The 134,569-nt window shown below is 43.7% G+C and overlaps 1 protein-coding gene and 1 pseudogene across 1 annotated transcript; both read left to right on the top strand.

Annotated features, from left to right (window-relative positions):
- The first annotated feature begins 22,074 nt into the window (after window positions 1–22,074).
- Window positions 22,075–130,188, top strand: LOC148037115 (histone acetyltransferase HAC12-like). The gene is made up of 11 exons (XM_087677071.1): window positions 22,075–22,197; window positions 23,687–23,911; window positions 24,834–25,109; window positions 25,198–25,320; window positions 62,304–62,504; window positions 62,615–63,004; window positions 63,120–63,256; window positions 91,612–91,690; window positions 105,125–105,469; window positions 129,102–129,316; window positions 129,431–130,188. Exons 1-11 carry the CDS (start codon window positions 22,075–22,077, stop codon window positions 129,483–129,485), a joined length of 2,169 nt encoding a protein of 722 aa, XP_087533197.1. The 3' UTR covers window positions 129,486–130,188.
- On the top strand, window positions 86,056–87,942 carry LOC148037116 (uncharacterized; annotated as a pseudogene).
- Window positions 130,189–134,569: the final 4,381 nt, after the last annotated feature.

Genomic DNA, 134,569 nt, shown 5'->3' with positions numbered 1-134,569 from the left:
CAAAGTCACTTTTTACAAGAAGTGCATTTCTTAATGGTAGAGACATGTAACTATCTTGATGAGGGCTCTATGTGACAGACTGATCCTGCTGTCTTTTGAAGCTACAAAAAGTTGTATCACTATAGCCAATTGTTTCTCACAAACTGAAGAGCAAAACGGACAATATCTTTCTTTCTATAGTGGAATGAAAGCCAAATTCAGAGACGTTGAAAATAAGAAAATAAAAGAAATGTTGGCAAGAGAGTCCTCCAGAGACTAAAGCCCCTCTGATTCCCTTCTGTTGAGTATAGACAAACTGAGTGGAGCCAACTCCTTGATGAATGACACAATCAAGAGGTAAGCACTAGAATGAATCTAGAGATACGTGAGAAGAGAGAAGGAAAAAATCAAACTTGAGAAGAAGCTAGCAGCAGAAGCCTCCTTTGCCCTTGCAATACTCTTTATAAAAGTCCCAATGACGAACCAAGGTCCCTTTCCAAGCCAGATCCATCTTGGAATTGTTGATGACACCAATGAATGTAGTCCCGTTGCTTATCTTTAAGGGAGAATACAATGAAGAACGCAATCTTTATCTAGCCGAGTTCATAGTAGTGTATATAGCCAACAATGCTAGAACCCTAGAGCATTGATTGGCGATATTGTCCACCACTTTCAAAGGCGCGGTAAATTAGTGGTATAAGCATCAAGAACTTTTGAAACATGGGATGACTTGAAGGTGGCCTTTCTTACCAAATTCGGGCACGAAGGTTTTGAAGAGCGAATGAAGAGGAGTTTATGAACTTAAGTCAAGCCTTTGGAGAATAGGTAAAAGTATATGTTTCTAGAATGGAATTCATACTGAAGAGATGTACTAACCATAACTTGGATAAAGGCATCTAGAAGGGAGTTTTTCTCTGAGGCCTACAACTAAAAGTTTATAAGTTTGTGGAGTTGAGAAGACTAATAAACCTACAAGCGGGGGTGGAAGGTTTAAGACTATATGATGAAGTGAAGCAAGACTATCGATGACCTCTGGAAGAGAAGTCTTACCTCCTCCCATGCCAAGAATGGTATACCCACAAAATACAATCCCAGGGATTATTCCCTACCCTTATCCTCATATGCAAACAATGTCGTAGTATAGTGCATCGAATCCACAGTGGTTGCTACTACAGACAGTACTTCCTCAAGTGATGGTTCAATCACAACAACAATGGCCTCAAACAGTTCCCCCAATGGCAACTCAACAACAACAATATAATCCTACCAACTAGAATCATCAAACCAAAAATCCCAACAAGAGCTCTAAATCAAAGTCAAAATAAAGGACCCTCTTATCCAACCAACCAGTTTATGTAGTGTGATTACAAAGAGTTCCCAAAACCCTACATTGAGTATTGTTATCAGGCGAGACATTTAGCCACTAAATGTACCCAAAGACTAACTATTCCCGTAGCCTTCTGTTCGTACTACCTAACAAAGAAGAGGGTATCTGCTCTCTGAAGGAGATGCATGAAAAAAGGAAGAAAGATGAGGAAGCAAGGTTTAACCAGCTAGAATCCAAGATGACAATCCAAGATATCGATCCAAAGCCTAGAGAGTTTGGTCCTAATTTTGGTTTAAGGATGTTCCCTGCCCAAAGTTAGAGAGGAAGACAATTTGCTGGTGGAGAGAGATCAGAAGTGGAATGCTACAGATGTGGAGAGAAGGGTCACATCTCCCCAAACTGTCCAAACCTAGAAGATCAGTGGACTACAAGTCCTTATGCAATCGATGCAAAAGAGAAGGCCACATTGCAAAAGACTATTCTACATACTTGGTGGTAAAGCCCAACTCTTGTGGTGCATCTTACCCTTTGTTGTTGGGAAGGCCATGGTTGTTTAAAGCATGAGCAAGGACTGATTGTTTTAAAGAAACCCTAACCCTAGGTAGGGGATCCAACAAAGTGGTGCTGAAGCTCTATAGTTTGCGAAAATGACATGGATCCACCTCCATAAAGGTTTCCTTTGACTCTTTCAACGAGGTTGCAAATGGAATATCGGTAGAAGAAGATGTCGTCAAACAAATTTTTCCAAAGAAACCAGAAGTACAATCCTTGACTATAAGCACTATAGGCCAACTCCCTGTAGAAGCAAAGTCATTGTCGATAGGTGAATACCTCCTACCTGAACCAGGAGTAACCTCTGAAGTTAATTCAGACCTTGAAATTGAAGCATGAGTGTATTGTTCCCTGTGCTACATGGCCATAATAGAACCACATATAGATGCAGAAGTAGGAACAAAGAGCTTGATCTTCTCCTACAAAGCCTATGTATAGAGGCAGAGACACAGTTCGAAGAGGGCGATGATGAAAGTAAAGATGCCGATTATGAAAGTGACATGAAACAAGCTATCCAACCAAAAGGAAGGCGATACTAATGAGGAGGATGTCCCCAAGGCCATAGAAGCTAAAGATCCCATGTTGTTGGATATAATGACTATGGTACCCTTTGGACTAATAAATGAATTTCATCATAGGAAAAAGATTTATAAGAAGTGGATTACGCAAAATAAGCCTTCCTTTAGCAATGGCTCTTGTCGTCCTAAACTACCCTTCTTGAGAAAGGATGATGATGATGTACCTTGCCAACAAGCACCATTCTTACAGCCTGAACAGAATTTAGGTGGTCCTTGTTATGTGGCATTCCTGGATGCATTCTCAAAAGATGAATTCTTGATTCAATAAGTAATTAACTCTTTTAAAAAATCCAAAATAGCCTTGATACCATTTCAACATTCTAAGGAGCCAGATGAGTCTTTCCAAAATGTCAAAGCTAGTTCTAGTGAAGCATCAGATGAGGGCACTGCTCCCTTGAAGGAGTATGTGACTTGTATCTAGAAGTAGTCCATGGGACCTTCATTCGAGAAGTGAAAGGTGAAATGAGGTTGGCTTTTATTGATGCAAATGGTATGGAAAGACATCTCAAAGTGAGCAACAACCTTCCAAAAAGGAGTTTGTGACCCTTTAGAACCTATTGAAGGAGAATCTTGATGTTTTTGCTTGGTTATCTTACAAAGACTTAAAGGGGATTAATCCCATTGTGTGCCAACGTCACATCAACCTAGAGCCTAATGCTAAGCTTGTATGGCAACGACAAAGACACATGAATCCAAATTACTCCATCCTGGTGAAAATAGAGTTGTTGAAGCTCCTAGGAGAGCTGAGTTCATCAGTAGCCAATAGTGAATGGGTTTCGCTCATCCTAGTCATACTTAAGAAGAATGAAAAGTTGTGGATTTGCAAGGAGTTTTGAAAGTTGAATTCTAAAAGAAAGGCAGCTACAACTTTAATGGATTCATAGAAAGTCACCATTAAAGAGCTGAAAACTAAGATCCCTACTTTAGAGGAGGAGATTCTATGAAAAGTTGTGGATTTGCGCGGAGTTTTGAAAGTTGAATTCTAAAACAAAGGCAACTACAACTTTAATGGATTCATAGAAATTCACCATTAAAGAGCTGAAAACTAAGATCCCTACTTTAGAGGAGGAGATTGTGTAAATAACCAAAGAGAAAAATTATTCTCTCAAGGAGATGATAGTGTTAGCTAGTAAGCTAGGTACATGTGAGGGTCAATTATAGTACTCTCAGGAAATTATAAAGTCACAAAAGAAGCTTATTAAAGAACTCCACAACAAAGTAGCTACCCTTTCTATTCCTCCTCCAACTCTTGTGGTATCTTCTATGCTTTCTTTTAAAGAGGAGCTTGACTAGTTACAACTAGTTACAACAAAAGCCTAAGTCATGTGATGGTTTCTCTGCTAAGATAGAATGCCTTCAACAATGCATGAACTATATCCAAGAAGATTTTTTTCGCCATGCTGAATTGTTGTCACCTCTGTCTCTTTCTGGATTAAGTATAATCAACACCTAGCCTTGTATATTTCATTGAGCAATGTGAATTTAGAACCTCCAGAGGATGGGTGGCAGAATTTGTGGTCTGCAGACTTGCTGAAATTTGTATAGATTTGTGGATGAGCTGATTTCTCATGAGATTGTTACTTTCTTTCATGTATTTTAAAGGAGATTTGCAAATCCTTGATGAGGAGGACATGAACATTTATGTGGATGATGTGCTTTTATAGGTTATCAATGTATGTACATTTAGTTGAGATGACTTTGGTAGATGGCTTGAGAAATTATCATCAGCGGACGTCGTGGTTCAGAGGGCATGCTTGGTATCCTCCTTTGGAGGATGGTGTCATGGATTCATGCCATCGACGGAATGTTTTTCATGAATCGGATATCTAGTCTTTACGCTCTCCAGTACTAATACATGTTGCAGATAATTCTTTGTTCACAAATTAATTCTTCCAAACTTTCAAATTCCCTTGTTTTATTTATCCTTCTAATCCCAATGATTCCTTTCCTATTCCCTCATTTCCTATGGTCTACCTTTATATATTTCCATTATCAATTCTAATCCAAATACAATTTTTATTTTATCTTTCACTCCTACAAACTACCCTCAAATTCCTAATTTTACTAGTTTTCCATTCATCGCAAATCCTACATCTTCTCCTACCCCTTATGAATCTCTTCCTATTGCTCCACCTATTCCCTCTTATCTTTTCAGCAGAGTCCCTTCAAGCATTTTTATTATCTTTTTCTCCTTTCCCATCCTCATTTTCCCTTCAATTATCATCCTTTTATGATATATCTTACATGCCTTTGCAATGTTCTCATATTATTCTAGTACCCCCCCACCTATTGCATATATTAATCTTCCTTCATAATCTGTGATGGATACTCATGGATATAATAGTGATATTCTCTGTCGATGGTAGTGGACGTTACATAATTGGCCTCTCATTCTTGGGTCTTGGGAGAGTTCATCAGCATGCTTTAACTCCTATGTTCTCTTTGCTCAAGTGCATGCTCAGTCTGAGGATATGTCTGTACATCTTACAACTCATTTTTGTTGGTATCTTGCCTTCATATATCAATATTCTAAATTGAATACTCAAAAAACAATACCCAACTTGCAGGCTAATCCTAATGAGAATGTCATAGTGGCTCAGATGGATGTATTGTATTACTTTGCATAGGCTTTTGCTACTAAATTCATTATCTTATTAGAAAGTATGTGTTGTCTTCAATGTCTCCAAAACGTACCTATATACATTGTAGATGAGAGCAAAGCCTTAGAACGTCTCAAGATTAGCATGATATTTAAGAAGAAATATATTTGTCCTACATAGCAGTGAAGTAGGTTTTTTATTGTATTTTCCTTTTAATGACAAATCTCCTTCTTCTTGCTCTCCATCTTTTGGGAGTATCTGCCATTCAGATTACATCATTTTAGTGTATATGTGAATTCTATGTTTTGTGATGTCTATGAGGCGTGCATATGTGTGTTTTATCCTTGTCATATGGAGATGAAGTTGAAGTTGAAGATGATCAAAGGTGGATGGTAATTGAAGTTCAATATCTTTTGTAAGAATATATATTTGCAAAGAAAACTCTTGTATCCTTTAATAGTTTGAGTACATTGGTTTAATTATTAAAGAAATGGTTCATAGTGATTATGGTTTTTCTTTCATATATATTGTTAGATCTAGGTTTATCTGTAGAATATATGTTAGGAATGTTGATTTGTTCCAGCTAGATTTCATGATTGAAGATGGTTATTTAAAACTTTTATTCTCTTTTTCCAAGGTCACGAGGACACTCCCTAATTAAGTATGGGGATATGTTGAAGGCTAAAGTGACTTGTTTTTTGAGCCAATTTTTGTTGTTTTTGTGAGTTGAATGGTTGATTCTAAGGGTTTATTGATTGATTTTTGATGGTTTGGAAGTATTTTGGGATGGATTGAGTATGATTGAGAAGCTCATGATGATTTTTGGTTGAGATATGATTCTATGATAGGTTTTGTATTGTGTTAGTTTGGTTCTGAAAGGTCTGTTTTGGTTTTGTTTTGATCTGTTTTCTTTCTGATTGAGAGGTTATGATTGTAAATGAGTGTTTTGAAGAGTAATTGAGAGTGAAGTGGATGGTTTTTGATGGATTTAACTGATTTTAGTTTGAGCTATCTAGTTTTTTTGCATTCTATAGACTTTCTATGAAGTGTTATGTTCAGCTTCTATAAATCTTGTGTTTTGTTCTATATGCTTCTGTGAGTGTTCTATTGGATGGACATTTATCTTAGGAATGTTTTGAAATCTTGGGAAGAGATGAATGAAAGCTCTTAATAGCTCTTAATAGCTCTTAATAGCTCGAAGAAGCAAAAAAAGTGGTTGATAAAGGTTTGAAGTGAAGAGACTAAAGTGAACATGATAGTAGTGAGCTTCCAAAGGTCACTATAGTGTCTTTGGTGACCTTTCATATCAAGCATACCTCTTGGGAGGGGTATCCACGACCAAGAGAGGATTATTGAGTGTTATTCTTTATTATTCTAATGTAATATTAAGAGAGAGCATTTGTGGGAGAGATAGTATATGGGAGATAGTAACTTTTTATGAAGAAACATTATATCTATATAAGAGAGATTGAGAAAAAGACTATGAAGATGATAAAATATGAATACTATGTGATCAATTTCATTCAAAGTTGATCATTTCCTCACACCCAATGCATCCCAAGAATGACATCAATTAGAAAACCCTACATCAAGCCCTCGAGGTAATAAGATTACTTTGTCTATTCCTACTCTAGAGTTAGTAAAATACAATAGCTCCTACCAATCTGGAATTCCACAGGCCTTTGCCATGGGGCCTATTCCCTTGTGAAAAATTTTAGATCTTAGGTAAAAAATATTTGGGAATATTTGGGCTGTAAACTAATTATCATGCATTACTTGCCTAATAATTGTTTCTTCTTTCTCTTTGAAACTGAGCAAGTAGTATTAAACTTGTTATATTATGGGCAATGGATGCTAAGAAGCTCCCCATTAATTTTGATCAAATCGACCTCAAAATTTGATCCATTAGGTCTCAAACCAACTTGTGTTCCTTTTTGAGTTGATTTTTCCAATCTGCCCCTAAATTTGTATCGATTCCTCAAGCTAATTGTTGCTCTCCCCATAGGAAAACTTTTAGGGCAAAGGCCTTACATGAATATTAATCCAAGGTGGCATCGAAATTAACTGATTGTTTGCTCATCTTAGATTCAGATGGCAATTTCATTTAGGACCAAATGGTAGTCTACAAAAACCTATTTAATGCATGCTTTAAATGCCTTAAAGCTAGACGCTTCATTAGGAACTATCTTGACTGGAAAAGCCAAGAAGGTACTGAGACCAAATAGGGCATTATCCCACCCAAACCTAAGAAACCCTAAGAAGATGGATTTTGTAGATTAATAGGAAGGTGAATAATAAAATCAAGGGTCAAGCTCCTCCAAAACAAAATAATAGTTCTAAGGGTAAAGGGAACAATAGCTATTCTACACTATTGAACTTAGAGAGTGATAACAGAGGAAAATCTAAAAAGGGGAAATAGGTGGAACCAAAAATCACAAGACCTCAAATTTGACAATGATGAGGTGATTGCGGAAGACCCAACTAGGAAACTAGGAAAATGAAAATAAAACAAGTGACAAATATTGATCTAAATGAAATGAATGGGGATGTAGAATTCACTTAAGCTAAAGAAGAGGAACTTCCTATAGGTGGGGACAACCCAGACATTCCTCTTCTCTCAAATAGTACAAACAAAGGGGAGAGCATTACACAGTAGAACAGAAGAAGGTTTTCCAAGGCAGGACAAAGTGAAAGTAACCCATTTGGGTAGGGAAAAGAGGCTCAAAAGAAGGGGAAACAAAAAAAAACCATTTATCAAATGAATAAATTGAGATAATCTCATATAATTGTAAAGGTCTAATCGACCCTAAAAGGGCAATCACTATCAGGGAAGGACTTTAAAAAGATGCCAATTTCCTTGAGGTAATATGCTTATAGGAAGTCAAAACCACAAATGACTCTCTCCTCAAGAATTTGTCCTTGATCTTGAAGGGCCATGCATGGCACATAACTAAACATAATTATGAAAAGGGGGGTGTTTGCATTGGAGTATCTAATAAACTGAAGGACATCACTACTCATGTTACAATTGATAAGGATAATAATTGGTTAGCTACTCATATTAAGACCACTGATGAATTTGTATCTTTGTCATTCTATGCCCCTAAGAACCCATTGGAAAGAGGGATAGTTTGGGATTCTTTGTAGGTCATATAACATCCCATCATAATCACTAGGTACTTTAACATGGTTGAAACCATAAAATACAAATACATGGAAAAATGCCGGTGCATTTCAAGTACAAGAAAAGAGAAATGGTTGGTAACCAAAGCTTTTCATGGTCTTGTAGATATAAGTAGTGAGCTAGACTTTTCTTGGTCAAATAATATAACTAATTCTAACCTTAAAAAAGCTATATTGGACAGATGCCACATTTTAGTAGGATTATTAGCTTCATTTTTTAATGTCAAGTGTAAAATATCCTGCACTATTCTAATGTTTGATCATGTTCCTATTCAATTAAGTCTCTCTAATAATGACCACATGGTCAAAGCAAGTCGGTTTCACATAGATCCTAGGCTGCCTAAACTTAATGAGGTTTAAAAAACCATTAATATATTTGGGCTAGTTCCTTGGTTCTTTGTGTCAAAGTGAAACAATGCAGAAGCAAATGACGAATAGAAAGAGTGCACAAAGAGAGAGAGAGAGAGAGAGAGAGAGAGAGAGAGAGAGATATATATATATATATATATATATATATATATATATATATATATATATATATATATATATATATATATATATATATATATATATATAGTGAAACACAGAAAATCTACAGCGAAGAATGTTGTATAACAATGCAAAAATATATAGGGGTGCAAAGAGAATGTCTGCGTATGTCTCAACCTCAAGGATCCCAGTCTTCGTTAGCCCCACCACAAGGGTAGTCTCCACAATCTATAGCCTAAAATCTAGGAGCATAACTGTGTAGGACTGCAAAAGGTAGGGCCAATAAATAGGCCAGTAGAAATGATGAAAAAATACTATGTTGACTGCATTAAATGCAGTTGAGTGACAACAGTGTTGTTCAACCAACTTGTCCAATCTTATTGCCAAGTGTCACTTGCTCTTGTTGCGCTTGTCACATGTCATCTACTTTGATTGCTCCTACTACTCTTGCCTCTGTCCAGGGAATGACCCACTATCCAGCTCTAACATCCCCTCTTAGATCCTAGGAGTGGCAGAAGGCTAAGGGATCTGAAGTGTTATCGGAGTAAAGCCTGGGGAAGTGCCTTGGTAAACAAGTCTACAAGATTGTCCTTTGTCCTGCAATAGACTAGAGAAATGGTCTTATCTAGGATCTTCTCCCGAATGAAGTGGTACTGGATCTCAATATGCTGCATCGTCCGGGCATGAAACACAAAATTTCTTGCCAAGCCGATGCAACTTAGCTTGTTGATATGCTCCCACATAGAAGATGACTTGTTGACACTCACGGTTCGCATTTGCACTGCCAAAGGAATTTGCTTCGTGACAATCATCCGATTGTACATTAGCAGCCATATCTCCCAGCCCACCGTCAAATGCTCAATATGAGAGATAACAGCTATAGTACATGACAGAAATAAAAATGAGCAAATGTGAGCATTAAGTGTATGGCAATGTGCGTCAACCTTTACCAACTCCACCTTATTACTGAAAGAGAGTTTGGACTTGTCTTGTGAAGAAGGATGATGAATAGTCTCCGTAACAAGACTGCCAAATCATAGGACTCCAAAATGGCAAACATCATGACCCGCCAAATGTGGTAATTCTCGCCAACCATTGAGCTTTTGATCTAATAGAAGAGCCAGTAAGACGTGCACTTTTCAGTCCATGATCACCTGAAACTTTGTCTCGGCCTCACAAGACATATTCACCTACAATGCCTACACAAAACACAAAAAGTATCCCCCTTTAAGACTGTGAGAATACAACATGTTAGGCCTCTTGAGAGGGCCCCTTCACCCGCGTGCCGAAGGCGATGAAAAGGTATAATCTACACTTGAAGGCCCAAAACACAGCCTTCTTCCTTCTCTAATAGGAAAAACCAGTAGCAGCTTCAGCAAATCTTCTCCTTTCTTGCACGCCCATACTCACCTCAACCTTGTTTTGATGCATAGCTCTCCTACTCACACTTGAATTCTGAAAACACAGCCTTGTGTCGCACCTAAAATCTCCTCTTTAGATGGGTCCATAGTCTTTCAATGCTCTGATATCATGTCAAAGTGAAGCAATGTGAAAGCGAATGACCAAGACAAACAGTAAACAGAAAGAGAAAGAGATAGTGAAACACAAAAAAACTACAATGAAAAATGTTGTATAAGGATGCAGAAATATACATGGGTGCAGAGAGAATGTCTATGTATGTCTCCACCTCAAAGATCTCAGTCTCCATCAGCCCCAAGGGCAATCTCCATGGTCTGTAGCTTGAAATCTGGGAGCACAACTATGTAGGACTGCAAAAGGCAAGGCTAATAAATAGGCTGACAGAAATGATTGAAAAATACCACGTCGACTGCATTAAATGTAGCCAACTGACAATAGTGTTATCCCACTTGCCTGTCTGACTTGAATGCCACATGTCACTTGCCCCTGTTGTGCCTACCACATCCCATCTACTTTGATTGCTCTCGCTAATCGTGCTTGTTGAGGGAATGACTGGTTGTCCAACTTTAACACTTTGATAGTTTCTATGAAGAATATGAAGAATATATTGAAGATTTGTTGTGATAAATTCATGGGAGATTCACTATATGATGCTACGCGAAAATTGGTGGTTCTTGGTATTCTTTTTTTTTCGTGGTTGATTAAAGTATGAAAAACATGCTTATTGATGTGACAATATAGATTTGCTTTCAATAGTTTCCCCGTTTTCTTGGTGTTCCTCTTGAGACTCCACCAATACTAATAGATAAAGTCTATGTACTTAAAGTTTCTTTCCCATTGCATCTCTTTAGCTTTACCATTTGGCTTTGAAGTATTATAATATATAATTATACTTCTCTCTTAGGATTAAATTATGAGTCCTAGTAGGTGTGTTTCTCATTGAGAAAGAGCAATTTTCAAAAGACAATTTGTGAGAAGCACACATTCTGGGATTCATAATGTAACTCTTAGAAGGTATGTTTAGAAAATGTGCAAAGTGCATTGGTTGATGACTTTTTTATAAGTAAAGGAAAGCTACGAAACGAGCAAGGCTACATCTCATAAGCTTCGCAATGATGCTATATCATGGGAAGTGTAATCAGTGGGCTTGGATAACAACAAGGCACCTAATTAGAGATTATTTTACTTCTAATTCAGAGTTTATATAAATGTTGAATTTATCTTTAGGAACTATAGTGGTTATTGTTTACATTTTTTGAATTATTTTCTTCAAAAGACTATTTGCAAGAAATTCATCAAAATGTTTTAGAAACATCATATGCTATTACTCCACAACAAAAAGGGAAGGGCTAGCTATGATGTTTGTTGTTAAGAAAATTTTGATATTATCTTCTAGCTACACCCACAAGAGGTATCACTTGTGGATACAAAGGATACTACATCGTCATCGAGAAACCATAAGTTAGTCATAGCATTAGATGACATCTATTTTGGGACTTGGAAAAATTCCCCAACTTTCAGAGGTGTTATTTTGTATTCATCAGCTATGTATTGTTTATTCCCATTTAGTTAGTCATAGTATTAGATTACATCTATTTTGGGACTTGGGAAAATTCCCTAACTTTTCAGATATAACATTATAGTTTCATAAGCCTATTTGGCCCTTTGTAGATATTGAAATAATCTCTCTCTCTCTCTCTCTCTCTCTCTCTCTCTCTCTCTCTCTCTCTCTCTCTCTCTCTCTCTCTCTCTCTCTCTCTCTCTCTCTCTCTCTCGCTCTCTCTCTCTCTCTCTCTCTCTCTCTCTCTCTCTCTTGATAGTAAGTCACTTATTTTATTATCCCATTGATATGGGCTCAAATCTCTCTTTGGTCACTATTTTATTACCCCATTGACGGGTTCAAATCTCCCTTTAGTTACTACACACACTCTCTCTTAGTGGTAACCCACTTAATTTATTAACCCCTTACCATTGGATTGAGTAAGTACATTAAGAAAAGAGAGTCTTGCTTGGCCTTTAGCATGGAATGCAAGTTGTGTGTGTGTGTGTGTGCGTGTGTGTGTGTGTGTGTGTGTGTGTGTGTGTGTGTGTGTGTGTGTGTGTGTGTGTGTGTGTGTGTGTGTGTGTGTGTGTGTGTGTGTGTGTGTGTGTGTGTGTGTGTGTGTGTGTGTGTGTGTGTGTGTGTGTGTGTGTGTGTGTGTGTGTGTGTGTGTGTGTGTGTGTGTGTGTGTGTGTGTGTGTGTGTGTGTGTGTGTGTGTGTGTGTGTGTGTGTGTGTGTGTGTGTGTGTGTGATCATTCCACCCCCTAATCATAAGTCCCCAAGGGCAAGAGGAGCCCAGTATCTATAAAGAGGCCATTATCTAGGAGCAAGAGGCTACTGTTGCATCTCTCAAGGACATTGACCTAGAGCATGAGGATGCCATTGCTTGCTGATATATATGAGGAGGGCATTGTTGAGGAGCATAGGGATGCCATTGTTGAATAGCACGAGGAGGCCCCTAGAGACAATCTAAAACTGCGCAGTGTATTCCCTTCTGGGTTTAGGAAAAGGGAAGCTCATTGCCCTCCTACCCATAGTGCTTTTGAGCTTGTAAATGTGCACAAAACCAAATTCACTTAATAAATCCTAATCCTCAAAGTGCAAAGCCTCCACCCTTAAGGTGCACCATTTGAAATGCAAATGCAAAAGAGAATAAGGGCCTAATCATTGTGCTAATCGGTTGTATTTTCCTCTCCTGATTTTGAAGTATGGAGGCATAGAACATACATACAACTCAATATTGTAGCTGCCATGAATAAAACGCGAGGAATTGAAAGTTGAAAATATTTACCTGAGTGCACTTTCTGCTATCTATTTCCATCCATGTCAATGTTAAATACAAGATCTTGAACACAATTGATGGAATATTAGCGTCGTGATGTGCCACGATGCGCCAGCTAGTGAGAGATTAGGATCCAACCAAATTTTGTCAAAGACGTCCCAATTATCCTTTCAGTAGCATGTTGATCTATGACAGACGTCTGTCAAAGACGTGCATCAGAGATCAGAGCGAGTATCATGCTACTGAATAGATACCAGAATAGAAATGATATTCATGATAATGTCATTGGGAAAAATAACACGATATTGGTAAAATATTTCAACATTGATTGCTTTTGTTTTATTTTTTATTAATATATATAAGTTTATCAAATGTCTTATATTCAAAAACATTTATTGGACATCCAACTTGTATTTAAACTCTTGCTTAAATCCAAACTCAAAGAAGAGCTAATTAGTTTGAGTGAGAATGATGCAAGTTGAGTGCCAAAGAAAGGTATTGGCAATAGTTTCCACTCATCTTGCATCCCAAAGCTAGCGTCCTATGAGAATGATGAGAGTAGGCTGTCCTGCTTTCTTGAGGTGATGAAACTTGTGCTTGGAAAAGAGGATGTGATAATTAGCCTAGTAATTAATAAAGCTAAAATCGAGCTAGTCGTTTTTGGTTAGGAGTCACCTAAGGATTAATCATCGCTCTATGATTCTAAGGTAATAATTAAGCACCCTTGGTTGGGAATAGCCTAAGGATTAATCACTTCTCTATGGTTTTAAGGTAATGAAGCATGGGCAAGTCTTCAAGTACTTTAGATGCCCATTCATAGTGGAAAAATCAATGAAGCAAAGAGTAGATTGATTGACGAATAAAGTTGTGGACAAAGTAAAAAATGAAAGGGTCTTCCATTGAGTTTTGCACAAGTAAGCTATTGATACTAAAGGTGATGCTTTTGTCAAGAGTAGTTTTTGTGGAATTTGGGTTCATTTTAGCAAGAGGACTTGGATGAGGATTGAGAAGGAGTTTTGTTCCTTTATATGAGCACTAACATTCCACGCGTGCTTCACAAGCACAACACACTAGACCGCTTCGCGACAACTTCACTACCTCGAAGCGGTAAGCAAAGTTGCCGTACGAACTTCACTCGACAATCCATTTCTCATCTTTCTCTCTCCTCTTTTTCCTCTCTTTTTTAATTTTCTCTCTCTCTCTCTACCTTCTATTTTAGTTTATTTTTTCAACTCTCCTAGCTCTCTCTCTCCTTTTTTCTCTCCCTCTCTCTCTCTCTCCCCTTTTATTCTCCCCCTCTCTCCTTTCTTTTTCTTCTCTCCCTCTCCTCTTTTTTCCTTTTTTTCCTTCTTCTTGTCTCTCTCTCTTCATTCTCTTTTTTAATTTTTTCCTCTCTCTCTCTCTCTCTCTCTCTCTCTCTCTCTCTCCCCCTTTTATTCTTCTCCCCTTTCTCGTAATTTTTATTTTTTTCTTCTCTTCCTGTCTCTCTTTTAAATTTTATATTTTTCTTCTCTCCCTCCCTCCCTCTCTGTCACAAAATATATTTAAATTTAAAAAAGACTTTTCACTTTTCTCTTTTTCCCCATCTCTCTTCTTCGTTTCCTCTTTCTTCTTCTCTCTCTTTCTCACTCCACTTTTTTCCTTTTTTTCTTCTTTCTTTTTCTCTTTCTTTTAAATTTTACATTTTTACTCTCTATAATTCTCTCTCTATGTTCAAATTATTTCTCTTCTTCTTAATTTTCCTCTCTCCTTTTCTTCTCTCTGTCTCTCTCTCTACTCTCTCCTCTCTTTTCTTTTTTTCTTTTCCTCTCTCTCTCTTAAATTTTATATTTCTCTCTATAATTCTCTTTCTCTTTGTTCCCCCTCTCTCTTTCCCTCCCTCTCCTCTTCTTTCTTTTTTGCTCTTTGTATATCTCTCTCTCTCTCCTTATTTTAATTAAAAAGAAAGTTTAATCTAATTCAGAGAGAAAAAAAACCTAGGCCCTACTCATGAGAGAGAGGGGGTTGGGGGAGAAGTAAAATGTTTAATTTAAAAAAGACTAGTCTCGTTCCACTTTTCTCTCGCCTCTCTCCATCTTCTTCTTTTTATCCTCCTCCTCCTCCTCCTCCTCCTCTCTCTCTCTCTCTCTCTCTCTCAAAATGTGTGAAAAACTATGTTCAAAAAACTTTAAATTAAAAAAATATTTTAAAACATTCAATTAAAAGAAAATTTTAAATTAAAAAGTTTAATATAATTGTGAGAGAGAAACTTTTGATTGAAAAAGAAGTTTGATTTAATTAACAGGGAGAGAGAGAGAGAGAGAGAGAGAGAGAGAATCTAGGTCCTACATGAGAGAGAGAGGGGGCAGGGGGGAGGAATTTAATTAAAAAGGGAGGGGAAAAAGAAAAAGAGAGATTATAAATGAGAGAGAAGGGAGGGGGTTTTAATTTTAAAAAAAGATTTGGGGGGGGGGGGGGGGGGGGGGGGGGGGAAGGCTTTAATGAAAAAAGGGAGGGGACAAAGAAAATGAGGAATTACACATGAGAAAGAGGGAAGGGGAGGGGGTTTTGATTGAAAAAGGGAAGTTTGGAAAAGGGGGTAATTTTGGGAAGCCCTCTAGAGGTTCAAGATTTTCTGAACCTATAGTGAAAATAATATAGTAGTAAGATTTAAAGGAAAGATATGTTGACACTCTAAGTTGGGGTGTTATTACACTTAAATTTGAAGGCGGATTAGGTTTTCTTTACTAGGATAAGTTGAGGAATCTTCCCCTTGCTTTCCTTAAGAGAATTAATGATCCTCAACCATGGACTTACATTATTTAGAAGTAGATCTTTAATGCTAAAAATGTGAATTGCTATTAAAAACTTGTGACTAATTGCCAAGCTAATTCTACAACCATGAACAATTTACCACTAGAACTTGATTAGTTTGTTGACATCCTTTTGTCTTTAGAAAATATTAAGATTGTAGTTAGAAATTGCACAATCATTGGTGAATCCTTGGAAAATAATATTGGACGTGTCAAAGTAGGGTGTTAAAGGCACCAAAGGGGACACCTTGCTCTTATAATTTGTGTAGCTCCACTCAGGTATTTGATTTGCCCAGTTCTTCCATGAAAGAAAAGCTTGTTATGTCTAGAAAGATTTATATGGAAGGGATTAGTTAAGATGTGGGATGACATTTGGGATTTCTTTTGTCCAATTTTCCTTCAACATTGCTTAGATTTCAAAGTCATGCTTCTTTAGTGTGAGTCCATTCATCCTTCTCTTTCAAAGATCTCCATCAAGGTTGTCTATTTAATAATTACAATTGGTGTACCTCTTCACAACCTTAAATGGTCCTTCTCGCTTCACTAGAAACTTCTTTTGAAAAGTGTGGCTTAACATATCATGAGGCCACACTAATATATGCCCAATAGCCATTCAATGGACCTCTCCACAAAAGTAACAAATCCAAGTAGGTGTAATTTGTTAGTTGCAAGCTCAACATATTTTGACCAAAAAGACTAATGAGATAATAACACGTTTGGCATAGTAGTAACACAAATTAAATAAATTGGAAAATGAAAAACATTGTATTAGAGAGATCATCTCCTAACAACAACTCAAACCAAACAAACCCATGAGACAAATCTCCAACAAATTTATCAAAGAAGCTCAAGGCACACACATATATACCATGTTCAAGTAACTACAATCCGATCTAAAGATTCTCTTCCCAATGTTACAAACTACAGACCATAAAAGCTAATGAGGCATGCTATATAAGGGCATGCTCTGTTTACAAGCTACTAGGCACTTCAATGTTAATAAAACAATTAGGAAACTTCACATCCTCATGCATGTTTCATGTACTTGTACCCCATTGCCTCCACGAGAGAGAGAGAGAGAGAGAGAGAGAGAGAGAGAGAGGTAGGTTGTTGTCTCTGTCATGTGAGATGGAGATGGGGATGGGGGGTAGTAGGCTTTTATGCTCCCTATTCATCCCCACCACCTTCTTTACGTGTGTGTGTGTGTGTGTGTGTGTGTGTGTGTGTGTGTGTGTGTGTGTGTGTGTGTGTGTGTGTGTGTGTGTGTGTGTGTGTGTGTGTGTGTGTGTGTGTGTGTGTGTGTGTGTGTGTGTGTGTGTGTGTGTGTGTGTGTGTGTGTGTGTGTGTGTGTGTGTGTGTGTGTGTGTGTGTGTGTGTGATTCTCGCACCTGTAGCCCAAGGCAGGAAAGAACACAAATGCTTTTAGTGTGTGTGTGTGTGTGTGTGTGTGTGTGTGTGATTCTCGCACCTGTAGCCCAAGGCAGGAAAGAACACAAATGCTTTTAATCTACAAGCCAATAGAGGCAAAGAGAAAGAAGAAAAGAGGAGGCTACCACATGGTATTATAAGAGATGCATGTACGATTGCCATGTGGTAGCCTCCTCAAAGCACCTAGTTCTATTACTACTTTGCAATAGTGTCAATACCAATTAGGGTATTTTGGGACCTAGCTCTTACTTATAACATTCCTAGTTCAAGTGAGGGGGTGCTTCTATGACTACCATATATTGAATGCTCCAAACTTTCTCTATTTTCCTCCATCATCGTCTCGCTTATTATCTTTGTTATTGATTTATGAGCTCTCTCTCATGGATTCATGGGGACTTCTATAGAGGTATTCAAAGCTCAATTGTCCTTGGCTTTCACCACCACCACCACCACCTCCTCCTCCTCCTCCTCCTCTCCTCTCCTCTCCTCTCCTCTCCTCTCCTCTCCTCTCTCTCTCTCTCTCTCTCTCTCTCTCTCTCTCTCTCTCTCTCTCTCTCTCTCTCTCTCTCTCTCTCTCTCTCTCTCTCTCTCTCTCTCTCTCTCTCAATTTGTGGGACTTATATAGGTATTCAAGGCTTGGTTAGCCTTCACTTTCAATGTTCTCTCTTCTTCTTCTTTGCACACACACACACACGCACACACACACATCCATTCTCTCGGTTTTGCTCTCCTTCATCCTCCTATTATATCCCTACATCAGCATTATTTTGTCTTGTACATCACTTTAGGTTCTTTTCACAGTATATCACTAATCATCTTTTAGCACGTCACCCTTGGATGCCCGACGATTACTATTTTACATGATTTTGCCTCATAAGTTGATTTTGGCTTTAGAAGATGTTAATATATCTTTATTTCTTTCTCTCCAATTTTTTCCTCACTCATATATGTTTACATATGTATAAGCATGTATACATATATGTGTGTATATATGCATACATGTGCGCATGCATTTGCATATATGTGTGGACATGCACATGTGTATGTATGCATACATTGTTCATGTGTTTTTATAGGCTATGTGCATTTGTGTGTGGTTTTAGAGTATGTATACATTTCATGAACATGTTCAACCATTAAAACTATTATCTCATCCGTATGTTCGAAAAGAAAAAGAAATTCAACTCTTTCTTTATAGTGTATGTGCATTTGTGGATGTGTTTAGAGTACATACACATCACATGCATATGCTCAACCGTTCAAATATGATATCATTTCATATGTTTAATTAAAAAATGTGTGTGTACAATTTATTTTTTTCAAAGACTTACCTTTCCCCTTTCCACCATGATGATATTCCATGTTCAAATGAGAGAGAGAGAGAGAGAGAGAGAGAGAGAGAGAGAGAGAGAGAGAGAGAGAGAGAGAGAGAGAGAGAGTTGATAGAGAAGAAATATAGCCCCCACTAACCCTTCAAGTAAAAGCCCTCTTTATTTCTTAAATACCAAACTTCTCCTCCTTCCTTATGCCACATAGGCCTTGGAACCTTCTAGTTGGGTTAGGATCACCAAGGTAAAGCTTTGGATAATATATTTGATATCAATGATGTGGTTAAGATAAGGATCAATAAGGGATACAATTAGAATGAAAAAGAATGATACTTTCGATCCATGGCTCACAATCAACATCAACATGACTAATTTGCTTGCACTTAGAGCTTAGGGCCCTTTGTAGACACTTTACAGACCTTTTAGACATTTGTCTTGAAAGGAAGTCAGACAATATGTGCCAAATGATAGTGAGATGTGAAAGACATGCAAAAGGCCATTTCTCGTTTGGCCACACACCCTAGCCCATCATAAGTCACAATGCCCTTCCACTGGTATTGGGAATGCATCGACTAATCTTCCAATTATGAGCATGCGCCTTCACTAGTTGCACTAACTGCATTGGATGGTCTCACTCAGAGCAGTAATTAATTGCTATATTAAGTGAAAATTTTGCGTATGTAATTGGATCATTAAGTAGACCCCTCTTTTTGAGGAAGCCATGATGCGAGTGTGTAAGGGGGCTTAGGGCAGTTGATTCCAATCCAAGAAGGAAGTATACATTGGAATTTGGATTTGCTCAAAATAAGATCTAGTTACCTCATACAATATGTTGGATCTGATAGGGAGCCACCAACTTAGTATGTAGGTCATGTTGAAGAAGTCCACGTTACTATGGGTGCTCGTGCCAACTTCTCCAACTCCTCACTCGATAGAAGTACGCCGCCTAACTCGGGGTGTTAACGGGCCCTTCTCATCACCTCACACAGTTCCCGGGGCCTCTAATTGCCTCTAGGCTATGTATCTTGGAGCCCTTCTACGGCTATTCAACTCAAATAATCGCCTCCTATTGGCTGGCGGCTGTTCTCGTCCTCCTCGCTATGCTTCTTGTCCTTCCTTTGCAACACTCGATATGCCATATTACACAACTTGGGCAGAAGCTATTCGCTAGACAATTTTTTTCTTATAAGCCTCGATGGACATAGCCTTCGACCTTTGGAAGCTCGATGGCTTATGATAAAGACCTTGGTCCTCATTTCACATGTGACCCCGAGCCCACATTGAAACCACAAATTAGCCTTGCTGCTTTGGTGAAAACATCCCACCGATGATAACACATCCCCTGTCACCTAAAAGTTATTGCACTTCCATGAATGCCACACAGAACTTAGGGAACATCAACCCCCTTGAATTACAACCCTCATGAACCTTAACGATGGCTAGCTACTATCAACCAACATACACCATGCTTTTGATCATTAACACCTCACAAAGGACTTAATGTCTTAGATCCGTTCCATTGTATCTTTTGCCTGTGCAACCTCTTCCATGACCTTTATTTCTCCTCAATGGTAACAAAACCCTAGACTATGATAACAATGCATCGCAATCCCATATTAAAAACCCTCGAATACTTTTCCTAGGGAAAAATTGACAAATCTAGTTTCTAAATTCTTCCAAAACTTTCTTGTGGATCATGACAAAGATATGTTTTAGAAGGGGCTATGTTAGTGGTGAGTAGGCAATTGTGGAAGTGAGTGTGATTTTAGAGGGGACTAGGCTCGCAATGAGGAGGCAATGGTGGAAGTGAGAATGATGTTTAAGCATTTACACACAATTTTAGGTGGGTCAAGTGGAAGTATAAATTAGATGGGGTTGGGTAGTAATGAGGAGGTGATGGTGGAGGTGTGGTTGATGTTGGACAGGGCCCATATGGAGAAATCATGATTGGCTTATGTCATTTTCTTGTGAAATTTCATTGCCAATCATTTCATTTACAATAGTAGAAGCCTTAGTAAAAATGAATTCATATTCTTCCCAAGAACACAACAACAAGGAATGTACCTCATTTGCTAATAATGGGCTCATCAAGTAAGTCTAGGTCCAAACGAGCAAACAACGTGAAAATTGAGTCCAGTTGTCAAATGCATGTTACCAAGTCATCCCCTGTGCCCATGGCCATGTTGGAAGCCACTTCAAGAATGGATCATCGTGGTAGAGGTGGCCTAAGGCCTCCTAGTGGTATGGGTTTAGTTGAACAAGACAAGTTGATTTGCGTGGTACTTCCACTTGAGGATTTTTAGTGGGTGTGGTAGGCTTGGTTTGCAACATGCATGGTGCAAACTAGCTCAAACACATGGGGAATATTCAAAAAATAAAAGGCCTCCTATTTTCACATTTAATAGATAGTACTTCATTAAGGTTTAAATTCATAATCTTATTAGCCTTGGGCGATCGATCTAATGGGTTAAGTTGTGCCACATGTCTAAAAGCTTGTGGGTTCAGTAGCTCCTAGTCGTATATTTGGGAGTATGAAAAATTCTTTGGGTGCCATGGCCATTTTAGATGTGGTTTACTTAGGACTTGTTCCCACCAAGCCCAGATTCGCAAATTGGTTGGCCAATTCATACATTCGCATAGCCTTGGAGTTTGTGATAGGTTTGTGAACCAGGGACTTGAGTGGAGAATGCAAGACGGCATGGTTCGTAGTGGTTCCTATTTTAGGGTTAAGAATGGGATCATCGTGCATTAAATGACGAGAAGCAGCAACATGGCAAGGGGATCCAAGTGAGGGTAGCTTTCAAAAAATTTCCTTTTTTTTTTCTCAAAATCAAATTTATTCAATTTTAACCTAGTAATTGTAGGTCAATTTATAGCCTGCATCTAAAGCATGCGGGCATACAATTGTTTTGGGGTGTTGAACTAGTTTGATCCTTGATTCAACATCGAAGACCTGGCGTATACATCTTCGAGCGAATGCTTGATACCAGGCTCTTGTAGTGAACTTGTGTCGAGACTAAGGGTGGGTTCAGACCCGACAGACAAACAGACATCCCAAATACAGATGGCCAATCAAATTTCAGCATGGAAACTATATGTTCACACACATGGTGGAAGGCCAAAAAATTAGGGTCTTCTGGCCTACCTAGCACAGATACTTCTCCTTCGTACCATGTCTTCTCTTTGGCTCCTTTCCTTGTCCACCACTAATGTGAATGAGATGGCGGACAACTCTTGGGAAATCCTTGTGGATGGTGAAAAAGGAGATTTTTCACCCTTTTGTCCACGGTGCAAGTGTGAACCCACCCTAATACGAAGCCCACGCAAGAGGGAAGTAAATGGGTGGTGTCACGTGTGTCTAATTTGACACAAGTCGGAGTTACCGAAGCTCATGTCCATCAACCTTTTGGTCTTCTTCACTCGTGTATCTACATCTACATCTACATCTACATCTACATAGCTATAATATGGATGGATGTAGGCCGAGCGACAGCCGAAGACATCACACGCCATTGAAGCTTGCGTTTCGAGTGTATCGAACGAACAAGAGCCAGAGCAGAAGCAAGCGATTATGCTATGGATGCTGCAGTACCCGCCGGTGGAGATGGCGCTGCGTCGCCTGTGGAAGCCTTCAGCCTAGAGCAATTGAGGGAGCACATTGCCAGCCTGGAGGATGGGAGGGAGGTCCTTCAGTCGCCGGTATAAGTTGCCATAGCTTTGCCCCCTTTCAATGCACCTCATGCCTGTCTTCTTGCTTCGCCATTGCCATGGCTTACCAGCTCTAGTGCTTGTAAACTCATGTTTGTCACGGTGTTTGCTCATGATGATCACGATCATTTTGTTCCTCCACGGCTTGATGATCCTCCTGGCGTTGGTGATCATGGTCCTACTTATCATAATCTTTGTGCATACCATGGTCACGGGTCCCCTTGAATCAAATGTAATCATGTTCGTCATGGTGGTGCTCTCATGATGATCATGCTCATTTTGCTTGTGTAGTGGCTTTTGATGGTTGTCCCCTCATTGGTGATCATGGTTATAATCTCGATCCCTCCCTATCATAGTCTTTGTTTAGAGTGATCATGGCCATGTTATTGAGTGGTGGCACTTGTATCAACTGTGGTTAGTCTTAATCATAGTTTGCTCTCAGGGTGCTATTTTAGTGGTCCTTGGAATGGTCTCCATCTTGGAATTGCTCATGGACGTTGGTTTGCTGTGACATGGCCTTGGTGCTAGTGATAGTGGCAATTGTTTGTGCTTCTTGTAATGGTTATCATGACAGTGTTGCTTCTAGGTATATCACAATTTTAACATTCTTCTTGTCTTTGCTCTGGTGGTTGTTTTTATTATGATGGAGGGTATCTACTTATCAACATGTTGTGTTACTGGGTTGTCATAGGAGCATAGGGATGTATCTTGCAAGAGGGTTTTGCTTACCGTGTGGTAGTAAGGGTTACTAAAGGCGATGATTCTTAACCCATTATTGGTGCCACATCACAAAACTCTCCCCATTTTAAAGGGGGAAAAATTGGCATACTATTTGATTATCAATACTACATTCCTCTAAGCGAGAGATGATTCCCATACAAAATCCAAGAAGGATATTAAACAACACTTAATTTGGCTCATTTAAAGCGTTTAAAGTCTCATGAATCTAACCATATGCATAAAATGGGAAAAATTCCCCATTCTTCTAAGGTACTATAAAAATGAGCCTTTTACCCCTATTCATCATTGTCATTGTCATCATTGTTTGGTTTTGGTATTCATAAATTAGTGACTATTTTTGCGGTCGTTGCTATCATTTTTTACATGCACCTTGAGTTGCTTCCAAGGTTCGAACTCAAGACCTCCTCAAACTCACACCCCTAAACTGCACTATTGTTGCGGTCGTTGCTATCATTTTTTAGTTGCTTCCATGTTCGAACTAAAGACCTCCTCGAACTCACACACCTAAACTGCTGCTGGTGTATATCGTTGCACGCCCAACATACCGCTGATGTATGTTGTTGCTTTGTTGTATTGTCATAATCGCTTTCGTCATTGCTGTCATCGTCGTTGTAACTCGTGGGTATCAGCTACTAAATACATAACATCATCGTTATCGTTGAGAAATTTCTGGGACAACAAAGCTATTGCAATCTTCGCAGCAGATTCCATATCATCTTTTTGGTTGGCTTTTCTGTAGGACATCTGCAGGCTTTGTGGAACTGGAACGTATCAGTACAAGGCGTTGCCCTTACCTTGCTCCTTCTGTCATTCACACATCCAGCGTAATGCGCGATACTGGTGGACGCCTCAGGGTGATGATCACCCCGCACAATACTTTTGCTCGAAATGCTACAAGAGCTTGCGCGATTTCAAATCGAAACCCTTATCGCGCATATATCAATATGTTGATCATCATGAGCAGGTATGGATTGGGAGAGCAAGGACTTCTGTGTGCTTTAGTTTCCCGAAATGTTTTAATGGCTAGTCAAGTATCTTGATTGCTTAGAAATAATTTTAATTTGGAATATCATGTATGTTGTTCTAATTGATATGATCAAGTATGTTGTATGGTCGTCCCAAAACATTTGATTGCTTAGAAACAAAACAAATATAATGCTGCTTTTAAATGGTGTCATCATAGATGTTTAAATTTCCAAATTGTTTGGAAGGTTTATCAGGTATGTTGATTGCTCAGAAGTAAAAAGTGGGAATATCATGCATGTTCTTTGAAAATGGTATGATCAAGTATGTTTGATGGTAGTCCTAAAGCATGTTGATATCTTGGAAAGGGAAAAAAAAAGCCTCTTTTAATTCATATTGTCGTGTATGTCCTTTTAAAATGGTATGATCAAGTATGTTTTATGGTAGTCTCAAAGTATGTTCATTGCTCATGGTTTCATCAGAGCGCCCATTCTGCTGTTTTTAATGGTATTACCAAGCATGTTTTTTCACTTTTCCCATTTTTAAACTGGTAACAGCATGTATATTGTATGGTGGTATCAAGTATGGTGATGGCTCATGGATTTGTAGAAATCACCATTGTTGTCTTGTATCATACTATCATACGTTTGTTTAGGTTTCCTATTTTTTAGTTTATCATACTATCAAGTACAGGTTTCCCATTTCTTAATGTATCATACTATCAAGTACGTTTGTTTAAGTTTCCTATTTCTTAATGTATCATCAAGTATGCCTTCTGGTACTATCAACTGCTCATGAGTGCTATTTCTTAATAGTATCATTAGTATGTTCTGTTAATTCTCTCACATTTTTAAGGTATTATCAAGTATGTTCTATGCCAGGGATATATCACAAATGATCATCATGGTGTTTTCTTTGTGTAGTGGGTGCTATGCGATACATGCGAAGGCTGGAACCACATTGTGTGTGTTCTCTTCAATGAGTTAAGGGACCTGATAACTCCAGCCAAGTACACGTGCCCTCGCTGCATGGCACTGCAGATTGAGGAGGGTCAACGACAGCCTTTGCTCCAAAGTGCAGTTCTCCGGGCTAGAAACCTTCCCCAGTCTCTTCTAAGTGACCATCTGGAAAAACGTTTGGCCAGCAGCCTTGAAAGAGAAAGAGACAAACTCAAGGCTCAAGGCAAGGCTTATGATAAAGTAAGTCTGGCAATGACATGCTGACACAGCTGCTAGTGTGTAACTGATGTTGAATCTACATGTGTTTTGAGTCAAATCTGAATTGCAGGTAAGAGCAGACTCTCTGATTGTCAGAGTTGTATCATCAGTTGACAAGAAGGTAAGAGTAGCCCAATGTGTACGAGAACTGCTTCCAGAGAGATATCCTGCTGAGATTCCTTACAGATCCAAAGTGGGTATCTTCTTTCACAAAACATATCACTCCAGTCTCGCTTTAGGATTATATTAGATTTTATTACTATCTACCTTTTCATAGACATAAGGAATTTCATGTTTACAGCTTTATTCCATTGATTATACTCTATGATGAGATCACATCTCATTTGTACTATATGTTTAGGTCACCTAGGCCACTTTGGCCTTTTATAGATGCTGATATATATTTCTTTCTCCTATGACACCTACGAAGTTTTTCCATCATAAAGTAATTGAAGCTAGGATGTGTAAATAAATGGCATTGAACATGTGATTTAATACACACACTTTTTTGGTGAAACCATTGTTCATTATATCATTAATGTACAAATAAAATAGACTTCATCATGAAGTCCATTCCGAAAACATCAAGACCAATGGTAAAACACAACCATAATCGACTCATTAGTGTCACCAGACTGACAACTATCACATAATGGTAGCTACAACAAGTGACTAAAGAATGAATATGGAAATGAGTTAATGGCCATGTATGCCTGATTTCACCCAATCCAGATTGTCCATAGTGCCCCAAATATGAAACAAGCAAATATTTTAAGATTACTGGAACAATCCAGACGAACATGGAAATGAGCTAATGGCCATATATGCCTGATTTCACCCAACCCAGATTGTCCATAGTGCCCAAAATATAAGCCAAGCAAATAATTTAAGATTACTGGGACAATTCGGATGAAAATCTGCCAAATAACCAAAATATTTCACCAAATCTCTGTGAGTAAAGTAGCAAGAATGTCTATCCAAAAGCTCACAAGATATTGGGCAAGACCAGGGAGATGTGGGCCAGTCTCCAAAGTATAGAAACATAATAAGCAAGGAGAGAGAGTAATGCGAAATTGTGCCAGTTTTGGATCCACTGGCGAAGCTCCAACTGTGCATCCCAAAAAAGTAACATTTGTTTCAATGGTAGCTTGTTGTTCTAAATTTTACCAAGGTTGATTTTCCACAATCTTATTGATTTCTTCAAATGCCACAAATCATTTCCTTGTTTGTCAATCCAAGGTGGTAGCAGAATTTGTAACAGAGGTCATTTGTTTGAGAGAGAAGGCACAGCTACCTGGCATGTTACTTTTCCAATCCCGAAGTCTCTGAGAGATGTATCAAGAATAGGTATAGGCTGCAGCTGCTGGAACATCATGCTAATTTTCCTCCAAATCAGTTGATGACACATGCTAATATGATGTGCATTTGGAAAAGAGAGCTTGTGCATCAACCACATCTTCAATATATTTAATACCCAGTTTATGCGAATTGTAGGCTTAAAGAGGATCTTAAACAGCCAGTGGTTCATCAAAAATATCACTCCAATGAATACTCTCTTTGTGATTAAAATTATATTGAAGAGGTCTTCCAAACCATTCCACATGAGAGTCTGCGACAATACTTCCTTCCAATCCTGAATCAATGAATATGGACAGTGGTGAAGTTTCCCTTGAAAATGACCAAGAAGCAACCAATATAAAGGTCCATGGCAGCAATTCAATGATGTATGATCTGCATGAATTTTCCACAATGATTCCATCTTTGCAGACATAAAAAGTATCAAAAACTTTTTTAGTTCAAGGAAAAAGTGGAGATATAGCTGGACATAGGCCATAATATTTGATTGAATATTTTGTAGTTAGACATGAGAGCTTCCAACAATTCAATTGGCATTGCAGGCTCTATGCTACACATTGCATTTGCTGTTTTGGAGTTACATTCCAACCAAATGGGATAACCCAAGTGTCATATAGTTTCAGCATGTTCCAAAATCTGTCCTGGCCAAATCTGTGAATGCCAATCAATGAATTGCACTTGAGCTGATGATCTGCTGGTTTTATAGTCAATTTCCATTTTTCTTCACTTATCTGATCTCCTTCATTTTGCGTTTTCAGCCTATTTGCGTTTTTCAGACTGATCCAGGCACACTTATGTATAGGAACACACGTCACTTGTTGTGCTTGTTGTGTCACTACACTCTCTTCACATTTGTTCCTATCTCTGTGTTTTTGAACTGTTAAACTTGTAGCGTTGGGCTGCTCCTCTGAAGTGCCCATCTATCTCATTCCCCTTCTCTTCCATGTTAGAAAAGTGTGGAGCAACGAAGTGAAAGAGAAATTGCTAATAGGAACTGTAATAAACACAAAGAACTGAAAAGTCAGTGCTACCATTGTGGTAAGAAGGGATACCTCCAAAAGGATTGCAAGAAACTAGCAACACAATGGAAGCTGAAGGAGAAGGAGAAGAAGGTAAGGACTCCTATGAGGAGTCGTCATCGTCTTCAGCTGTTGACTTTGACTCTAGCCTAGTACCGAAGGCCGTGCCACCTCTTCAACTTTCTAGCCCTATTGCCTCTGACATCCCTCATGATTCTCTAGTGCCAGAAAGTGGTAGGGTGGTGATGGCCATTCAAGTCTCATCCAAATGTAGGTGTGGTGGGCTTGTGCGGCTTTCTCCAGCATCGAATAAGTCTAATAGATTCAAATCTTGGAGTTCGTTTGCCTTTTAGGTTCATAATGGGATGTTTGAGAAAGAGTGCTTTTTGCTCCTAGTTTGATCTCACATTAGGAGACACTTCGACAGTTTGGTTGATGGTAGGGAATCTATGGTCATGATGTGCTTTTGCAGGGCATCAGTGATACTCATTGAGATTCAACTATTTCTACTGTCTATGGTTAGGGCTTGGAACGATCGACATCAACATCTGTGCCTTTCAAAGGCACCTTAGTGGCTTCATCACCCATTGCTTGGATATTCATGGTTCTATTTGGTTGCCATTGTTGTATGTACTATGGTGAGTCCTCAATGATTCTATATTTTATTATATTGGTCACCCCTAATTTGAGAGAGTGTTAGTAGAGTACATATCCTAGGTGCCACAGTGTTTATGCTAGGTACGAGAACCTCCAACCAAAGTGCATTTCATGTTTGTGTATACGACTAGTATTTTTGTCACACGAAATGCTGGCGTATTGCATTATTTGATAGATTTATGCTTCCTATTTGTAGGCTGTTCCCTTCTCCTCTTAGACATTTATCACATAGGAGCATACCGCTTCCATTGGAGAGAGGGAGATTGCCATACTTTGTTGGCTGTCCTCAGCCTACACCATTGTTCAACTCTTGAGCCTTGGCATATGGATTCCATTGTGCGAGTCTATTCTCTTTGAGTTCATTGTGTTTTTTGACAGTTGAGGTTACTTAGTATATTTTAATGCTGAAAAGAGTATTGGCTATGTTATTGCTTATTTGCCTTCTAGGAACAAAGCCATACTATTTGGGACTCAACACACACACACACACACACACACACACACACACACACACACAAAATTTTGTAAAACCATCACTCATTATCTTAGTGATAAACAAGGATTATTTAGAAAAGGCAAAAGCAATAGTAAGATACATCTGTGTAAGAAGAGCGTAGACTCTAAATTGTTGAGAAATGACAAATGATGTATGCTCTAGGAAGAGATGTCCCGAATCCCATGTGCACAGTGAGGAGAGTGGAACAACCCAACTACTATAAAGCATTGTACTTGCAAGATGAGTGATGATATATGATGGTACTTTTGTCCTTTATTTGAGAGTCTGCGAGTCATTGTCCGACCACACAAGATTGTGTTTATGAGTCCAAGTCTCAATCTTGGAACCTAATTCACTTGTGTGACATTTTATCTTGAACTCTATGTCTTCATGAGTTCACTCTTATCTCTTCAAGCCACCATAGCCATGCTCTAGATCCGTTCTTTTGACATGGTATCAAAGCTCAGGTGAGCATGGCCCAGCCCAATCTAGCTTTCCTCTCTGCTCTCTCAAGCTATCTTAACTTCAATCTAGCTCAATGCTAGTTTATGACCTCATTTTCATCTCTACCTTCATTCCATCTTTCATGGCTGCCATAGCCAAACTGCACCTGCCCTACTTGAAGCTCTTGGATTTCCCCAACCAGAGCCTATCTCAGCTAGCTTTCTTCTAGAGATTTGTTCCCTTGCTCAGGGTGCATGGGTGGATCACATCAAAGGTCAACATTACACGCTCCCTGCTCCACCATTTTGAAAAAACCCAGCTCGCTGAAATTCTACTCCTGTCGCCATTCATAGTGTCAATTCAGCTCTTGCATGCCGCCGCTCACTCTGCAGCTATAGGGCTTTCAAAGCTCCATATCCAAGCTCTCTCCCCATAAAATATTTTCAAGAAAATTTTCTCCTACAAGTTGCAACAAACAAAAAACTAGTCAGCCAGAAAACCCTAAACCAAAGACTCCATAGCCTTGAAGTGTTGAGAAATGACAAATGATGTATGCTCTAGGAAGAGATGTCGTGAATCCCATATGTACAGTGAGGAGAGTGGAACAACCCAACTACTATAAAGCATTGTACTTGCAAGATGAGTGATGATATATGATGGTACTTTTGTTCTTTAGTTGAGAGACTGATGAGTCATTGTCCAACCACACAAGACTGTGTTTATGAGTCCAAGTCTCAATCTTGGAACGTAATTCACTTGTGTGACATTTTATCTTCAACTCTCTGTCTTCTTGAGTTCACTCTTATCTCTTCAAGCCACCATAGCCATGCTCTAGATCCGTTCTTTTGACATGGTATCAAAGCTCAGGTGAGCATGGCCCAGCCCAATCTAGCTTTCCTCTCTGCTCTCTCAAGCTATCTTAACTTCAATCTAGCTCAATGCTAGTTTATGACCTCATTTTCATCTCTACCTTCATTCCATCTTTCATGGCTGCCATAGCCAAACTGCACCTGCCCTACTTGAAGCTCTTGGATTTCCCCAACCAGAGCCTATCTCAGCTAGCTTTCTTCTAGAGATTTGTTCCCTTGCTCAGGGTGCATGGGTGGATCACATCAAAGGTCAACATTACACGCTCCCTGCTCCACCATTTTGAAAAAACCCAGCTCGCTGAAATTCTACTCCTGTCGCCATTCATAGTGTCAATTCAGCTCTTGCATGCCGCCGCTCACTCTGCAGCTATAGGGCTTTCAAAGCTCCATATCCAAGCTCTCTCCCCATAAAATATTTTCAAGAAAATTTTCTCCTACAAGTTGCAACAAACAAAAAACTAGTCAGCCAGAAAACCCTAAACCAAAGACTCCATAGCCTTGAAGTGTTGAGAAATGACAAATGATGTATGCTCTAGGAAGAGATGTCGTGAATCCCATATGTACAGTGAGGAGAGTGGAACAACCCAACTACTATAAAGCATTGTACTTGCAAGATGAGTGATGATATATGATGGTACTTTTGTTCTTTAGTTGAGAGACTGATGAGTCATTGTCCAACCACACAAGACTGTGTTTATGAGTCCAAGTCTCAATCTTGGAACGTAATTCACTTGTGTGACATTTTATCTTCAACTCTCTGTCTTCTTGAGTTCACTCTATCTCTTCAAGCCACCATAGCCATGCTCTAGATGCGTTCTTTTGATATAAATCATATACATGATAGCTATCATATAAAGATTCTGGCCATAACTTTGCAATGAAAAAATTGTCCAACAAGCCAAAAATTAGACTTTTATGAACCATATGGAGTACGTTGAAAGGTGAGATAAAATCAGAAAAATAACTAGAAAAATTTCCTAGATCTTTGTGCAAGGAATTTGAGAAAGCCTAAAAGAAGCTCTAGTCATTGGGCCATGCCAAAGCAGATTAGGGATTGCCTCCTAGCATTGGAGCATCTCAAACATTGGGGTGAGCTGATGCAACACTTCCAAACTTGCGCCATACTTCACCTTGGATAGATAAACATGGTGGTGCTCTTTGGCATTTGAATAAACCAATATCATTTAATCTAATCTCAATAGATTGTGATAAATAAATTGCCTTTGGAAAAACAGTTGCTCCTTCGAAGATGTACATTGGAGTATTAAGGTAAAGTATACGTATAAATCTTAATGAAAATCTTGCAGAGAAAGAGTGTGACATCCAAGAGTGTTACATTTAAGTTAGCAATCCTTAAGTCTGTCAATCTCATTGAGAGGAGGCGTAGGGTGAAAAGGTTATAGAAATGGGTCTATGATGCGTATTGTTAAGCTATCTAAGCTCTTAGTGTAAGTCCATCTCAAATTATTGTCTAATACCTAAGATCTGAGCCTAAATTAATCTCTTGGCTAATTTCTTTGGCTCTTGTACAATACTAACTGAACTCAAGACATTTCATTAAAAGATGACACTTGAAAATTTTGGCAGAAAAATTGGTTCAAAAGCTCTCTAAAAGGGAAAATTTGGTAGGAAAATTGGTTCGAAATTTCTTCAAAAGGGTGTTGAGAAACCACTTCTTCAATTTACACACTTTATTTAGGGTTTCTCACTGATAGCCCCAAAAAGGGCCGGTGTCCACATTTTGGTCACTTTTTCAATGGGTGCCCACATAGTGGTGCGCCACTCTAGACAACTTATGCCTATAAATAGGCAGTCACTTTATTCATTCTTTACCACTCCTACCTCTCTTAATCATTCTTGACCACTTTCTTCGGTCACCACCACCACTTTCCTTCTCTCACTAGCCCCTTCCATTGCCCTCATACCCCTAGAGGACATTGTGGTTTGTATCTCGTTGTTTCCTTCACCCTTCCTCTTTTGCTTTAGGCAAGCTATTCTTGTATTAGGCCTTGCGTTTGGAGCATTTTTCCACCTAGCGTCACCATCATCTGCTTGGCATCACCCTTCTCCATCAGGCTCCACCTTCACCCGCGGTTTTCAAGTTGGGGGCCTTCTCCTTGCCTGACGACATCATCTCTAGGTTGGCATCTTCATCCTAGTCTCTAGTAACAATCTCCATCATTGAGCGTGAGTGATTTCATCACTCCTTTATCTTAGGGGCTGCTAGGACTTGCATTTTTGCAGCCTGGCTTCTCCTCCATCACTTGGTGTCACTCGTCTCACAGAGGCTGCTGGGACCTGCGTTTTTGCAACCCGGCCCATCCTCCATCATCTGATGTCATCATTATCCACCTGGCATTAGTATCTGGGCTGCTCTCCTTGCGTTTGACAGCTCCGACATTTTGTGATTTGCGATTTGCTGCCTAGTTTAGTCCTCGGCATTAGAGGATTGCGGTTTGCTCTCTTGATAGCTAGTGATCATCTTCCACATCTCTGACGGTATCAGAGGACTGCAATCCGCTCCCTCGATAGCCATCCTTCACCTTCCAGTGATTACTTCGATAGCCCACTGCTCGGAGGATTGCGTTTTGTTCCCTTCATTGTGCAGATTTTTCACAAGTATTGCCGCTTGATTCAGACAGGACAATGGAGTTATCTTTCTAAGCTTCGGCTCCACTGCATCAGCTTTTCTTCTCATAGCATGATTCAGTGCATCATCACCGTGTTCTTGTGTTTCTGAGTTTCTCTTCTCTCTTAGTATTTTTCGTACACACACTATGTTACTCCCCACAAACCCTATTGTCTCTCTGCACTGTTGCCTATTTTGGCATGGTATGAGAGCATACCTGTTATTTTTGACAAAGGGATCATGGGCAAGCTACACTTCCAGCCCTGCATTCTCCCCACTTTCACTGCGGGCTTCTATCACCCTTGCCATCATTGTCATTAGCACGAGTAGTAGCCATGAGTACCACCATTGTTGACCTCAGTGTCACATGTGCCAGAGAAGATTTGCAATTGCTGCTAGTGCTGTATGACATAATCTCGATACTACTTATCACCCTGATTTGCTGCTTTTGCTTCCTGCCATAAAGTTTGCATCCACAACTTCTAGAGATTCTCAACAACTCCATTTTTTTTTTTCCAAGAAAGAAGAATTCTATTAATAACACCTCGGAGACAGCCCCCTAAGGTAAATACAAAGTACAAGAAACTCTAAAAAGAGTAGCTAAGTACATCAAAGATACAAAGGTTGTGTAAACAACTAGTTTGGTTGGCTAAAGTGCTAGACCGTTTGAGGGGTAGTATGAAAGAAGGTGTCTGAATCCCGCAGGAAAGCCTCTCTTTTCTTTCTTATCCTCTCAGAGCTGCCCTGCAACCTCTCCCATCTCCCACAGAGAGTGTGGACTATCTTTGTCCAAATCCTCGATAAAGACTCCCTAGTGGGTGTATCCTGAAGATCAATGACTTGGTTACATCTCGCGGTCCATACGTACCAAGCTATAATGCTGGAAATCAGCTCCCATTTGTGACAATGTCCTTGAGTCCATTGTGTTTGTGAGTAGTTTGGGGTAGGGATCCTGCTCAAATGCTGTCCAATGATGAGAAAAGAAATGCTCCCTTGAGTGTCCTTATAGCCGCATGTTGGACCTCTGTCTGTGACCCAAGCTATAGCCCCCCATGTCGCCACCATGGACTCCGCTGTACCATGGAATACTATCCTAAGAGCTCTCCTCCAAATCTCCTGGGCTCTTAGACAGTCCCATAGGCAATGTCTTTGTGTCTCCTCTGGCTCACCACATCACGCGCATGCCACTGGGTCCTTGCCATATCCAAGCGAAGTGCGAACTGCTAAGCTCCTTTTGGCTAGAAGCCATAGAAAGAGAGATATCTTCTTGGGCCTGAAGCTGTCATGTAGCCGCCTCCAAAAGTCATATTGGAACTCATTTGAGACTTCCTTTCTATGCCAATGAGGGGTGGCTGCAGGCTGTGCTCTAATCTTGCTCATTTGTATCCTCCGTCCCAATCTAGTAGTGTAGCCAAAGAAGGGGATGCCGGATGGCCTATCAAGGAAGGGATCCCTCCACACCCACTCTCCTGGATCCCACTGAAGTCTCTCTAGAGGCCTCCTTCGGTATACCCAATATCTTCATCCATCTATAAGACAAGTGGTTGGGTCTGGGTCTATGTGCCATTTCCTTTCAAAGTGTGCCACTACTCTGATTCTCTGCCTGGAGCAGCCAATGAGTGTTGTAAGGTCAAGGTCCTCTTGTTGGAGGCGGCCATCCTCCTCAACTGTGAAAGTGAATGTCCTGTCTCTGCTAGATGCAATGACTGCTAGAAGGATATCCCCTCTAGAGAAAAGACCAATCCAGGTCTGAGAGGAAGCTGTTTCAATTTGCCAATTTGGTGGAACCCCTTCCATCACGGCCTCAATCATAGCCCTGACTCCCCTAAGACCATATAATCTTTGCCTTTGGGTCTCAGGTAGTAACCCCTGAAATGCAAACCACTCCCCCGCTGATGTAGCGACCTGTAAAGAGAATCTCCCTCATGATAAGTGTGTTTGCTGCCCAATTGTGTGGCCTGACTCTGATCTCAAATAATGATTAAAGAGAAGAGGTTGTCTCCTCTTCTCTTCAATCGTAGTCGGGGGGAGCTGGTGGAGCCCTGGAGATACAGATCTCCAAGCTCTAATAATGGCTGCTGCAAATCTGACCTTGAAGCTCCTCCCAAAATCTCTGGTGCTGATCTCCTGAAATATCCAGTGAATGCTGGGCTGCCATGGTCCTCCATTTGTAGGTGTCAAGTGCTCTAGCCTCCCCATTAGAAGTTTCTTCCAAGGCTCCTCACTTAGAAGGAGACCCCTAACAATGAGCTTGACCAATAAGGCTTTACTCTGACTATCTAGGTCTATGATCCCCAATTCTCCTTTGGATCTAGGCTGTATGATGACATCCCAAGCCACCTTTGCTCTGACTGGACTCCCATCTCCTCCTGACCAAATGAAGTTCCTGATGAGGCGCTTCACTTGGCCGATACATGACCTAGAGAATGCCCAACAAGAAGTGATGTACCACATGGTTGCCAGAAGAAATTGGTTGGCAACCACTACTCTTCCTGCCAATGAGAGTCTCGCCGAGCTCCAATACAAAAGCTTTTGTCTGATGCTCAAAAGGAGGGGTGCCAGCTGCTGCTCTGAGGTAATGTCAATCCCCACATGGCATTTGAGATATCTCACAGCGATCCCATGGGGAACCCATGTGAAATCCTCATGTGGTCGCCACTCTGGCTGTCTAGTGTCGCATACCCAGAATCCATAGGATTTGTGCTAGTTAATTAGTGCTCCTAGTGCTCTGCAAAATATCTCCATGGCTGTTACAAAGGCTCTAAAGTTGCCCTTATTCCCATCCAAGTAAACTGCTGTATCATCAGCAAACTCCACATCAAGAAGCTCCTGAAATTCAAGGATGGGCAGCTTGATGCCTCTGATACCTGTAGATGTGTCTCTCAAGAAGGAACTCATGGCCTCTACTACAAATAAAAACAAGAATGGAGCAAGTGGACATCCTTGTCTAACTGATCTATGGATGCTGAATTTATCTCCTCTTGTCCCTTCAGTCATGACCTGGCTATGTGCTGAAGAATAGAGAGCCGCTACACCCTTGACCCACTACTTTGGAAAGCCCATCCTCAGCATTGTGCCCTCCAGGAACTCCCAATCCACGCGATTATATGCCTACTCAAAGTTGAGAATGAGCACAATAAGGTCTTGCCTCCTAGATCTAGCCAAAGCTGTGGTCTCCCAGAAGGTGAAGATGTTGTGCTCTCAGACAAAGCCTGTCTGAGTAGGGTGTATAATACCTGCCATCATAGTTGTTAGGTATGAAAAGTATGGTACGATACGGTACGATAAAATACAATACTAAATGGTACCTTAAGATTTTATTTTGAACTTCATTATTAGTACGATAAAATATGATATTAAATGGTACCTTAAGGTACGGTACGATATTAGTACGAAAAAAAAAAACTTCATTATTTTGAACTATAGATGATAGAACAGATGTTTAAAGTCTAAATAGCAATGCTATTGGAGTAAATAAGATGAATACTTGAGGGTAACACGCCAAAAACTCTATGGCATATGCCGCATGCGCTACAACTTCCAAGTACATACATAGGAGTGGATACATCATACATGAATGATCATATAAATAAGAGGCATGTATGCTTGAGAGAGAGAGAGAGAAGAGAGAGAGAGAGAGAGAGAGAGAGAGAGAGAGAGAGAGAGAGAGTCGCGAGATGGCGCGGAACGCGATGGAGAGGGATGTCGTCGCCGGAGCGCCTCGCCCTGCGGCCGTTTGACCTGTAGGTTCTAGTCGCCGTCGTCACTCGTCAGGTCATACTCGCCGTCGTCACCCGCCAGACCTGCGTGCAGGGGTCCTTGCCGTCGCCATCCATCCTGGGGCGCCGTCGCCTGTCAACTGCCTGTTAGCTCGCCACAAGACATCGCCTGTCAGCCCTGCGCTTCGAGGTCCCTGCTGTCGCCATCAAACCTGAGCCTCGTTGTCCCTGCACGCCGTGGTCCCTGCAGCTGCCCTTCAATCCTGCGAATCGTGCTCGTAAACCTGCATCATTAGGGTTGCGCCCTGCCCTCTGCGTCACCTACACCATCTCTGGACAGGCCACGACTGAGGCAGACCGCCCCTCCCTGCCGCGGGCCGTCTGTCCTGCGGGCCTTGGTCGCAGACATCGCCTGTCAGCCCTGCGATTCGAGGTCCCTGCTGTCGCTGGTCCCTGCACGCCGTCGCCCCTGCAGCTGCCCTTCAGTCCTGTGAATCGTGCTCGTAAACCTGCATCGTTAGGGTTGCGCCCTGCCCTCTGCGTCACCTACACTATCTCTGGACAGGCCACGACTGAGGCAGACAGACGTGCACCGCTGCCTCACGGGGGAGAGAGAGAGAGAGAGAGAGAGAGAGAGATCGCTCACCTCCTGTCAACCAGAGAGCTCGCCCTCTGTGTGAAGACAGCAGTATGGCTGGCCTGGATTTGGACTTTCTTGACCGGACGGTGGCAGCCCTTGGCCCTGATTCCGATGCAGAGGAGCCGGAAGATATGGTGCCATGCACGGAGGAGTTACCGCCGACTTCTGAACAGCCGCCTGCCGGCAAACGCTCCAAGCATACGCCTGATGAGCCAATGAGCCCTCCGGAACGCTCCTATGCGCAAGTGGCCTCTGATCCTGTGGATTCGCAGGAAATTGACTGGGAGCATTTGCTGGACTTCGCCAATACTCTGCTTGGTGATTATGTCCAGCATAATACCGAATCTTTTTCTGTTGCGGGAACGGATGATGTGCTGGAAGCCACGGTCGACCCCAAATCAGTCTTGCGATCCTTCTCGGTGTTCTATGACCGTGCCGTTATACTTTTCTTCACTGGCAGGATCCCAGTGCTTTCGCACATTCGCCAGTGGTTGCACCATCTGTTGCAAGGGGAGTCGGTTGAGGAGATCTTCCTTGGACCTCGCGGGTTTTATGAGGTCCTGCTGAAATCAGAAACGCATCGCGCTGAGCTCTTGTCCAAGTTGCCGCTATTCTTTGATCGCCGCTTGGTTCATGTTGTGCCATGGCGCCCCATGGCCGACTTCCAGCGTCTGCTTCAACGCGAATGCCCGGTGTGGGTGGAGGTGGAAAACTGTCCGGCGGTCTATTGGCCCATGTTGAAGGATGCGATGGCAGTTGTGGGAACAGTGCTGGTTCCCCCAAGCCTCAGGGCGATGAACCGCAACCGTTTATGCATGCTCTGGGACACGGCCAGGAAAAGGCCCGCGTGGCTTCGCCTCAATTGTTCGGGCATGCATCCTTTGTATTTTCGCTTAAAATGGGGCAACTTTGCGGGCCACTGCTTTTCATGTGGAAAACTGGGGCATTTCATGGCCGAATGTCCTGAAAAGCAGATGTCTTCGGAGGATGCGCAGGTTGCGCTGCCCAAGGACTACATGGTGCTTGATGCCACGCCCCAGGAAGCCCTTCAGTCTCCTCATGTCATGGATAAAGGCAAACAACAGGTCCTGAGTGTGGATTCCGGTCGCACTGACTGGATTGAGGCACGTCCTAAAAAAGCTAAAAAGTTGGATGCAGGCCTGGCGGATCCTGGGCCTCCCGCTTCCCAGGATTCCGTGCGCACGTATACGCGCCGGAAAGACATGGCCACTTCACAGCAGGCTGCGCGTCCTACGGCCCCGTCGGGCCCCCGCAATCAGTCTCCAAGGAGAGCCTATACCGACGGCCCCAGAGGCCCACCTGCCAAGCTGGCGTTCGATGCCAAAGGAAATGTTATTACACCCTGGGATCGGCGTTATCCCCGCCCCTCTCCCAAGGTAGTGGATTTCCCTTCTACCTCCAAAGTAGGTCGCCAGAATTCTTTCGCAGTATTGGCTGATTTTCTGGATGAGGGTGTCCTGGATGCTCTCGCGGAAAAGGTGAAATCGAGGCAGCAGGCGCCTCGTTCCTGACTTCCTTCTTTGAGAATACATGAAGATAGCCACGTGGAATGTGCGAGGCATTTGGTCTCGCCATAAGCAACATGCCATGTGGACCGTCTTGCACGAGAACCAGTGGGATGTATTGTGTGCAGTTGAGCACAAAAGTCACGGTGAAGCAGGAAAAGTGATGGATTGTCATGGATTTCGTCTGTTTTATGCAGGGACGCATGCTTCGCACTATTCGGGCGTGCTGATGATTGTCCATGAGAAATATCAGCCTGTCCTTGTTAAAAATGATGTGCAGGGCCGGTTTCTGGTGATCGAAGTCTTATTTGAAGGAGAGATTTTATGGCTGTTGGGCCTCTATGCTCCGAATGATCCCGCATCCCGACGGGATCTTTGGTCCACTTTGCAAGGCTCCATGTCACTCGGCCGAAGGGGGTTCTTGATGGGCGATTTCAATATGTGTGTTGACTCTTCACAGTCCACTTCAGGGCATTCGGTAATGGATACGCCGGAAAGCCGGGTGTGGAATTCCTTTGCTTTGCACGTGCTCAAGCAAGATCTTTGGTCGTGGCTTCACCCTTTTTTTTCAGGGTTTACTTTTCATTCCACACAATATGCAACTACCTGGTCTCGACTGGACAGAATGTATATCATGCAGGGCGATGATTTTCTTCCTGAGATGCTGGAGATGAAGGTCTTGCGGCAATATGCGTTGTCGGACCATTTCCCCCTCCAGCTTGAGATGCGAGCACACTCGATTGCACCTTTTGTGCAATTCCTGGATAGGCTCCCTTTACGTTTCAACTCCTCTTATTTGAAGCATTCAATTTTCCAGGGCTATATGCAGCAGTTGATTGAGAGGTTCTTATTGGACTTCCCCTCGGAGGGCTTGCCTTCATTTGCACGACTGCTCTCCAATGTGCAGCAAGTTGCTCGCCAGTATGGGATCCATCATGCCTCGCTTTGTCGCCGGCGTCGACATGCAGCAGAAGACCTACTGGCGTTGGTCCGTTCCTTGCTCCTGGATTCCCCTGATGATGATTTTCTGCTGTCTCTGGAGAGGCGGTTGGCCCATCTTATTCAAGTGTTTCAGTTGAAATCTTATCAACAGGCCAAGCTGCACAACTTGACGGACACAATGCAAGATAGCGCCTGCTAGTCTCATAAGTTCTTTCGCGCCTTGCATGCGTCTCCAGCTCGCGAAAATATGACCAGACTCCAGGATTCGGAAGGTTGCATAGTCACGGATCCGCAGACCATTGTCACTATGTGCAGAAACTATTTTATGGAACTCCTTGGTTCCTCTTCCTCGCCTTCTAGCCAGGTTACGCATGCCCGTTCGGTCTTCTATCAACTGGTCCGCCAGCAGGTTCCACTTGATATGCAAGCCGCTTTGGAGACGAATATTTGCGAGGAAGAGGTTATGGACGTTTTGTTGCACTTGTCGAATGATAAAAGTCCTGGCTGGGATGGTCTCACGAATGAATTCTTTCAGACCTCGGCCACGCAGTTGGTGAAGCCATTGGTGGCCATGTTTCAGCAGGTGTGGGAAACGGGGGTCATGCCCTCCTCATGGAAAGAAGGCCTTATCAAACTAATTCCAAAGGTCCCTTCGCCGTCAAAGTTGCAACACTGGAGACCAATCTCTTTGATGGGCTCCATGTATAAAATCTACTCCAAAGTGCTGGCGAATCGGCTTCATAAGCACCTTCCAGCTATTGTGCATCCTCTCCAATATGGCTTCATTAAGGGCCGCAACATTCTGCATAATATCTTAAATGTGCAAATGGCGATTGACTATGCGCGGCACTCCGGTCAGCAAGTGGTATTGATCCAATTGGACTTGGAAAAGGCGTTTGATTATGTGGACTGGTCGTTCATTGCAGACCTCATGTCGGCTATGGGCTTTGGTACCCGCATGTCCCGACTGATCTACACCATTAGTGCTGAGGCTTCCTCCAGAGTTATGCTTAATGGTGGAGTTACAGAGCCATTTGTCCTTGCGCGCTCGGTCAGACAGGTTGTCCTTTGAGCCCGCTCTTTTTTGCCCTGGCGACTCACCCGGTCCTTTCAATGTTATCCTCCATGGCAGCATCTGCTCAGCTGGCTGGGCTGTCTCTTCCGTTGGGTCAGCACTTCGTTAGCCAATCTTTGGCTGACGATATCTTTATGATCTTGCAGGCGGACAGGGACAACATTCGAAGGGCATTAGATGTTTGGACACTCTTTGGTCAGGCCTCTAGGCTTCGCATCAATGCCCTTAAGTCAGCCATTCTCAGTTGTACGGAGCCTGATCTGCAGTCCTTAGGCTGGCAAGGCCAGGTGGTTTCCCGTGGCTCCATTGTCAGGCATCTTGGATACCCATTGGGGGTGGATGTACGGCCAAAAGACCTGCTGGAGTGGATTTCACAAAAACTGGCGGCGAAGTTTATGTATTGGAAGTCGCAAGCGTGGCCATTCCATGTCCGCCTCAAAGTGGCCCAGACAATCATGCTTCCGATGCTTACATATTTCCTGCCTTTGTTGCCATGGACGCCTACTACTTTGAAGGCCCTCACTCATCCCATCCGTTTCATGTTGTGGAAGAAGGATTCACTGCAGGCCGGCATTTCCTGGATTTCATGGTCACACGCATGCACCCCTAAGCGCATGGGTGGAGGAGCTATTTTGGATGCACACACTCATATGTTAGCTCTCCGCTGGTCCCTTTTTTGTGCCATGTGTGTGGACCATCACCCATGGACCATCATAGCCCGCTATTTTCTTGAGGACAGCGGGCTCCGCCATGGTAACACCGGCTTCGGGCCTCCTGGTGGCATGTCCTTAATGCGGACTCTCGTGTTTCCAGTCCCTCTTCCTCTTTGTTACTGCACTTGGTCGGCTCTTGGAAAGTGGTGCTCCAAAAGGCCCGTTGGCACCCAGTAGGGGACCGCTTGCAGACTAACTCCTTTCAGCTGGAATTGTTGGCAGTATCGAGACTCCTTTCATGGGAAGATAAACATCAACTCAGACCGAGATTTAATCGCATGGCCCGTTTAGGTGTGACGTCGGTGGCGGATGCTACCCTTGCCACTCGCAATGTCCTCGTATCTTTTCGGACTGCTCGGCGACTCTTCAAGATCCCGCGTGGATACCGTGATTTATGGGAGCAGCTTTCGTCGGAGCTTCAGGGTCGGCAACCCTTTCCTGCCTTGACTGTGGACCGCCCTTGGCAGGACTGGGACCTTGCAGGCCGCCTGAGTCTGGAAAAGGCCTCTACTAATCAGGTGTATCATCTTCTTGTTCAAGATCACCAATGGCTGGGAGAGAAAGCTAACACTGTTTGGGACCTGCGGAAATCGCTGTCATGGTGGCAGAAAACGCTGATGGAGGGCTGGCTAAATAAGACACCTTTCAAATGCAAGGTTTTTCTTTGGCGGGTGATGATTGGTGGTCTTCCTCTGGCCTCGGCCCTTGCCAAGCGTCGCATCTCGAATGGCAATTGTTTCTTCTGTACCACACCGGCGGAATCGGCCTGACATCGTTTTCTCTCTTGCCCGCTCGCCAAGAATATCTGGTCACTCTTGTCGCACATTTGGCGTGCGGTGGTGGGATCCTCGCTATCTCCTTTCGACTGGGTTTTTGTGCGCCCGAAGTATCCCGCACCGCCACAGTTGCATGAGAAGATCTTATTTCACTTTTTCAGATATTGGGGATGCTGGCACATTTGGACCACGTGCAATGCTTTTCTCTTTGATTCGGCCTCTAATGTACCCCGACATATTGCCAGGCTTAAAGGGCTCTTGCATTGGGAGCTAGATATCATCCGACACTCCGACTTGCTCCCTCGGGAGGATTTGCATCCGTGGCATATGGCAATTGCCTCTGGGTCGTTGCCATGATTGGTGTAACCTTTTCAGTACATTACTACGGGGCTTCCCCACACGTTGGCCTAGGGCCCTCGTGTATTTTGTAATCAGAAAAACAGAGAGAGAGAGAAAGAGAAAACCTCTTCACATGATGGCTTTGTGTCATCATGTATCTTGTAATCCAGTAATCTTGTATTTTTTTTCGTAATTAATATAATTACCTTTTACGAAAAAAAAAGAGAGAGAGAGAGAGATGAAATGACATGAGATGCTTTATTAACGTCTACAAGAGGCCAAAATGACCTGTGAGACCAATAGTTACCAAACAAACCACCAAAGGTATTGGTAAAAGATTTATGAATTTTGTTATGGTTTTGTTTGGCATTGCTAAGGCTAAAGTAGCTACCAATGGTACATTCACTAATTCGTGTACTCTCAAAAGGTACATTAGGCCAAGCTATCCTCTAGCCTAGTTTTATTAGCAATGTGTACTAATGCTTTGGGTTGGGTGGTGCAAAATGAGCTATGAACAAAGGTAAAATCAATAGGATTAAGCTACTTGATGATTCTCAAATGGTGCTGAATTTATTTATTGATGACACTAACGTGAAAAATGATGGGACATCAATTAGAAACGTTTGGAACTGCTTGAATACCTTATGTATGGCCTTTGGCTCTAGGATAAATCATAACAAAACATGTATGAGGAGTCCAATCAAGCTTCCACCCTCTTTCTTGGTTGATCGATCAAGGCTACAAAATCACCACCACCACCACCACAACAACAACAGTCAACAACCCAAACCACCACCAACAACAACAACCAAGCAGCAACCAAAAAAAAAAAAGTTGCTTGTTTTTTGGTACAAATTATTATGGTACGGTACGGTACGAACTGTATAGTACGAACCAGTTCGTACTACGTACGAGTGCAACTATGCCTGCCATCAATGGTGCCAACCTGAGACTAATCGCCTTTGCCAGGATCTTATAGTCAGTTCCAAGCAAGGTGATTGGTCTCCATTGTGTGATCTCCAATCTATCTCCACTTCCTTTCGGGATAAGATGAATCAATCCCTTGTAAAAAAAAATACCCTAACATAGAAGCATAAAGAGAAACCGTACGACAAAGCACAGATTGATAAAAGAACACAATTAGGGTTAGGGTTAGGGTAATTCAGAGACAATGAACACAGTTAATAAATGAAATGATATGATTACTAATAATGCGATGCTCATGCAACAAACACACTATGCAATGAATGAATACTAAACCTTGAACTCGTGTATCTCAAGGATCAGGGCAGGGCTAATGAGCAGGAGAGTGTGTCGTACTCCAAATGGATCCCAAATCGCAGCAAGGCAGTCTCCTGATGTCGAACACCAGCAAACGCAACAGTGAGAAGCTGGATCTGATGCGGACAGCAGTGAGGAGAGAGAAAGACTAAAAACGTAGGCAAGACAGCCTGCAGGAGAGAGAAAGACTGAAAACATAGCTGTGAGGAGAGAGAAAACTGCAGATGACAGCTGACAGGTGAGAGAGATTGCAGCGATTGCAGTGACTGTAGTAGGAGAGAGGAAACTGTCAAGGCGGCAACTGGAGCTTGCGAATGCAGCAATTTGCTGAACGTGGCAGATTGTACAACAGTAGTGTAGATGATCAGTAGTCAGTCGTCAGGTAGAGACAGCATCAATCAGCGTGTGGAGGGTTGGAAACAGGCGCCAGACTGTAGGGAACAGTGATTGACGGCAAGGGATGAGATGTCCTCCGTGACTGGGGTGTGGACAGCAAGCTGGTAACAGCTGAAACCTGCAAAAGCGAGATTTAAGGAAGAGTGGAGGGATGGCTACCAATTTATAGAAAATTAGGGTTCTAGATCATCTCCCACTTAACTCTCTTGATCCACTCCCTGTTTTAGGGTTTTGGCTAAAATAAGCCTAAAATAAGCATGTTTTGGGGCTATTTAAGTGGCTAAGAGCAATTCTTAGCACAACACCCCCTCTCAGGCCCAAAATAGGGCGAGAAAAGAAGGCCAGCCTAATTTTTGATTTACCCCAAGGCGTCCCACCCCAAAGCAGCCAGGGCATCGGACAAAGGGTGCACGTTGGCTGCCCAATGGCCTACCAAAGACTATAGAGGCGATGGTTATCTTACAAGCTTTCCTACAATAGAACGATAGGTGTGTGCATCGAAGGGCTATCCTAGGGTATCCTTCGACAAGTGGATAGTAGAATCAAGAGGCGTGGCCACTGGCTGTGTCTGATCCGAAGTGTATTGTTCCACAAGCTGAAGTGCGTACTTCTGCTGTGACACAAAAATATATCCTCCAGAACGAACCACCTCCATCTCCAAAAAATAGAATAACAAACCAAGGTCTGTCATTTCAAATGTAGCTTAAAGCTTAGCCTTAATTTCCGCAATGGCAGCAGAATCTGAATCTGTGATGAGTAAGTCATCAACATATAGCAGGATATAGCTAACCCCCTATGGTGTGGATCAAACATATAAGTTTGGGTCATAAGGGGTAGAATGGAATCCATGAGTCTGTAAGAACTCATCCCTTCTATGGAACTAAGACCGTGGCACTTGCTTCAACCCATAAAGAGCTTTCTGCAAGTGGAATACCCGATCCCTAGGGTTCCCTGAAGGAAAGCTCGGTGGCTGCTCCACATAGACTTCCTCCTCCAAGTATCCGTTCAGGAAGACACTCTTAACATCCATCTGATGTATCGGCGAGCTGTGGTGAGCGGTGAGCGCGAGTAGCAACCAAAAGGAAGTCAACCGTGCAGTAGGAGCAAAGGTCTCTTCATAATCAATGCCGTGTTTTTGTTGAAACCTTTGCACTACAAGGCGAGCCTTGTACTTGTCTAAAGTCCCATAAGCTTTTAGCTTTGTCCTAAAAATCTTCTTTGTCCCGATGACTTTCTTGTGGCTCGGACGATCCACCAATGTCAAAGTCTCATTTCGGTCAATACTCTCTAGCTGCTTTTCCATGGCCTCTCGCCATTGAGGATGCTGAAGAGCCTCCTGCCATGTATCTGGCTTAGAATACGCTATGTAATCAGCTGTAAATAGTGTTGCAAATGATGCTTGAGAAGCAAGCCGGATAGATCTTCTAGGTCCCTCCGGAGAGGAATCCAGTGGTAGGATCCTTGAATCCCGCATGGTTTGCTGGTACCAGCGAGGTAACGGGTCTCGCGAAGGGGGCATGGGAGCTGAAGAAACTGCAAGAATGTCAGGAGCGGGAAGTAGACCAGGCTCAATAGGCACGAACTCGGATGATGCGGAAGAACGAAACAGATCGGAATCCAGTGCAGAAAACTGTACAATATCCCTCTCGTCAAAAGCAACATCCCGCCTAACAATCACCTTGTTTGTTCGAGGATCAAACAAATGATAGGCTTTTGCTTCAGAGGAATATCCCACAAAAATAAAAAGATCAGCTCGGGGAGTAAGCTTACCTATCTTGTCTTCAGGCGTGTGTGTATACGCACGACACCCGAAGACTCTGAAATGGGAAATAACAGGCCAAGAGCCAATTAATGCCTCATATGAGGTCTTCTGAGAAAGAGCTGCAGTCGGGCACTGGTTGAGGATGTACACCGAAGTGTTAATAGCCTTGACCCAAAGGCGCTCAGGAAGCTCTGCTGCGAACAGCATAGAGCGTGCCATTTCCATGACTGTGCGGTTCCTATGCTCTACGACTCCATTCTGAGAGGGGGAGTTGGTAGAGGTGAGTTGGCGAGAAAGGCCATGCTTCTGTAGAAAGTGGAAAAACTCGTGGGAGATAAACTCACCACTGCTATCACTCCTCATGCATCCAACACGACGACCAGTCTGGCTATGAACCAGCAGCACCCAAGCAGAAAAATATGTGAAAGCATCTGACTTATGCTTGAGGAAGTACACCCACATGTATTAAGAATGATCATCCACTATCAAAAAGAAGTATAACGCGCCGTTCAAAGCGGCAGTGGATGTCGGCCTGCAAAGATCAATGTGAATCGATCTAAAAGGCTCCTTAGCTCTATGTGTAGATTGCTGAGAAAATGGGTTATGATGCTGCTTCCTGAGCTGACAAGCTTTATAGACATCTCGAGCTAGCTTCAAGCGTGGAAGACCCTCAACCAGCTCACGGCGTGACAACTCATAAAGTGAGTCATAGCCAAGATGCCCTAAGCGAAAATGCCAAAGACGCTCATTGTGCGTAGGCTCTTGAGATGTGGCTAAGGCCTGGAAGCTATGGAACACGGAACCCTCGGCAGTTGGCTCGGTGAGAAAATGAGTCATATGGTATAGGCCATTAGGCTGTGTCTCATCGCGAGCAATCACTAAACTAGTCTGAGAGTCAAGGACCTCGATTGTGGTCGCTATAAAGAAAATTGCTCGCCCCAACCGGCAAAGCTGCTGAGCAGATAACAAGTTCACCCCAAGTTGAGGGACATGATATACATTGTCTAGCGAAGCCAGATTCAGACTCTTGTTAGTGGCAAAACTGACCCAACCTTAAGCCTGAATCTTGACCGAGGAGTTGTTTCCTACATGGACCCGCCTGGCTGTAGGGGCTCGGGTACGGAAAATGTCCTCTATAGGAGTCATGTGATATGTAGCTCCACTGTCCACAATCCAAATTGGAGCTGAAGTGCTCGGCTATGACGAGTGGGCCTCTGTAGTAACCTTGTTAGGAGGCAACTCACAGATGTGAACGAGACTCGCATCGGATGTCTCTACGGAGACGATGTGGGTCTTTGCAGACCAGTCTGACAAGCCCTCTGGAGTTGAGAACGTTGTCGACTGAGATGGCCGTGCGGTGGCAGTGTGAGTTTGACCTTTATACTGGCCCTTGCCATCACCCTGCCTCCCTTGCTGGGGATTGCCCGATTGTGGGGCGAGGGTCTGAGACTTAGGTTTTGGTGCCGTGCCTCATGCCTTTGATCGACACTCGTCGTCAAAATGGCCAGCCTTTTGACAATGTTGACAATACCTATTCTTTTTAGGTACATTCTGCCACCTTGGTTTAAGTTGTGACTGGGAGTTTCCTTGAGAATCCCCAGATTGATTTGGCTTTTGAGTTTGATTTTGATTTTGAGTGGAGATTTGGTTTGGTTTGCCCTTTCCTTGTTGCCCTTTCTGAGAATGAGCAAGAAGAGCCCCCTCTGAAGAGGAATTCATATGAAACTGATCGGACAACCATGTGTAATGCAACAGCTGACACTCAAATTCATGGAATGTAGGCATGGTAGGCTTTGAAACTATTCTTTCCACAAAATTGAAGTATTTCTTGGGGAGTTTATTTAGGAAGAATGTGACCTGATCGTCAGAGGACTTGGGAGTCCCCATAGTGGAGAATTCAGTGAGGAGATGCCGATACTCAATCAACTTGACTTTCAAGTCATCCCGGTCAGTGATTTTGAAAAGCTGAAGCTCATGGTTAAGATTAATACGATGGGTCCTATCCCAAGCCACATAGCGGTCAGTCAAGTGTGCCCATAGCTTTGACGCTAAGTCAAAATGTTGAAGCTGAGAATGAAACTCAGGCAATAAGCCCTGCATCAACTCGACAATAGCGGAGGCATTTCCTAGCCTTCCATGAGCGGACGATCTCGTATGGTACAAATGTGGGATTGGGTTGGGGTTCCAACACCTGCACAAGATCCCATAGGTTCTGTGAGTCAAGGACATGCCTCATCAAATTCGACCAAGTAGTAAAGTTTGATCCGTTAAAACGAGTCTTGTTATTAAATGCATTCTTGGCAGAAGATGAGCTAGAACCATGAGGTGTTGGGTAGGTGGTGTAAGATGATGGAGATGGATGTGTCTGATAAGAGAAAGAGGGAGGGGGAAGAGGTGGGTAGGTAGGAGGCTGTGAGTGTCCAATGAGTGCCGATTGATACGGAGGCACTGGAACATGAATGTTTCCATAAGGTCCCGGTGTAGGTGGAGACACTAGGACACGGTAGCCTTGTCCAAAGTAAGGCTGGGATACAACAGGATGACCAGAAGGTCCACTAGGCAATGCCATGGAGGTAAACTGTGGAGGCAACTGATCCACACTCGGGAGAGACTGAGTGGGATACCCAGGCTGCAATGATTCCGAAAGTGTGTATGAGGTAGGTGGAACACCACTCGGCTGAGGGAAGGATAAGGTCCTAAAGGATGTACCTATGTTTCCATAAACCCCCGGTGTGATGTGCGGTGCGATATGAGGTGTCTGAAATGGAAATGTAAATGGTGTAAATGGAAGTGGTGAAGCAGCGGACGAATGTGGTGGGATGGGTGGGTTTTGAAAGTGAGTTGTATGAGGTGCATATTCTTTTTGTTCATTTTTATCATTTAAAGACTGAAAATGAAACTGTGAAGATGATGATGCACCATGTAATGAAGTGAAAGGAGCACCAAATTCATTCTGATTATGTGAAGTAGATGAAAAAAAAGGAAGGGCAGAAGAAGAGTTACCTGGCTTTTTCTTATAATCCCCTCGACGTGTGCTAACATATAAGAATTGGTCCTCAAGAGGACCTTTTTTGTAGTCAACAGATTGGACTCTTTCTTCCACATGATCTCTACCAGTATATTGCAAAATAGAAGAGGTAAAAGAAGAAGCACAAAAGATGAATCAAAAGTACCTTGCACCGGAGAGGACGGAAGAGTCTGAAAAAATGGAAAATACTCTAGATCTTGCTCTCCAAAAGGGGGCCCATCCATGATGGAGGTCTCGACGGCTCTGCAACATCATCAGACTTATGCGCAATATCTGAAGAGTGAAAATCATGCATACCTTCATTCAGAAGCTTTTCTTGAAGGGCAATCCTTCGGTCGAGCTCCTCAATCTTCTTTCGTCGATAGGCTATGATCAGTTTATATTCTTCAGAGGTCAGCTTGCCTATCTTTTCTTCCATGTACTCAGATGTGTCTTCCACCATGTCGGAACGTTGTGGAGCAAGCTAATCGGCCCATTCTCGCTCGGTTCTCGGCATAGGCTGTTTTGGAGACAGAATCGGTGTTGATGTGTTCGAAGTCATTTGAACCTACTGTTGTTCTTGCTTCTTGTGAAGAGCTCTTAGATCAAAGGCCTAGGTTTCTTAGAGAGTACCAAGCTTTGATACCATGTAAAGAAAATACCCTAACACAGAAGCATAAAGAGAAACTGTACGACAAAGCACAGACTGATAAAAGAACATAGTTAGGGTTAGGGTTAGGGTAACTCAGAGACAATGAACACAGTTAATTAATGAAATGATATGACTACTAATAATACGATGCTCATGCAGCAAACACACTATGCAGTGAATGAATACTGAACCTTGAAGTCTTGTATCTCAAGGTTCAAGGTAGGGGTAATGAGCAGGAGAGTGTGTCGTATTCCAAACGGATCCCGAATCATAGCAAGGCAGCCTCCGGATGTCGAACACCAGCAAACACAACAGTGAGAAGCTGGATCTGATGCGGACAGCAGTGAGGAGAGAGAAAGACTAAAAACGCAGGCAGGACAGCTTGTAGGAGAGAGAAAGACTGAAAACGTAGCTGAGAAGAGAGAAAACTGCAGACGACAGGTGACAGGTGAGAGAAAGACTGCAGCGACTGCAGCAGGAGAGAGAAAACTGTCAGGGCGGCAGCTGGAGCCTGCAAACGCAGCAGTTTGCTGACATGGCAGGTTGTACGATAGCAGTGCAGATGATCAGTAGTCAGTCGCCAGGCAGAAACAACAGCAATCAGTGTGTGGAGGGCTGGAAATAGGCGCCAGATTGTAGGGAATAGTGATGGACAGCAAGGGCTGAGATGTCCTCCGGGATCGGGGTGTGGACAGCAAGCTGGTAACACCTGAAACTTGTAAAAACGAGATTGAGGGAAGAGTTGAGGATTGGCTGCCAATTTATAGAAAATTAGGGTTCTAGATCCTCTTCCACTTAACTCTCTTGATCCGCTCCCCGTTTTAGTGTTTTGGCTAAAATAAGCCTAAAATAAGCATGTTTTGGGGCTGTTTAAGTGGCTAAGAGCAATTCTTAGCACAACACCTCTCAGAGAATCTCCTGAAAGGCTAAGTGAAGGCCTTTTTTGATAAGATCCCAGTAGCTCACAAAGAAAGATTTATCTAGTCCATCTTCCCCTGGACACTTGCTTGAGTGTAGTGCCTAAAGTGCCTCCTCCAACTCCTCTGTAAAATGGGCCATCAGATGTCTGCTCATCCCTTCTGTAACCACCCTCTGTGTGCTCTGCCAAACTGCTTCTCTATCTCTCTCATATCTAGGGGGTCTAGTGGTGAATCCTAATAGGGATGTATAGTACTGTGTGGCCACTTGTCTCGCCTCCTGCGCAATAGATCGATTAGCTCTCTTGAGTCTCCAAACACCCTGTCTAGAGTGTTTAGGCCTTGTGGTGTGGAAAAAATCCCTATCAACCCTGTCCCCAGACTGAGTCCAAAAAGAGGCTCTCATGTGAAATATATACTCCGACCTAGCTTCCTTCATGGAGTCAATCTCTGCCTTGGCGGTATGCATCCTATCAACTATCCATTTGCATCTTGGCCGTATCTCCTCCTCCCTCTGTAAGGCAACCAATGATGCCCTAGCAACTCTTTCCGTCTCTAGAAGGCTCTGGCTCCTCCTAGTGGCCTTCTCTTTGAGGAGGGAACTAATCTCTTGTATGCTCTCATCCAAATCACTAGCTACCCATCTAGTTGTAGATCTCCAACATTGTGTGATTGTGTCTCTAAGATCATCCTCATAAAACAAGTGCTCTGGAATCTTGACATTGGAATGGGGTCCCCCTACTCTCTCAAAAAGAAGTATCTGAATCGGTGAGTGGTTCGTGAGGGTCGTGCTAGGTATGATGCCTGTAAGGCCGTCTTTGTCGTAGGCCCAGTCATCCACATAAAAACGATCAATCCTGGAGAAAGCCCTGGCTCCTATCGCCTTGTCTCTCCTAGTCTCCTAGAGAACTGAAGTGAGCTTGTGGTCGTGCCAAACTCTGTTGTGAACCATGGGTCATGGCCTCTAATTTGGAATAAGAACTCCTCCCAAGCAGCCTGATCTCCTCCCCTAATGATTTCTGTGCATCTGCCTCTCCTATCCTCAAGAGCCTCCACCATGTTAAAGTCACCCCCTACCATCCAACAATCAACCTATGGTAGAGACTGACTGGTCCAAAACTATCTCCTGTCTCGTTGGCCATTCGGGGCATAAATGGCCAATAAACCAATGAGTGCCTCCTCCACTCTCACTGAGACCCACATGGCTCTCCCTGGAATCAGAATACCCATCCCTGTACCGACTAAGTGCATTGCTCCCCAACACATATGCATACTCCAACCTGTATCTCTGTAGCACCTACAGTTGTTGCCCAATAAGTGTGACTTTGACCTAGCAGAAGCTTCCCACAACATTGGGATATTCTACCTGTTGAAAGATGGTGCTCCTGTAACATAAGAAAATCAATCGATCCTCTTACTAGGGCTCTGTGCAAATCCTGTCGCATGAGGCTCCGGCCTTGCCTAAAGTGATGACCTCCGAAGCCTTGTACATTCCATGAGAGTATCCTCATGGAGTGTGTCTCAACCTCTCGGACCGGCGTGGTTGTATAGCCCATGCCTGCCTCTGCTGCCTCCTAGTATATTGTCAGAAGTGGAGCAGCGGTGGAAGCATAAACATGTGCTGAAATAAACTGCTAAAACACAAGACAAAAAGAGAAAAGAAAAGAACATGATACAGATGAGAACTCAGATGTATGCACGGGAAATGGAATCCATATATCTGAACATGAGACAGTCGCATACAACAGTGAGTCACTGGCTGCATGGGCACTGGCACTGGCACTGGCTCCTCTCTCCACAGAGTCTGCAGATGGTGAAGATGATGATAATGACTGAGGAGGAGCACTGAGTATAAATAGGCTGAAAAGTGGGGAGCAATATTGCTGGTCGGCCAGCATTAATGCTGGCCGACTGGTGCATAAAATGCTCCACTGGCATAAAATGCCACACCAGAAAAATACCTAAAATACCTAATAAAAATGCCCAGCCCAGATCAACCTCAGACTCACACATGAGCTGACAAATACTCTGCTAACACCCTCTCTCAGATCATGGGTGATCTGATACAATACAATAGTACAATGAAAAGGGATCAGAAACTATACAACATAGAACCACCAAGTAGAACCATGGATACCCAAGCAGTGGGTGATCAAGCCACCACCAAGGTGCCTCGGAGAGAACCTGATGTCGATGTCGATCGTACCAAACACCTGAAAATAGAGAAGATCATAGCATGTCTCTATGTCCTTCACCAATGTCTCGCAGTAGCATACAAGACCATCTTGTCAAAAATGCCCCTGAACATAGGTGACCATGGATTCCCCGCCTTTGGCCAGACCGCCAAAGTGTCCCCTCATGTGAGCTCCAGACGAAAGCCTCCCGCTCTCTATCAGATAACCAGCTCATCATGAAGATGTCAACCCCAGCTCCAGGATTTGATTCCGCTAGATTGAAGTCGATGCGTTAGGGACGTCCCGCTCTGGAACCTGTGCACCTATATAAAAGTATAGATGAGGTGCGGCTGCCCCATCTGAACACCCGCTCACACTCCCTCTCTGGCACAAGAGAGTCGTGAGAGAGGACCTCATCACCACCACTAGAAAGCAGCCGAGGAAGGGGCCACCAAGCCCTTCCCGCGATCCGAAGAATAGGATCCCTTCCGTGCCTTGGACTTCACCTTGGTCGGAGGATTGGAGTCGGAGTCTGATGAAGGAGAGGACTCATCGGTAGAGTCAACATCCCGCTTCGTCTTCTGCTCCTTTTTCCTGGAAGCCGCTAACGTCTTGCAGTCCTTCCGTAAATGTCCCTTCTTGCCATAGTGGTAACACTGGGCCTTCGACTTCTTCCCGTTACCCCTCTCTGACGCTACATAAGCCTCGCCTCCATAATGTGCCGGAAGCCGCCCCTGTAATCTCAAGGATGTCTCATGCTCAAGAAGCATCGAGGTCATATGTGTAAAACTGACAGGAGTCGATGATGTCTGCGCCCGCAAAGCATTGGCCACTCCATCAAACTCCGGGGGGAGCTTGTAGAGGACCGTCCCGACAAGATGCGCCTCGGGAAGAGCAGATTGCATGTGCCGAAGCTGGTCCTGTACATGCGTAACACGAAGAAGAAAAGACTGAATAGTATCTTTCAGCTCAAACTTCATTTGCTGGAGCTGGCCATAAAGTGTGACTGCCCACATGATGGAAGGTGCCTCGTACATCTGCTGCAACTTCTGCCATACTTCAGGAGATGTCCTACAGGAGGTAACCGCCGGTAAGACCGCTTTAGAAATACACCGAAGCAACGCCGAGTAAGCACGGGCATCGTTCGAGTCCCATGTGAGCACTGCTTCCTCATGGTTGTCCTCATCAAAGTCTTCAGGAAGAGGAAAAGGACGGAGAGGTCGAGCAATAGCTCCACAGATGATGTACCATAACCGCTTCTGCACAAACCAAGCTTTCATGACAGCACTCCATGTGAGATAATCAGGTCCATGTAACTTATCATCAGTGGAAGTGCACGGAGGAGCCATATGGAGAGGATAAGAAGAGAAGTAGAGAAGAGATGGAATTGAGAGAGGAAACACAGCCAAAACACAAGCACAGACTGCAGAAAATGAGAGTTCACATGCAATAGAACCCAAAATCTGATCAATAGAAGACAAAATCTGCTGTAGAAAGTAAAAAAATCAGTCAAAAACTGCCAAAGACAGCAAAAACGGCCTGAAGTAACAGTCATCCAGCCACGAGAGATGCTGCATCAGCAAAACGCAGGCTGTAAACTGCAGGAAAACAGGTAGAAAACTGTTGCCAGCAGCTGTAGATGAAAAACGCAGGCAGTAGAGGGTGCATAGCCAGCAGGCGATGGCAAAACTGCAAAAAACGCAGGCTGAAAACAGCCCCAAAACAGATCGCCTGGCTGCGGCAGCAGTCGTCTGATCAGCAGGGGTACAAAACAGTCCTGAAATCAGCAATAAAACACAGCAGAAACACACATCCTGAAAACTGATACCATGTCAGAAGTGGAGCAGCGGTGGAAGCATAAACATGTGCTGAAATAAACTGCTAAAACACAAGACAAAAAGAGAAAAGAAAAGAACACGATACAGATGAGAACTCAGATGTATGCACGGGAAATGGAATCCATATATCTGAACACGAGACAGTCACATACAACAGTGAGTCACTGGCTGCGTGGGCACTGGCACTGGCACTGGCACTGGCTCCTCTCTCCACAGAGTCTGCAGATGGTGAAGATGATGATAATGACTGAGGAGGAGCACTGAGTATAAATAGGCTGAAAAGTGGGGAGCAATAATGCTGGTCGACCGGCATTAATGTTGGCCGACTGGTGCATAAAATGCTCCATTGGCATAAAATGCCACACCAGAAAAATACCTAAAATACCTAATAAAAATGCCCAGCCCAGATCAAGCTCAGACTCACACATGAGCTGACAAATACTCTGCTAACATATATACCCGATCATGTGTCCTCTCCGCTATCTCTGCTGCGGGGTGTAATGGGGGGAAGTCCTCAGAGTAGTCATTTGAGTCCTCTACCTCCTATTCATTGTCCTGGGCCATCACGGCCTCCCTTGCTTGCTGTGTGTCGGGTATCTAAGATGGGCTAAGCTCGGGAAGCTCAACCTGATGAGGGGTTGGTCTGGGGGATTGTGGCGTATCTGTAGCATGTTGTAGCTCCTGAGAAGCTACTAGTGTTGCTGCCTCCGTGGGCTGAATCACATCCATCTGCAGTGCTGCCCCTATTAGTGGTTGTGGGACCTCTGGCTCCAAGGCATCTAGAGGAGCGTCTATGGGAGTGGGGGGACTCTAGTGGCTCTGCATGGGCTGACAGTCTGAGGTCCTTGATCACTCTCCACTGTCTCAGCTCTAGGCCCTTGTGCCTTTGCCTCTCAACAGCGTGCTCTCTTCGCTCGTGCTGTCTCCTCCTCTATCTAGCCTTGCGGCGTCTCTGGTGCTCTACACACTTTTTGGATTATGACCTCACATTGACCCTGTTGGCCCACATGAGGGAGTGTATGCCCAAAATCAAGGCAGCAAGAGAAGAGAGCAAACTTGCCTTTTACCGAAGCAGGAGAGTTGTAATCATGGAAAGATGCAACAAACGTCAATGTGAGACCTATGAGACCAGCCTTAAAGTAGCAGTCTGGAACTGTAACAGAGCCTTGAAACTAGATGTAGGAGAATTTGAGGAGACCTTCAAAGGGAGAGATATAGTCTTTTACTTAGAGACACATCAGGGAGCACATACCACACTACCATGGGTAGTAGGCTACAAATGGGAGTTAGCATACAGGAAGGAGACTTGTATAGATTATAGTAGTCGTGGCTCAGGTCGAGTGGCAATACTATTTCAAGAGGAACTTTAGCACATGGTTCAAGTAGTCTGCAAGGATGAGCAGGCTAGGTACATGTGGATGAGAGTAAAAGGTGAAGAGTAGACCCTCTACATTGCCATTTGCTATTTTCCCCCCATGATGTACCAATATGCCCCACCCAAGGGGCAATCATCATACATGGCCTTGGATGAGGACATGTGGGAGTTCTTGAAAGAGGGAGAAGTCATCTTACTAGGGGGCTTTAATGCCAACCAAAATGGCCTTCCACTAGGTGTCCTTCTTTGATGCATCAGAGGAGGTACTATTGGAATAGGATGTGGCAGGAGCTCCAACTAGAGCAGCTCTCCCAGGACACAGGGGAATATATAGAGTATGGGAGGTACCTCGTGGAGATGGGTATAATGTATGGATTGGCTATACTCAATGGTTTCTCTAGAATTCCCCTATTAGGAGCCTTCACATGTTATCCTCACGCATAAAGTGCCAGCATAGTATACTATGCACTTGCTGCGCCACTCATAACACCCCATATCTAGGAGCTCAGTGTGTCACCGCAACTTATTGGAACTATTGTGGACCATGCTTATTTGTCTTTTGTGATAGATCTCTAGTTCACATATGGTCTTTGGGGCCCCTCGACACCCAAGATACTACTTCTCTTAGGAGATAGAGGATATTTATGTGGAGGTGATTATCACACTACTAAATGATGCAGATCCCAACATCCCACAACAGGATCTTACCCAGTAGTTTAGTGACTCATTGCAGACAGAAGTAGGCTAAGCCTTCCCACACTCAAAGCTCACGCAAAGGGCAATCTCAAGGTCGATGCCTCCGAATGGCTAGTATGATGATGAGTGTAGGGAGACCAAAGCTCGCCTACAGAGAGAGAGAGAGCCTTGGGATCCATCACCTATAGACAAGCTTAGCTACTCTTTTGACGCCTCATACGACAGAAGAAGAGAGCTTTCTTGGCCTAGTTGGAGCGAGATCTGTACCGGTTGTTCTGGAGTCAGGACTCTACAGAGGCTTGGAGGCTATTTAGAGAGCATTGCCTAGTCACACCTGTTACATCCTCTACTACACGGAAGCAGTATGCAACGAGTCTTTACATAGTGATAGACCAGCCCCCTCTACTAGACCCACCAAAGCCCTATCTAGGGACCTCTACTTTCTTTACAGAGGATAGAGTTCGGGATGCTATTGATAGACTCAGTAGAGGGAGGGCACAAGATCTTGATGCATTGGTGGCTGAGCACTTGATCCATGCTAGAGACTTGGTGGCTGGGCCAGTAGCATACATGTTTAATAGAGCAATGTGCGAAGGCTTCCCAAAGAGCTGGAGCATGAATACCATTGTCCCTATCCTCAAGTCAGAGGACCCTACCTTGCCTAATAACTATAAAACTATTATGGTTAGTCACACATCGACCAAGTTATATGCCTCTATTCTTGAGCATGAGTAGAGCAATTGGGTAGATAGATGGGGGCTTAGAGCATAGGGACAGGTAGGCCTCAGGAAAGGATTCTTCACATTGGATCACATCCTCACACTCAGAGCAATTTTTGAGGAGGGTAGAGCTCATGGCTGATGGATCTACTATTGCTTTGTGGATTTCAGCAAAGCCTTTGACATTGTGTTGAGAGATAGACTGTTGCACTGATTGCATGCCACAAGAGTATCTTAGGAGCTTATTTGGGGGATTCTCGCACTTTACGAGAGGGTTGTTGTCAAAGTGTGGACACCTGAAGGCCTTTCAGCACTTGTCCACTCCACCATAGGAGTGAAGTAGGGATCTCCCCTTTGGCATCTACATTGATGGGATTTTTGATTCCATCTTGCAGGGAGGTGACAGAGCCGCCCCCCCCTCCCCAAGCTGGTACTTGGATACACCTCTTATGTATGGAGATGACATTGTATTGATAGCCGATTCTCCACAAGGGCTATAGAGACACTTAGATGCATTACACTCATATGCGTAGGATAATGGGTTGTCAATGAACCTTGGTAAAACCAAGGTTATGGTATTTAATACTACACAACAACAACAACGGGTTAGGAGATCAGCACCTAAGTTCACTTATGGGCAAGAGGAGATGGAGTATGTGGAATCTTATATATACTTGGGAGTTCTATTCACCGGTCCCACCTTCTCTATGAGAGAGGCAGCAAGTACCAGATTGATTGGGGGATATGCAGCACTAGGGGGCTTGGAAAGGATGTGCTCATAGGTCCAGCTCCAGGAACCCTGCACTATGCTATGGCTATTTGATATGTTGGTCACGTCTACATTGCTATATGGAGTGCAAATATGGGGATGCAGCCTTTTGACCACTGCAGTCGTTTAGGTTGTACCTATGATGGATGGAGATTGATGGAGAGATCCCTTGTATCCATTATCTCTAAAATGATTAAATGTTAGGCCTCGGTCCCACACGAGATCATTAGGGCCGAGCTGGTAGTCATGCGGATTGTACTAGAGGCCCTCACCCCGTTTGTCACCTATATTCATAGCTTATGGGATCTACCTCCACACAGATACGCCCGATTGGCTTGAGTCCTGTTAGCTTGCCAAAGAGGGTGATATTTCATGTTGGTATGCACAGATATCAGCTTGGTTAGAGTTACATGGCCTCAGCATGGATAGACTACCCCCCTTTTAGTACTCCTTGGATGTGCCATCCCTTGCCTTGAGCCAACTGGAGATCGGCAAGATCATCAGGGTAGACATCACCCAACTCTCGATAACAGGAGAACTTGGCTAGCATTGGTGCAGGAACTAGGGACAAAGATGGTTTTCTACAGAGAGCATCTTTTCCACACTACAGACAATGGCTTTATTATCCGCCCAAGATACATGGATGCTCATCTATCCCACAAGATCATATGTGCTATTGGCTTGTTAAGCACATCCTCACATCAATTAGGGATTGAGATTGGCAGATATAGATCCATACCACTGGAGGAGCATGTATGCCAGATTTACTAGCTTGAGCTAGAAACCAAGGAGCACTGTATACGTCGCTATCCAGCCTACTATGAGGTTCAAGGCTGCTTTTATTGTTTGTTCAGTTGGCCCCCTATCAAGAATCATGGATTATGCAGACCAGAGATGCCTTGGCCTCTTCCTTTTGGAGATTCGACGACTTAGAGAGACACTCCTTAGGAGTCAAGCCCCAGGACACAGAGGTCCTACATAGAGGTAGCTTACAAGCTTCTTCAGGAGGGCAATCGAGGAGACTTCATCCCCGCCCCAACATAGGACCACTGAGGAGACCCCAACACTACATTAGCCTATGCTTATATGAGGGAGATTGATTGATCATGCCATCTAGCTTGGCCAATCTTGACGCCCGAGACCCTGACAATGATGACAATGCCACATGCATGTGCAGATACAGAAGATCATTGCTCGGGCTAGAGCAAGGTCACACATACCTCCATGATATCCTCTCATATGTACCTTCATGATGTCCCCCCCTATTAGTGGCCCTTTCATTGGCTCTATACTTGATGGATTGTTGAGGATCTTGTATACCAGAATTGTATTAGCTAGGGTTTTACCAATATATCGTAGCCTATTTAGTTGATTTTCTTTTACACTTATTTTCTTCCAATTGTATCATCACAAATGGCTGTAAATCATAGTCTCATAGGTCATTTTCGGCTTTTGTAGATGTTAATATATCATTTCAATTCTCTTAAGAGTTAGAGTTGCAACACTTCGACCTTGTAATGTACCTCCAATGGCTAATTCTAAGGCTTTATAGCCTTATAGGGAGTAATAGCCCTCCCGTTTTCCCTCTTGTGCTGAACGATCAGTCCTATCCTCCGCATCATCAATTTATGCATGCATGTGCGGTTGCGAAGTGATTGGCATAGCAACAGTGGATGGTGATGATGATTATGAGGACGTTTGAGGATCACATGATGTGTATGGTGGTGGTTGAGGCCAACGAGGAGAGGTGGCGGTGGCAGCTTCAATTGTCCCACCAATGTAAGTGCCGCCTTTATTATTATTATTATTATTTTTAAAAGTCAATTTCCCCCCCTTTCATGTGTGAGCTAGTATTCCCCCCTTTCATGCATGTGCTAGGATATTACACCCACTTTGTATGAAGGTAAAGTTGTTATCTAGAATGCTCCGAAACCTATTTGACTTATCATGAATGATGTTAGGAAGGGATGATGTCTGCTGTTGATCATATTTGCTGGTGCCTTATAGGGAATTGATAAAAGGGTGATTGGACACCATGAGTAAGCTCTAGTTGGCCCCCCCTTTTGGGGAGAAGACACATTAGATCAGTAGTCAAACTACCTAAGCATCCTCCTAGAGCTAAAGATCTGCTGAAAGGCATGCAGGAGAGGATCCTTCTTCTTTGCCTAGCAAGTGAAGTAAAATGCTATGGAGATACCACCTTTTGGGCACTTTTACTGAAATCCCATGCTCCATTGAAGTAAAGGCTATTTGCTCGAGGATGCTAGATGTATGGTCATAGGGAAACTCTAGGGTTCGTTGAAGAGTGATTGACGGCGAGGAAGAAGGGGAGCTGGGTGCTATCCAGTGGTGCCTGGTGACTAGCTGAGAAGGGAAGCTGCACTTCCCAATGCTAGCTTGTGGGTGTAGTAAGGGGACGATGTTCATGCCATCATCATGTAGTATTGAGTTGCTTGGAAGAGCAGCCACTCAATCATGTCTAAGGGGAGATGCTACTACTGTGTAGCATAAATGCGTACTGTGTTCTATACGCATAAATCTGTGTAGCATAAATCTGTACTGTGTAGCATAAATGTGTACAGCATAAATGATTTTTAAGTATAGAAACCAATGACATTGAGGCAGTGTACTGTGTTCTATACTTAAAAATCATTTGAGTACTTAGTATTTGCATCATAAATATGATTACATAATCAAATGATTAAAGACAAATTGCAAGCTTTAAAAGTGGGAGGTTGCACTAACAAGCTTCCCTCTGGTAGTGACCTTTTACCCCATTCCCTGGAAGGAAGTGCATAAAGAATGTGATGGCTGAGAGAGGAGGGTATGTTCATTGTAAAGACCTAGGAGGATTGGTTGGCAGCATAATAGTGCGATGTGGCAGCATGTGTAATGACTAGAAGATGACCTGCAAGGACTTTACATTTTACCAGCAGTCATATAAGTTCAGCCATGAACTGGTCAAACCAACTTCTCTAGGCTTTAGCTAGAGCCATTTAAAAATTGAGTTGCACACGCGACCATGTTCGTCTAGCATACTTTCTAGCTCATATTGCCTCGTGTGATTGCAAGGAGTTCAACACCGACTAACTCCATCTAAGGTTAGTGAAAGTGATTGGAGAAGATCAACAGGTATGTGATTTAACTGATGAAAAGAGGTTCATAGGCTCAGTTCTTCACCGTTCTATTCACAAATCCTTTCAGTACATGAGCTCCCTCCGTCGTTGCACTGCCTGCTACCTTCTCTCAGCTGTTCGTCTAACACCCTTGCCACCTGCTTACCCCCATCCCAGCCTCTGCCACCTGCCGTGTTGCTCTTGTTATGCATTGCATTCTCTTGCCATATCTCCCTGCTAGCTTCTCCTGCCATCAACTTCCATATGCCTGCTGTCCTCTCCCATGAGCTACTCCTGCCTGCCCACTACTCTGCTAGCCTGCAACTGTTCCCCATGCCTCCTTGCTACAGATTGCACACTTTGGTGTGTGGTCTGAGCAAAGGTGGTGGAGGTCACTCGCTACCAGGTGACAAAGCATATGCTAGTGGCTTCTAGGTGGTGCAAGGTTGGTGTTAACCTCTTTTACCATGGCTTAATCGTACAGAACAAAAACTAAAAGAACTCTTCAAAACAAATAAACAAGAAGATACGACACGAGATTAGGTCCAATCTCCCCCTATGTATGGTCGAGCACCTCTCTCATGGATGTATTTTGAGCAATTTACATCCATTTTGGGATTTTTGCTTTCCTTTATTTGAATAGTTTGCTTTCTCTAATGAGTTCTAAGGTCTAAACCATGCTTCTAAACTTGCAAAAAATTGTCTTGCCAAAAGGCAAAAGTCAAATAATAACATATAAAGGTTATAAAAAGTAAACAGTCCCATGCCTTAAAGGAATGAGCACACCGGTAAATATTAATCCGCAACATGAATGGAGACACATTGGTAAATAGTAAAAATCATTATATTTATATTGCTCTACCTATCAATCTCCTCATCAAACACAACACACATTAAATCTCACCTATCCACATAGTATTTATATTGCTCTACCTATCACCTATATTTATATTGCTCTACGTATCAATCTCATCAAACACAATACACATTAAATCTTACCTATCCACCTAGTACAATGCAACTAGTGTCACATGCATGCACATGCCACAAGTACAATCATGCAGCAAATCAGAAAAAATAATAATATCCATTAATTTCTAGATATATTTCATAAACCATATTAAATATAATTACAATTGGAGTTGCTTTGAAGTAGTGGCTCAAGTGCATGGTGGACATGAACTGGAGGCTTGGAGTAGTTAAATGATTTAGATTCTGAAAATTTTGATCTGCTGAGAACTCAAGGGTGGTATATATTATATGTTCTCTTTCAGGCGCTGCTGCTTTTCCAAGAAATTGAAAGTGTAGATGTGTGCCTTTTTGGGATGTACGTGCAAGAGTATGGTGTTGAATCTGCTATGCCGAATCAACGCTGTGTCTATCTTTCATATGTTGATTCTGTGAAGTATTTTAGGCCAGATGTACAGACAGTTAATGGGGATTCTCTTCGTACCTTTGTATATAAAGAAATCCTGGTAGGGAGCAACAATTGTGTTTTCCATTTCTCATGGTAGGGAGGCTGCATATGCTTGTGTTTGATGGTGATTAAAGTCTTGATTTTGGTTGTTGCTTATTCGGCACACAGCTGGGATATATGGACTATTGTAAGAAAAGAGGCTTTATCAGTTGTTATATTTGGGTTTGTCCTCCATGTCAAGGGGATTATATATTACATTGTCACCCCGAAGAACAAAAGACACCTACACTGGACAAACTGCGGCTATGGTATCGGAGAATGTTTGAGCAGGCTGTTGCCGAGGGAATTGCTGTAGAGTTTACCAATATGCATGATCAGTTTTTTTCTGGCATGGGTAAGGCCAATGCAAAAGTTACAGAAGCAAATATACCTTACTTTGATGGTGATGAATTAGGAGAAAAATTAATCAAGCATTTGCAAAAGGAGGAGCTAAAGCTTAAAGAGAGGCAAGAAAAGAGAAGACCAAGTAGAGGCCTTTCAAAAGAAGATCGGCAGCAAGTAATACTTTCATAGACTTCCCTTTTTCTGAAAAAAATCCCAGTGTTAAAATATGGCTTGGGTTTCTGCCAATGGACATAGAGTCATGCTTATACATTCTCTATGGTTTTTCCAGCGTGAGGAGATGACTATGCATATGAAGGATGCAAAAGAGAACTACTTTATTGTTCATTTGCATCGTACGTGCACTCATTGTTGTGAGCTCCTGCCTCCAAAATGTATACAATGCAGCAACCTTCAAGTTTGTGATCGGTATGTGTTATAATTGACATGCATCTCATAAGGTCTCATATGCCTGTATAGTACTTGAATTTATTAGCATATATTCCATGATCCTGAATAGCTTCGTACAGGGTCTTCTAATTTGAATTACAGAAGTTAATGGCTTTAATGGATAAAGTAATGGAACACCTGATTGCTGGACAACTCAGAGTAAAGCATTTAGTTGTAGTGAATTTCCTCAGTCATTGTACACTTAATGGATGGATTGCAAGAAAGGGAAAAAAGAGAGGAAATGAAGAACATGTTTCACTTGGAGAAGATGTGTGGATTCTTCATATGACAGCAGTTTCACCTAGGATAATCTTCTTTGAACCACAACTTCATGATGAAGAGGAGCATGCATGTGCACTCAGTGGGAATGCTGGCCAAAGCACAGGGAAATCTCTAGGCTACATAAGTGTGTTGCATTGTCTACTACAGATGCAGAGTATGTGGATGCCATTGAGGCACGCAAGGAGGCTTTATGGCATGCATGTGCACTTAGTGGGAATGCTGGCCAAAGCATGGGGAAATCTCTAGGCTACATAAGTGTGTTGCATTGTCTACTACAGATGTAGAGTATGTGGATGCCACCGAGGCACGCAAGGAGGCTTTATGGCTTTCATGTCTGGTGGGAGAGCTTGGCATACTGAGATCCTTGTCCTCCATTGTGATAGTTAGAGTGCTATCATGCTAGCATGGTGTCGGAGGGGTTTTAGTCGAAAGGTTGTATCCATCGGGGATCAGAGAGAAAAGGAAGTAGAGAATAGGAGATAGAAGAGAAGAAAAAGAATAGACAAGAGGTTCACAAGATAAAGACAGGAAACAATGAATCAAAGCACTATGTATTGATAGAACCTGAGAAGATGATGAACAAAATCCTTGTGTGGGACTACTTGGAAGCAATCTCCAAGCATTAGATCTCCTGGAGCTCCCTGATAGATAAAAAATGTACAACAAACATTATCTTTTTCTCAACTGCTCAGACCGTAAATCTCATGGCTTTGTTGGCTCCAAAAGGGGGGTAAAACCTGAGGACACATGGTTAGGATTCTTCTAGATAACTTCTTCTTTTTCTAGTTCGGAGTGCTGTTTTCTGCTTGTAAACTACAATCGTGCGTCATGCAATTTTACCAGTCCTTTTTGCATAAAATTTTCAAAACTGGTTGAAAAAGCAACTTGCTTTTTTGCATGTCACCCTATTCTAGAAGTTTTCTATAGCTTTTTAGGATATTTACAAGAAATAATATCCCAAATATTAAAAATAGGCTAAACTTATTAAAAAATCTAGTATTTTTGAACCATCCATACTATGGACACTGATACTAATGACTAATATGGTATTGACTCTCTAGATCAATAAGAAAGCCAGATGACGATGCACTCTAGAGTTTTTCACACTGTGTCTGCGTAGCGGCATGACATCCACCCCCTTTGAATCTACACATCTTTCGGTATATGCCAAAGTCCTAGTTGTCACTAGATTCCCAGTACTTCTCATCCTCTATAATCATATCCTTTGCTTCTTCATCTTCCATATCTTCCTGGCTAGCCCCTGTACCATGGCCACTATTTTCTTCCAATTTTGGCAACTCATAGGCAGTAGATTCTGGCCTCTTGAATAATTTGATTCTTTTCCTTGCTATCAGAAGTTTTATGGTTGTCCCATCCAACTCATTTAATGCATAAGTAGCATTATCAAACACTTGTTTTACCACATAGGGTCCAAACCATCTTTTAGAGACTTTACGCATGGTACTATGCTGGTTATCTAAACTGCTATCATAAATCAGTACCCAATCCCCATCTTGTATTGTTCTTGGCCTCAATCTATGTCTTTTGTCAAACTGTTTCTTATTCTGTATCCTTGTTAGCTTTAACTTTGCAAACTGCTGCCTTTACGTCTTTTGACTTTCTTTCCAACTGTCTAATATATAAGGCCATCAACTCTCAATTCAACCTCTCTTTCCAAGGTAGCACACTCCATGTGATTTTCATTTCTTTTATCGGCATGATAGGTTTTTGACCATACATCAATTCCGCAGGTATATATCCTGTAACAGCACTATGAGTTGTTTTGTCAGCCCACAAAGCATAGCAATCGTGGTCACTCTTTTACCTTCTCTCCACATGCTTTTGCCAATGCCTTCACAATAGATGGATGACCTCTTTCACTTTTGCCATTTCCTTCAGGGTCATAACTTGAAGTTAAAGCAAGCTGTATCCCTAGCCATGCAAAGAAATCATGGGCTTTATCTGCATCCAGTTCACCCCTATCTGCTGTGATTTTTCCCACACAAGCATACCGACAAAAGATCTCTTCTAAGAGAAAAGTACACACTGCATTTGTTGTTTTAGTACATAGAGCCCTCCCTTCCACTTGATTAGTCTAGTCTTTATGGGCAAGTACAAGATATCTCATTTGCCAAAAGACCTGTAGGCATTGTGACTAAATTCACCACCTATTGAAGGACATGGATCTTGAGTATGGTTGTAGCTATGGAGGTTGGAACGTAGTAACTAGAACCATGACAACATAGGCAAATGGCACTAACTGTTACTCGGTTGAATTAGGTTCCAAGATAGAATGCTTGAACTCATAAACATAATCCCAAGTAGGACATGACAGGTACTCACAGTGAAGTACAAAGTACAATAGCATTGCATTGAAAAGTGAACCAAGTACATGCCTTTATAGCTTTCCAGCTTCTCCACTCTTCTCATTGTGCTTATGGGATACAAGTCTCCTCATTATGCAACATACATCATTTGACCTATTTTCCAACACCCCCTCTCAAATGATGAATTCCTACACTTTCTAGCTTTTGCCCCCCTTACATGATGACATGGCCCGGGAGACTAGCTCATGGACAACCTAGTCAACCCAAGCTTGAAATTTTACATTTTGGGCAAGGGTCTTTTCAGTACAAATCCACTAAGGGAAAGAAAACATCCACTATGGGAAAAACATGATCCACTATGGGAAAGATACAATGAAATATTCTTCAAAACAGTTTGTCAGATTTGTTGATGGTAGCGGAAGCATCTTTTTATTATTCTTCTTCATTCATAAACAGACCTTGATGGTGATCATCTTGCATCTGTTGTGCTCTCTTCTTGTGGAAACATTCATTGGCTACATGGCCAGTCTTGCCACAGTAATGACAAATAATTCGGTCCTTGTTTTGCTGGTGGTGATGAATCCTCGACCATGTCCTTTTGTTGCATAAGTACCCTTGGTGCACAAGAGGTTATCCCTTGAGCTGGTTTCTTTTACGTCCTTACTTTTAAATTTGCTTTCTCCATCAAGCAGTGAGTGCTAAATGTCTTTGAGTGAGAGACTGGGAACATTACTTAGTATGGACACAAGATTCTCATATGGTTCACGATTAATACTGGCAAGTAGCACTGCTATTGCCTCATCCTCATCATTGTTCTTTTTAAGAGTTGCTAGCTGAGTTTTAAGGCTCTTGAACTTATTGATGTATAGTCATAGATGAACTGTCTTTTACATCCAACTTATAAAACTGCATAAGTAATTTTACCTTTGAGTTCTTTGCTTGTATACCAAAGATCTTGTCAAGTTCTTCCCATGCTTTCTTTGTATCTCTGATGCTAGAGATGTGGTGTAATACATAATCTGATAGACTGCAGACAATAATACCTAGAGCTTTGTTGTTCTTCTTTCATGCCTTTGTTTTAGGCTAGTCTTGTGTAGCATCTTCCTCTTTAGCATTTTCTTTCTTGTCATCTACATCATCTTCCTCAAAGAGATCCCAGAGGTCTTTTCTCATGACATGGTACATGGTTTTCTCCTTCCAGACGTGAAAGTCTTCACCATTAAACTTTGCTATCTGCTCCCGTTCAATCATCTTAGGAGGTATTACCACAAGAACACTCGGGCAGTGTCTATCCTTTTACAAAGAAATTGAGACTTTTTTTTTTGCAAGTAAAATGTGGCTGATTATACTACTCAAAAAACTGATTATAACGGAGTGCTCATGCTCAACAGACTAGCTGGAGCTGATGAAAGTCACAAATACATCATGTATACAAGCCTCTCAAGGTAGTCTGGGGGGATGGGAGCAAGAAGCCATGCAGGGGGGATGTATCACCATCTGGGGCAGTCTACTTGCATCACGAAAAACAGGTTCTAGCCACTCCAAGTGTGCATGAAGTGACATCGGAGCTCCTGACGAGCCCTGGACTCGCCTTGGACTTCATCCCATCGGTTGCGGAGGGAGTGGATGATGGAGGTCCAAAGCTCTGCTAAGGTTGCTTGTGCTGAAAGTCTCTCTTCGCCAAAAGCCTCCTGACACCGCGCCTTCCAGATATGCCAACCAGTAAGACTCCCTATGATCTCCCATACCTCAGAGCGGTCTGCTGTGGGCTCCAGTATGTGGCGAATGGGTAGAGTCTCCAAACCAACCACTGTGCATGACCCTGCCTCGATAATGAATATCGTGTTCTACATTCCGACCATATACAGAAGGTGATGGCCCTGGTTAATTGCTTGCCAACAGAAAGCTCCCCATGAGATATATCCAAGGCTGGGTGCTATATGGTGAAGGATGCGGCATGCTCCTCTCCACACGAGTTGCGCCGTGCCACACGACCAAAGGCAATGCTTTGGGGTTTCCAGAGGTTGTTGTGTGTAGCGCTTACAACCTTCCTCCTGCATCTGGGCAAGCCAGCTTCCCACCACTAAGCTTCCATGTGCCACCAACCATAAAAAATACAATATCCTCCTCGGCCTCTAGCTATCCCATGGGCGGCGCTAGAAGGTCCGTCAGAAAGCTCCATAATGCTGTGCTCCGTCCAGTGCCTGCTACATGACAACACCCACTCCATATCCTCTTGCATCAGTACGTGTCTGCCAATCCTGGCAGTGTACTCCAGGAACCTTGGTGGCTTCTTGGCGACCACAGTGCTCGGCCATAGCCACTCTCTCGGATCCCACTCCAGCTCATTAAGTGGCCTGCCCTCCCACATCTAGAGGTGCGCCTCCCTGAGCTCTTGCCAAAAGACAAAAGGGTCCAACTGCCATGTCTTCCCCTGAAGGCCAATCACGCGGATCCTCTTCCATGAAAGGACAGCTATCCCCTCATCGTGCTATCCTCTGTCAAGAGCCAGATGTCCCCCCTCTTGTACGGTGAAGAAGGTCCCAGGTGGAGCGCACCCACTCTACTTGTCACCTGTAGGGGGATGCCTGTTGGTGAAAACCTAGCGGCCTATACCTCCCCGGGCTCTATTGGCTCTCGTATTGGGGGAGCAAGCCACTCCTGAGGTATTGTTGCGTCTATCTCCCTTCTTCTCAACTCCACTCCTCTTTGGCAGCCCGATACTCGTTGCAGCACCTCCTCGTCCACAATCCTGTACACCTTCCGCTATGTCTTGATGGTACAAGCCGGGCTAGCCTCCCAACCAGCCCACTGGATGTGGGGGCGCTCGCCAATTTGTGTCCCTTCTCGATCTCTGACTTGGGGGTTCTAGATCACCGGCTGATGGTCTATCTCCTCCTGGGAGCCTGGGGGGCTCTAGATTAGGGCGTTATGGAGGCCCTGCCACATGCAGAGCAAGCTGCGTAGGAAAGGTGATCTAGGGGGGGTGATATGGGCTGACGCGAAGATCCATTTAAGGGATGGTCTCCATTCACTGCCAAGCCTCAGTCTACAATCTTGAAGACCCTCTTGCAATAGGACCTTCCAGGTCTGCCCTCCTGGTGCGAGGCCGCGTACGACTAGCTTGCCCAAGTGGGCCATACTCTGATACTTTGGGTCTATGATTCCAAGCGCTCCCTCTGAGCAATGCCGTATGATGGTCATCCACGCCACCTTGGCCCTGGAATCCCTTGAGCCGTTTGACCCGGACCAAAGGAAGTTCCGCAGTAGGCGGCGAAATTGCACTACACAGGATGAGGAGAAGCATCAATAGGAGGTGATGTACCAGGCTGTCACTAGGAGGATTTGGTTAACCACCAAGGCTCGGCCTGCTAGTGAGAGGCGAGCCGTGCTCTAGTAGGTCAGCTTCCTCCGAATAGAATCGAGGACTGGAAGAAACCGCTGGGCGGGAGTGATGTCAAGTCCCACCTAGAACCCTAGGTAACAGACGGTCTGTCCTCTGCTCACCCATCTAAATCCCAGGTGGACGCTCCACTCCATGCTAGAGTCTGGGTCTGTGAGGAAACCAACCGACTTTTGCCAGTTGATTTTCGCTCCCGTTGTAGAATAGAACACCTCAAGAGCGAGCCTCACTCTCTCTAGCATCAACTCATCGTCCTCTATGTAGAGTGCTGTATCATCTGCATACTTTGAGTCTAACAACTCAGTCTCCTCTCACGGGAAGTCGGAGGCCGTGTAATCCGCTCACCCGTGACCTAAGAAAGTGAGACATCGTCTCTGCAAAGAGTAGGAACAGGTACAGCGCTAGGGGGCAGCCCTGTTGGACCAATCTCTTCAATCGAAACTCCTTCCCTTGCCTACCACCTATGAGAACCTTGTTGGTGGCCGATCGGTCTCTGCCCATTGTGCTGAGCCCACTCTGTCACCTCAAAGAAGGTGAATACATTGTCTAGGATGCTCCTATCCTGGACAAAGCCTGTCTGTGTATCATGGATGATGTTTGGAAGCACGGGGCATAGTGGCTTATCAATCATCTTTGCCAGTGGCTTATAGGCCACTGACAATGAGGTGATCGGTCTCCATTGGAAAAGCTCCAACCGGTCTTCCCCTTTGGGGAGAAGACTGATAAGGCCTGTCGAGAGACTCCTTGGTATCTGTCCTGAAGTGAAAATCTCTTGGAAGGCCATCAGTAGGGGGTCCTTCACCACCTCCCAGTAGGTAGTGAAGCCCTTAGAGAGGCCATCCTCTCGCGGGCATTTCTGCCTGTTATGTGTATAGAAAGCCTCCTCTAATTCATTCTGTCAGATGTAGGGCTGTCCTCTGCACTGAATTTCACATATGGAGGCAATGGAACCCCAATTGTTTTTCCCCCCTCCATATTGAAACGCTGCAAAACCTTGGAGATATACTCTTGCTGAGATAGATAGAGTAATCCTTTTGACCTATCTCCGAGTATTCGCATGCCAAGAATGTGATTTGCATCACCAAGATCCTTAATGTCAAAGCTGCCGTGAAGACTTTGCTTTAGTGAGTCCAAGACATGAGTATCCTTGCCAACAATTAGTATGCCATCAACGTACAGAACCAAGATAATCAAGCTACCATCTAGTGCCTTCTTGGTGTACAAGCAGTGATCCACTTGACTTCTATGAAAACCTTGAGATTGGATAAATGTATCAAACTTATGATACCATTCTCTTGGTGCTTGTTTCAGCCCATACAAACTCCTTTTGAGTTTACATACCATATTCTCTTTCCCTTTTGCCACAAACCCTTCAGGCTGCTGTATATATATGTCTTCATGGAGATCACCATGTAAGAATGCAGTCTTTACATCCATTTGTATGAGTTTCATATCTTCAGTTGCAACCAAGCCCAAAATGGTTCTCAATGTAGTCATCTTGACTATAGGAGAGAATATCTCATCAAAGTCAACTCCATGTTCCTACTTGTATCCCTTCGCAACCAATCTTGCTTTGTGTTTTGGCGAGGAACCAGAAGTGACCTTCATCTTGTAAACCCATTTACATGGAAGGGTTTTCTGTCCTTTAGGCAATTGCACCAAATCCCAAGTGCCATTTTCTCAAGAGATTCGATCTTTGACAACATGGCTCTATACCATTTCTTGCTGTCTTGTCTGTCCATTGCTTCCTTGAAGCAAGACGGTTCACCACAGTCTGTCAACATGACATAATCAGCCACATTGTTTGCACCAGGAATGAATCTATCAGGTTGTCTAGTAGCCCTAGATGATCTTCTAACCCAATGATCATTGTCCTAGCATTTCAGCTTGCAAATCACCATTAACAGCTTGTTGTCCTAGTTGTTCTTGCACATGTAGTGGCTCATTATCATGGGCAATAGCTGGCTGATCATTTCCAACATTATTTTTTGCATTTAGAGGTTTATTTACAGCAGGTATTTGCTGCTGTACAACGGGCACATTTTGCTGTCCAAAAGGTATTTCTTCTCAGATTACAACCCTACGGACTTCCTCAGTCTTTTTGGGCTGTTTATGCATGCGATCTTCCCGAAAGATAACATCATTGTTGCGTACTACTTTTCTTCGGGATCCCATAATCTATATCCCATTTCGCCCTTGTCACCATATCCTAAGAAAATGCATTTACAGGACTTTGGCTCAAGTTTGCTGCGTTTTTTTTACGAATGTGTACAAATGCTTCGTAGCCAAACACTTTCAAGTGTGCATACGAAGGTGGCTTGCCCGACCATGCTTCTTGGGAAACTCCCCCCTCCAAAGACCTGTTTGGTGACCGATTAATCAAGTATACGGCTGCCATAACAGCCTCTGCCCAAAAACCATGGGGTAATGCAGCATGAGATAGCATCATACGGACCTTATCTTGTATGGTCAGATTCATATGCTTCGCAAATCCATTTTGGGGTGGATTATGAGGGGCAGTGAGCTCCCTCTTATGGTCAGATTCATATGCTTCGCAAATCCATTTTGGGGTGGATTATGAGGGGCAGTGAGCTCCTTCTTTATCCCTTTGCTGTCACAAAATGCCTTAAAGGCCTTGGATACATATTCCCCACCATTATCAGAGTCAAGACACTTAAGTGTCTTATCAGTCTGATTATCAATCAATGCCAAGAATTTTTTAAACTTGTCAAGTACTTCATCCTTGCTATGAATAGGGTAAACACATACCTTCTGTGTAGCATCATCGAGAAAGGTGACAAAATATTTCTTTCCCCCTAAAGATAACCCTTAACTCTAGAGGAGAAGATTTCATCGAAAGAGAGTTGTTATGAGACGTTTGTGCATGTTTACCATAAACGCAATGATCACAATGCTCAAAATCAGCATAACGAAGACAAGGCAAGTAACCCAAATGTGAAAGCACTTTCATTCCTATTTGACTCATGTGTCCCAACTGGCCATGCCACAAAGAAACGCTTGGCTGCTCGGTCACGGCTACAACATGATCACTCACACTAGATACATGGAGAGGATACAAGGTATCACTTTTACAACTTGGCAATCACTCTAGATCCCTTACAGATCTTTCATTTTGCATCACCACAGGTGGTATAAAATCCATAGTCATCTAGCTGCCATGTGCTAATTAAGCTCCTCTTGAGTTGAGGTACATGCTGTACATGCTGAAGTGTGAAGACAGAACCATGCTAAAACTGCAATTGCACATTACCAATACCTGCAATGTCACATGCATAGTTGTCCTGAAGATGGACAACACCATGTCGACCTCCTGTATAGGCAGAGAACCACTCACGATGAGGGGTGACATGAAAGGAAGCACCTGAATCTAGAATCCAAGTATGCATGTCATCATCTGTATCTGCAAGTAAAGCATGTGCACCAAAGTGTGAAGAGACCAAGAGTACGTCATTCCCACTGTCATTGTCATGAGTAACTACATTCACCTCTTCAATTTTGACATTGCTCTTCTTAGGTTGACTCTCTTTTTTCTCTTTCTTTCTATCATTTGTCTTCTTGCCCTTTCCTTTCTCTTTCTTCCATTTATAGCAGTCATGTTTAAAGTGACTCTTCTTGCCATAGTGATGGCATTCAACATCCTTACCACATGATTTACTACGTCTCTTGCTATCAGATTTTCCTTTCTGCTGTGATCTGCCCTTAGTATGCAAAGCACTGGAAGACTTACTGGATGCATTGCTTTGCCGATTCATTTCTTCCATTAGTAGAGCACTCTCTACATCAACATACAAAAGAATCGCATTAGAATTGCTCATAGCAGTCCTAAATGTATCCCAACTCTTTGGCAGAGTGGAAAGTAAAAACGTAGCCTTAAATTCTTCATCAATCAAGAACTTCAAGGCAACTAGGTGGCTGAAAATGGAGTTAAACTCACTCAAGTGAGTAGATATTGCTATACCCTCTTTCATACACAAATCCATAAGCTTTTTCAGCCAATACACTTTGCTTGCGGTACTCTTCTGTGCATAGAGTTCTTCCAGTCGAGTCCAAATAGCATATGCAGAACCCAAACCTTCAATGTTAAATAGCAAGGCATCAAAAATCGATAGCTTGAAGTGCAAGCTCATTTAACTCATCCCAATCTTCTTGTTCCATGTTTGCGGGCTTTACCCCTTTGGTCTTAACCGGCTTTGCCTGCTTCTTCTGCAACAGGATATTGTAGCACTGTTTTTGCCAGACTGCAAAGTTATGTGCTCCTTCAAGCTTCTTAATCTGCATGAGATTATTGCTGTCACTGCTGCCAGCCATGATTTTCAGCCCAAATGTGACCAAAAAATTCAGCAAATGCAGGCCCAAACTGTCACACAAGTGACCAAGGTACAAACAAGTACCAAGCAGCATTAAATAACCACGTAGAAGCAGAAATTTCAGATCTGTAAGTAAATTTTCAGAAGCACCAAACCATGTGCTACAACACTCCTCAACTGATTACAGCTGTTCCAAGGGCAAATACATCACATTACATGAGAAGTCCAAAATTTTAGCTGCAATTTCTGTTGTACATGTACCCACAGGCATAATATTTGACACGCACGGTCAAAAACCATAAAAGCCATAAAATTTTTGTGCTCAAAGCATCAACCATATAGCTGTTCCTATGGCAAATACATCACATTACATGAGAAGTACCAAATTTTAGTTGCAATTTCTGTTGTACATGTACCCGCGGGCATAAAATTTGACATGCACGGTCAAAAGCCATAAAATTTTTGTGCTCAAGTATCAACCATACATCTGCACTGTCTGTGACATGCATAGAATAGGCCAATTTTGCCAAAATAGAGCAATTTCAGCAAAACCCCCAAATTTTTCCAAGTGCTAGGTGTTCAAATTGCATGGAATCAAACCCGCATGTACATAAAATGACCAAATGGCGCACAAAATTTCGCCCAAACAGCAAAAGCCCCAAATTGCACGGGGTCCAATGTGCATCAATGTCGAGAAATAGGGTAAATTTCAGCCCAATTCTTGCATGTACATGAAAAGCCCCAAATGTCGGAGGCAAAATGTCACAAATTTCTGCAATATTTGAGACAAATATCATTGTTGTGTCTTGCTCATATAAAATCTGGACAAATCCCCAAAATTTTTGGATCCCGTCGGATCACCCGTCGCAGCCCGTTTAGTCCGCCACGCTGGTCCTGGTCGCTTGCAGTTCGCCGCCTGCCCCATTGCTAGCTCGTCACCAATCTTCAATCGTGCAGCAGCCTAGTCACTCCTTGCACGCAACCACTGTACCTGCCCGCTTGTTCTCTAGCAACAACTGTTGCCTTTTCTCCAATAGCCCGGCTTTTGCAGAAAATGTGCCCGCTGGTCCAGCTATCTTTGTCAAGCACTCTACTGCTGACTCTAACATGCACCTGCTGCTAAGTCGATGCACGCCTGTCGACTGTCTTGAGACGCATGCACACCTGAGTTGTCTCTTGCTTGGTTGATACCAGTTTGTTGAGCTTAGAGGTGGCGCGAGGATCGAGACACGCAGTACTTGCTAACAGCAGAGAGACAGAGAGAGAGAGAGTACAAAGTTGAGAGTTTCAGTGAGCACGACTTGTGGGTACAATGATGAGTGTATCTCTTTAGGTTTTTAGATAGATATATATATGAAAGTACAATGTGCTAAGGGTATGTTTATACCCGTGCACATATAAAAGGCACGATGGCCCTTTATTCCCAACAAGAAGGGCATTGTCAATTGTGGTATAAAATCCCTAAGTACCCTATTCATAGCATTTGTCATGTGTGCCAATGAGTTTGTTGCACCCTGCGGGAGAGTACACATCTATACTAACCCCAAGGGAGTCTTCATAGTTGTAATATCCCTGCTCTCAATTGCAAGCTGAAATTGATCATACCCCGAATAAAGAACACCCAAAGAATAAATTGCTCTGCCTGCAAAAGCCTTTGCAAATTCATCAACTATAGGATTTACATCTACACTTCTTATGGTCACTTTATTGACCGGTTGTATGTCTTGAATAAATCTGAAAGGCCCATTCTTTTTGGATATAATAAACCAATGATTTGAGTACGGGGCTGAAGAGGGCTCCAAGATCTTTATGTGAATCTTTTCATTTAGCAAATCCATTAGCTTTGGCAAGTAAGCTTTAGGCACTAGAATATGCCTCAAGTTCCATGGTACATGTGACAAAAAATATTACCATAGGAGAGACAACATTCGGATCCACACAACCTATTTCAGTTGGCTAAAATGCAAATGCTTTTCCATGCTTAGCTAACATCTACATAAAACAGTCTCTTTTAGTAGGCAAAAGAAACCCTTCTACACCAACTTTCAATTCCTGTAATGTTTCAGATGTAAACTGATGTCCTATATCTTTAGCATTCCATAAGCTTGGCTGCCTTGACGCTTTTTCATATAGACCCTTACTTTTTGGTGGAAGCGGCAAAGCAACTGGTTTTACCTTTTTGTCAACCGTCTTATACTTTGTCTCTACAATTTCTTCAGTCCATTGTAATCCTTCCTGCTGAGCAAACAATGCTATAACATCATACATGTCCAAAGAACATACTGACAACACTCTATTTTTAGTCTCATTTTCTGCATGTATCGTTGCTGAAACTTCAGCCATAGTGTCATTAATATTCAATCCATAAAAGATGCCCGAAATTCCTTCACTTTTCTCTTCATCTTCTGTTCTGTGTGTGTGTGTGTGTGTGTGTGTGTGTTTCTCTCTGTGTTTCTGTTTTTCTTCCATTGCGCACTCATATCATTGCTTAAGTGAGGACATAGTTTGGAGATTTTTTGCAGAGGAGCAAGTGATCTTTTGCCAAGGAGCAGCCTAGTATCCAATTTGTAGGTCTTTAAGCTTGTGCTTGCTGCAAATCAAGGTAGGTTCAGTACGTATGTACGGATCGTTACCGTACAGTATGTATTGATCGTACGTTTTGTGTACGTATGGAACATAAAAAACGTGATCATTTTTTTCATGTAAAATTTGGGGCCCAAAACGTGATGTGCCTAACGATTTCTGCAGCGCTTGGTTATTTGTGGATTTTCTTGGGCAAATTGAGACAAAAGCCCCAAACGTGTTCACTATTTCAGTGTTTGCAGGTCACGTGAGCTACATGAGGCGCCAGCATGCACAGACCAAGTACGTCTTGTCTCTCTCTGTCTCTCTCTCTCTCTGCGCTCTCTCTCTCTCTCTCTGTGGGCTCACATTCATGCATGCTGGAGCCTCTCTCTCTCTCTCTCTCTCTCTCTCTTTTCGTAAAAGGTAATTGTATTAATTACGAAAAGGTACAAGATTACATGATTACATGATTACAAGAGACACGAGGGCCCTAGGCCAACGTGTGGGAAATCCCTGTACTAATGCACGAAAAAGCTTACACCAATCATGGCAACGACCTAGAGGCAATTGCTATATGCCAGGGAAGCAAATCCTCCTGAGGGAGCAAGTCGGAGTGTCGGATGAGATCTATCTGCCAATGCAAGAGCCCTTTAAGCTTGGCAATATGTCTCGGTACATTAGAGGCTGAATCAAAGAGAAAAGCATTGCGCGTGGTCCAAATGTGCCAGCATCCCCAGTATTTGAAAAAGTGAAATAAGATCTTCATATGTAACTGTGGCGGTGTGGGGTACTTTGGGCGCGCAAAAACCCAATCGAAAGGAGTTAGTGAGGATCCCACCACTGCGCGCCAGATTTGCTACAAGAGTGACCAGATGCTCTTGGCAAGCGCGCAAGAAAGAAATCGATGTCGGGCCGATTCCGCAGTAGTGGTATAGAAGAAACAATTGCCATTCGAGATTCTACGCTTGGAAAGGGCCGAGGCAAGAGGAAGACCACCAATCATTACCCGCCAAAGAAAGACCTTGCATTTGAAAGGTGCCCTATTCAGCCAGCTCTCCATCACCGTTGCCTGCCACCATGATTGCGATTTCCGCAGTCCCCAAACAGTATTAGCTTTCACACCCAGCCATTGGTGATCTTGAATGAGAAGATGATACACCTGATTAGTAGAGGTCTTTTCCAAACTCAACCGGCCTGCAAGGTCCCAGTCCTGCCAAGGACGATCCACAGCCAGGGCAGGAAAGGGTTGCCTACCTTGAAGCTCTGACAAAAGCTGTTCCCATAAACCACGGTATCCGCGCGGGATCCTGAAAAGTTTCCTAGCAGTCCAAAACGATGCGAGGACATTGCGAGTGGCAAGGGTAGCATCCACAATCGAAGTTACACCTAAACAGGCCATGCGGTTAAATCTCGGTCTGAGCTGATGTTTGTCTTTCCATGAAAGTAATCTCGATACTGTCAACAATTCCAGTTGAAAGGAGTTAGTCTGCAAGCGGTCCCCCACTGGATGCCAATGGGCCTTTTGGAGCACCACTTTCCAAGAGCCGACCAAGTGCAGTAACAGAGAGGAAGAGGGATTGGAAAATCGAGAGTCAGCATTAAGGACATGCCACCAGGAGGCCCGAAGTCGTGTATTACCATGGAGTAGCCCGCTGTCCTCAAGAAAATAACGGGCTATAATGGTCCACGGGTGATGATCCACACACATGGCACGAAAAAGAGACCAACGAAGAGCTAGCATACGAGTTTCTGCATCCAAAATAGCTCCACCACCCATGCGTTTAGGGGTACATGTATGTGACCATGAAATCCACGAAATACCTGCCTGCAGTGAATCCTTCTTCCATAGCATGAAACGAATGGGATGAGTGAGAGCCTTCAAAGTAGCAGGCGTCCACGGCAGCAATGGCAGGAAATACGTTAGCATTGGTAGCATAATTGTCTGAGCCACTTTGAGGCGGACATGGAATGGCCACGCTTGCGACTTCCAATACATAAAATTCGCCACCAGTTTTTGTGAAATCCACTCCAGTAGTTCCTTTGGCCGTATATCCACCCCCAATGGGTATCCAAGATGCCTGACAATGGAGCCACGGGAAACCACCTGGCCCTGCCAGCCTAATGACTGTAAATCAGGCTCCGTGCAACTGAGTATGGCTGATTTAAAGGCATTGATGCGAAGACCAGAGGCCTGACCAAAGAGCGTCCAAACATCTAATGCCTTTCGAATGTTGTCCCTGTCCGCCCGCAAAATCATAAAGCTGTCATCAGCCAAAGATTGGCTAATGAAGTGCTGCCCCAAAGGAAGAGACAATCCTGCCAGCTGAGCAGAAGCCGCCATTGAGGATAACATTGAAAGGACCGGGTGAGTCGCCAGGGCAAAGAAGAGAGTACTCAAAGGGCAACCCTGTCTGACCGAGCGTGCAAGGACAAATGGCTCTGTAACCCCACCATTGAGCATAACTCTTGAAGAAGCCACAGCACTAATGGTGTAGATCAATCGGGACATCCGAGTACCAAAACCCATAGCAGACATGAGATCTACAATGAAAGACCAGTCCACATAGTCAAAAGCCTTTTCCAAATCCAATTGAATCAATACCACTTCCTGACTGAAGTGCCGCGCGGGTATAGTCAATAGCCATTTGCACATTTAAGATATTATGCAGAATGTTGTGGCCCTTAATGAAACCATATTGGAGAGGATGCACAATAGTTGGAAGGTGCTTGTGAAGCCGATTCGCCAGCACTTTGGAGAAGATTTTATACATCGAGCCTATCAAAGAAATTGGTCTCCAGTGTTGCAGTATTGACGGTGAAGGGACCTTTGGAATCAGTTTGATAAGGCCTTCTTTCCATGAGGAAGGCATGACCCCTGTTTCCCAAACCTGTTGAAACATAACCGCCAATGGCTTCACCAGCTGCGTGACCGAGTTCTCAAAGAATTCATTAGTGAGACCATCCCAACCAGGACTTTTATCCTTAGGCAGGTGTAACAAAACATCCATAACCTCCTCCTCGCAAATATCCGCCTCCAAAGTGGCTTGCATATCAAGTGGAACCTGCTGGCGGACCAGATGATAGAAGACCGAGCGGGCATGCGTAACCTGGCTAGAAGGCGAGGGAGAAGAACCAAGAAGTTCCATAAAATAATTTCTGCACATATTGACAATGGTCTGCGGATCAGTGACCATGCGACCTTCCGAATCCTGGAGTCTAGTCATATTTTCGTGAGTAGGAGAAGCATGCAAGGCGCGAAAGAACTTATGAGACTGGCAGGCACTATCTTGCAATGTGTCAGTCAAGTTATGCAGCTTGGCCTGCTGATAAGATTTCAACTGAAACACTTGAATAAGATGGGCCAAACGCATCTCCAGTGATAGCAGAAAATCATCATTTGGGGTATCCATGAGCAACGAACGGACCAAAGCCAGTAAGTTCTCTGCTGCATGTCGACGTCGCCGACAAAGAGAGGCATGATGGATCCCATACTGTCGAGCAACCCGCTGCACATTAGAGAGCAGCCGTGCAAATGAAGCCAAGCCCTCAGAGGCGAAGTCCAATAAGAACCTCTCAATCAATTGCTGCATATAGCCCTGAAAAATTGGATGCTTCAAATAAGAGGAGTTGAAACGTAAAGGGAGCCTATCCAGCAACTGCATAAAAGGTGCAATAGGTTGTGCCCGCATCTCAAGCTGGAGGGGGAAATGGTCCGACAATGCATATTGCTGCAAGACCTTCATTTCCAACATCTTGGGAAGAAAATCATCCCCCTGCATGATATACATTCGGTCCAACCGCGACCAAGTAGTTGCATATTGTGCGGAATGAAAAGTAAACCTTGAAAAAGGAGGGTGAAGCCACGACCAAAGATCTTGCTTAAGTATGCGCAAAGCAAAGGAATTCCACACCCGGCTTTCCGGTGCATCCATTACCGAATGCCCTGAAGTGGACCGAGAAGAGTCAACACACATATTGAAATCTCCCATCAAAAACCCCCTTCGGCCAAGTGACATCGAGCCCTGCAAAGTCGACTAAAGATCCCGTCGGGATGCGGTATCATTCGGAGCATAGAGGCCTAGCAACCATAAAATCTCTCCTTCAAATAAGACTTCGATTACCAGAAAGCGGCCCTGCACATCATTTTTAACAAGAACAGGCTGGTATTTCTCATGGACAATCATCAGGACGCCCGAATAGTGCGTAGCATGTGTCCTTGCATAAAACAGACGGAATCCATGACAATCCACAACTTTTCTTGCTTCACCGTGACTTTTGTGCTCAACTGCACACAATACATTCCACTGGTTCTCATGCAAGATAGTCCACATGGCATGTTGCTTATGGCGAGAGCAAATGCCTCGCACATTCCACGTGGCTATCTTCATATATCTTCAAAAAAAGGAAGTCAGGAACGAGGCGCCTGTTGCCTCGATTTCACCTTTTCTGCGAGAGCATCCAGGACACCCTCATCCAGAAAACCAGCCAATACTGCAAACGAATTCTGACGACCTGCTTTAGAGGTAGAAGGAAAATCCACTGCCTTGGGAGTGGGGCGGGGATAACGCCGATCCCGGGGTGTAATCACATTACCTTTTGTATCAAACGCTAGCTTAGTAGGTGGGCCCTTGGGACTGTGTGTATAGACTTTCCTTGTAGACTGATTACGGGGGGCAGACGGGGCCAAAGTACGTGCAGCATGCTGTGAAGTGAACATTTCTTTCCTGCGCATATACATGCGCACGGAATCCTGTGAAGCATTAGGCCCAGGATTCGCCAGGCCTACATCCAACTTTTTACATTTTTTTTGACGTGCCTCAATCCAATCAGTGCTATGGGAATCCAAAACCAGGACCTGTTGTTTGCCTTTATCCACGACATTAGGTGGCTGAAGGGCCTCCTGTGCCGGGGCATCAAGCACCATGTCATCCTTAGGCAGCACAACATGCGCATCCTCGGATGATGGTTGTCTTTCGGGGCATTCGACCATAAAATGCCCCAATTTACCACATGAAAAGCAGTGTCCTGCAAAGTTGCCCCATTTCAAGCGAAAATGCAAAGGATGCATGCCAGAACAATTGAGGCGAAGCCACGCAGGCCTTTTCCTGGCCGTGTCCCATAACATGCATAAACGGTTTCGATTCATAGCCCTGAGGCTTGGGGGAACCAGCACTGTTCCCACAACTGCCATCGCATTCTTCAACAATGGCCAATAGACCGCCGGACAATTTTCCACTTCCACCCACACCGGGCATTCTCGTTGAAGCAGACGCTGGAAGTCTCCCATAGGGCGCCATGGTACAACATGGACTAAGCGGCGATCAAAGAATAATGGCAACTTGGACAGGAGCTTAGCTCGATGTGTTTCCGATTTCAACAGCACCTCATAAAAGCTGCGAGGTCCAAGGAAGATCTCCTCAACACACTCCCCTTGCAATAAATGGTGCATCCACTGGCAAATATGTGAAAGCACTAGGATCCTGCCAGTGAAGAAAAGTATAACGGCACGGTCATAAAACACCGAAAAAGACCGCAAGACTGATTTCGGGTCCACCATGGCTTCCAGCACGTCATCAGTTCCCGTGTCAGAAAAAGTTTCATTATTATGCTGGACATAATCGCCAAGCAGAGTATTGGCAAAGTCCAACAAATGCTCCCAGTCAATCTCCTGCGAATCCACAGGATCAGTCGGCTTCTCAAGCGTATTCTTGAAACAAGCCTTGTGCTCATCCATGGAAGCATGCACGAACTTGTCGAAGTGGTCCCTCACGTCTTGGATGAAGGAAGCACCCTCTCTCTCTCTCTCTCTCTCTCTCTCTCTCTCTCTCTCTCTCTCTCGCGCATGCGCACGCGCACGCTTGCTCGCGTTGATTCTTGTGCACGCGTGCGCACATATTTACTGATGTTTTTCTCTCTTATCTTGCTCTAGGAGCCATCATGCCGAAACCAATCAATCCCTATTGGAAGGAGTATACCAATATACTCCATATCGTCAACACTCCCGGGCAAGCTGGTTCAGGTAGTCGCAAGTGGTCATGCAAATTCTACAATTTCACATTGACCAGTACAATTACGTGTGTGGTGAAGCATTTGATGGGCATCAATTGCACAAACAACTGTAGCGCGTGCAAGAAGGTGCCAAAAGCTGTTCGAGAGAAGTTGATTGCTGAGAATTTCCCAGCAATGGGGCCAGCAGCAAAAGGCCAAGGATCCCAGAAAACACAAGATGCCTTGCACGATGCTCTTATTGGGGAGTTTGGTGATCCTCCTACATAGGTAGAGGAGAGTTTTGTGTCTCAACCCGTTGCCTCAGAGCAGCCATTTGCTAGTAGGAAGAGGGCTCGTGTCATGCAGGAGGAGGAGGAGGAGGAAGGTTCTAATGATGTGCATGTGCCTAGGCAAACCACCTTGCCTTCATGTGTGCTTTAACCATCTTTCGTAGCCATAGTAATCTAGATATTGTTAGCAGTCATGTTTGTCATGCCTTGTCATCTCCTGTCTGTGAGCCTCAGTCTGAATCAGACGAGGACATTAGGAGCTCTGACATGTCTGTCATGTGTTATGATGGGGGAGGCTAGTCACTCTCGACTGGCTGTTTTATGTTGTGTATTTCTTTTTGGCCTCTTTTAGTGGGCAGCCATTGGCTGCCTGGCCACTTTGTGGTCACTGTTGTGGGGCGCCCATTTTAGGGCATTTTTAGGGTTTGCGCCCATTTTAGGGTTAGGGTTAGGGTTTGCCCTTTTACCTTTTTATTGGCAGCCCCCTTTCCCACTTTGTCACTTGTCTTCTTGCAGATTCCGACACTCCTCCCCCGTGGTGGTGCTGCCATCGTCATTAGCCTGAACTGGTGCCCTCACTGACGCTGTGGGCTGCGTGCAGGGACTGATCAGTCCATTTCAGTGTATTCAGCATTCATTTCAGTTAGTGCAGATTTCTCTTCCTTATTTTCTGCTTTCTCTCTCTCTCTCCCTCCGTGTTCGTATTTCCTCTTCCGTTGCGCACTCTCACATGGTATCATCGCCAAACTGAGAGTACACGGAGCTGAGTTTTACGCGGGAGAACACCCACAACTCTGTGTTTGCTGGTCAAGACGCCTCCAACAGCTGAGGCGTCATCCTCTGCACCATCTCCTTGATCAGGGCGGCCTGTTTTGGTATCAACAAATTTGCGTTTGCTGCTGGCGCCTTCTCCAGTGGCTGCCACGTCATCACCACCCTCTTCCTGCCTGCGTTTTCAGCCTGGGCGGCCCTCCTCCAGCTGGGCGACACCCTTCCAGCCTGCGCCTTGCTGTTCTGGCTGTTGTTCCATCGTCCGGCGGCTCTTTTCCTGCTGGCGACTTCTTCCCAGGCTGCGTTTTCAGGCAGGCGGCTGTTTTTCTGTGGTGATTGCATCATCAGCATTTGCGTTTGACATCATCCTTTCGTTTTGTGCAAGGCGGCCAGCTCAGGAGCTTCTGGTGTTTGTGTTTCAGCACCGGCAACCTTCCCTTGTGTTTTGGTGTTTGCAGATTGGAAGATGTCTTCTCATTAGTTTACAGGTTTTGATGACTCAGATGATGAGCTTTTGTCTCGACATTCATCTGAACGGAGGCGTGATTTCTATCGCGAGGATCGTCATATGGAGTCTCTTCCTCGTTCCCGTCCCCCTTCTATTCATGTATCTCGGCGATCCCCTTCCAGTGGGCCGAAGATGCAGCCTTTGGTACCCCCTGTACAGGTATCCATACTTCCTCAGCTGCCCAAAGAAGACCGGTTGGATGGCTCCAACTTTTCTCTATGGTCCTGCAAGGTGGAGTGTATCTTGGACTCCTTCGATCTTTGGGAGCTTGTTTTGTTCCTATTCCCCGGCCTCAGGTGGATCCCGCAGATGGGACATCTATGGATCGTGTAGCCTTATGGGATCGGCTTAATTCTAGAGCCAGATCTTTCCTCTTTCTGAGTTTGCAGGATTCTGTCCTTGTTCATGTTCACAGGTTGAAGACTGCAGCAGACGTGTGGAGAAAGCTCGCGTCTCTCTATCAACAAAAGACGTTTGCCCACCGGATATCTCTTGAAAAGAAGTTGCGGATGCTCGCTATTGATGATAGTCCTTCCATGAAGAACCACATCAACAGATTATAGGATATGAGGGATGAGCTTGCATCCCTCGGTCGGACGATATCTTTTGAAGATATGGCCATGATTCTCTTGACTCAGTTGCCATCGCCTCGGTTTGATGTCTTCTACACCAGCCTACTTACATCGAGGACCCGTGAGAAGCTTCTATGGGAGGAGTTATCCCCGCTTGTCTTGGAGCATGACGAGCGACTCAGAGAGGTCAGTGCTAGTGGATCCGACTCCACTAGAGCCTTTGTTGTAGGTTCGGGAGGACAGAAGAAGAAGAAGAAGTCAAAGGCTAAGAAGAAGGACAGTTCTTTAGACTCTGACTCAGATTCAGAGAGACCGAAGTGCCTACACTGTGGGAAAGGGACACATCCAGAGGAGAAATGTTGGAAGAAGTACCCTCACCTTCGTCCGGGAGCGAAGGGTGGATCTACATCGGAGCCTTCTTCTACCTCTACACTAGCTGTTATCCATGAGTCAGTGTTCCTTCATATCCATGCTTTGGAGGAGGCTCCTTCTTCCGTGGCTGCAGTGTCTTCTGCGCAGCCTTGGTTAGTGGACAGTGGTGCTTCGAGTCATATGACTCCCCGAGGTGATTTGTTACAGGATCTCCGTCCATCAGAGGGTTCAGTCACTGTTGGTGACATTTTATCGGTGCCTATTAGTGGTGTTGGCACATTGCCTTTGTTTACAGACCGACCTACGAGCTTCCTTTCACAGGCCCTACATGTTCCGGACTTGGGCCTTCCCCTCCTCTCAGTTTATGGCCTTACGAGGCTTGGCACACGAGTGATCTTCACCGAGCATGCCGTTGTTATTGAGGATTCTCTTACAGGAGTTGTCTTATCTACAGGTTGGCAGGAGAGCGGGCTTTACAGGCTCCATTCCCCTTCTTTGATGCAGGGTCCTCCGAGGCAGTCTATTGCTACACCCGTTCCCGCTTGTGCACCTTCTATTTCACAGGTTCCTTCCCATCCCCCACCTTCTCCTCCGGTGGTTCCCTCGTACCCCCCATCCCTTTCAGAGGGGGACGATTTCGGTGATGCGGCTGTGGATTCCCTGGCCCCTAGTGTTTTAGAGGGGGCTTTCCAGGATCGTGAGGAGCTCCTTCAGCGGCAGTCTACATCGACGGACTTCATCGACATTGGCATTCCTCTTGCCACCCCATGATCTATTTCCTCTTCGGCCTTCAGCCACATCCAGGATTTGAGAGGGGGTGTTAGCAGTCATGTTTGTCATGCCTTGTCATCTCCTGCCTGTGAGCCTCAGTCTGAGTCAGACGAGGACATTAGGAGCTCTGACATGTCTGTCATGTGTTATGATGGGGGAGGCTAGTCACTCTCGACTGGCTGTTTTAGGTTGTGTATTTCTTTTTGGCCTCTTTTAGTGGGCAGCCACTGGCTGCCTGGCCACTTTTTGGTCACTGTTGTGGGGCGCCCATTTTAGGGCATTTTTAGGGTTTGCGCCCATTTTAGGGTTAGGGTTAGGGTTTGCCCTTTTGCCTATTTATTAGCAGCCCCCTTCCCCACTTTGTCACTTGTCTTCTTGCAGATTCCGACACTCCTCCCCCGTGGTGGTGCTGCCATCGTCATCAGCCTGATCTGGTGCCCTCACTGACGCTGTGGGCTGCGTGCAGGGACTGATCAGTCCATTTCAGTGTATTCACAGCATTCATTTCAGTCAGTGCAGATTTCTCTTCCTTATTTTCTGCTTTCTCTCTCTCTCTCCCTCCGTGTTCGTATTTCCTCTTCCGTTGCGCACTCTCACAGATATGGTGCGGCCCTCCAAGGCCAGATTTGCATACATGTTTTTGGTGTTGCAAAGGCTCTTCAACCTTAGGGATCCACTTTTGCAGACAGTTGTGGACCCAAAGTGGAGGGACATGTCTCATGCACAAAAAGAGGCGACCAAAGCCATTCAAAGGCGTATCCTAGATGAGTCTTTTTGGATAGAGATGCAGCATTTGACAATGGCTTTGCAGCCCATGTATGTGATGCTACGAGTCATGGACATGGAGGGCTCCACATTGGGTCTGGTTTATCACCTCTTCCTGCAGATGAAGAGCCATATCACAGCATGCCAAGCCTTGTCCCAGCAGTGGTAAGTACTAGATTTTGTTCTTGTACTTCTTTATGGCTGCTTGCATATGCTATTTACTTATTATTAAATTTTAATGCATAGGCTATATAGTACAGCACATGCATTGGCCTTGCAATGTGTCTAAACTTTGATGTTGCTGATTTTTGCAGTCGAGATGATATCTTGACTCTTGTAGAGAGTCGGTGGAAGTTTATGAGTCGTCCCATTCATGGGATGGCTGCTTTACTCCATCCTTTCTACAAGACCCCAAGCTTGTTCCATGAGCAGCATCTCATGCAACTGAAAGACAAGTTCATCGCATGTATCTTTGACGAGGAGGAGCAGCTTCAAATAGATGCAGAGATGTGCAGCTTCATGAATAACTTGGGACCATCATTTTCACGGGCGGTGGCATTGCGTTCGGAGGCTACTAGTCTTCCTCTCACATGGTGGCAGAGTTATGGTTAGCAAGGTCTTCCACGTCTGACTTATTTGGCTCTACGTATCCTGTCACAGGTAACTCACTCTCTGTGCTCTCTCTCTCTCTCTCTCTCTTTCACTCTCTCAAGTGTAGCAATGGCAATTATCAAGCCAATGACACCTGCAAATGCAGGATTGCTCAACGGGTGCTTGTGAGCGCAATTGGAGTGCTTATTCTTTGATTCATACAAAGATCCGGAATCGCCTTAGCATTTCTCAATTGGAGAAGTTAGTGTATTGCAGGGCCAATATGAGGCTTGTGCGCGCCTACCATGCCTTGGGGACACCCAAGCAAGTTCGAACTAGTAGCTATTTACATGTTTGAAATATTATATCTCTATATTAGTATTTAAAATTTACATTATTGTTCAATGTTAACAAATGTATGCTATGTTGCCATTGTGAACAGGTTGATCCCTCACGTATAAAGTTGGTGGCTGATCTGAATCATCAGATGAGGACCAGCATATTAGGGATGAGCAGGAGGAGATTTTGCGTATGCTTCATAGAGAGATGGAGGAGGTGGATAGGCGTGTGATGAGGTCATGCGCACGTGCTTATAGCATTCCCCACGTGAGCAAGTTGCAAATCCAGAAAGTGCTGGACGGAAAGGCATTCGCAGAGGGAAGCTACCCATTCGGACTCCTCGGCGACGTGCGAATGAGGCAGTTCGTCTCATTCACACTGAGGAGGAGGAGGATCTAGGTGACGCAGTCCAGGCTACAGGCCCTGTGATGGTAGAGCCAGAGTTTGACGACGATGGCAATGTCATGTCGGATGGAGACATGTTCTCTTCAGCCTCATCATTGTCCTCTTCTGATCATGAGTTTTGCTAGAGCCTAGGTAGTGGATTGTGGGCACTAGTGACTACAGTCAGATCTAAAAATTTTGAATTTTCATATATTTCAGTTGGGTGTTTTTATTTATGACATATGTATGCTCTATTAGGAGCCATCTTGACTTGACATTTGTCACCTTGGTGGATTGTTCCTAACTTCCTTGTTAGCAATTGTACGTTGTTTGATGCAGTGTACTATGTTATGTTTTGGCTCTTTATCATGTCGACTTCCTCAATGTTAGTTTGATAGTCTCAAATTTCAGTTTTCACTATTCAGTGTTATGCACGTGTTAAATGTTTAATGCTTAAAGGTTTCAATTGTGATGTGACATGGTCATAAGTACTAAGTAGGGAATGTATATATCTTTATGCTTAATGTACAATGGGAAACATCCTAAAATATCCTCTTGTTTATTATTTTTTTACAAAGGTACGTATTTTTATGTACATAAAAAATTTATCCATACAGAACGACGTATAGTACGTATCTATACGTGCCGTACATTACGTATGGAACCACCTTGCTGCAAATGCAGCCATCTTTGGAGGTTTCGTATAGGAGCGACCATGCGTGGCAGCCGGTCATTAGCCTAGCGGGCCACACGACAGCTTTCTTGGTGAAGGAACAACTCTTGGTAACCATTTACCTACTTTTTGAAGGCAACAACACCCTTCGTGCAAGCGACATCCTCTAGTGGTAGACGACAACATCTTGTGTGCATGCGGCACATCTACATTCACTCTAGCTGATTGCTTTCTACCTTCCGTGCTGTCCAAAACATAGAATTTTGGGTGATTGCAGGATCGAAGATGTCTTACCAGTTCACGAGCTTTGATGACTCAGAGGAGGAGCTTCTTTTCAGATCTCTTCTGAGGAGAGACACAATTATCATGACTATCGTCGACGAGAGGAGTCTCCCATTCGCACCTATCCCTCTTCTTTTATCTATCATAGAAGGCTTCATCTGAAGTGAAGATGCCATCCTTGATACCCTCAATGCAAGTGCTTGTTTTACCTTCCTTACCCAAAGAAGACAAATTGGATGGTTCAACTATTCATTGTGGTTGTGTAAGGTGGAATGCATTCGATCTTTGGAAGCTTGTTTTTGAACTAACCCTTGTCCTCAAGAGGATCCCGTAGATGGGACTTCTATGGACTGTGCAATCTTGAGTTAGATGCTTTCTCTTCATGAGTTTGTAGGATTCTTTCCTTGTGCATGTTCGCAAATTGAAGATTGCGGCGGAAGTGTGGAAGAAGCTTGCATCTTTGTATCAGCACAAGACGTTTGCCTGCAAGATTTCCCTTGAGAAGAAGTTGTGGATGCTTAGTATATTGATGATGACTTCTCCATCAAGGAGCACATCACTAAGATGGAGGACATGAGGGGCGAGCATGCTTCTCTTGGTTGGATGATATTCTTTGAAGACATGGCTATGACCCTTTTGACTTAGTTGCCATCTCCTCGGTTCGATGTCTTCTACACAAGCCTTATCACATGGAGGACCCGCGAGACACTCTTATGGGAGGAGCTTTCACCACTTTATTGGAGGATGACGAGTGACTTAGAGAGGTTGGGGCGAGTGGTTCTGGCTCTACCAAGGCATTTACTGCAGGTATAGGTACAGAGAAGAAGAAGAAGAAGGAGAAGGCCAAGGAAAAAGAAGCAAGAGGACTAGAAGGATGAGAAGAAGGAGAAGAAGCCCAAGTGCCGGCATTGTGGAAAGGGCACTCATCTTAAGGAGAAGTGTTGGTAGAAGTACCCCATTTGATGCTGAAGGAGAAGAATTTGAAGGATTTGAAGGCCATCCTTGCTATGACAGTCTTTGTGCATGTCTTTGCTAAGGAGGGTACAACTCTTGCTTCTTTTGCACAAAAGAAGACTTGGCTTGTGGACAGTGGGGCCTCTTCTCACATGACTTATAGATAGGATTGGCTTCAGGACATGAGTGCCACAGGGGGCACAGTCACCATTGGTGACACTCTATCCTCCCCATTCAAGAAGTGGGGACTATTCCTCTATTGCTAGATATTGCCAGATTTGGATTTTAGCCTTTTGTCTCTTCATGGTCTTACATAACTAGGTACCCACATTATCTTTACGAGGATGCAATGATGTGGAGGATGCTTCTCCAGTTGCTATACTTTGGAATCGTTCACAGGAGGGTGGGCTTTACATGCTCATAGCCTTAGCTGTGAGATCTTCCCACGAGCTTGGGCTGTTTTGGCATGCTCGTTATGGCCATTTGCACATTGATGCTATACGATGGGCTTCTTGAAAGAAGATGCTAGAGGGACTTCTAGATTTCCCTCCTATTTACACTTTATTCCATGGTTGTTTTAGGGGCAAGCAACATAACTAGCCACATCTGCAGGTTGCGACAAGGCGGGCTTCTACATCGCTTGAGTTGGACACACCGATCTTTGTGGACCTATGGGCACAACCTCCCTTGGGAATGCCAAGTATTTGATGTTGATTATAGACAACTTCAGTTGTTATGTGTGGCCTTATTTTCTAGAGTGCAAGAGCAAGGCATACTCCTGATTGTGCGAGTGGAAGATGTTTGTGGAGAAGCGAACTACTTCCAAAGTTTGTGGCATATAAGCCCATCGTTGTGGAGAGTTTACTTCTAACCTCTTTTCTTAGTTTTGCACAGATCATAGTACTCGGGTGGAATATTCCCATCTAAACACACCATTGGAGAATGGTGTGGTGGAGTGTGCGAATCGGACCATACTAGATATGGCCTGCCGATCGACGTTGGAGCGTAGGGGTCACCCTCATTCCCTTTGGGGTGAGGCGGTGACTACTACAGTTCACATTTGCAACCGATCCCGGACTTCTACATTACAGGACATGTCTCTATATGAGGCCTTCTCTGGTAGGAAGCCTTTCATGTCTCACTTCCACTTCTTTGGGTCTGATGCATTAGTCTATGTGGACAAGAAGAAGAGGAAGACGAAGCTTGATTCCAAGTCCCGGAATCTCATCTTTGTGGGCTATAGCACTACCATGAAGGGCTATTGGCTCTATGACCCTAAGACACGAAAGATTGAGGTGAGTAGGGATGTGATTGTAAGTAGTCATGCTTTGTCATCTACTGCCTGTGAGTCTCAATCAGAGTCAGACGAGGACTTTAGGAGCTCTGACATCTATCACTTGTTTTGATGGATGAGGTAGCTCATTCTAGAGCACTAAGTTTATTGCCTTTCAATGCATTTTCTCCTCTAGATAGGATTTTGTGTGCATTTCCCGAGCAATTTCTGCATTTGTCAATGGGCCTCACTTGCTAGATATTATCCACCCTTTCTGGGAAATTTTGGAGATTTTTTGGCATTTTACTAGCATTAAATGCTGGTTGGACCAGCATTAAATGCTGGTCGGCCCCAAGTATTGGGTGATAATCTCTTTTAGGCTACATAGTTGTTGTTCAACTCAGAACCAAGAATGTTGCTTTGTAGGGTGGGCATTTAGAGAAGCCTTGAGGGTCAAATGAGGATCGTATGCTGAATTCTTTTCCTTGAAGGAATGGGATTGAATTAATGTTGAGTCTTGTTTGAAGAGGCAACTCAACATGGGGCCAATTGACATAAACAAGTTCTAGGAATGTGCCTTTTAAGTTTTGTCATTTAGCAAAGTTCAGTGTATGAGATAGGTACTCAACTTGACATATAGGTTTCACCAGCTTTTTTGCTAGAGGAGAGGGTGTATATGGAGGGAGGTGTGTAAGTGGATTTGGGACCCTATATAAATGTTGAACTGTTCTCTTTGCCTTATAGAGATACAGCTCGATTTCTAGAATTGACACGCAAAAGCCTGTTTTTTTTCCTTCTTTCTTTTCGTAAAATTTCTAACCTTTAACAATATGGCCATATGCATGCTTAGTATGTGCTGTTGTGCATGGATTGACTGTTTATGGCTCTGTACACAGGTGTTGTGACTTGCAACATGATTTAAAGCAGCAAGATAGAGTTCTAGTGCATGTTTTTGATGCACACCAATCTAAAGATGTAAGTCTTGTGTGCATGATTTTTTGATATATAAGCTATAGAGATATTATGTAGGATTGATGCAAATATCTCCTTTTTCCAGCATTGATCAAATAGTTTAGGTTGACAACTTCTCTTTATATGATATTTTTTGAAATATTACATGAATGTTAATACACGTCTCAGATGATCCAATTGTGGGTTATTTTGCAACATCATCGCAATTGGGCTTTGCTCCAATGTGCAAAGGTCAAGTCCACTTGACACTTGCTGGGTCCTTCATTACCACAAAACTATTTAGAGTGCATTTGGCAAAGAGTGGCTAGAGCTGCATTCAATGTAGGTGTAGCTATTGAGAAACAATAGGGTTTTGGGGGAGAAACCATAGTTTTCAAGCATGAAAGACACGTATATGGTATGGTATGATAAAATACACTACAAAATGGTACCTTAAGGTTTTATAAGGTATGGTACGATATTAGTATGTATTTTCTTTTTAACTAGATTATTTTGGACTACGAACGATAGACACATGCTTAAAGCCAAATTTGCAATGCCATTAGAGTATATAAGACGAACACAACAGGGTAATAAGCCAACACCTGTATGGGATATGCTGTGCATGCAAATGCACTACAACTTACAAGTAGATAGATGGGAATGGATACGTACATCATACATCAATGATCATACAGAAGGGGCAGGTTTTCTATACTAAAAAGGGTCAATTTTCGCAATAAAAAGGGTTAGCCTTTTCATACTAGATCATTCAAATACATATGATATGGTGCCATATCGATCATACCGTATGGACCAATCCATACCATGTATGGATGCAGCTATGGGAGAAGCACAATGTATAGAAAACAGTTTGACAAAGAAAACTCAAAAACAAAGAAGAGGAATGAAGAATGATGAACACTGAATCATGCTGATACAATGGAGCAGAGCTTGGAGATGACTGCATTGTCTTGGCTGATTAGAAGGCAGCAGAACCTAGAAGAGATTTGTATTGTGAAGGAGCCAAACAAAGTCTTTCAGATAGCAGTATCAATAATGAGTTAAAGAGCTGCTTAATGGGGGAAGAAAAATGCAGTCCTTCAAGTAGTAGAATTTCCAAGTAGACACTAGAAGATGAAGGACAGCAGTAGAGGGAGCAAACACCTTAGGAGCTGTTAGAGATGAAGAACATGCTAAAATCTCTTCGAGATGATGGCTGTTGTCAAGGCGATTTCTGGACAGCCAATTGGAGAAGAAAAGGCAAGAATGTGTAATGGAGATCTCTTTGTCTAAGTGGCTGCAGACGAGCGACTACTGAAGAGCGTTCAGGAGGGGAAAAAGCAAAGCCAGTGATGAAGACCAGCTGTACAAAAGTTCCAACAACAGTAGGAGATGGAATCAGAGCTTGAAATGGCAAAAAATAGGTCAACTGCTGTACAGGACTTCAGGAGGAGAGAAAAACAGATGGGTGGCAGCCAGCCCAGCAAGATACAGGCTTGGGAGCAGTGCTGATGATCAGCAGCAGCAAATGGAAGTCTGCACAGAAAATTGCACCAGAATTTGTTATCGCCTAAAGCATATACTCCTCCAGAAATAGTTGTGGCTGGCTGGAAAGCCTCCAGAAGAAGGGCCACACTTGGAAGAATTCCATGAACTGAGATGTCCTCTGTCTCAGGGTGTAGCCAGCAGTGAAGAGTGCTGAGAGGTAAAGGAACTGATGAAGAATGAATGAGATGGAGTGAGAATGGGTATGTGAAGTGAAGATGACCTACCCAAATTAAGTCACCTACTAGTATGGTGTTATGATCAGCTGGACAGCACCACAAACTGAGATATCCTACGGGATAGGAGTATAGACAACAATGGTAGAGAGCTGAGATTGAATGTGTGTTGGAGTGAATAAATGGGGGAATGATGAAGAAGGAATGAGAAAGTAACTTTATAGTCAATAATACCCATGCCCTAGTTATAGGCACATGAGTCACTGAACTATCTACATGGCTCCCAGGTTGTGTTGGCCGGGTAGTGCTTGGACACTAATAAGTCGTAAAAGTAAAGCCCTTTGAGGGCTATGAATGGAGACAAAAGTAGGAATTAATGTAATACAATGCACTTAATGACATTGATATCTCAACATTAGGATAGAGGTAGGGTTGCAATGGCATATTTCCTACTGTTACACCCAACTACCACACATGACAAAGAAAGTCAAAGGCAAGAGAGAATCTACTACATGTAGGAAAGACATAAAAGAAGACGAGAACATAAACATAGAAATTTAATTGGAGCACAAGTAAGAGCCATGTAACATGGAGCTTATTTTTTGCCAATTGAACTTGGCTATTTACCTTTATTAGTGTTGAGTCCTACAATTGTATCGGAAATCCATTGCAAGTCGGAGCACTAGGCTCTCTTTCATGGAGTTTGTAAAATCTCATGGGCAAATGCCATCAACGCCTACACCAAGGGCTAGACGTTATTTTCAAATGCAATGTGCTAAAAGGCTAGAGAGAGAGGGTTAAAACCGTAATCATTCTTGTATAGAAGATTAAAAAGAGATTTTGAAAGCTTAGTCTTGTGCATGCAAACTAGTGTGTGGCTCTCTTTTTTTATTTTCTCTTTTCTTCTTCTACCATAGGTTGAGCTTGAGTGAGGGTGAGAGAATAAGCTTGTGAAAGCTTTTTGAGCTTGAGGGCGTGAGGCTTCTCCCCTCTTACTCTTTTGAGTGTTCTCTCTCTCTTCTACTCTCTAGCTTAAGCAGATTGAGAGGAGTCTCAAAGTGTATAATGCAGAAGAGAGTTTATGGGAGCTTCCTTCCACACCCATGTGGACTTAGAATGGTGAAAGTTGAAGCATTGGTGTGTCCTTGTCTGGTAGTCTTCCTCTTGCTTCTAGTTCACTTTCTTGGGATGGTAGTGCACTAGGAGAAGAGGGAGTAAAGGGTGTGGATTTTGAGCAACCTAGGTGAGAGATAAGTGAGCCAACAACTATGTGCAACCACTTAAATTAATAAGGGGTTTGTTAAATCTCATTAGTTGAGCTGGACTGTCTCAAAATTTTGGTTCCATTGCAAACATATGATGGAGCTCTATGCACTCACTGATACACCTGATTTGCTTAACATTTTGGCGGAATAGGGTGTTCTAGTGTTGCTAGTGTTTTTTTTTTTGTTTTGCAAATAAAATGTGATTGATTATATTACTGAAAAAAACTGATTACAACAGACTGCTCATACTCAACAGACTAGCTGGAGCTGATGCAAAATCACAAATTCATAATGTATACACGCCTCTCAAGGCGGTCTGGGGGGGATGGGGGCAAGCAGCCATGGAGGGGGGGTGTAATGCCATTTGGGGTTGCTTGCTTGCAGCATGAAAAACAGGTCCTGGCTGCCCCAAGTACGCATGAAATGACAACGGAGCTCCTGATGAGCCTTGGACTCGCCTTGCACTTGATCCCAACGGCCGCGGAGGGAGTGGATGGTGGAGGTCTAGAGCTCTACTAAGGTCGCCTGTACTGAAAGTCTCTCCCCGCCGAAAGCCTCCTGACACCGCGCCTTCTAGATATGCCATCCAGTAAGACTCCCTATGATCTCCCATACCTCAGAGCGGTTTGCTGTGGGCTCCAGTACCTGGTGGATGGGTAGAGTCTCCAAACTGACCACTGCGCACGACCCTGCCTCGATGATGAATATCGTGTCCTACATCCCGGCCTCATACAGAAGATGGCAGCCCTGGCTAATTGCTTGCCAGCGGAAAGCTCCTCATGAGATGCATCCAAGGTTGAGTGCTATACGGCGGAGGATGTGGCATGCACCTCTCCACACGAGCTGCGCCGTCTAACATGACCAAAGGCAGTGCTTTGGTGTTTCCAGAGGCTGTTGTGTGCAACACATACAACCTCCCTCCTTTTGCATTTGGACAAGCCAACTTTCCACCGCCAGGCCTCCATGTGCCACCAGCCATAAGAAATACGATACCCTCCTCGGTCTCCAACTATCCCATAGGCGGCGTCAAAAGGTCCCTTGGAAAGGCTCCGTGATGCCGTGCTCTGCCCAGTGCCTGCTACGTGACGGCGCCCAATCCATATCCTCCTGTATCAGTACGTGTCTGCCAATTGTGGCAATGTACTCTAGGAACCTTGGTGGCTTCTTAGCGACCGCTGTGACCAGCCATAGGCACTCTCCCGGGTCCCACTCCAACTCATCAAGCGGCTTGCCCTCCCAGATCCAGAGGCGCGACTCCCTGAGCTCCTACTAGAAGAGAAAAGGGTCCAATTGCCATGTCTTCCCCTGAAGGCCAATCACTTGGATTCTCTTCCATGAGAGGACAACTAACCGCTCATCTTACTGCCCTGTTAAGGGCTAGACGCCCTCCCTCCTGTACGGTGAAGAAGGTCCCAAGTGGAGCGCCGCCCACTCTACCTGCTACTTGTAGGGAGATGCCTGCTGGTGAGAACCTAGCGGCCCATACGTCCCCGAGCTCTATCAGCTCTTGTCTCAGGGGAGCAAGCCACTCCTGAGGTATTGCTGCGTCTATCTCCCTTCTCCTCAGCTCCACCCCTCTCTAGCAGTTTGATACTCACTGCAGCACCTCCTCGTCCACCATCCTGTACACCTCCTACCATGTCACGATGGTACGAGCTGGGCCGGCCTCCCAGCCCGCCCACTGGATGTGGGGGTGCTCGCCAAGCTTTGCTCCCTTTGGATCTTTGACCTGGGGGTTCCAGATGACCGGCTGACGATCTATCTCCTCCTGGCAACCTGGGGGGCTTTGGATTAGTGCCTTGTGAAGGCCCTACCACACGTAGATCAAGCTGTGCAGAAAAGGTGATTTGGGCAGGGTGATCGGAGCTGACGTGAAGATCCATCTCAGGGACGGCCTCCAGTCACCGCCAAGCCTCGGTCTACAATTTTGAAGATCCTCCTGCAATAGGACCTTTCATGTCTGCCCTCCTGGTGTAAGGCCACGGACAACTAGCTTGCCCAAGAAGGCCATACTTTGATACTCTGGATCTATGATCCCCAGGCCTCCCTTTGACCGGTTTAGTTTTCAATTTTTATCCATTCTATATGTCTTCCTCTTCATTTTGAGCATAAGGTTGCATATAGAATGTTTTTGAACATGTAGGAAATTATTTATGGTTTTGAACTCATAGTAGTAGAATGTGGAATCATATTGTTAGTAATAATATGATGACGTGGTTAATACAAGTGGCTCGTACTATTAGAAATTAGGGGTTTTGGGCCAAGTCAAACTTCCCTAGTGTATCCTTCGTTAGCTTGGGTTCTTCCCAAGGGACAATTCACAATTGTGAAGTGCCTAGGGACTCCAAACCCTTGGCTACCCATATTTTTGTTGTTAGATGTGTCAAGTGCATTTGGCAATGATTCCATGTGAATAGGGATTTTCTAAGTGTTCATGCTTAGCGCATGTGAGTCAGCGGGCAAGATATGAGTGCACATCGTGTCAAATGCAAGTGTTGCTTGTTGAGCTTGATTTCAATCACATAAAGATTGGAGGAGACAACCTAGTTGACAAAGTGGTTAGAGTAATTTTTGTGAAGAAATGTGTCTTAAACTGCATGCTAATTTGCTTGAATCTTATTCTAAATTTGACGTGAAAATTTCTCTTCAGTCAGCATTTGATGAGTTGGTAGCAAGATTCTTGAGTGGCTTGGATTAAAGGCACTCAGAATTGTGAAAGTATTTATGTAAGGCCAACGCTGCTATGAGACAATCCATAATACATCCATGTCTATAATGTCATCTCATTAGTAAAGTGAAAATAACAGTGGCCTATGAGACAATTCTGAAAATAAGTGCCCAATGAGACAATGCTATAGTATGGGCATGCCTAGTGTCGTCTCGTTTGATGCTACTATATAGCATATACAAAACTATGGTGGAGATTGTAGGTTGTAGCTGATCTCAAGGTCTCTGCATGATGTTAGCTATGATGTGGTTCCTAATTGCTCACCTGATGTGCCTCATGATAAACCTATGGTGTCTGGTAATGAAGGCTTTGATTTGACTGTGTGCGGCCTCCTCGGTCAAGGTCTTCGTAGACAGGGTTGTCGTGCTTGGTGCAATGAAATGACTTGTCCAATGCGATTCTACAGTGTGGAAGGGAGGGTGTTTTTGTTGGGAATAAAGGCCTTGTGCCTTTAAATGTGCTCGGGTGTGAACGCGCCCTTAGCACTTGTACTTACACATATATATCTATCTAAAAACCTAAAGGTACACACTCGTCATTGTACCTAAAAGCGTGCTCACTCTCTACTTTGCTCACTCTCGCACTCTCTCTGTCTCTCACTGCGCGTAGAACAGTCTGTCTCGATCGTCATGCTCAATCAGTCCCTACAAACTGGTATCAGAGCCCCGGTGCTCAACACTCCATCAGTCTTGCAGAAGTCAATGGCAGAGTCGGAGCTGCAGGTTTGGGCTGCAGGCATTGTGGGTGACAGGACTGACGAAGTCCAAGTCAACAGACTGTTAGACGGGGTGCGACAGGTCGTGAATAGGCGACAATAGCTGATGAAACGAGTTGACCAGCGTGGCGACGACCAGTAGGGACTGACAGGATAGTTAGGTGTAGGCGATTGGTCGGGGCAGCGTAGACCACGACGCCAGCAAGCTTTGTTAACAGGCGACCATGCGATTGTCGACCTGTAGAACGACGGGGGGGATTGCACGACGGGGGCTCCACGATTGACTCGCACGTGTAACGGGCGATGGGGGCGACTGCACGGCGACCAGCTGACGCGGGGACTTTTTGGCAGGCGATCTGAGGACGCGACGCGTGACGGGCGACAGGCAGGGGACCTGCATAATTACTGACAAAATCAATTTCTTCTTGAAATTTCTTTTGCCCAGTGATAGACGTTCACGCGTGGAGGCACAACTTCCAAATTTCATGCAATCTTGGCCCAAAAATTTGGGCCTTTTCCCAGATTTTGGGAATTTGATGCAGGACAAGCAAATCTGTCTCAGAAATTGCAGGAATTTGTGACATTTTGTCCTTGACATTTGGGGCTTTTAATGGACATGTGCAAATTGGGCTGAAAATAACCCAATTTCTCGACATTGAGGCACATTGGATCCCGTGCAATTTGAGGCTTTTACAGTTTGGGCAAAATTTGTGCAGCATTTGGTCATTTTATGTACATGCAGGTTGAATTCCGCGCAATTTGGACATCAACACTTGGTAAAATTTGGGGGTTTTGCTGAAATTGCTTTATTTTGGCAAATTTGGACTGTCCTATGCATGACAAAGGAAATGCAGATGTGTGTTTGATGCTTTGAGCACAAAATTTTGGGGCTTTTGACCATTCGTGTCGAATTTTATGCCCATGGGTACATGTACAACAGAAATTGCAGCTGAAATTTTGTGATTTCTCATGTAATGTGATGCACATGCCCTTGGAACAGCTTTAATCAGTTGGATAATGCTGTAGCACATGGTTTGGTGCTTCTGAAAATTTAATTACAGATCTGAAATCTGTACTTCTGTGTGGCCATTTATTGCTGATTAGTACTTGTTTGTACCTTGGTCACTTGGGTGACAGTTTGGGCCTGCATTTGCTGGTTTTTTTGGTCACATTTGGGCTGAGAATCATGGCTGGTGGCAATGATAGCAGTAATCTGATGCACATAAAGAAGCTTGAAGGTGCACATAATTTTGCAGTGTGGCTAAAACAGTGCTACAATATCCTATTACAAAAGAAGCAGCTTTGCCTAATCAAAACCAAAGGGGCAAAGCCTGCGGATATGGATTAGGACGATTGGGATGAGTTGAATGAGCTTGCACGCTCAACCATAGAGCTATCGATTTCTGATGTCTTGCTCTTCAACATTGAAGGTTTGAATTTTGCATATGCTATATGGACTAGACTGGAAGAATTGTATGCACAGAAGAGTGTTGCAAGCAAAGTGTATTGGCTGAAAAAGCTTATGGATTTGCGTATGAAAGAAGGTACAGCAATGTCTACTCACTTGAGTGAGTTTAACTCCATTTTCAGCCAGCTGGTTGCCTTGAAGTTTATGATTGATGAGGAATTTAAGGCTACTTTCTTGCTTTGCACTCTACTAGAGAGTTGGGATACATTCAGGACTGCTATGAGCAATTCTAATGTGATTCTTTTGTATGCTAATGTAGAGAGTGCTCTACTTATGGAAGAGATGGAATCGGCAGAACAATGCATCCAGTAAGTCTTCCAGTGCTTTGCATACTAGGGGCAGATCACAGCCAAAGGGAAAATACGATGGCAAGGGATGCAGTAAATCATGTGGCAAAGATGTTGAATGCCATCGTTGTGGCAAGAAGGGTCACTTTAAACGTGATTGCTACAAATGGAAGAAAGAGAAAGGAAAAGGCAAGAAGACAGATGATAGCAAGGAAGAGAAGAAGGACAGTCAGCCTAAGAAGAGCAGTGTAAAAATTGAAGAGGTGAATGTAGCCACTCATGACAGTGACAGTGGGAGTGACGTACTCTTTGTCTCTTCACACTTTGGTGCACATGCTTTACTTGCAGATACAGAGGATGACATGCATATCTGGATTCTTGATTCAGGTGCTTCCTTTCATGTCACCCCTTATTGTGAGTGGTTTTTTGCCTATACAGGGGGTCGACATGGTGTTGTTCATCTTGGGGACAACTATGTATGTGAGATTGCAGGTATTGGCAGTGTGTAGTTACAGTTTCAGCATGGCTCTGTCTTTACACTTTAGCATGTACGGCATGTACTTTAGCTCAAGAAGAGCTTGACTAGCACAGGGCAGCTAGATGATGATGGTTTTCATGTCACCTTTGGTGATGGAAAATGGAAAATTTGTAAGAGATTTAGGGTTATTGCCAGAGGTTGCAAGAGTGATACTTTGTATTCACTTAATGTATCTAGTGTGCGTGACCATGTTGTTGCCGTGATCGAGCAGCCAAGCGTTTCTTTATGGCATGGCTAGTTGGGACACATGAGTCAAACAGGAATGAAAGTGCTTTCTCGTTTGGGTTACTTGCCTTGTCTTCGTTATGTTGATTTTGAGCATTGTGATCATTGCATTTATGGCAAATATGCATAGACGTCACATAAAAAGTCTCTTTCTTTGAAATCTTCTCCTCTAGAGTTAGTACATTCAGATGTATGTCAAATGCCAAGATTATCTTTAGGGGGAAAGAAATATTTTGTCACCTTTGTCGATGATGCTACACGGAAAGTATGGGTTTACCCTATTTGTAGCAAGGATGTAAGACACTTAAGTGTCTTCGCTCTGACAATGGTGGGGAATATGTGTCCATGGCCTTTCAGGCATTTTGTGACAGCGAAGGGATAAAGAGGGAGCTCAGTGCCCCTCATAATCCGCCCCAAAATGGAGTTGCAAAGCGTATGAATCGGACCATACAAGATAAGGTCCATACGATGCTGTCTCATGCTGCATTATCCCATGGTTTTTGGGCAGAGGTTGTTATGACATCCGTTCACTTGATTAATCGGTCACCAAACAAGTCTTTGGGGGGGGGAGTTTCCCAAGAAGCGTGGTCAGACAAGCCATCTTCAGATGCTCATTTGAAAGTGTTTGGTTATGAGGCTTTTGTGCACATTCGTAAAGAAAAATGCAGCAAACTTGAGCCAAAGTCCTGTAAATGCATTTTTCTAGGATATGGTGACGAGGGTGAAATGGGGTATAAATTGTGGGATCCCGAGAAAAGGAAAGTAGTACACAGCAATGACGTTATCTTCTGGGAAGATCGCATGCACAAACAGCCCGAAAAGACTGCAGAGGTCCATAGGGTTGTATTCTAGGAAGAAATACCTTTTGGATAGCAAAATGTGCCCACTGTACAGGAGCAAATACCTGTTGTAAATGAACCTGTAAATGCAGGAAATGATGCTGGAAATGATCAGCCAGCTATTGCCCATGAAAATGAGCCATTACATGTGCAGGAACAGCGAGGAAAGCAAGTTGTTAATGCTGATTTGCAGACTGAAATGCCAGGACAGCATGCTGAAAATGGAAATTTGCAGGAACAGCCAGCAAACAATGACCATTGGGTTAGGAGATCGTCTAGGGCTACTAGACAACTTGACAGGTTTGTTCTTGGTGCAATTAATGTGGCGGATTCTGTCATGTTGATAGACTGTGGTGAACCGTCTTGCTTCAAGGAAGCAATGGACAGATAGGACAACAAGAAATGGTATAAAGCCATGCTGTCAGAGATGGAATCTCTTGAAAAAAAGGACACTTGGGACTTGGTACGGTTGCCTAAAGGGCAGAAAACCCTTCCATGTAAATGGGTTTACAAGATGAAGGCCACTTCTGGTTCCTTACCAAAGTTCAAAGCAAGATTGGTTGCAAAAGGGTACAAGCAGGAGCATGGAATTGACTTTGATGAGATTTTCTCTCCTGTAGTCAAGATGACTACATTGAGAACCATTTTGGGCTTGGTTGTAGTTGAGGATATGGAGTTGATACAGATGAATGTAAAGACTGCGTTTTTACATGGTGATCTTTATGAATACATATATATGCAGCAGCCTGAAGGGTTTGTTGAACAAGGGAAAGAAAAAATGGTATGTAAACTCTAAAGAAGTTTGTATGGGCTGGAACAAGCACCAAGAGAATGGTATCGTAAGTTTGATACATTCATGCAGTCCCAAGGCTTTCATAGAAGTCAAGTGGATCACTACTTGTACACCAAGAAGGCAGCAGATGGCAGCTTGATTATCTTGGTTTTGTATGTTGATGATATGCTGATTTGCTAGCAGGAATACTCATGCCTTGGATTCATTGAAGCAAAGTCTTCATGGCAGCTTTGACATGAAGGATCTTGGTGATGCAAATCACATTCTTGGCATGCGAATACTCAGAGATAGATCGAAAGGCTTACTCTATCTATCTCAGCAGGAGTATATCTCCAAAGTTTTGCAGCATTTCAATATGGAGGGGGGGAAAACAGTTGGGGTTCCATTGCCTCCATATGTGAAACTTAGTGCAGAGGACAGCTCTACATCTGATGATGAGAAGGCTAAAATGGCCAAGATACCATATGCTTCAGCTGTTGGCAGTTTGATGTATGCTATGGTTGCTATATGTCCTGACATTGCCTTTGTAGTGGGAGTGGTTAGCAGATACATTGCAATCCCAGGCAAGAAGCATTGGGATGCAGTGAAAGGTATTATGACCTCAAAGGCACAAAGGGGTTGTGCATCTGCTTTGGAAAGCAGAAGGCATCTATTGTTGGCTTTACAAATGCAGACTATGCTGGTCATGCGGACTGCAGGAAGTCCACTTCTGGGAATGTGTTTACTTTCACAAGAGGAGCAGTCTCTTGGATCTCCAGGCTACAAAAGTGTGTTGCATTGTCTACTACAGAGGCAGAGTATGTGGCTGCCACTGAGGCATGCAAGGAGGCTTTATGGCTTTCACGTCTGGTGGGAGAGCTTGGCATCACAGAGTTACTTGTTCTCCATTGTGATAGTCAGACTGCTATCATGCTAGCACGGAATCTTGTCTTTCATGCAAAGACAAAGCACATACAGGTGAAGTACCACTTCATTAGAGATGTACTTGACTGTAAAAGCATTGAGCTTGTCAAAGTGCATACAGATGATAACCCTACAGACCTCACGAAGGGTCTTCCAGCAGAACGGTTTGCTCATTGCCGACAGATGATGGGAGTTGGATAGATATATGTATTTCAGCTTTGTACATACCTAGACTTAGCTGATTCTTTTTTCTCCTCTTAAGGCACATTGCCTTTAGGTGGGAGGTTGTTGGGAATAAAGGCCTCATGCCTTTAAATGTGCTCGGGTGTGAATGCACCCTTAGCACTTGTATTTACACCTAAAGGTACACACTCGTCATTGTACCTAAAAACGTGCTCACTCTCTACTTTGCTCGCTCTCGCACTCTCTCTGTCTCTCACTGCACGCAGGATAGTCTGTCTCGATCGTCATGCTCAATCGGTCCCTACAGTTTTTTGGCAGGTTGGTTTTGTCTTTGCTATGCTAATAGTGTCCGTAGGGTATGATCTGTGGAAGAAGTCTGTCCCTGCTCTTTGTGTAGGTCCCTCTAGATGAGTTGGCCTCCCGTGTCATGGTAGTGTTGTGTGATACCTCTGGAACTCTAGGAGGAAGAGACCTAGGCATCTTTGGTCTGCATACTATATATAACCTGGTGAAGAGGTCCATCTGCCTCTCTCCATTTGTAGCCCTTGTGAGAATGTGTGAATCTTTCTGATAGCAGCCCATATGCCTTGTGGGAGGTGTGTCCATGTATAGTGGCTGAATACAGATTTTATCATCAAATAGCGCAAGAAGGGACTCTCATAGAACTCCATCATCAGTCCTAGAGGAAGTGGTGGGTGGATACATGTGCTCTGTCTCAGTCCTCGGGATATCAGCTCTGATCACTTGGTTCAGCTTTGATCGATTGGGAGGTAGGAGGTGGTCAATATCCAATCCATGTAGGCTCATCCAAATAGTCATATGCCAAAACCAACAGTCCTCATGCTCTGCTGCTACCTGTCTAGATGAACTCAGTGCCAATCTAGAGTATCTCTGTTGTGGGAGCTCCTATAGTCTGTGGCAAAAAGTAACTGCTCTAAAGAGTGCCTCTTGGAAAAAGAAGCACTAGTCCTCCATTGCTTTGCTAGGTAGATGCTAACTCAAGGTTGGAAGCTGTGGTACTGCTAGTCCTTTCTTTTGCTATGCAGAAGCTAACTCCACTTTGGAAGCTATTAGTGATACTAAACTCTGTCCACAAAGAAGTTTCCCATGGTGAGACTAGTATGCTATGATGCTAAGTAATGATCCTTGAGGTGGACGGGTCCTCCAACAAGGGTTCCCTAAGTTCAAGCATAAGGAAGCTCCTACTTCCTCAAGCTTTGAGGTGAGGGTTCTTATCTTATTACAGGATTGTCATCAGTTCCTACTTTTGGAATCAGCATCATGTTGGGGGAAAATACTTCTTGCAACTAAGGAGCAAAATATAACAAAGGTGAAAGTTTAAGCACAGACAATGAAATAGTAACTCATTCAAGAAGAGATAATTGGAGAATATTTCCTTGTACAAAAAGGATGAGGTTCAAGATTGTCAAACCAATTTTCCATGTATGCATTGTACATGATTCTCAAGGATTTCAGAAATGGGCATGGTGAAATATGATCAAGCTAACTAGAACAGAGATAAATGCCACAGCAGCACTGGAATGGGAGAGTGAATCATGAAATAACACTGGGAATTGCTAGAAAGGTGGTTGCTAGTGTGGAGCATGTAAATTGTTTCATTTCCTGCAGCTTTGTAGCATAATTTCAGTGTTATAAGTTTGCCCTGCACATCTATTTGGTGTTTGGAGGGGGCTTTGAACTTGAAGATGTATATTTCTAGATAATATAAAAGCTGTTATGAATATTTCACTGCTAAAAATGTATGTTGATGTCTCATATAATTGTTACAGGCCAGAGTGTCTGATAGTTTGCTGGATACACAAGATTGGGATGGCATAGTAGGGTGTCAAATTTTCGATGATCGGGAGGACTTTCTTAGTATTTGCCAAAGATATCACTATCAATTTGATATGTTGCGAAGGGCCAAGCATTCAACTATGATGGTTTTGTACCATATGCATAATCCAGATGCTTCTAAGTTTGATGCTACCTGTAGTTTATGTAGCTTCTTTATCGATCTGGGTAAGGGATGGTATTGCTGGAAATGCAGTTTCTGGATATGCAGTACATGCTTCTCTGATCACAAGTTACCCAAGCACCCGCACAAGCTATGGATTCATTCAAACTTGCAGCTGGTAGGCATGACAATCATAGTTGTTCATTGTACCTCAAATGACATCAATTCAGTTATAGCTCTAGACATTTGGTTCATCTGTCTTTGCTTTTGCAAATAAATTCACATCACAAGGTGGCTTGAATAAAGGAAGGCAATCAGGATCAATGGGTACAATTGTAGTTATGAGTGACATCTGATGCTCAGTTGGCTAGTTTTCATTGGATGCCCTGCTTACAAAATGACAGAGTATCGAAAGTTTGAGTGCAGATCTGCAGGCCAGCTTCTTCATCAGTAACAATATGATCTTCACAGTATATCTCTTTACATGACACTTTGGCCTCCTTTCTTAGTCATTTTCACTAAAAAGAGTGGCTAAATGTATTGTCTAAAAGATCCCAATAAGTTTAATAGCAGGCTGAAATCGAGGATGCTAGCAATAGGGATGGAGCTACATCGGATCAATACAAAGCTTTAAAAACAGTTTGGGAGAATGGGAGAAAAGAAGCAAGGTGGAGTGGTGTAGATCCAACAGGGAATATCATCCTGCAGCAAGAAGAACAGCTATGCCTCTACTAGGTGCTCCGCAAAAGCTGCCTAAGCTCCTGCTGATGGTGCGACTTGCTTTGAAGCTGATCTGAATGTCCTCCAGGAGGATAAATAATGGAGGTCCAAAGCTCTAGAAGGTGTTGAATGCTGAGCAATGCTCTGCATCAAATACCAATTTTTAGTGGGCCTGCTAGGTGCGTCACCGTGTGAGGTTCCCAATAAACTCCCAAATCTTTAAAGGGGATGAATTGGCTTTAAAAATTGTCTTGGATGAGTGCCTTCATGCCACATGACCTATCCTCAATGATGAAGGTAGTTTTATGCATCTTTGCCTTATAGAGCAGGTGATGCAGTGAGCTGATGCTCGACCTCAATGATGCCACCGAGTGATGCAATCCAAGCATAACTACTTAGTGAAGAATCCTGCAAGTACCTTTCCAAATCAGCTGTGCCTATTCACATGCCCAAAGATGGTCTTTAGGATGTCCAAGCAATCCTTGGGCTTCCCCCACAAACCCCAAGAAGAGAGAGGTTGTATCCAAGGTTGAGTATGAGATACTATGGGCCCTCCCAAGTGTTGGAAAAGATCAGTAATGTGGCATATTGGCTAAAATTACCTCCACATTAGCAGATACACAATGCCTTTCATGTCAGTTTGTTGATACCTTTTTGTGGTGATGTCTTAGGATGGAAGAGGATGACTTGGGTTGTTGCAACTTTACCTAGATGCCTTTCAGTTAGAGCCGACTTCAATTCGTGCTTAGTTAGGTTCAGTAGAGGAGGGGTCCAAAGTAGTGCTGCCTGATGCTCAAGGGGAAGATAGCACTTCCACTCCACCAATTTTGGATAGCTCAGGTATATAGTGGATCTTGGATGTATTCAACATGCATCCAAGGTAATGTGCCAATAGTATGTTTGCCATGAGGTCACTATTGAGTGTGCTAGCCACTATGAGATGTATGCAAATGAGTATGGCTATTATCATGGTTCTAAGACTATACCTTTGCATCAGTTTGGGGTCTCTTCATGACTAGTTTGACATGAGTTTTTGCCTCAGTTTTGAGATCAAATTTTGATCAATTTCAACTCCGTTTTTGATCAGTTTGAGAACAGTTTATGGTCACTTTTGGGATCGGTTTTGCATCAGTTTTTGCATTGGTTCCTTGTCAGTTTTTCCAATCAGTTTGTGATCAGCTTGGGATCACATTTGCAGTAGTTTGTGATCAGTTCTCAGATCAGCAAATGATCAATTTATGCTCAGTATTCAATGGTTTACAGTTGGTTCCATGGACAGCAGCATGTTAGTGAATGCCATTGACAGTTTCAGCCGTAGTTTATGCTTTACTATGGTTGTGATGTTAGAACACTTCAGAAACATGAATTATAGATTCATCCAATGGGTTTCTAGCAATAATTTGGAACTGATTTTCAGTTTTATGTCATGTTCATGCTGGCTGGAATTTTCAGCAAGTTTTGAGCATATGGCATGGTTAGACAATAGTAGCCAATGTTGTGACTGTGATGCCTTATGGATGTTCTAGTGCAGTATGCTTTTGCTTGGCACAATGCAGTGCAACCGAGGACAGTTGCAGGAATTTCAAGGGGGAGGTATATCAGGGGGACGTGAAAATTTTCAAGTTCTTTAGTCTTGCTAGTAACATTTGATTAACTTAATAATCAAATGTGTAAGCTTGTCAAGCACATGTGTTGCACATGGTAGTTATTTCATGATGAAAGGTCAAGGACCTTGAGGATGCAGTAGGTGTCAAAGGCAAAAGTTGTGACAAGTTATGCCAATTGGATTTTGGTTGTCAATTAGTGTCAATTGGTATCAATTTTGACCCTAGCATAGTTGTTTGGCCTTTAAGTATTAGTGGTGGTAATTTTAGAGACTAGGCATTAATTAATTAATTAATACCAATCTAAGGGTCAACAAAGGTTGGGGACCACTCCAACTTTTGCAACTTTTGACCTTCTGACCTTGCCTAAAATTAAATTAATTTTCATTGATTAAGGGTAGGAGACAACAGCCAAGAGGCTAGGAGCTGGAAGTGATAGCATTTATGGTATCATGAGCTATTGGTGATAGCATTTAGTAGCAAGCAACAACATTATATGCTAGGCTATAGTTAGATCTAGGGGTTTTCCACATGAAAACTCTAAATTTTCTCTCTGTGGCATTTTCTCACTTTCTCTAGTCAATTCTCAGAAGATCTCAATATTTCTAGTTATTTGAAACAGATTTAAGCCAAATTTGGTGAACAACAAGGAAATTTCTATTGTAAACCCTAAATTTTTGTAGAAATTAGGATTTAACAGCCACCTCGAGACCTGTGCCATCAAAGGCATCATATGCTGAAATCAGCACCTAAGATTCGTGGAAGTGTGAGGGTTTTAGATGCAAGCCCATCAATCATGAATTTGGGGCAACATTCAGCCGTTTGGGGTTCCATTAGAGCAAGTCCTAGGAGAAAATCAATGGACAATTTGCCCAATTTGTTTGTTGATTGTTGGTTCAACAAGGGGATTTTGGATTAGCCAAGGAGATTGTGGAATGTCGGCTTGTAGTGAATCCATTAGTCAATAAAGTTAAAGAAATACTAAAAGACGTGCTAGTTTTGGGGCCAACAGGATGTCTACTGTCCAAGTGTTTGCAATGCAATCCACACTTGCTAGAGAAAACTAGCTCACTATTGGTGTAGCGGTGATGTGTTGAGACTAGGTTTGAATCCTAGGCCAAATGGAGAAAGATTTTCATAATTGGAGACCGGAGGTTCAACAAGGGGTTTTTGGATCAGCCAAGGAGATTGTGGAATCTCGGCTTGTACCCAATCTATCAGTCAATAAAGTTAAAGAAATACTGAAAGAGGCACTAGGTTTGGGGCGAATAGGATGTTTACTGTCCAAGTGTTGGAAATGCAATCCACACTTGCTAGAGAAAACTAGCTCACTATCGTTGCAACGGCAGTGTGTTGAGACTAGGTTTGAATCCTAGGCCAAATGGAGAAAGATTTTCATAGTTTGAGACCGGAGGTCATCCATCACCTTAAGGTTTTGGGGGCTAGATGGCTAGCCCAATTATGGGAAACTTCTAGTTGAGTACGCATTGGCGTGAACAATACTGGGATGGGTGACCTCTTGGGAAGAGGAGGTACAAGGGGCCCCATCCAATTTTACATTTGGTATCAGAGTATGGATTTAGCTCAGCTTTGGCTTCTCCCAACCAAGTCAGCTCAAGCCATCAATGTTGGATTTGTACACTGATTACAGCACTAGCGCCGCCTCTATCCAGATCTGTAGCCATCGCCACCTATCTCACCAATAGCCAACGCTAGTAGCGTTGCTGCTCCCAATCGCCCTCAGTGTCACTACTACTAGCAGGTCGCTTCCAATTACTGTTTGTAGCATTGCTTGCGTAGTTGCATGTAGAGCCGTTGTCTGGCCCATCTTTTCTAGCTCGTCCACCAGCGCTCCCGGTAGTAGGTCCGCCAATGCCGCCTGCTTCAGTTGCACCACCACCTGCTGCGCCTACAAGTCCATCTTGAGCTGCCAATGCAATGCCCTGGTCCAGTGCCGCCCATACTTCACGCTCACCACCTTTTGGCTAGCGGCCACATCTGTGTCCGCTTGGCTCGCCAGCATTCTGCTACTCCACCGTGCAGTCAATCTCAGTAGGCTACCAACACAGAAGGTAACAAAGACATTTATCTATTTTTTATTCAACTTTTTGAAATTTAGACAAGTCCGTTTGCTCGGGTAGTCTATTTCTGTTCGTGGACATGCGTTGGACACACTATTGCAGAAATTTCTTGAGATTTGGGCCAAAAATTTAGGGCTTTTGGGTTTAGTGTAGACATTGGCTATGTACTAAAGGTTTTGTCTGAAATAGATTGAAATTGTGGATTTTGGGCAACAAAATTTTGGGGCTTTTGCATTTTTTATCCTGCTGAGCATTGTTTGTGCACTGGACAACATGTACATTGGATAGTTTTGACAGTGTGACCATAGTTGGCTCCACACATCGTACGGTACTTATCGTACCGTACAATACCATACGGTTTCATATGAAAAACGAACTATTTTTGGCCACTACGTCTGCCGCATCTCCCTGTGTTCCGCTTGCGTGGCACTTTTGGGGAGCTGGGAAGCCTTGGGTACCTCATCTCACCCCCTTTTCCAGCTATGCACTCCCCCCCCTATGCCTCCTTGGATTCCATCCAGTTGGTAGCCCTCTTTGATTGTTGACCCCTCTTTGATAGTTTGAGCCTTCTCTCAGCTATAAAAGGTGCTCCTCTCCTCTGTGCTTCCACACCAATTCAGCAACAAGCATTTTCCATTCTCATCTCCCTCTCTTGGATCTTGAATTGATTTATGATTTGTCATTCTCATCTCCCATCCCCTCTCTCTCACTCTTGCTGTTTCAACTTTATCCCAATCCTCTCTCTCTCTTTCAACTTTCAAGTTTCAAGAGTCAAACTCAAGCATCTCACTTTCACTTTCTCTCTCTCTCTCTCTCTCTCTCTCTCTCTCTCTCTCTCTCTCTCTCTCTCTCTCCCTTGGGCCTCTCCATCCGTCATCGGCACCATGACTCGTGAGAAGCATGAGGCCTTCAATTTGTACGCGATCCATAAGGAGAGGGACACAAAGAAGTCTAGCTCCCACCATTGGACATTGAAGTATTGCATGAAGCGCTATACAAGTGGTACAACCAAGCTTCTCCAACATCTTTCCAAGACAGGAGAGAGGGGGTGAGGGGCAAGTTGCTCCATACAAGGAGATCCCTCAAAACATCGTGGATGAGATTCTTGCCAAGATGAGAGGGGGATCCACAAGAGGAGGAGGAAGTGGCTTATTAACACCAACTCCTATGCCTATTAATGAAGAAGCATCGAATGTGGGCATATCTTTAACCGATGCAAGAGAGGCCTCTACCATTGGTGGTGGGGGCTCCACATCCACATCCAGCTCCGGTAAAAGACAAAGTGGAGGCTCATGCGGCATCGGAGAGACAATCCTCTCTTTCTCAAGCTCCCAGTCATATGCATGGATGGGTTGCTTTTCTTAGAGAAAGGCAACGACTTGTGGATATTGAAATTGCACGCACAGTGATTGAGTGCAATCTTGCATTCAATGTCCTAAAGCAAGAGCAATAGAAGATGGTAAAAGCTATTGCCAATGTGGGTCCATGTAAAGGATGGATTGGTGTCACATACAACAACATGAAGACAAAAAAGATTGATGAAGAGAAGGAGAGGGTTGATAGAGCCCTTGATTCTATTCGGGTCGCATGGATAAAATATGGTTGCTCCATTCTCATCGATGGATGGAGTGATTGTAAGGAATGGGGCATCATCAACATACTCGTCTCATGTTCACTCAACACTTACTTTTTATGGGCCAAAGAATTGACAAGAGGGAGAGAAAAATGACGGGCGCATTCATCTACCTCTACATTCGGCAAGCTATCATTGAGGTATACATTGCCTTTTAAATTTGTTTCACTTTTTTTCATTATGATAATTGATTTATGCATAACTATCTATCTCCCTATTCTAATTTCTCTCTAATATCTATCTTGATTCTCTCTTTCGTCTCAAGTTCCAACCCCCATTTCTCTTCATTCTTGAATCTTGAAAGTTGAAACTTGAAAGGCTCAACTCTCTCTTTCTCTCTCTATTCTCCAAGTATTGTTACTTGTAATTTGTAAATTGTGGTTGTAGGTGGGCCCCTCGAATGTGGTGCAAGTTGTTACCGACAATGCATTAAATTGTTGATGTATTGGCCATTTGTTTGAGGCCGAGTTTCCCACGATTGTGTGGACTCCATGTGCAAGTCAATTGTTTGGACTTGCTCATGGAGGACATTGGGAAGCTCAAGTGGGTGAAGAGGATGGTCCACAAATCTACATCAGTTATCACCTTCTTCATGGTAAAAGTAACGGTGCTTGTGATGTATTGTGAGCATAGCACACTGGAGTTAAAGAAACCTTCTTTGACGCGATTTACTTACATGTGGTTATTGCTGGAGCACCTTTATGAGGTGGGGTCTTCTAGATAGTGATGTCCATGCTATGGAATGAGTGGGATAAGTATGAGATAGAGGAGGCTAAAGCCATGTAGTGCTTGTGCCTTAATGAGTAATTTTGGCAAAAAGTCCATGCCATTGTCATTGTCATGACTCTCTTTTATAGGGTGTTACCTATGAGTGATTGCGAGGGGTTCACTATGGGCTTTCTTGTTTACTTCTTTAGAGTGGCATTGATGGAGGCATGTGCTTGTACAGTGATCACAGAGACACAAGGTGTACATGTTTTAGAGATAGCAGAGAGAAGATGAATATGGATGCATCATCCCATCCATGGTTTTGCCGCATTGGTACATCTGGCCTACAAGTTACCGTCGGTCATGGATGATACAGAGCTTTGTTCAGATCAGCTTGCTTATTTGATTCATGTGGTCCTTGTGGATGACCACAATGCAATGCTGGAGGAGGTAGGATGCTATGCAGATCAGAGAGAGCATGTGGTCTTTGCTTCTCTTACTTGTTGGAGGAGAGAGTCACTCGTGAAATCTTTATTTTGGTGGTAAAACTTTGGATACACATTGGAGACCCTTTAGCCCTTAGCCATGAGGATCCTTGCCCAAGATTGCTCTACGGGTGCATATGAGAGAAACTGAAGTGCCTATTCTATCATTTAGATGAAGATTCGCAATTGGCTTAGCACACGACAGTTAGAGCGGCTAGTCTATTGCTGCACTAACTTAAGCATGATGAGGGCTATGATGAGCATGGGCAGTGCGAATCAATTAAAGTTTAAACACTTAACTATAAAATTTAACATTTGTTGTTGTAAACTTTGAAGTTTGAAGTTTATACTTCACAATTTAGACTTTAGCATTTATAATCTTATGGTATAGGCGAATGTTGACACATTCAATTTGATGGGCGACACTCTTTCGAGTGTATATCAAGAGGTGGACGAGGAGGAGGAGATGATTTTTGATGAGCTTTATAGAGAGCTTATAGCAGCAAATACTCTTGACACTCATAGTCAGTGTGCTTGTGGGCGAGGAGTTCCGGTAGGTGGTAGCAGGGGTATGGTCATTCGACGCCCTTCAACATCGAGGAGAGGTGGTTCGAGTGGCTTGCAGACATATGTAAGGCGGGGCTCTATTAGCTCACATCCCATGCCTCACGATGACATTCCCCCCTTGCCTACACAACCGCCACCTAGGGAGCTATCATTTGATGATAATGGTAACCTCATCAATGAGGATGAGTATGAGAGTGTTTCATCATCCGATACCGAGGAGTCATCTTTAGACTCTCTTTATGAGCACTCAAATGGTTCTCATGATGATGATGATGAGAGTGATGCCTCATCATAGATTTATACGTCTCTCTCCTTTTTGTATCTGCTATCATTGTACCCACATGCATGATGGCACTATGATGCATCATCCATGTATGTACTAGACTGTAGTTGTATCGCATGTTTTGCACAATCCATGCGACTGCTATGGCTGCGGTCCATTCTCATGTATTCATCTTATTTTGTAATGAAATGGCTATTTTCACTTTGAACATGTATTTTATCATTTAATGATTTATGGTTTTTAAAAAAATCATGTTTTTTTTTCTGGTACCAATATCATACCGTACCTTATAAAATCATAAGGTACCATTTACTACCGTATTTTATCATACCGTACCGTATCATATGTTTCGTACTTGACAACTATGAGTGTGACATAGATTTGTCAATTAGAGTGTGGTGCATGTTGTAATTTTTGAAAATTTTCAAATTTCTAGGTTGTTCTAGCTTTGGCTCTTGCTCTTGTGATCTTTGAAATCGTGACATTTACTACGGGTAATCAGGGATAGTGTGATGTATTCACATATGTATTCAAGTAGGATAGATTGGACGGCAATAACTATTCACCATGGCCTTTCATGATGAAGAATGTGGTGGTTGCAAAAAATCTTTGGGATTATGTTAGTGGTGAAGAAGTCCATCATGGAGTTGTGGCTCTTGCAAGCTAGTCATATGTCTTTATGTAGATGATCTTTTGTTCACAGGGACACATGCTGATCATCTTTTGTTCACAGGGACACATGCTGATCAGATTTCAACATTCAAGAAAAATTTGCAGCAAACTTTTGAAATGTCAGATTTGGAGCCTTTGCACTACTGTTTGGGCATTCACTTCATTCACAATGCTAGAGGCATTTGATTGCCACAATCTAGATATATTGGTAGACTTCTTGAGAGGTTTGGCTTGCAAGATTGCAAGCTAGTTTGCACACACAAGGCCAGATATTCAATTTGCAGTTTGAGGCTTGAGCACATATATGTACGGCCCATGCATGTCACATTGACAAGCTGTGAAGCGTGTTTTTCATTACTTGCGGGATACTAGGACTCTTGGATTGCTTTATGCCAAGGGGAGACCACCACAGCTACATGCTTACAGTGATTTAGACTGGGCTGGTGATTTTGATTCACATCACTCTACGAGTGGAATTTGTTTCTTTCTTGGCTCATCTTGCATCTCTTGCCTTAGCAAGAAACAATCCACTATTGCTACATTGTCTTGTGAAGCTAAATACAAGGCATCTTTCACTACCACAGTTGAATGTATATGGCTAAGACATTTGTTGGTTGATCTTGATGTATCTCTCACAGAGCCTACTCCTTTGTTTACTGACAATCAAAGTGCCATTGCAGTGGCATGGAACCTAGTGTTTCATGCACGCATGAAACACATAGAGATCCACTATCACTTTGTTAGAGAGAGGCTACATGCAAGAGATATCAACCTATTGCTTTGTGGAATTTTGCAAAGCATTTGATACAGTTCCATGAGATAGACTACTAGAGAGGTTGCAAACACTGGGGATTCTATCAGACATGATTTGGGGCATCTATGCATTGTATGAGAGGGTGGTAGGCTAGGTGAGATGCCCAAGAGGACTTTCAAGCATGATTTGTAGTACCATTTGAGTAAAGTAGGATGTCCCCTCTTCCCTACACTCTTTGGACTCTACATCGACGAGATAGAAAACCACATCATGCGAGGAGAAGGTGATGGGGTGGAGACAACAAGTATATTGGTTTCTATTATGCTTTATGCTCATGATATTTTTCCGGTCTCTAAGTGATAGGAGGATCTACAACGACATCTCCATGCCCTTCATGACTTTTGCAAACAACGTGGATTGATGTTTTATCTTGGGAAAACCAAGATCCTAATCTTTCACACATCAGCCTCAGTGAGGAGGAGATCAATCTTCATCCTAGGAGCAAGATAGATGGAGGTTGTGGACTGATATATTTGCTTATGGGTCACATTCATTGCACCTGTTGGGAGATTTACCATGGCACAAGTAGCTAGAGACTAACTCACATGAGGATATGCAGCATTGTCTATGATGAGAAAATAGTGCCACTAGGCACACTTCTAGGAGTCTAGATTTAGAGGTTCCCCATATCATTACTACATGCAGGCACTATATAGAAAGGGACGTCAATCAACTTATAGATTTGAGATAATGACCACACACAACATCTACATAGAGAGGGGTGACACTCTAGAGAGCTGAGGAGATTAGAGTAGCACACCAACTGTAGATATAGGGATACCAGAACTAGATGCTACACCAAAGATATAGGGATACCAGAACCGTAGATATAGATCAGCCTTTTTTGTAGCTTGCAAAAATTTTGCCAACTTGCAACCTACTTTGCCATTTGGCAGCCTTCTAAATGGAATTTCAGCCATTTAAAGTAAATTTCAAAAAATTAATTTAGCCTTTCGTCCTTGCCCAAAATGTTAGTAATGCCCATCCACAATTAAATTGGGTAGGCCATTTTGATCCCCAAGTGGTCCTATGCATTAATGGTTCCCTGGACTGGCATTAATTAATTAAATAATGCCTAGTCTCTAATGTCACCACTCCCATTTATTGGCCAACTAAATGCCCTAGATCCAAATCGACACAAGTACCACATAATACTTGTCCAGTAAAACTTATTACAACTTTCTCCCTTGCCATCCTCACTGATATCACAAGTTTCTTGGCCCGTCATTGTGACTTGACTAACTTGCATAACACGTGCTTCTCACATTTGCACATGTGATTAATAACTAAATCAAATGCTAAGCAAAGTATTAAAAATTCATATCCGCATGATATCCCCCTTGAAGTCTTGTAACGACCCTCCATTGCATTGTAATGTGTCAAAAGAAGTTGTTGCCACTACTAGAAATACATGTTGGCATCATAGACAAACAACATGTGCACATGTAGATTAACCATGCTTATACCCTCTGCATGTTTGAAATTCCAGCTACTTAAACTAGTTACGATCAAAAACATTATGAAAACCATAAGGGATGCATCCACATGTCAAATCTCAACACTACTTTGACCACCAAGGCAAAACAATACATAAAGTAAGCATAAACAACCTCATAGCAATTATATACCACATGATGGTCATGTAAAGCATACATAAACTACAAGCCATATATATCTTAGGCAAATATAATTCTCTTGCATGACTTGCAAATGTACATTGCACACCATCCATGTATCCTATACATGCCTTGCGAATGTACATCACATCCAAATGTACATTCCATGTATTCCATATACTCTATATATGCTAGTAGCTTTAAAGGTAAATGTATAGTTTCAGAGCATAGGTGCAAACCATACACATCTGCGTACCAACTCATAGTGACTAGTACACTAAATAGTGATCCCAATGGTAGAAATATTGTTAACATACAGTAACCTTGATGCAAACCAAGTACATCCGAGATCCACTATATAATTGAGTTGTCCATCACTAGGGGAGTAAAGGTGCAACCTCCCCCTTGAGCATCAGGTACTACTCTAGACCTTCTATGCTCTCTTGAACTTGAATGAGCGTGATTCAAAGTCAACTCCAACCAAAACTCATCAAGGTAAAGTACAACACTAAGAATGATCTACTAGGTCATCCTTCTTCATCCATTTGCGTCTATCAATAGGTGAAACAATATGGAAACTTCACCAAAAAGCACATGGAAACTTTAACTCTTCATGGCCCAAAAGCTATATGAAATTCTAGGCCTTTTTTTCCTTTGGAGGATGGAGACCCTTTATACTTTCACATTGCTATAGTTCTAACTTAACTAGCACGAAACATTGCATCCAAAAGACTTGCCTCTCATGTTTTTTTTTTCTTCCAATAAAGTGTGGCTAATTATATTACTTCAGAAAAACCTGAATACAAAGAAGCGTTCATGCTCAACAGACTAGGTGGAGTTGATGATGAGTCACAGATATATCATGTATACAAGCCTCTCAAGGCGGTCTAGGGGGGATGGGGGCAAGAAGCCATGGAGGGGGAGTGTATCGCCATCTGGGATTGCTTGCCTGCATCATGAAAAACAGGTCATGGCCACCCCAAGTGTGCTTGAAGTGAAAACGGAGCTCCTGACGAGCTCAAGGCTCACCCTGCACCTGGTCCCAACGGCCGCGGAGGGAGTGGATGATGGAGGTTTAGAGCTCTGCCAAAGTCACTTGTACTGAAAGTCTCTCCTTGTCGAAAACCTCCTGACACTGTGCCTTCCAAATGTGCCATCCTGTAAGACTCCCTACGATCTCCCATACGTCAGAGCGGTCTGCTGTAGGCTCCAGTACTAGGCAGATGGGTAGAGCCTCCAAGCCGACCATTGCGCACGACCCAGCCTCGATGATGAAGATCGTGTCCTGCATCCCAGCCTCATACAAAAGGTGATGGCCCTGGCTGACTGCCTGCTAGTAGAAAGCTCCCCATGAGAGACATCCAAGGCTGGGTGCTATACTGCGGAGAATGCAGCAAGCTCCTCTCCACACGAGCTGCGCTCATACGACCAAAGGCAGTGCTTTGGAGTTTCTAGAGACTGTTGTGGGCAACGTTTATAAACTTCATCCTTCTTGCATCTGGGCTAACCAACTCCCCACCGCCAAGCCTCCATGTGCCAACAGCCATAGGAAGTACGAGATCCTCTTCGTCCTCCAGCTGTCCCATAGGCGGTGCCAGAAGATCCGTCGGAAAGCATCTGTGATGCTGTGCTCCACCCTAGTACTTGCTACGTGACGATGCCTACTCTATATCCGTGTCTGCCAATCCTGGCTGTGTACTCCAAGAACCTTTGTGGCTTCTTAGCGAGCGCAGTGGCTGGCCATAGCCACTCTCCAAGGTCCCACTCCAGCTCATCAAGTGGCCTGCTCTCCCAGATCCAAAGGCGCCACTTCCGAAACTCCTCCCAGAACACATAAGGATCCAGACGACATGTCTTCCCCTAAAGGCCAACCACCCGAATCCTCCTCCATGGAAGGACAACTATCCCCTCATCCTGCTTCCCTCTGTCAAGAACCAAATGCCCCCCCTCGTGCACGGTGAAGAAAGTCCCATGTGGGGCGCCGCCTACTCTACCTGCCACCTGTAAGGGGATACCTGTTGGTGAGAACCTAGCAGCCCATACCTCCCCAGGCTCTACTATCTCTCGTATATCGGGGGGTCAAGCCACTCCTGAGGTATCGGAGCGACAATTTCCCTTCTCCTTAGCTCAACTCTTCTCTAGTATCTTGATGCCCGCTGCAACACCTCCCGGTCCGCCATCTTATACACCTCCCGCCATGTCTTGATGGTATGAGCGGGCCGGCCTCCCAACCAGCCCACTGGATGTGGGGGCGCTCGCCAATCTATACCCCCTCTTGATCTCTGACTTGGGGGTCCCAGATCACCGGGTGGTGGTCTATCTCCTCGTGACAACTTGGGGGGCTCTAAATGAGGGCCTTATGGAGGTCCTGCCACACACGAAGTAGGCTGCGGAGGAAGGAGGATCTGGGGGGTGTGATTTGGGCCCTCGTGAAGAGGCATCTCAAGGACGGCCTCCAATTCCCGCCAAGCCTCGGTTTGTACTCCTGGAGGCCCTCTTATAATAGGACCTTCCATGTCTGCCCTCTTGGTGTGAGACCACGGACTACTAGCTTGCCCAAAAGGGCCAGACTTTGATACTCTAGGTCTATGATCCCAAGCCCTCCCTCTGACCGATGCTAGACGATAGTCGTCCATGCCACCTTGGCACCGGAGTTCCTGGAACCGTCAGACCTGACCTAGAGAAAATTCCGCGCACTAGGCGGCTACTGACCTACACAGGACGAGGAAAGCACCAACACGAGGCAATGTACCAGGCCGTTGCTAGGAGGACTTGGTTAACCACCAGGGCTTGGCTCGCTAGGGAAAGGCGAGCAGTACTCCAGTAAGTCAGCTTCCGCCGAATAGAATCGAGGATTGGAAGAAACTGCTGGGCAAGAGTGATGTCGAGTCCCACCTGGAACCCTAGGTAACAGACTGTTTGCCCTCTGCACACCCATCTAAATCCCAAGTGGACGCCCCACTCCGTACTAGAGTCCGGGTCTGTAAGGAAACCAACCAACTTTCGCCAGTTGATTTTTGCTCCTACTGTAGTGTAAAACACCTCGAGAGCTAGTCTAACTCTCTCTAGCATCAACTCATCGTCCTCTATGTTGTATCATCTGTATACTCTGAGTCTAGCAACTCCGTCTCCTCTCTCACCGAAAGTCGAAGGCCACATAACCCGCTCACACGTAACCTGAGGAAGTAAGACATTGCCTCTGCAAAGAGTAGAAACAGATACGGGGCTAGAGGGCAGCCATGTCGGACTGATCTCTCCAGCCAAAACTCCTCGCCTCGCCTGCCAGCTATGAGAACCTTGTTGGTAGCCGATCTATAAAGTGCTGAGACCCCGCGGATCCATGCCTAGGGGAAGCCCAGGCCAACCTCACCATGGTGTCCTCTAAGAAGTCCCAGTCAACCCTGTTATTAGCTTTCTCAAAATCTAGGAGTAGTATTGCCAATTCTTGACCATTGTGCTGGGCCCACTCTGTTACCTCAAAGAAGGTGAAGACATTGTCTAGGATGCTCCTATTTTGGACAAAGCCTGTATGTGTGTCATGAATGATGTCTGGAAGCATAGGGCGGAGTCGCCTACCAATCATATTGGCTAGTGCCTTATAGGCCATTGACAACAGGGTGATTGGTCTCCATTGGGATAGCTCCAACCGGTCTCCCCCTTTGGGGAGGAGATTGATAAGACCTGCCGATAGAGTCCCTGGCATCCATCCTGAGCTAAAGATCTCTTGGAAGGCCAACACTGGGGGGTTCTTCACCACCTTCCAATAGGTAGTGAAAAAGGCCTTGGAAAGGCTATACTCTCCCGGGCATTTCTGCCGTCCTGTGCATGGAAAGGCTCCTCTAGTTCCTTCTTTGTGAAGGGATCTAGAAGGGAGCGTCCCATCTCCTCTGTGATGAGGGACGGGATATAATCCCAGACCCGGTGTCTGCATCACTGTCCTCTGGCTGAGGCTGTCTCCTGTTGGAAAAGGCGTCTGTAGTAGTCAGTAGCAATCTCCATCACCTCATTTGGGCTAGAGGGAATCCTCCTATACTGATCCCCGAGGCTGCGTATTTGCTCTCTTGAGGTGTGTGGCTGGTGCACCTGGAAGAACTCCCCGGACATTGTGTTTCCCTTCCGTGCCAAAAAGGCTGCTGAGGTGCGGAATGAAAACTCCGAGCGCCGGTCCTCTAGGCGAGCGAGGGCCGCTCATGCACACACCTGTGCATGGAGGATGGGATCTCTTAGTGCCTCCTGTAGGAGTCTCTGTGTGGCTGCTAGGTCCTGCCTAAGTGCTCTCTCCTCCTCCCAGCTCTGCTGCCTAGCCTGTAGGGCTACCTCCTGGCAGATATTGCTTGACTTGGCTAGGGCCTTTGTAGCCTCCTTTGTGATCTTGTCGCTCCTATCCCACTCTCTAGTCCAAATCTGTTCAATCTGCCTCTTCACCTCCTTCCTCCTGTAGATTGAGTCAAGGATCCAATAGGATCGTGTGTCTAGGGTAGAGGCTGGGGGATTAAGTGTCTAGAGAACCGGGCAGTGATCAAACAAAGTGGTGCTTGCCAACTGCCCTACCTGGCCTCCATGAGAGCCTCCCCACTCTCCCACATAAAACCTGTCCAGCAGCTCAGCAAAACTCCGCCTAGCCGTCTGTATCCCCAAGAGAAGTCCAATGATCTCTCCCTCCTGTGAAAACCAGGGTCTCTCCAAGCATCGCGTGCTCCTACTACCAATAGGAAGACCTCCCATGCCTCTTGCTTCTTCCTAGCCATGCCCTGATAGTTTCTGCCTTTGCCTTGTTGGTCCTCTAAGGCCTCCAAGTTGTTAAAGTCTCCTCCAACAATCCAAGAGTTCATCTCTGGGAGTCCTGCTGCGATCTCCACCTAGAACCTATTGCATGCCCTAACCTCAGTCAGGACATAGACATTGAGGACTCCAAGGCACGAGTCTCCAATGTCCAATCAGATCCAAAGAGCCCTCCCTGCCACAATTGTTCCGTGGTTCCGCACACAAGCGGTGAGGCTCAGGTCAATAGAGGTGCATACACCTCCACTCTTGCCGTGGGCACCAATGGCGTGCTCCCAGTAAGTGTGTGAACTGCTTGGGAGTACCGCTCCTACCCGCTGGGCTTGGGTGGGAGTGCGCTTGTGCTCTTGCAAAAGTAGGATGTCAATCCGTCTAGCGAGGGCAGGCTGCAACTCCTACCGAACAATCAACTTCCTGGAACCGCATGCTCCACTGCAGTGGAGGTTGTTCACATTCCAGGATGCAAGATGTAAACTCATAGGGAAACTTGCGGCTGATCGAACAGGCATCTGCTCGGTATGGAAGCTACTGATGAAGAAGAAGAGCTATGGGGCATGCGGATACGCTTTGCTGCAGGCTTGGACGATGAACTCCATTCCCCCATGGTAGCCCTCGGCTGAGAACCGGGGGTGATAGATGCCCCTGGTGGTACCAACAAAGCATCTATCAGCTAGGCTGAGAGGCGTGACTCTGTACACTGGTAAAAACGGGCCGCCTGTACTAGGGGTCACTCGATCACATCCATCGGAGCTCTCCATTGCGGAGGGGCTCGAAAGATAATGCTCAGATGTGGGACCTCAGCCTTGGCCCACCAATTTATGTCCATCATACAACGTGGCCACTGCTAGGAGAAGAGTGCTAGTCCTCCTTCTCCCATCCACTGGAAGATGTGATCTGCCACCTCGTTCTTCACCTCCTCCTCTATCTGTGTCATCGTCCAGTCTCCTGTATGAGAGGTCTGAAAGAAGAACACATAGTTTGGTCCATCCGGTGGTGCTAGTAGATGGACCTTGCCACTCTTGACTTGTGAACCATGAAGATTTGCACCTCCAAGGGTAGTGGGAACTCTCTGCACTACGCAACTTTTAGATAAGACCACGGACCACTACGAAAAGACTCCCGTGGTAGCAGCTATGCCTGTCTCACGAAAGTGTGATGGGTGGCATGGGTAGATGAGCTGGTGGCTATGTTGGGGGGGAGGCTAGGCTGTTGGTGAGTGGAGGATGTCGGTGTATGGGCCTCCTCCCCTCTTGTCTGGGGGGGATGGGTGGATGGGGGGTCACCTATACTGGGTGGAGATCAGGGGGGATTGATCGGCGAGGGGAATGGTGGTGGGGAGGGGGATCGAGGGATGGTGGGGTGGTCAGAGACACAAGGCAAGTGTGGGGGGGGGGGCCGGAGGCTTTGGAGGAGGGGCGGACTATGGGCTAGGGTCAGGGGGGAGACCGTGGGGGGGAGGTGGGGGGAGACCGTGGGGGATGTGGACCCTTGGGTGAGGTGGCTTGTGACGCCTCTGTGGGGGGTGGATGTGGAGGCCTGTGGTCCTGCCGGGTGGGGCGAGGAGGGGGGGGCCGTGTGGTGCACTGTTGAGGGGGGGACGCTCGCTCTCCTGCTCCTTGCTGCCTTGGCTGTGTCTGAGGGGCTGACTGCAGCCCCCCCTGCCGTCTCCCTCTCTGTCGTCTTTGGACTTGTGTAAAGCCGTCCGCGTCTGACCGTCCGCGTCCCCACGACATGGCATACCCTCCCTTCTCAAAAAACCCCGCTCCACCCAAACCCCTCCATGACATGGCACACCCCCACCTGTGGGCCTGTCGGCGAAGCCGCCTTGGCTCCGAAGTGCGTACAATCTGGCGATACTCTATCGCCAATCCAGGGAAGAGTAGGATGACCGGATGTCTGAGGAACCTGTTGTGGAGCGCGAATGCCTCCACTGTGAAGCCACTGTACCAAGAAACCATGTAGATGACCCCCTTCGTGGAAGCATAGGGTGAACTGGCCACTAGCTCACGGGCTGCGTCTACCGAGGTGAGTCGTACCATGAAAATCCCTTGCCCCATGAGAATTGTCTCCACGATTTGCGCAGTGCCAATGTGCAGCGTGGAGTGAAGCCAATCCTGAAGCTGGGCCCTGGATGGGGAGTGTCCTATGACCTAACCAAAGATCGCTGTTTCTTTTAGCTCCAGCTTTGTGGCACAGATTGCTAAGAGTTGTTTCTCAAAGAGGACAACGCACAAGGTATTTGACTAGGGGGCACTCGTAGAATGCACCGGCGTCTGACAAGAGGGTTCCATTCCGTGTCCCTACTGAGAACCTAACAATCACATTGTTGTAGTACTGGAGGGGGGAGTGTTGCTGCAAATGGAGGGAGCAACTGGGGGGGGTGGGGGCAGCATGATGGCGAGGAGGGAGAGGTGCAGCGCGCTGCGGGTAGGGACAGGCGAGAGGAACAAGGGGGGGGCACGATGGCAAGTCAGCGGGAGGCGCTGGTTCGATGGCGGGGGCGAGGGAGCAGCGGCGCATCAGTAGGAGGCTTTTAAAAAAAATCTATTAATAAGACCTCAGCAAATAATGTGAGGTAAATACAAAGTCTTGCCTCTCATGTTTGGGTAAGATGCTAGGTTGTTGCACATCTTGCATTGCTTGTTGCATACCAAAAGAATTCGGATGATACATACTGATAGATGGTCCTTGGCTAGCCATTGCATGGAAGATAATTCCACCACCAAAATATCACGGGTGAACTACATCAGCATGCATGCTTTGTTTTCCAAAAAGCTTTGGATTGGCACTTTCAAGTTGGCCTTGCATATACATCAATTTCTCCACCGGCATCATTTGCTTATGCTCATTATCCAGATTTGGAACATCATGCGACTACATTGGCTCTTCCTTCAATGCATTTTGCTGTCCTGAAGCTCTTAAAGATGATTTTCTTTTCTTGCCTTTGCTGCCCTCCTTTGGGTTTGAAAAAGCGCATAAATTGAGAATCATTCGGCAATTGCACAAACATTTCAGTTGTTGTCCTTAGCTGATCCTTTAATCGGTCATCAGGTTCCTCTTCCTCTTACTAGACATCACCTTCAAGAGGCATAGAGGGATCCACAGTTTGGTTTAAACTAACATTATCAGCTTGCCTCCCATGCTGTGTGCTTTGTCCAAGATCAGGCATTGCATCTCTCCCTTCACCTTGTGAAATTTTCCAACGAAGAGGTACTATCCTTACTTGATCCCATCTCACTGTATGAAGACATCCTTGCTCTAATGTTCAGCTGAATACTATTTCAGCACCAAAGCAATGCTTCTGACTTCCAATCAGGTGCCATGAGCCCACCAATTCAAGGGAATCGATGTATCCCAGTGATGGAATGATAAAACTAACCTTCCTTTTGCGGAAAGGGTGGTAATGATCTGATTTAACACTAATCATGGCAAGCATAAAATTTACATAAACTGAAATGCAAAATGTTACCACTTAATCTTGGACATTGGACACCCAATTGTCCCCAAAATTGGCGCCCCTTGTGGTATTTCTTTAACTTATATTGCTAAAGGTTGAAGTACACTAAGATCCAGCTTGATCTCCTTCAATTTTCAATACATCTTGCTATCCATTTCAATTAACAGACCTTCAATCTGATTTTCCCCTTTACTAGACAAGAAAATAGCTTGCAATTGACCCTTGACTAGTCGAATCTAGCTCCAAATCTAATTGGGATAGACTAACCTCTTGGAAACTCTAAAATTACACAATTTCCAACAACTGTATTAAGTCCTAGGCCTCTTGGGTACACTGAGAAACCTTAATTTGCTGCTGTAATTAGTGTTTCTCCAGCAAATTCTTCAATTTTTACACCTCCCAGGGCACATATAAACATCATAACCACATTGCATCTCCTAACATACATCATAACTATTGGATCTTCATCCTGCACTCCCATATGCCATAAGATCCTCCTTAACCATACCGCTTAACATATAACAAAAGAAGTTGCCTCGTACTTTGCTTCAGTATCTCAGTGCCCACATCCCAACTTTCCAATGACTTTGACATGGTTTATTTGAGAACTACTTAAAACACCAATAGGAAAATTGATATCTAGTCTTGTGTTGCACAAGTAGATGAGATTGCCAACCAGCCTCCTAGACCTCCCAATGCCTGCTAGTGTTGATGTATCCTCCATGGATAACTTTTCATTGACCTCCATAGGTATTTCCTCACACTTGGTCATGTCAAATACTTTTAAGATCTCCTATGTATTGCAACTTGCCTTTCTCCTTAGAAAGGGTGATAGTGACTTGATTAATCAACAATTACAGCAAGAATAAAATTCACATGAACTATGCACACGTTACCACTTTAATCTTGGACAATGGGCAGCTTGTTGGCTCCAAATCTAGTGCCCCTTGCACTATTTCTTTAGCTTTTATCGAAAATGGATGGAGTATGATTGAGATCCTTTGATCTCATCTGTTGATCCAAGTGCCTCTTGTTGTCAAAACTGACTAGCAAGCGCCCCTTGGTTTGCTCTAGGATTGACCTTCACCCTACTTGAAAGACAAATTGAGCCTCAAATCTGATATTGGATGGCTCGCCTCTTGAATCTCCATGAAATTCCTTGGAATCCAAGTCCTAGACCCTCAATTCTAAGCAGGTATATCAAAGTGGCTGTCAGACCCTAATTTCTTCTGTAAATTAGGGTTTATAGCAAAGATTTTTCAATATCTCCACCTTTGATGACTCAAATAGTTGGATTTTGCCGAGATAACTTGAGAGAGAGTTAGGGAATGAAAGAGAATGTTGTAGATAGAAATTTTAGAGTTTCATCGCGAGAAATGCTGAACATTTGCTGCTACCTTGCTCAAATAGCCATAGAAGTTGTCACCTACAACTTAGGACAACCATAGGATTGTTGCCCCCTTCTGTATGCTATCACTTGCACTAGAAGAACCTTGGCCTGCTGTCGCTTGCTGTAGGAATGGTCCCTAGTGGTTGCAAATCACATCAACAGCATCTCCTTGCTCTCTAATAGCCTTCTCCTCTCTAACAATGTTTGGAATAGACTTCCACCAACCCCCAAAAACGTTTTTCGCACTTGCATGGGCAAGTTTTGCCAAGTGGTAGCCTTCAAATCTCATTTTTCAGCATGATCTAACTTTTTAAATTAATTTTTAAAAGATTGACTTTGAAAATTAATTTAACAATGATTCTAGTGACCAGAAAAATAATTCCACTAGCTAACAATTAAATTACCTAGGCCAATTTATCTTCCAAGTATCCTTGAGTAGCTATTGATCCTTAGCCTTACATTAATTAATTAATTAATACCTAGTCTTTAATGCCACCACCGATATTAGTGGCCAATAAATTGGTCTAGGTCGAAATCTAATATCGGGTACCACTTAGTACCTGTCATACATAACTTATTATAACTTTTGTCTTTGGCATCAACTAATATTTCAAGGTGTTGGATCCCACACAATGAAATAATTAACTTGCGTCTCATATGTGTGTCATATTAGCACATTTGATTAACTTTTAATCAAATGCTAAGCAAAGCAATAAAATTTCACACCCTCGTGATAGACCACCCTCTTAAAATCCTTACAATCGTCCTCGATTGCACTACAATATGCCAAAGCATCCGTTGAGACTATTGGAAATACATGTTGGCATTCTAGTCAAATAACATGTGCATCTACTGCTTAACTAGACTCATGCCCTTTGCATGTTTAAAATTCCAGTCATTGAAATCAGTTTACGATCTGCACACATGAATCATAACCACCGTCAGAACATAAGGGATACATCCACATGCCAAAACCTAATGTTGTTCTAACCACCAAGGCATTGTAATGCATAAACTAAGCTCGACTATAAACCACTTGTAACTTTTGCAATTGTACGTCTCTTGCCATCCCCCTCCCTCCCCCCCCCCTCCCCCCCCCCTCCCCCCCAAATCAACCCTTTGCCCAGCTTGCATGGGGAACTTTTGCCAAGTGGTAGCTTGTTTCGCCATTTGACAGTCTTCTAAATGGAATTTCGGCCATTTAAATTAATTTTCAAAGTTAATTGTTGTGAAAATTAATTGAACCCATCGACAATTAAATTGGCAAGGCCATTTTGACTCCCAAGTGGTCCTATGCACTAATTGGCCCTTCGACTTGCATTCACTAATTAATCAATGCCTAGTCCCAAATGTCACCACCGACATTTATTGACCAATTAAATGCCCTAGGTTCAAACTCCAAATTGACACCAGGTAACACCTACCAATACAACTTATTACAAGTTTTGCCTTTGACATCTACTAATATCTTGGGGTCCCTAGCTTGTCATTGTTACTTAACCGATCTGGACAACACATGTGCTTCTCACATTTGCACATTTGATTGATAACTAAATCAAATGGTAAGCAGAGCATAAAAAATTCATGTCCTTGTGACATCACCTCTTCCTCCGGCCATCTCTGTCCCCTTCCTTCCCACCTCTCCGTGTTTTCCCCTTTCCCCAGCACACAGTTGTTACAACAATGTAAGGCTGCCTATCATAGCACCTATCCTTCTCCTCTTGCCGTCATTCGTTCTTCGTATTATGCCTCTCTCCAGGCCTTCCTTGTTGCATCTCCCTTTTCCTTGAATTCTTTCTTCATAGCAGTTTTCCTTGTAGCTTTTGGTAGGTCCTATTTTGATTCGAAGCACACATCACATGTGCACTCAAAACTGGTGGTCTGGAGAGCATGTCAATTCACTCCTGCTCCCAAGTCTTCTACCTCGGGCGTTGTTCTATTAGAAAAATGGCTTCAATTGATATCAACACACGAGAAGTCCATGGGACTCTTGTCCTTGTCCGAATTTTTTGGTCACTGCCTGTTCCCTGTGTAGCTTTGATGGACTGTCCTCATCAGAACCTCACACATTGCTGAGTCTACTCTCTAGGGATAGGGAACTTCTGTTAGCAGACATTCATTATGTTAGTCGTCTACAAGTAGCAAATAGTGTTTAATATTTTTTTTGAGCATACCCACAATGGGGTACCTGGTAGGTAGCACACTAAATGTGGCTTTATATTCCATAGTGTAGATGCTGACATTATCTTTACTGGTGAGGCATCACTTTGAGCTAACATAGCAGGTCCTTGGTTCAAATTCAACAGAAATGGTCCAGCATTTGCCACAAATTTTCACTCTGGAGTGTTTGCTCAACAAGCGGCAATGACAAAGTTTGCTTCATTCCCTTGAATGGAAGTGAAAGAGTACAATGGTCTCACCTCTGCTGTGTCTACATATGTTAGCATAAGTAGACAACCCATGAAACACCCTTTGGCCAGGTTCTAGCCTGACAATATCCATGCATGCCCGGTTTGATATAGAGGGATCAACAAATAAGGCATTCGGCATTTATTATAAGAGTGTCTCCTCAAATGCCCCATTGAATTGAATGAGATTTCACTCAAGCTAGAGGATGAGTACGCCATATATAGTATAGAGGGGTGAGGTGGACCATAATTTCGATCTGTACTTCTGCGTACTGTAGCCCACATGGTCATGCAACATAACCTGCACAGGGTTTGTCGATGTACGGCCATCTTTTTGGGAGGGATTCCGAATATCTATATTTTGAATGGGATCAGTGGTCTGTGAAGATCTCAGAAGGGGCCTTTCAAGGGGCAATGCCACGAAGCACTTATCTGTCATCTGTGATTCAGGTAGAGAAATTGGATTAAATCTGTATTTTATGTGTGAACAGTTTTTGCATATCTCATGCTTTGCAAGTTTTTTCCTGGGGTATGCCCTATGCGTACATGCGTAGGGGCTAACTTTTGCTCTTATCTTCTGAATATTCAAGAGAAGGCTCATTTTACTGGTACATGCTTCGAGCTGTGGTTTTTGGAAGGAGTGTCAATATCCAAACTGCCGGAAGATGAAATCAATGTTTCGGCACAGTATTGTGTGTGTTCCCCGTGCAGTAAATGGTTGCCTGCTTTGCGAAAGGTTATGGGGTCTAATTGGTTCCCATGCAAGTTTCTGCAAACGTTCCAACTGCCAAGTGCCTTGTTGCAAGTAAACATCATTAACACCAATGCAGCTCAAACTCTGCAGTAGCATGTAACTTGCATGCGATTCTTAAGATGCCTTACTCTTGGTATGTTTATGTGATTTGCTGGTGTATGCTAGTGATTTGAAAGAGTTTATTTACAAAAGCAGTCTTCAGCAAGGAATCAAAGGGTAGACACATAACAGCAACAGGAGCAGGTTGATGGTAATGGGCACCAAAGCAGTAAGCTACAAAGAAACTCAAAGCTTTGGGACACTTGACTATTGATGATGTGTCTATTTTTAGTCATGCAACCGAGTCTTATGAGAAGTTTCATTCAGAGTTTCTGTTGAGCCTGAAGTCTCACCTTTCATGTTTTGCTGTGAAAGACGACTTGAGCGACACTTGTGAATGCTTGCCTGGAGCTGGCAAGTCGACCTAGAGCTTCAAAAGGTTGGTGGTCAAGGAAGGTAACTGGGGCAATAATTTGGGATCTTTTCAGCTCTGAATTCAGGCTCTTTATAGAGGAAGGTGGACTGCCACAGAGCTGGTTTGATATATCTTGTGCAAAAGACAGTAGAACAGCACATCACATCCTTGTAAAAGACTGGCCAAGTTAGAAAACTCAGTGCACATGGTGCTAGGATGTCTGCCATGTTATGCGCTTCTGTTACTTCCAAAAGAAGCGAATGAGAAAGACGGGGACCTTTTTCTAAGGCTCCATTCTTAGAGAGAGTCACAAACAAATCCAGAAAGTGAAATTCGTTCTTTCATCTACCAAAATACCTTTCTTCTATCGTAAAAGCTCAAGTTTCATCTGCCAAAGTACCTTTCTTATATCGTAAAAGCTCAAGTTCTTCTCACATAGTTGGTTTTGGTTTTCTTGAGAGGTTGAGTTCAAAAGAGGCCAAATGAATAAGATATTGGATATATACATACCTCTAAGTGTGGTGTTGTTTTTCTTTGGGCGCACACATAAAAAGGTGTTTTGATTATATTACTCAAAGTCAAAGAAGTAAAAGGGCTCAACAATGTACCTAGAGCTAAAGAATTTTACATCACATATATCTACAAGCCTCTTAGGGCGTGGTCTAGGAGGATAGGAGGGGGGAATGCAGCATGATCATGGTCGTTATCCATGACATGAAGAGCAGGCCTTGGTGGCCCTAGGTGTGCAGAAATTGGTGCCGAAGCCGCCATCACTAATGGGAGCCCTTGGGGTCGGTCCTATTGCCCTCGCAGTGAGTGGGTAAAAGATGAGCAGAGATCCACTAGGATAGCATACGATGTAGGGTCTACTCCGCTAAAGGCTAGAATCTACCTCATGTGTGCATTCAAAATAAATGGTCCTATTGGATCAGACCTCGAATCTTAATGCTGAAGACTTGAGTATTTGATATTTTGGAAGGTTCTCAAGGCCTATCAAACATAGGATCTGGCCTTGATGATGAAGATAGTATCGTAAAGCTTTGCCTTTTGAAGTAGGATCTCTTCCAAGATGTCATACTTTACTTTTACTCTTCACTTGTATCAATTGCTTTAATGAAAACATCGCCATAAATGGATGTAGCCATAAGTGATAGGCCTATGACTTGAATCTCACCATCTGCCACAAACAAAGCCAACATCCATATCTATTTCACTTTTTCTCAATATCAAGCAAATCATGGGCGATACACTTAACCTCATCCACAATCTTCTTTGTATGTAAGTTATTATATGGGCGAGGCTTATAGTTTTGCTCAACTTGCCATGTTGCCTTTACCATGCAAGGGAAATATAGGTTTTTGACTTTCCAAAGAGGAATAGTTTTTGCATGGAAGTAGTTTAAACAACAATTCTACCACCTTATGAGCTTGTAGCTCCCAAGCCTCTTAGACACCCTAATGACTTTGACACTTTTCAATGATGAGAACAACCCTCGTACTAACAAAAAATTATCTCTATGCACACTCATGTCTAACCCTACCAAGCTATTTGCAACTTATAAGAATTTCCATAACACTTGAGAGCACATTGTTGTTCCATCATTGCCAGACCTTGAAAGTAGCTTTTGGATAGGGATTTTATGGCTTAGAATTCTCCAAAGATGTAGGTTCAATTTGTTAGATAATGTTGCCTTTAGAATTCTACATAGTTTCTCTTTCCAAGAAGCCATCCTTGCCATAGAAAACTCTTTATTCCAAGAGGACTAGACTTGCAGAAAGGTTCTTGGTGAAGGCTCGATTATGTCACACTTTCCTTTGTAGATGCACATCTTCTTACCACCCTCCCCTTCAACCACTTTGGCACGGTGTTGATTTGTTGCTTCGTAGAAAGTAGGCCAATTTGCTTTGAGTATTTGTGCCAGTCGACATATCTACTCCATCTCTTTCTCTGTTAGACTAAGGCACGATTTGATCTATGCTTGGTCCCCCCACTTGTGTGTCTGTGTTTCATATATCTATTCATTGCTTAAGACTTTGCATGTTTCTTAGTTAGATCAAAGGCATATGGAGTGAGCCTGAACAGTGGAGCTACAAACCTAATCCTTTGCTTCTTACTAATGTTTGGCTTACTTCGTATGCCTTCAATTTGTCAGGGCCTCTTGACAACTTGGCATGTTTCTTAGCCAAGGCTATGAGTGAACTTGGCATGTTCCTTAGCTAGGGCCATTGGTAGATCAAAGGCATACGGAGTAAGCCAAACATTAGTAAGAAGCGAAGGGCTAGCTTTATAGCTCCACTATTGAGGCTTACTCTATATGCCTTTAATTTGGCTAAGGCACATGCCACAAGCTATTAGGAGGGATCTATTCGCTAATCAGCACATATTGACAGCTCGCTCCCATCTAAGTCAATCCAACCACATTTGAAAGCCAATTTAGGATTAGAACCATCATTTGTGGTTGGGAACCTTCTATCCTTTTTAGCATATCAAAGGCATAATCAGTGGGACCCATTCCTTATCAGTAGTTAACGTATCTAAGCCAATTTGACAAATGCCTCTTTTATCCCCTTTATTCCATTTAAATGCTTTGAACATTCTCTCGACCTTCACCCATGTGGCCTTGTTGAAAGGCAGAATCAGCCAATAAATGTAATTGATGGTGTAAGGTTCGATACAACCAATTTACCTTCAAATGTGAGTGGGGCACCTTCCCATTTGGCAATCTCCTCTTCCATTTTCTTCATATGAACCAATTGGCTTGTTGCTTGGCAGATATGTCTGCACTAACTAGGCAACCCAAGTAACAAATGACTTGGCCAATTTGAACTATCTTGAAGCCATAGTTGTGGATCCAATCATGGGGGCTATCCCATCCCAAATATATATATATATTTTCTATACACTAACTAGAGATGTTGCAACAATGTTACAAAACCATAATAGATCCTTAAGAAGCCATTCACAAAGTCCTCAACTTTCAAAATACTAGCGTAAGTATTTGCAAAAAACTAAGCCACAAACAAATACCTATTTGGAAGTGGGAGGCCTTTGATTATGCCCTCCCAAATTTCATGGTTTATTTTCCTTAAAGTGGGTCCATGATTAGTTTGAAGGGGAGAAGGGGCAAGGGGGAAACCCTTGTGTATCTAATCTCGTGAGAGCAACTGGGTTAGACGATAAGCCATTGGTATAAACAGTTGTCGAAGCATTAGCAAACAAGGACCTAATAAGTTGGTGAAAGTTGGGCCAAAACAAAGTATCCATGATGAAGGACCGATTAACATGATCGTATGCCTTATTCGGTTTTAGATTGACTAAAACAAAACCTTTGTAAGTCAATGCATAATCAGTCGAGCAAAGAAGGTTGAGAATAGGATCATGAATTGTATGGCCATATATGAAGCCAAACTAAACTGGGTGCATCACATGAGCAAGGATATGCTCAACTCTAAGAGCAAGGGCTTTTGCTAATACCTATGAGGGAAACAAAACATGGTGAGCGGCCTCGAATGATTGGGTCTATACCTATTGGCAACCTTTCAAACGAGTTTGATCATATCACAGTTGAAAAATTCAGGGAGGACCCTAGATTTGATCCCAAATTTCCTTGCCCAATTAAGATAGTCAACCAGATCACCGGCACATTAATTCCTAATAGCATGAAAAACTTCAAGTGAAAGATCATCTACCCCAAGGGACTTTCCATGCTTCATAGCATCCACAATGTGCTTGATTTCATAAACAAAGAATGGGGCTCAACCAGGAGCACAACTTCAGTTTGAAGTTTAGTTGTAGCTTCCTTAAAGAAATCTTGAAGCTAATTCTCAGTCATAAGAAGTGGTAGGTTTTGTGCCATCTATAGCCAAAAAATGATTGGTGAAAGTTAAAGCAATTTAGCATCGTCAATATAATTATTATTCAATTCATCCTCCACACATTGCATAATGTCTTACGCATTAACTGATACTAGGGTTAGGATTTAATCTGAGAGTTAAGCCATTTAATTTTACTATAAAAAGGCATTGTGCATCATTATCCATGTAAGGTTAGGTTTTAGTATATAAAGGCACTTTGTGTATCATTAGTACACAACTATGGCACTTATGGCATTTTTCATTATGGTTGCCTTGAGAGTTGTACTCCCTTTTAGTTATTTATACATTACCTCTCATTTTGTGATTGAATTTCACTATACATTGATTAATTCTCACATTATCTTTCATTCTCTATTAGTTAATCATGCAATTACTAGACACATGCACCAACAATGATATCAGAACCACCCACCTCCACCTTCCTCGTTGCCATTGTATCATCTTCCATTGCCTTGGTTGACGATGGCTAGACGTCACCATGCCACCAATGTCGTCGATTTACATCATTACATGAGGATTGGAACACCTTTATATCACAATAATTGTTTCTCACCATCATCACTACCTTATAAGAAATACCCTTTCTTTGCATGCTATAAGGCCATAAAACAACCCCTTTTAGTTTACTAAACTTATAGTTTTTTTTTCAAATTATAATAAAAAATAATTTTTGTAAATATAATCTTGCAAATTTTACTAAATAAAATATAATTTCTTTTGAACTCATGTGGTATCTTACATGTTCTATAAGGTGGACTCCTTGGGATCAACTTGCATGTTAGTTGTTGCCATCTTGTTTATTGACTAACAAACCTTTACCTTTGATACGTCCAAAATGTCACCTCATCTAGCAATTGACCTACATGCTTCATGTCTCATGCTTGTGTGCTACCAACCATCATGTCAACAATACATCATCCTACACACCACCCTAGATGCCCATAACCTATCACATGATTCTTGCTGAAACGTTCA

Source organism: Lygodium microphyllum, chromosome 4, assembly GCF_053477565.2.
Source record: "Lygodium microphyllum isolate KBCC chromosome 4, Lygodium_microphyllum_v1.1.10, whole genome shotgun sequence".
Lineage (NCBI taxonomy): Eukaryota > Viridiplantae > Streptophyta > Polypodiopsida > Schizaeales > Lygodiaceae > Lygodium > Lygodium microphyllum.
Note: the sequence above shows the minus strand (reverse complement) of the source record. Positions and strands in the feature narration are given on the sequence as shown.

Coding starts and splice junctions, on each gene's coding strand:
- LOC148037115 (XM_087677071.1), top strand. CDS start 22,075: ATGGATGCTGCAGTACCCGCCGGTGGAGATGGCGCTGCGTCGCCTGTG. Junction 22,198..23,686: donor GGGAGGTCCTTCAGTCGCCG/GTATAAGTTGCC, acceptor GCTTTTCTGTAG/GACATCTGCAGGCTTTGTGG. Junction 23,912..24,833: donor ATGTTGATCATCATGAGCAG/GTATGGATTGGG, acceptor TTCTTTGTGTAG/TGGGTGCTATGCGATACATG.